Consider the following 144,179-nt stretch of genomic DNA (forward strand, 5'->3'; position numbering starts at 1 on the left):
AAATACGAAACTGATTCTACCCTTAAGTGAAGCCACTTACAGTGATTGAGAGTAGCCTTCTGAGCAAAAACAGACAATTGCCCCATCCATGCAAAGGCAGTGAGTCTCCTAGCAAAGATAACTTAAAATGCTTCCGCCACCCAAACCTCTTGTTCTAAAATTAGTCATATTTATTAAGTACTTACTATTCCAGCCACTATTGCAGGTGTTTGGGATGTATCAATGAACAACTGTAGCAGGAGGAGATGGAATAATAAACTGTAGAGTATGTTAGAATGTAAATGGTATGGGGGAAAAGGTTATTCAAAAGGAGTTGAGAGGAATATCACAATTTATGTCGCTACATGAAATAGAATGATCAGGGTAGACCATGAAGGGAAGAGTTGAGTCAAGATTTGAAGGTGTGAGGGGGCAAGTCAGTGGTTATCTAAGGGAAGAGCGTACCAGACAGGAGAAAGCTAGAGCCCGACAATGGGACTGTGCTAGTGTATGTGAGGGACAGCAGGGAAGCTATTGTAGAGGTCTGTGCCAGGCGATGATCGATAGAAGAGCTCACAGAGATAACAGGGCCATATCTTGTAAGACCTTTTATTGTAAGCATTTTGGATTTCATTCTGAGGGAAATTGGCAGCCATTGGAGAGTTCTGAGCAGAGGACATGATCTGACATTCTGCTATTGTGTTGTTGGTTTTGTTTTTTAAAAGAAAAACGAAGTGGGTAGGAGGCTATGGCATTAATTCAGATGAGAGATGAGGGTGGCTCAGACCAGGGTGGTAACAATGGGGAGAAGTGGTTGGATTTTAGAGAGACGGTAAATGTGATAGAGCAGGCAAGATTTGTTTAGGGGCTGGATGTCAGTTGTGAAAGGAAAGGTCCAGGGTGACATTAACTCAAAGGTTTTGGTCTCAAGCAGTTGGAAAGATGTGTTCCCGTTAGCCGAGATGGGGAAATCTGCAGTTCCATCAGGTTTGTGGGAGAAGACTGGGAGGAGCTCAAATTTGAACATGTTGAGTTTGAAATGTCTTTTAGACACAAAATGACAACATTGAGTAGGCGCTTGGATGTTGCAGCTTGTACTGTTGTAGAGATTATATTAACTTGGTAGTCATTGCCTATACTTATTTAAAATAAGAAGGCAGGATAAGACCATTAAAGGCCTCTGTGTAAATAGGGAAAGGAAGAATGGCAATGATTGATTCACATTGTGTTCTAACATTAAGAGTTCATGGATAAAAGGACAGGCCAGCAAAAGATGCTACAGAGGACGAGAGAGATGGAAGGAAACCAAAACAGTGTGGCATTACAGAAGCCAAATGAAAGTGAGTCAAAGGGAGGCTGATTGATGATATCAGATACCGTTAGCAGGTTGCATTAAACAAGGCTTGAAAATTGGCTACCTGGATTTAGCAATATTGGTGTTACTGTTGACCTTGAAAAGAGCAGGGATATTTTAGTTTGTTTTGGAATAATTGAAGTAATAGCTTAATAAGAGAATAGAAACTGGAGACAATGAGTATAGAAACTGCTGCTTTCAGATGTTTTTGCTGCAAAAGGAAGCAAATAAGTTAATAATTAGTGTAGTGTAGGAATGGGAGTGTTTGTTTTCACGATGGGAGAAGGAATAGCAATTCCCTATGCTTATTGGAATAATGGGGGGGTGTATGATTCAGGACAGAAAAGTGAGAATTACTAGGGCAATGACTTTGTGTAGATGGGAGTGGATAAGATTAGTAGTGGATGGAGGGATTAGTTTTTTAGGTGATACCATGTAAAGTTTATTCCTGAGAATAGAATGGCAGAATATGGGGTGCAAATGCTGGGAAGTGGGTAAATGAGTTTGAAGAAGTCTTGGAAAGTGTTCTGATCCTTCAGAGCTTTCATGAAGCAATAAACAAGGTTAACTGAAAGTATGGAAGATGAGAATGGGGCTTAAAAAAGATGAAACAGTCACTAAAGAGAGATTATTTAATGTACAGTATAATTACCTAAGAATGTTAAAAGGCTAGAAAAGTGAAAGAACAAAGGGGCCAGTAAGCAAAAGGAATCATCAGGCTTAAAATTACCTTTACACAAGATTTTGGCTTTGTAATTAAACAGCAAGTAGTTTGAAAGCCTACTGATTTTTTTAGGGAAATGTTTTGCTAATAAAACCCAAACAGCCTACAACTTAAATACCCAAACAATCCCCAGGCTATGATACAAATCCATCAGGAAATGACCCATTAGTGTAAATTTTCCAAGGTTATATATGAAACTATGTATGTTACGAAAAATATATAAAATACATACCTAGAATGTAATCTTTTTCCATTTGCTTTTTAAAAATGTACAAATTATATATTCTGTGTTTTAAATGTGCTTTGCTTTTTTGCTTACATGTTTTGACAGTCATTCCAGTTTCTGTTGCTGTGTAACAACTTCCCCAAACTTGGCTTAAAATACAATAATCATTTACTTAGCTCACAAATCTATAAAATTTGGACAGGACTTGGCACTAGCAGCTCATCTCTGATCCACAGAGCCTCAGATGGGGTGTCTTGAAAGCTAGGGGTCAGTTGATGGCTGAAGACTAGAATCATCAAAAGACTCACTTGCTCACCTGCCTGGCAGTTGATTCTGGCTGTCAACCTGACCGCAGGATGGTCACCCACAATACCTACAGGTGATATCTCTGTGTGGCTGCTTAGTATGGTGACTTGGGTTTCAAGAGTGTGTCCCAAAGAAGAAGGTGGAAATGCATGTAATTTTTATGGTCTTGCTGCAGTTACAACTCAATGAGAGAAGTGTCACATTGTTAAGAGCTTGAAGTATGAGATATATTGTGGCCATATTTGGAAAAAAGAATATGCCAAAAAGATGCTTATACCCAGCCTTGGAAGTAACATAATCCCACTTCTGCCATTCTCTATTGCTTTAATCAGTTACCTTTCTTTTTTAAATTTCTGGAGTACTTAATTTATGTTTTTTCTTACTGAAATATAGTTGACATACAATATTATGTTAATTTTGGGTGTAATAACATATTTGGTATTTGCATACATTATGAAATGATAGCCTTGATTAGTCTAGTAGCCATTTGTCCCCATACAAAGTTATTATAATATTATTGACCATATTCTTTATGCTGTATATTATATTCCCATGCTTATTTATTTTATAACTAGAGATTTGTACCTGGTAGTCCCAACCACCTATTCCCCCCCCCTCCAACACACACACACCCATCCTCCCCTCTGGTAACCACCCACCTGTTCTCTGTATCTGTGAGTCTATTTTCATTTTGTTTGTTTTTAGATTCTACATATAATTGAGATCATATGGTATTTGTCTTTCTCTGACTTAATTCATGTAGCATAATACCCTAGATCTGTACATGTTATCAAAAATGGCAAGATTTCATTTTTATGGCTGAATAATATTCCATTGAATATATATACCACATCTTGTTTATCCATTCATCTATCTATGGACACTTAGGTTGCTTCTGTATCTTGGCTTGTAAATAATGCTGTAGTGAACACTGGGAAGCGTGTATCTTTTTGAATTAGTGTTTTTGTTTTCTTTGGGTAAATACCTGGACGTGAAATTGCTAGATCCTATGGAAGTTCTATTTTTAATTTTCAGGAGGCTCTTCCATACTGTTTTACATAGTGGCTGCATCAATTTACAATCCCATCAACAATGCAAAAGGGGTCCCTTTTCACCACATACTTGCCAACACTTGCTATTTGTTGTCATTTTGATAATGACCATTCTGACAGGTGTGAGGTGGTATCTCATTGTGGTTTTGATTTGCATTTCCCTGATGATTAGTGATCCTGTGCATCTTTTCATGTGTCTGTTGGCCATCTGTAGGTCTTCTTTGGAAAAATGTCTATTCAGGATCCTCTACCCATTTTTAAACTAGGGTGTTGGATTTTGATGTTGAGTTGTATGAGGTCTTTGTATATTTTGTATATTAACCCCTATATCATTTGCACATATTTTCTCCCATTTTCTCCCAGTAAGCTGCCTTTTTGTTTTGTTGATAGCTTCCTTCACCATGTAAAAGCTTTTTAGTTTGATGTAGTCCCATTTATTTATTTTGGCTCTTGTTTCCCTTGCATGAGGAGACAGATCCAAAAAGATACTGCTAAGACCAATGTCAAGATCATACTAGGCAGGTACATCTTGATGGGAGAGTGTCAAGTAAAGTATATAAGATGGGATATATTTTGGTGGACATTCTTGCAAAATATATATTGTCCCTGAGTCCTCTCAGATATGGTTTCCTTATTTTTATGGTAGTATATTATTCTTATAGCTATATATTATTCTTTTACTGATGTACCATAATTCTGCCAGAATTCTAAAATTCTCATTTACCACATGAGCTCCTGGCTACCTGGCCAGATAGCAGATTTCCCATTCTCCCCTATCAGTTATGGTCCTGTGACTAAGTGAAATATTATCAGAAGTGATATGCAAATCCCCTCTCAGTTGCCCAAAATGTAATTTCCATAAGACTACAGAACTAAATCCTAATGTGTTATTAATTCCAGTTAATGTAAATACTTAATGTGGCTATTAAGGGATATATTTTACTTCCAGTTCTGGACCAAGATGGAATATAAATAAATATTAAACTATAGCAAAAGTAATTATATGATGTAAAAGAACTCTGAAGTTACCCAAAGGCTGAAGAACCTCAGAGAAAGGATAAATTTTGAAGGTGGGACCCATCTCTAAGTCTGGGGTTCAAGCTTCATAGAAGGTGTGGTTTCAGCCTCACTGGATAGTAGAGAAATTAGGTGGGTTTCCCGGGCCAGAGCAGATCTATAGTCATTATGCAAGCCAGAAAACAAACCTGTCAGACATAACTGAGATGCAACTGGTAGAGCTGAGGTGCAGGTATAAGGCTTGGAGAACACAGCGTCTACATTGAAAGGGCCCTGGGAAACCACAAAGGGTATACATGACCCACAACTGGTATGTGGACACCTAGAGAGAGTCAGAAGCTGCTGCAAGGGCTACAGTTCACATTATCTGCACCGGGAAAGTGGTCAGTTGGCCTTGACTGGGCTGCGGAGCTACCAAGGGACTATATGCTCTCTAGGTACAGGGCTGGGGCAGAACATCACCTGAATGTTCTCATAGACCCACACTACTAACGACTGTACAGGAGAAGCAAGAAAAAGCAAAGCACTGCACACCAGGCCCAATAAGAGAAGCCTATTGAAAATGTTAACATCGTGCTCACTGTAAAGGAGAAAATGCTGAGAAGCCAGTCCATTATAGCACAGCAGGTACTGAAAAGTGAATTTGGAGCTATGTGGTGGTAAATTGATCACTGGCATAAGGATGGATGAATATCCAGAAAATACAAACTCCTTTCAGTCAGAAATACTCAAATAATTGACAAGTGTAGAAATTCATACGCATTTTACAGAAAAGAAATCATAAATTACCAATAAACATAAGAAAAATTTTTCATTCTCATTAGTAATCAAGGATTTGAACCAGAACTACAGATACCTTCTCACAAATGTCTATTGGCAAAAATAAAGTTGTCAAGTATCAAGAGTTGATGAGGACTTTGAGAAATAGGAATTTTATCTGCTGGTGAGAGTGAATATTGTAACTACCTTGGAGACATAGGCAGTACCTATTAGTTTGAATAACACATGTCCAATGACTTACTATATAGATATATTCAGCATATAGATATAGAATAAATATATACCCTATAGAAAACTTACATACATATATCAGGACATAAATACAAATATGATCTCAGTGACATTGCTCATTTTTCCTTTATTTTAGCCTTAGAACTGTGACTAAATATTTATAGGACATTCCACCCACTAACAGCAGAATATACATTCCCTTTTTATTGGAGAATTCTTTTTATTGAAGTGTCAGTGATTTACAGTGTATTAGTTTCTCATATACACTATACTGATTCAGTTATATATACACATATATATTGTTTTTCATATTCGTTTTCATTATAGGTTATTACAAGATATTGAATATAGTTCCTTGTGCTATATGGTAGGACCTCATTGTTAATCTATTTTAAACACAGTACTTTGTATCTGCTAATACCAAACTCCTAATTTATCCTTTCCCTTTGGTAACCATAAGATTCTTTTCTATGTCTGTGAGTCTCTTTCTGATTTATAAATATGTTCATTTGTATCATTTTTTTGTTCCACATATAAGTGATATATATTTGTCTTTGTCTGACTTACTTCACTTGTATGATGATCTCTAGGTTCATTCATTCACTGCAAATGACATTTTCATTCTTTTTTATGCCTGAGTAGTATTCCTGTGTGTGTGTGTGTGTGTGTGTGTGTGTGTGTGTGTGTGTGTGTGTGTGTGTGTGTATACACCACATTTTCTTTACCCATTCATCTGTTGATGGACACTTAGATTGATTGCTTCAATGTCTTGGCTATTGTAAATAATGCTGCTGTGAACACTGGGGTACATGTCTCTTTTCTAATTAGTTTCTCTGGATATATGCCCAAGAGTGGAATTGCTGGATCATACGGTATCTCTATTTTTAGTTTTCTAAGGAATCTTCATACTGTTCTCCATAGCAGCTGCACCAAATTACATTCCCACTAACAGTGTAGGAGGGTTGCCTTTTCTCCACACCCTCTCCAGCATTTATCATTTGTGGACTTTTAATGATGGCCATTCTGACCAGTGTAAGGTGATACCTTATTGTGGTTTTGATTTGAATTTATCTAATAATTAGTGATATTGAACATCTTTTTATGTGCCTAATGGCCATCTGTATGTCTTCTTTGGAGAAATGTCTATTTCAGTCTTCTTCCCATTTTTGATGGAGTTGTTTGCTTTTTTTGTTGTTGAGTATGCCCCCACAGGAGATGTCCACTGGGAAGTGCTCTCTTGGTGCTGCCTGTCACCCACATGTGGGCTCACAAAGTATATATACTGTTGTTAGTGCAGCCTCGGCCCTGCTTCAGCTGTGGAAATGCAGGCAGCCTGGATGTCCCTCAGGTGCTGTGCTCAGAAAGCCGCCAGTGCAGGCTGAAGTCAGGCACCAAGACCTGCCAGGATCATGCATAGTCATACACTTGGATCTGCCTTGGGAGCTAGGGAGTCAACCCTAACCCCAGCCCCACCTCCAAGTGCATGCGTCCACTGCTAATGCCCCAGACGTTTATTACCAGATTATTACCAATAATCTGCTCTGATTTCCCACAGGTGTTGAATTTACAAAGGCATTGGCAGCATAAATCCACCAAAGCTGCCTGGGACATGGCTCAGATTTCAGCCCCAATGCTGCAGTCCTATTGCCCATGGGAATGGGCTCAGATTTCAGCCTTGCCTCCCCTTAGGGCGAGCTGTCAGTGCTCCCAGAGCTCTTACAGGTGGAGCTGCCCTGGCTGTGAGCAAGCTGAGAAGGAGGCTTCTATGATGGGGCCCTGCCCCTCCATTCGGGCACACCAACAATGGGGCTTCTTATGGTAGACCTGGGCTCTGCTGCACACTCTCCCAACCCCAGCCCACACCACACTCCAGCCTCTTCAGGCTGTCCTCACGCAGCCAACCCCAGTTCTCTCCCTGGGTCTGTTCTCCAAAGCTCAGGTTTCAGTACCAGCCGCTGCCTGCACCAGCAGGCTCCTGGCTCGGGCTGGGGATCCTCTGTGTCAGTCTCTCTCTGTTCTGCCTGCTGCAGACCAGCTGCTGTGCTCTCCTCCAAGCCTCTGAGGCTCCCTTTCTGTCCAGGCTGATCTCCCCACTGGTGAAGGGGCTTCCCAGGGTGAGGGAAACTTTCCTCTTCCACAGCTTCCTCCCAGTGGTGCAGGTCCTGCTCTGATTCTTTTATTTTTTTTTTTTGTCTCATCCTACCTGGTTATGTGATGATCTTTTCCACAGACTTGATTGTATAAGATCTTCTGCCAGATTTCATGTGAGATTTCAGAAAGAGAACTGTTCCACATGTAGATGTATTTTTGATGTATTTATGGGAAGAGGTGAGCTCCGCATCCTTCTATTCTGCCATCTTGATCCAGCTCTGAGAAGGATTAGTTTGGAGAGCACAGCCCGGCCTGCTAACCCCAGTGCACATGTCTGTGCACAAACACCTATACAAAGATGGCAGTCCATTCAGAACTGACAAAGCCTTCTATTCCTAAAGGGCTTCAGAAAACTCAAAGAAAGGAAATGAAAATAAGTGTAGAAATTAATGAACTAGAAAGCATAGAAACAAAAATGGACAAAATACAGACAGTTCATTAAAAGACTAATAAAATATAAGATCTGTGGACAAGACTGATTTTAAAAAGGAGTTGAAGGTACAAATATTATTAGAAATAAAAGTAGAAACACAATAAGAGGTATAGTAGAGATATACAAAATGAGAGAATATTATTAAAAAAAACCCATGCTAATAAGTTTGAAAACATAGTAGTTATGAAAAGTTTTTTAGACAAATAAGTTACCAAAGTGACCAAAAAAAAAAAAAAAAAAGAAAATGTAAATAGACAGTGAAGAATCAGAATAATTAAACTTACCCTCCCCAAAGAAACATCAGGGCAGACAATTTTACTGGACAGTTTCCCCAAATTTTGAAGAAACAATTCCATTTGCATACCAATTCTTCCAGAGAATAGGAGAAAATGTCCATCGACTCATTATATAAAGCCAATAATACCACAGAGGCAATAACAGACATGAATTTTAAAAGGAAATGAAAATTAGATGTCAATCTTATATATGATTATAAATTCAAAACAACTGAAAATTAGAAAATAAATACAGCTTTTATATATCCATACACAGACACATCATGATGCAGTTGGTTTATCCCTATAATTTAAGGTTAGCTTAACATTAGAAAATCTACTAGCACAATCTACCACATTAATTGCTTAAATAGAAATCATATTATAATCTTAAGAGGTTCAAAAACACTTGTAAAATTCAGAACTTTTTTTTTAACTAAGAGAAAATTCTTTAACCTGATAAAGGGTATCTACCTCTAAAACCTACAGTAAACATCATACTTAAAAGTAACACATTAGAATTACTTTTCCTTATAAATTAGAAACAAGACAAGTATATTTATTTCTATTCAGCATTATACTGTGGTTCTAGCAAGATGAATAAAACATGTGTTACAGAAAGAAGGGAAGGAAGAAATGGAGGGAGGGATGGAGTTGGGGAGGGAGGAGAGAAGGCAAGGGGAGGGAAGAAACCAGAAGACACAATAAAAAGATTACTGTGAAAGAACTTTTCTTTATTGAGAGAGGATACAGAAAACCCCAAAGAATTTAAATCTATAAATTATTAGAAGTAATAGTAATAAGAGAGGTGTGGAATATAATTCTAAACAAAAACCCATCATGCTTTCATGTATCAGCAAGAAAGAATAAGATAATGTACTTTAAAAAAACACGATTTATAATAGTAACAATAAAATAAGAAATAAAATGCCTAGGAATAAAATCAGCCAAAATGTGCTTGGCCTTTATGGAGAACATTAAATCTGATCCAAAACTTTAGTGTCTAAAGTAATGAGAACAATAATATGCCCACATAAGTATTCACATAAAGTTCCACAATAACTTTTCAAATGGATACTATAGATGGTTGTTTAGACAACATTTGAAATTTTACTTTTAAGCTTGACTGAATTGGAGGGTAACAGTGGCATTAACATATAAAGAGAAATCAGAAGACCTGGTTTGGTTTAAATATATAAATATATATATAATATATATTTTTTTATATGATGCAATTGCCTTGGGACATTTAAGGTTTGAGATTTAGGTGAAAAATCCAAGTGAATAAATGACACTGAATATCAGAAGATCCTCAGGACTACACACAGACGTATTTCAGTAGTTACAAGAACAGAAATAGGAGTGTAAGCAGTAATAATTGGAGGTTTCCTCTTTGAGAAGTCAAGAATTATGGGAAAACTTAATTTTTTGTTGAAATAGTTGACATACAATAAATACTATGTTATTTTCAAATGTACTACATAATAATTTGACATTTGCATACATTGTGAAATGGTCCTTACAAGTCTAGTAGCCACTTGTCCTCATACAAAGTTATTCAGTATTATTGACCGTCTTCTTTATGCTGTGTATGACATCTCCATGACTTATTTATTATGTAACTGCAGGTTTGAACCTCTTAATCCCCTTCATCTAGTTCCCCTACCCCCATACCCCCACCTCCTCCCTTCTGGCAACCACCCATTTGTTCTCTGTATCTGTAAGTCTGTTTTCATTTTGTTTTGTTTGGGTTTTTCTCTTTGTTTAGATTCCACAACCATCACTAATCATTAGACAAATGCAAATCAAAACCACAATCAGATACCACCTCTCATCTGTCAGAATGGCTATCATCAAAAAGACAACAAAATAACAAGTGTTGGCAGGGTGTGGAGAAAAGGGAACCCTTGTGCATTTTTGGTGGGATTGTAAATTGGTACATCCATTATTGAAAACAGTATGGAGGTTCCTCAAAAAATTAAAATTAGAACTGCCATATGACCCAGCAATCCCACTTCTGAGTATATAGTCAAAAGGAAATGAAATCAGGATCTCAAAGTGATATCTGCAGCTCCATGTTCGTTACAGCATTATTAACAGTAACCTAGATATGGAAACTACCTTAGTGTCTGTAGACAGATGGATAAAGAAAATGTGATGTATATATACAATGTGATATTATTCAGCCTTAAAAAGGGAGATCCTGCCACTTACGAGAACATGGATAAACCTGGAGGGCATTATGCTAAAGGAAATAAGCCAGACACAAAAAGACAAATATCATATTATCTCAGTTACATGTGAACTCTAAAAAAACAGTTGAACTCATAATAAGAGAGCAGAATGGTGGTTACCAGAGGCTAGGGATGGGGGGCAGCAGGGAGGGAGATATTGATCAAAGGGTACAAACTTTCAGTTACAAGATGAGTAAGGTCTAATGTATACCATGGTAACTATAGTTAATAATAGTGTATTGTATACTTGGTATTTGCAAAGGCAGTAGATCTCAGATGTTCTTACCACACACACAAATGGTAAGTATGCGAGGTGATGGATATGTTAATTAGCTTGATTGTGGTAATCACTTCACAATGTATAAATATATCAAAACATTTCATTGTACACTTTAAATATATACAATTTTGTCAATCATACCTCAAAGCCAGTGGGGATGGGGGAGACTAACAGGGATAATAACATGTCATTAATAGGCTATAAAACTGTCAGTGTGAAAACAGTATTCCTCAAAACACTGATTCCTGAAAGGATAATCACCTAATTGTTAACAGTGTTTACATCTGGAAGTCGACTGTATATGAGTTTCTTTCTGAAGAAAATGGTGAATATAGTCTGGATGAATGGTGAATATGGCATACGTGAGGTATAGTAAAGAAATAACTGACAAAAGGAAGACATTACTTAAATGTTGTTTTAATTATGAAATAGTTTAAATATACAGAAAGATACAAAGAATAAAAACCCACAACCAGCTTTATCAATTTAGAAGAATTACCCATATTAATTTTTTAGGCATATAAGTGATGAAAAGATATCTCCCTTTGCATCCTTACCTCAGTCTCATTTTTCTCCCTCTCCAGAGGTCATCACAATTTGATGATCATTTCCATGAATGTTATTACACTATTTCCATATGGCATTTAGCCATGGAAAATACAGCGTTGATTTGCATGTTTTCAAACTTTATATAAGTAAGTGGAACCATATCATACAAATTACCCTCTAGTTCAGTTTCTATAGTTTCTGAGATGTATCCATATCTCTAGTTTGCTCATTTTGAGTTCTAACATTTTTAAATCCTAATGGTAATTCTGATTGCTTTCACTCTCACAAACAACACTGAAGTGGGTCTTCATGTACATCTCCCTGAACAGGAGAGACTCTGTAGAGGTTCAAGTGCAAAATTGCTGAGTCAGAGTATCCACATCTTCAACTTTACTAGACATTGACAAATTATCCTTTTTAAAAAACTATTTCCAAATGCACTGTATGCTATTCCCATTGCTTCACATCTTTCTGGTAATTGGTACTGTGAGGCTTTTGTCAATGTGATGATTTTGAAATAGTTACTGTGGTTTTACTTGTGTTTCCCTTATTACTGTGATGTATATTGTCAATTATACTGTACTTTCTCTACTGGTATAAACCATTTTTATCATATGCAGAATTTCTATAAATAGATCAGATTCAATAATTTCTTGCTGTTCTTGAGAATTCATACTTCATAGATGAATTTGAAAACAAAATTGTGAAATTAAGGGGCAAAAATGCCCATTGGGGAATTCTGGTTGGAACTGCAAAGAATCTGTGAATTAGGAGTTAACTGAAAACGTTATTGAGTCTCTTCAGCCTAGGCTGTTTAATATGCTTCAGTTTATTTTGTTATTCTTTAGTTTTCTGGGTCTACAAAATCAATTGTTTTATATTTAAGCATTAACTTTCTCAGCCTCCGGAATTTAACTCCACTGAGGACACGGTCTTTGTATTGATCATGTTGTCTCCTCACACCTAAAACAGTATCTGGCAAATTGGAGCTACTCAATATATCTACACATTCAGTGAATATTGAGTAGTTTGTAGTTTTCTTCCCTCAATCTCCTTTTAGTTTCATTTTACAGCCACTTGATAAAAATTTTTACAAACTTTGTTCTTTTTCTATGGTATGTAACAGTTTAAATGCTTTTGAAATTACCTAGATTCACCCACATAATTACCTGGGGCTGATGCTTTCTTATGGTACAGTACAAATTTCTATGTTTATTGGCTTTTGGGAGTAAATAGCAGTCCTCTCTGTTCTTGTCTTGATCTAAATGTAAGTTCTGTATTCGTCTCAGTGAATCTTAATTTTCTTTAATTGGTTTATCCAACTCATTCTCTTTAGAAACATCCTAAAACTGGTTGTAAGTGTTAGAGTTCTACTATTTGTGTCTGTATCAACACTCACTTAGAGTCCAAACACTCCCACTTATAGTCCAAAATTTTTAGGTTTCCCCAATTCTGACCTGCTGCTTTGCATGGATGTTCTGCTTTGTCCACTAAGGAATCATATTTTAGCTGTAAGGAGTAAATGAGTTAATATATGTTGAGTATGGAGAACAGTGCCTAGTGCCTAGTAAGCACTCAATACATGTTAGCTATTATTATTTAATTGAATATTTGCAATATTTGATGCACTACGTTAAGTACTTTACATGCAAATTTCTTACTTAATATGCACCAATCTACAATAGAGACTACTTCATTTAATACTCACATTTCTACAATATCCTTTATTATCCCTATTTTAAGAATTAAAGAAAACCCTGAGGTTTAGATAAGTCAAGCAAATTACTCAGTCACACAAAGCCACAGTAGTAGTAGAGCTATGATTTCCCAGAATCTAAGCTCTTAGTCTTGGGAAGTGCCTAGTGCCCAGAGAGGGAGACTGGAATAAAATAAGGCGGAAAGGTATATAAGAATCAGACATTGCCAATTATGGTGTTCACCTGTGCTCAAAAAAGAAACAAACAAAACAAGAATCAAAGAAGTTCCTCATAGACAGTTTAAAAGACTGAACGTTAGCTTAAGAACAACAGCAAGCCAAAAAAAACTTCTAACTGGAGGCAGTGATATGTGTATTCTTACACTTCAAAAAGATCAGTTTGGATGCATGGTGGGAAATGAATTTAACGGGACCAGAGGTTGGATCAGAAAGCTGTTAGAAACCTGTTAGAAAGCTATAGCAGTGATCCGGTAAGACAAAACTTAAGACTAGGAAGGCAACATTAGAGATGGAGAAAATGAGTATAAATTCCAGAAGTACTAATGAGAGTCTATAGGACTTGGTGACTGACTGGATTGGGTGGTGAGAGTGACTCCCCAAGATGGATTCTCTGATGATGAGCAAGGTGTGCATGTTGCCTGAAGGTTTTCTTGCATTCCTTACATTCATAGGGTCTCTCTCCAGTATGAATTCTCTGGTGTTGGGCAAGGGACCCACAGTAACTAAAAGCCTTTCCACAAACATTACATTCATAAGGCTTTTCTCCAGTATGAACTCTCTGATGCTGAGTAAGGGATGAATCATTGCTAAAAGCCTTCCCACATTTAATACATTCATAGGGTTTCTCTCCAGTATGAACTCTCTGATGTTGAGCAAGGTAGGCAATCTGGCTGAATGCTTTCCTACATTCCTGGCATTTATAAGGTTTTTCTCCAGTATGAATTCTCTGATGTTGAGCAAGGTGTGAATTCTGGCTGAAAGCTTTCCCACATTCCTTGCATTCATAGGGTCTCTCTCCAGTATGTATTCTCTGATGTACAGTAAGGTATGCACGAAGGCTAAATGCTTTCCCACAGACATTACATTCATAAGGTTTCTCACCAGTATGAACTCTCTGGTGTTGAGCAATAGATGATCTATTGCTAAAAGCCTTCCCACATTCAATACATTCATAGGGTTTCTCTCCAGTATGAACTCTCTGATGTTGAGCAAGGTAAGCAAACTGGCTGAAGGCTTTCCTACACACCTTGCATTCGTAAGGTTTTTCTCCAGTATGAACTCTTAGATGTTGAACTAGGTGTGCATTCTGACTGAAGGCCTTCCTACATTCCTTACATTCATAGGGCTTCTCTCCAGTATGAATCCTCTGATGTTGAACAAGATTTGATCTCTGGCTGAAGGCTTTCCCACATTCTACACATTTATAGGGTTTCTCTCCAGTATGTATTCTTTGATGAAGAGTAAGGGATGAGCTCTGGCTGAAAACTTTTTCACAGTCATTACATTTCAAAAGTTTCTTCTCTGTATAGATAGTCTTGGGCTTAATGCCCATTAACTTTTTTTTAAAGCTTTTATGTGTATTATGTGTAACTACTTTCTCCTCTTTGGGGATTATATGTGGTGTATGAAGTAGTGTGCTTGGATGGAAACTTCCCCAAGTTTTGCTATATTCTTGTCCCCTTTCATCAGCAGAGGCTTCTTCATGAGTGATTGTCTCTTCCTTGAAGCATGCCTTCTGATTCACTGTTTGCCTCTCAAAATGGCCTTCACATTTCCATTCTTCTCTCAAACTGGAGTACTCAAGGCCATTGCTTGTAAGTTTTTTTATTACCTTCTGAGATGACTGTGCTTCATAAATGTCCCGCTTTGGGTTTAATTGTTTAGTTTCACACATAGAGTCCCAGTCTGAAAAATAATAATAATAAAAAAAATGTCTCCTCTACTATGTACCAGAAGGTACATTTATGAAGGTACATTCATAAAGTGAGGTTTGTGAATTTAATAGCAAATAATGCCCACAAGAACACGAGCTTTTCTAGTTCTGATGTGTATAAGAACATAAACTGAAAATAGGTCATACAGAAACTTGAGAAGGAATGATGAGAATTATTAAGAACATCAACAAGGTAACTATCAGGTCAAGAAGGAATTACATAGGTGGTTGGACCTGGTTCTAATTTTATGCATGTATGGATAATACAGGAATTCAAATAATCTCCATTCGTCTAGTTGCTTCTTTCAAGAACATTCATTGAAACTTGTGCCAGGTACTGTTCTAGATGCTTTTGATATCAGAGTAAACAAAACAAAGATCCTTAACTACATGGACCTTATGTTCTTGGAGGAGATAGGAAATAAATGTTAAATAAGTAAATTTTATTGTATGTTAGAAGGCACTTAAGTCTATGCCAAAAGAAAAGTAGGATAAGAGAGATCAGGAGTTTGGCGAAGTCAAAGGTAGGAATCATTAAAAAGTTAACATTAAAGCAAAGATGTGAAGGAAGTAAAAAAAAGTTAGTCACTTAGACATCTGGAGAAAGAACATTCTGGGAAGAAGAAATAGCCTAAAAGTAGAAGCATGTTTGGTTTCTTTGAGGAATAGTAAGAAAGCCAGTGTGCCTGGAGAGGACTACGTAGTAGAAGATGAAGTCAGGAGGTAAAGGATAATCAGATTATTTAAGTTTTATAGGTCTCCTAAGGGATATAGCTTTTACTCTGAGTGAGATGGAGAACCACTGAAGTGTTAAGTGTATAGAAGTGATGTCTAGTTACGGTTTAATGAAAATACTGGAAGGTGGAAAGCAAGGGGAGAAGCAAGGGGACCTATTATTGTAGCAATCAACATGAGAGATGGTAATGATTCAGACCAGAGAGATATCAGTGGAGGTACAGAGAGGTGGTCAGAGTCTAGGTGTATTTTGTAGGAAAAGCCAAGAGGATATCCTTACAGACTGGATATAGACTGTGACAAGAAAGAGACAGACAAGCATGCTTTCAAAGTTTATGTTCTAAACAACAAAAGGATGGAATAGCCATCAACATTGATGAGAAAGGCTATGGATATAGCAGATGTAGGCAGTGAGGTATGGAAGATCCAGAGCTCAGTTTGAAATACTATAAATTTAATATGTCTTTTAGACTTTGAAATGGAAATGTGGAGAAGGCAGATGGACACATGAGACTAAGTTTAAGATAGCAGTCTATGATAAGGCATTAATATCCATAATATATATAAACAGGACACACAACTCAGTATTAAAAAAAAAAAAACAACTTGATTAAAAGAATGGGTAAAAGACCTGAATAGACATTTCTCTGAAGAAGATATACCAAAGAAGATGGCCAACAGGGACATAAAAAGATGCTCAACATCACTAATCATCAGAGAAATGCAAATCAAAACCACAACAGATATCATTTCATACATGTCAGAATGGCTATCATCAGAAAGGCCACAAATAACAAATGTTGGTGAGGGTGTGGTGAAAAGGGAACCCTAGAATACTGTTGGTGGGAATGTAAACTAGGACAGCCACTAGGGAAAACAGTACACAGGTAACTCAAAATACTAAAAATAGAACTGTCATATGATTCAGCAATTCCACTCCTAGATATATATCTGAAGAAAATGAAAACACTAATTCAAAAAGATACATGCAACCCAATGTTCAGAGGAGTATTATTTACAGTAGCAAAGATATGGAAGCAAGCTAAATTTCTATTAACAGATGAATGGATAAAGAGCATGTGGTACACACACACACACACACACACACAGTGGACTACTACTCAGTCATAAAAAAGAATAAAATTTTGCCATTTGCAACAACATGGATGGACCTAGAGGATATTATGCTTAGTAAAGTGTCAGAGAATATGTTATCACTTATATATGGAATTTAAAAACTAAAACAAACAAATATAAGAAAAAATAAATAGACTCACAGATACAGAGAACAAACTGATAGTTACCAGTGATGAAAGGGAAGCAGGGAGGGGCAACATAGGGGTAGAGGATTAAGAGGTACAAACTACTATGTACAAAATAAATAACCTACAAGGATACAGTATATAGCACAAGGAATATAGCTAATATTTTGTAGTAACTATAAATGGAGTATAATCTATAAAAATTCTGAATCACTATGATTGATGTATACCTGAAGCTAATTTAATACTATAAGTCAATTATACCACACACACACACACACAAAAGATAGAGATTTTTAAATTGGGAGCTGCCAGCATATACTTGGTATTTAAAGAGACTATATTACCAAGAGAATGTGTGTAGGTTAAGAGAAGAGAAGGGAGCAAGGAACAAACCCTGGAGCACTCCAACATTAAGATATTTAGGAAAAGAGAAGAAACCAAAGAAGATTAAGAAGAAGCAAAAGTAAACAAGAAAAAGTCAGGGCTGAGAACATTAATACCACATGATATTACAGGTTATAATAAAAATCAACTTGTTCAGTATGAATACACTGAAAAATAATAAAATACACTTTCATAATAACACATGTAGTTTGGAATATATTAGTTAAGAAATGTCACAAAAATAATAAAACAACAGCTAATAATAGTAATCATTAAAAGAAATATCTTTTAATTTGCTTTTATATATGAGGAATCCACAATGTAAAGCCACTAAGTCTCACTAAACTTACATATTATGTCCATTCAATCACAGTCAGAGCCTATTGTGATTTTTTTAAAAGAACTGCATAATGAAGAATCTGGCAGGCCTTTGTTCCTTTTTCCCAGGAGGTAACCTCTAAACCCTCTGAACTCCTGGAAGTAATGTCTTTGTTACTCATCGTGAGCCCCTTGGACCACACCTGATACTTAATACTAGTAAGGTGACTTATGATGAGCCCCTAGATAGTTTGGCTAACAAGATGACTCAGGCTGAAGGCTAGCCATGCTGGAAAGACCAACCACATGACTAGAGAGTTGGAGCTTTAAGCCACCATGATATCAGTCTGACTTTTGGGAAAGGAAGGAAGGCTGGAGACTGAGTCAAATTGGTTTATGATCCACTCAGTCATACCTACATAACGAAACAAAACAAAACAAAACCAAAAGCAAATGAAAAAACCCCACCCCTACCCCACTGTCCCAAAAAGCAAACTCTAGATATTGAAGCCAAGAGAGCTCCCCTAGTTGGCAATATTCTTTTGAGTATCAAGATGCCTGGGGGCCCTGAGGACAACAGAAGCTTCATATTTGCCACCCTCCCAGACTTTGCCCTTGGTGTCTCTTCTTTTGTCTAGTTCTGATTTGTATTGTTTTGTTACAATAAAGCTGTAATCATAATATAGAGCTTGCCTGAGTTCTGTAATTCTTAGTGAATTATCAAACCTGAGGGAGATTGTAGGCACTCCCAAATTTGTGGCCAGGTGGTCAGAAATGAGGGTGGCCCTGAGGATCACCAACTTTCAGCAGGTGTCTAAAATAACTGCAATCTTGTGGAGCACTGTCCTCTCAGATTTTGCAGTTTGACAAACTCACTGCAAGATTTTTTTTTTTAATTCTATGAAACTAGAAATCAACCACAGAAAAACAAATGACAAAAAAAAAAAAAAAAAAAAAAGACAGCATGGAGACTAAACAACATGCTACTAAAAAACCAATGGGTCAATGATGAAATCAAAGAAGAAATGTAAAAATACCTTGAGACAAATGACAATGAAAACACAACTGCACAAAATCTATGGGATGCAGCAAAAGCAGTCCTAAGAGGGAAGTTCATAGCGATATAGGCCTTCCTCAGAAAAGAAGGACAATCTCAAATGAACAATCTAACCTAGCACCTAAAATAATTAGAAAAAGAAGAACAAACAAAACCTAAAGTCAGCAAAAGGAAAGTAAAGATCAGGGAGGAAATAAATAAAATAGAGATTAAAAAACAATAGAACAAAAAATCAATCAAAGCAAGAGCTAGTTTTTTGAAAGAGTAAACAAAATCAACAAATCTCTGGCCAGGCTCACCAAGAAGAAAAGAGAGAGGACACAAATAAACAAAATAAGAAATGAAATTGGAGACAACCAACAACACAGAAATACAAAAAACCGTAAGAGAATACTATGAACAACTATATGGCAATAAATTGGACAACTTATAAGAAATGGCCAAGTTTCTAGAAACATACAGCCCACCAAAACTGAATCAACAAAAAACAGATCATTTGAACAGACCAATCACTAGAAGTGAAATAGAATCAGCAATAAAAAAGCTCCCTGCAAATAGAAGTCCAAGACCAGATGGCTTCACTGGGAAATTCTATCAAACATACAAAGAGCTCATACCAATCCTTCTCAAACTCTTCCAAAAGATTAAAAAGGAGGGAATACTCCCAAACTCATTCTATGAAGCTATCATCACCCTGATACCAAAGCCAAAGACACTACCAAAAAAGAAAGCTATATGCCAATATTGTTAATGAACACAGATGCAAAAATCCTCAACAAAATATTAGCAAAGAGAATCCAACAACACATAAAAAAGATCATACACCATGATCAAGTTGGGTTCATCCCAGGGACACAAGGATGGTTCCACATATGCAAATCAATCAACATGATACACCACATCAACAAGAGAAAGGACAAAAATCATATGGTCATCTCAATAGATGCAGAAAAAGCATCTGATAAAATTCAACACTCATTTATGTAAAAACTCTTACCAAAATGGGTATAGAGGGAACAAATCTCAACATAATAAAACCTATTTATAACAAACCTACAGCCAGCATAATACTCAACACTGAGAAGCTGAAAGCCTTTCCACTAAAATCTGGAATAAGACAAGGATGCCCACTCTCACCACTTCTATTCAATATATTATTGGAAGTCCTAGCCATAGCAATTAGGCAAGAAAATAAATAAAAGGGATCTAAATTGGAAAAGAAGAGGTAAAACTGTCATAATATGTAGATGACATGATACTAAATATAGAAAACCCTAAAGTCTCCAAACAAAAACTACTAGAGCTAATAAAAGAATTCAGCAAGGTAGCAGGATACAGGATTAACATACAGAAATCAGTGGCATTTCTTTACACTAACAATGAATCAACAGGAAAAGGAAGTAAAGAAACAATCCCTTTTAAAATAGCATCCAAAAAAATAAAATACTTAGGACTAAATCTGACCGAGGAAGTGAAAGGCTTATATGTGGAGAACTAAAAAACACTGAGTAAGGAAATTAAAGATGATTTGAAGAAATGGAAAGATATCTCATGTTCTTGGGTTGGAATAATAAATATTGTTAAAATGGCTCCACTACCCAAAGCAATCTACAGATTTAATGCCATCCCTATCAAATTACCCAAGACATTTTTCACAGAACTAGAACAAATAATCCTTAAATTTATATGGAATCAAAAAAGACCCAGAATTGCCAAAGCATTACTTAAGAAAAAGAATGAAGCTGGAGGAATAACCCTCCCAGACTTCAGACAATACTACAGAGCTACAGTAATCAAAACAGCATGATACTGGTACAAAAACAGACATATGGATCAATGGAACAGAATAGAGAGCCCAGAAATAAACTCACAAACTTTTGGTCAATTAATCTTTGACAAAGGAGGCAAGAACATACAATGGAGTGAAGACAGCAAATGGTGTTGGGAAAACTGGACAACTACATGTAAATCAATGTAGTTAGAACACTCCCTCACACCATACAAAAAAATAAACTCAAAATGGCTAAAAGACTTAAACAGAAGACAAGACACTATAAACCTCTTAGAAGAAAACTTAGGCAAAACATTATCCAACATAAATCTCAGCAATGTTCTCCTAGGGCAAGCTACCCAAGCAATAGAAATAAAAGAAAAATAAACAAATGGGACCTAATTAAACTTACAAGCTTTTTCAAAGCAAAAGAAACCATAAGCAAAACAAAAAGACAACCTACAGAATGGGAGAAAATATTTGCAAAAGATGAGACTGACAAGGACTTAATTTCCAGAAGATATAAACAGCTCATACAACTTAGTAAGAAAAAAACAAACAACCCAATCCAAAAATGGGCAGAAGACTTAAACAAGCAATTCTCCAATGAAGACATACAAATGGCCAACAGGTACATGAAAAAATGCTCAATAATGCTAATTATCAGAGAAATGCAAATCAAAACTACAATGAGGTATCACCTCACACCAGTCAGAATGGCCAAAATTCAAAAGTCTACAAATGATAAATGCTGGAAAGGGTGTGGAGAAAAGGGAACCCTCCTACACTGTTGGTGGGAATGTAGTTTAGTGCAGCCACTATGGAAAACAGTATGGAGGTTTCTTAGAAAACTAAAAATGGACTTACTATATGATCCAGCAATCCCACTCCTGGGTATATATCCAGAAAAAACTCTAATTTGAAAAGATACATGCATCCCAATGTTAATAGCAGCACTATTTACAACAGCCAAGACATGGAAGCAACCTAAGTGTCCGTCAACAGATAAATGGGAAAAGATGTGGTGTGTGTGTGTATATATATATATACACATATACATACAAAGATGTGGTGTGTGTATACATACATACAATGGAATATTACTCAGCCATAAGAAAGAATAAAATATTGCCATTTGCAGCAACATGGATGGACCCAGAGAATATCATACTAAATGAAGCAAGTCAGACAGAGAAACACAAATATTATATGATATTGCTTACATGAGAAAACTAAACAATAATACAAAGGAACTTATTTGAAACAGAAACAAGACTCATAGACATAGGAAAAAAACTATGGTTACCAAAGGAGAAAAGGGGAAAGGCATAAATTGGGAATATGGGATTAAAAAATACACACCACTATATATAAAATAGGTAACAAGGATTTACTGTATAGCACAGGGAACTATATTCAAAATCTTATAAAAACCTATAATGGAAAGAATCTGAAAAAGAATGTATGTATCTGTCTGCATCACTTTGCTATATACCTGAAACTAACATATTATAAATCAACTATAGTTCAATTAAATATATATATTCATTATATATATATATAATATGACACAAAACCACAATGAGGTATTACTTCACACCTGTCAGAATGGCTAGCATCAAAAGGACCATAAATAACAAATGCTGGCGAGGATGTGGAGAAGAGGGAACCCTAGTATACTTGGAGTGTATTATACTTAAGAGAAATAGGTCAGAGAAAGACAAATACTATATATTATCACTTATATGTGGAATCCAAAAAATAAAACAAGCAAATGAATATAAGAAAACAAAAACAGATATAGAAAACAAACTAGTGGTTAACAGTGGGGAGAGAGTATCAGGGAGGGGCAGGACAGGGGTAGGAGATTAAGAGATACAAAACTACTATGTATAAAATAAATAAACAGCAAGGATATATTGAGCACAGGGAATATAGCCAATACTTTATAATAACTTTAAATAGAGTATAATCTATAAAAATACTGAATCACTATGTTGTACATCTGAAACTATTATAATATTGTATATCAACTCTACTTCTCTCTCTATATATATATTTATTTATATATTTATGTATTCCCAAAATTGAACAAAGGACTTGAGCAGACACTTCAGAGAAAAGGAAATCCAAATAGCAATTTATAAACATAAAAAGAAGCCAAATTTTTATATTCATCAAGGACAGTCAGGTGACAAGTATAAGGAGATAATATTTCACACCCACCAAGTTTGCAAAAATTTTAGTATTTGTCAATTCTGAGTGTGGAGCAATGAACACTCTCACATACAACTGTTAGAAATGCAAATTAGTACCAGTACTCTGGAAGGTAAAATAGCATTATCCAGTAAATTCCTGGCTATAGTCTCTGTAAAAGCTCTAGCATATGTGTACCAGCTGTCACATGTAGTAAGGTTCACAGCAGTAACATTTATAACATAAAGCTGAAATAACTCAAATAACCAATAACAAATGCTGGAGAATAACAAATAACAAATCCATTGGAGAATGGATACATTTACACAGTGGAATACATTATATTTCAACAGAAAAAAAATTCAATAAAAAATAGCTACTAAAATCAACATGGATGAATCTCAGGAATATAATTTTGAGTTGGAAAAAAGTCAGAATTATATGCATAGTATATTTCTACACATAAAAAATTGAAAATATATAAATATAAATGTTTTGTTTAGGGATATATGGCACAACTATAAAGAAAAGTCAAGAAATGATAAGCAAATTGTAGGATAGTGGTTACCCTAGTAGTTCCCTAGGATAGGGATGGGCCAAGGGTAGGGGGTGGCACATCACTAGGCAGGGGCCCTCAAGGGCCTAAAATAGCATTGACAATGTTCTATTTCCCAAGTTAAGAAGTAGGTGCATGTGTTTTTGTTATATTACTTAAGCTATATATATAGGCTAATATGTATTTATATGTGTGTGTGGTTTATTTAATAACAATAATAAATAAATAAAATCTAGCCATATATTCTCTGATACTACAGTTCCACATCAAAAGTTTTTCTTAGGAAACTGAATAAAAACATAAAACGCTGGGGGGAGGTAGTGGTTGGGGGTGGGAGTGTGGGTGAGTTGGGGAGTGGTGTTGACAGAGATATTTACAATGACCCCAATCTTCTTCTGAACTTTAGTCCTCCATTTTACCTTAATGCTTCCTATGTCTATCTGAAAATCCTTCCTACACCACAAAGCTAAACTCTTAATCTCTTCTCCCTCAAATGTTTTCTAGCTTCTAACCTGTTTTTGTTAAAGACAATCATGTTCCCAGTTAACCAGAGTCCCCTCTCACCTCTCTGAACTTCCTTTATGTCAACTTTCTTTTCACGTATGCCATTTATAGCTATATTACACCTCTGCCACAAGTCTATCAATTATTTGATTATTTTTATAAATGTATAGCATCACAGCATCTTCCAAGTACCCTGTTTAAAGTACAAATTCAATAAATGTTGGTTAAAGGAATGAATGAACTGACCATTAAGAGAAAAATGAGGCATTTAGAGGTACACTACTTCTACTATAAAGTAGTAGCTAACAGCTTTTGAGCTTAGAGTATGAGATAGGTACTGTTGAAAGCACTTTAAAAATATTATCCCATTTTACAGATGACAAAACAAAGGCACAGACAAGTTAAGTAACTTGCCCAAACTTTCACTGCAAGTAAGTGTCAGGATTTGAACTTGTTACTTCAGTTATAGATGTCTGTAGAGCTCAAAAGTTTAAGCTGGAAGAGACTTATGGAACTGGGAAGGTATAAGACTCAGAGAACAGATAAGAGAGGGCAAAGTGTGAAAGGAGAGAAAGTTTAGAATAATAACTTTGGGAGAACACCCTAAAAGGACTCAAGTTTCTACTGATACCTAGAATATTTGAGAACATGTCAACAACAAGGAAGAGTGAAGAGGTGATACCTTTGAGTTAAGCTGGGCTGTCACCTCCAAAGGTTTCTGCCTGCCTATTTTCTCCTCACTCACCTGAGCACAAGCCTTTTGTCAGCTCTCTCTTCACCATCCAGGGCTCCTTCCCTTGTTCCAACAATAATATCACACTTGGTTTAGAAAAGCAAAGTCCTGTATATATGAAAAGAAAAAGAATTTGCTCATGCTGTAGATATCCCGCAATTCACACCCAGTTCTTTGATCATCAGGGAAGAGGGAGCTTATAGTAAGCCAGAGAAGAATGTGATAAGGACACATATTCAAAGGACAGCGAGGCTGCAGCTTCTGACATAGATTAATAATAGACCTGTTTACTGCCAACTCCACAAATATTAATCTGTTACTTTAGCACAGGCAGCAGACCTTGTGCTTGACTGCACACCAGATGCTATCCAAAAATTCACAATGGTGGGAGCAAAGTGCCCATTATGAGTAGAGGCTCATTTATGCAAGAAGATATTCTTACCCAGTGATACCAAGATCCTGTAGTTCTCCAACATCACATTACTGTACAGATGCCTTTGAGAAGAATTTAGGCAATCCCACTCCTCTCGGGAGAAGTCTACAGCCACATCCCTGAAGGTCACCAACTCCTTAAAGGAAATAAATAAATAAATAAAGTGAAATAACCTCATCTCTTTCCATACTCACCTCCTTCGCTGTGCCCCAGGCACTGGGACTCTCAGATGTTACATCCTCAAATATGTCAAGCATGTTCCCCTTCAAGGCCTTTGTACTTCTCAGATCATTCTGTACAAAAGTAGCAACACTCTTACCCCAGTTCCCTATTCCCCTATTTTTCTCCATTATCATTAATTATTTTGTTATTTATTGTCTGCCCCCCACCTCCACTAAAGTGTAAAGTTCATGAGAGCAGAGTATGTTTTCGTTTTGGTCACTGCTATATCCTCAGTTACAGAACAGTATCTGGCACACATGAGGCATTCAAATATCTGCTGAATAAGCTGGATTAATGAATGAATGGTTTGGAAAGTTCAAGAAGGCGTAAGAGGGTCAAAAATGAGACCAGAAAGTGCTTGCTGTATCTCCAGAAATGGTGCTAGACCAAGCAAAACAAATCATCAACTCCACTAAAATTCAAATACTTCAATCCAGACTACCTAAATTTTGTGTAAAGAAATGACTATACCACTCATAATACTGCTTCTGCCTATAGGAACTGAGCAAAGTTCTTAGAAACTTGGAGCTATGCTATGATTCAGCTGTGTGCCAGGTTTCTATAATGTGACCACTTGATAAACTAACATACATTATGTGTGTGGATATATATACACACATATAAATATACATATACATACACACACATACACACATATATATATATACACACACATAAATTTTTTTTACAGAATTAGAAGAGGTGAATCTGTCAAGGCAGAAGAACTTTTTTATTGTGCATTTGACACAATTTTGTCATAGTTTAAAAAATTTCTCTACAAAGTAAAAATTCTTAAAGTGTTTTTCAACACTCAGTTACTTTTTTTCTTATTTAATTATATGCAGTAGTTTGTGAATTACTCCCTCTCCACTCTAGCAATACCATCCCTCATATATTGCAGAAATGCTCCTGTTAAGGTTTGGTTCATATGTATACATGCTTCCAAAAATGTTTTCCTTAGCTTATGTAAATATGTATAACAAATGTATAATTTTTTTTATATGACACACATTTTTTCACTGATTCCTTGAGTTAATTTATACAATCAATGAAAATAATTACAATGCTTAAATTTTAACCTTAAAATATTTGACCTCTAACAAAGAACCTCTTAAAATATTTGACTTCTAACCCAATACTTGGTTTCAAGATCCATTCATAATTATAATCAAACCAGTCTATAGAAAGTCAACAGTTTCCTTCACTTTTTTGCCCTTTCATAGAAACATGGCTCCCAGCGGAGAAGACTAGTTCCCCTGAAGCCCTGTCATGAGGTGACTGTCTTATTTCTCACATCCCTTGTACCACAGCACGCGGAGGTGAGGTAGGTAACCTCTTTGCTCCTTATACTTGTTTCCATACCATTACTCAACCCTCTTCCCTAAAAGACACTTAGTTTTCAGTCTCATGAAATCAGGCCACTATCCCTCCTTATTTTAGTTATCTGCCGAATCCTCATAGATACCAATTCTGTCATTCCTTGAACCCTTCAGCATCTGGCTCACCGTCACGCTCTTCAATGCTACTCCCATTATACATAATCTTTGGTCATTTCAGTATCCATATAAATAAACCTCCCAACAACCTGGCCTCTCAGTTCTCTGACCCCCTCTCTCCTCCAGTAATCTCATCCTCCACATTTCTACAGTCACTCACTTCCACAATCATGCCCTGGACCTTGTTGTAAGTACCAAACCCTCCATAATCTCAACTTTCCCACTCTCACTTCCACTTCCTATATTCCAATTTTTGCCCTCTTGGTACCCTAATTAGGATAATCCTTTGCCCCCACTAGAACTTACAAATCGTTGATCTTACCGTGTTTTCACTGTTCCTCATCCCCATGTACCTTCAATTCCTAGAACAACCATTTGTTATAACCATCCCCAAGCATACACCCTCAACTTCCCTGCCCCCTCTGACTTCACTGTACTCACCTGGTTAAACCACACGCATCACTCAGCATACTCTTTTTCTGTACCCTGCACAGTTGAACTTTGCTGGAGAACTCAAACCAACCATGCTAAATGGTCTCACATTATATTCATGATCACTAACTTCCAGTGGGCCAAAATGATACATTTCTATCTATTTACATGATACATTTCTTTAGTCCATTCATTTCCCCACTCTCCTAAACCATCATTTGATACTTCTCTCTCCTCAAATAGTCAATACCTCCTTCCTCATCGTTATACTCAGCTAAAGATCTTGTTTTGTTTCACTGAAAAAATAAAAGCCATTCTAAGAGAACTTCCATGAACTCCCACATCTACACATCAACTTGCATCTGTGCCCATATACTCTGAGTTGATCCTATTATTGTAAATGAACAGCCCACCTTCCTAGCAAAGGCCAACCCCTCCACTTATACAGCAGACCTCAGCTCGTCTCAGCTACTTAAGCAGTGTCCAAACAATTCCCTCCTCTCTCCTTTTCATCTTCAATTTCCCTTTCTAGCGAATCTTTCACATCAGCCCACAGACATACACCCATCTTAAAAAAAAACCTTGACCACAGTTTCTCCTTCAGTTACCACCCATATTTCTTCTTCCCCTACTACTAAACTATTTGAAAGAGTTGTCTATACTTTCTATTAATTCCCTCCCTGCAATGAAGAGGAATGACATAATATGATGTAATATTAACAGGATCACTTTGGCTGCTCTGTTGAGAATAGACTAAAGGCAGTAAGGGTGTAAATTAAGAGACAAGTTAGGAGAGCACAGCAATAATCCAGGTGAGATGATGGTTTAGGCCAGAATGGAAACTGGTGGTAGTAAAAAGTGCTCAGATTCTGGGTATGTTTTGCAAGTAGGACAAACAGAACTTCCTGATAGAAGACTTTTAGCTTGAACATCTGAGATGGGGAAGTATGTAAGAGTTTTCTAACTGATTTTCCTGTTTTTGTCCTTTCAACTTATTCTCAATAGCAACCAGAGTGATCCTTAATGGGAATCAGATCATACCACTCCTATGCCCCAAAACTTCCAATGGCTCATTTCACTCAGTTTGAGACATTTGAATTTGAGGTGTCCATTCCACAACCAAATGAAGATACTGAGAAGGTAGGTGGATATATAAGTCTGGATTTCTGGACAAGAGTTCTGGGCTGTATACAATTTGGTAGTCGTTGGCATATAGATGGTATTTAAAGCCATGAGACTAGATGTGATCAACAAATGACTGAGTGTAGCTACAGCAGAGAGGAAGACAAGGACTAAGCACTCTTAGTTAATTAGGTGCTTAATAAAAATTTGCTTAATGAATGAACATTTGGACAGAGACTGAAGTTGGTCTGTATCTGGGGGAACAGCATTCTAAGCAGACAGAACAGTAAGTGCAAGGCTATGAGTTGAGAATATAATCAACTCGGTAGAAGGAAGTTAGTGTAACTGGAACTGAGTGAGTGAGTCAGACAGAGTGAGAAAAATTAGATGAGGTCAGAGGCACAGCCAGGGACCAGATTATGTAGGGCCTTGTAGGCCAAGGCAAGGACTTCGGCATTTATCCTGAATGAGGTGGGAATCTATTGGAGGGTTTAAGAAGTGACATGATTGGTTATCCAGAAAAGTTTCCACAGAAGGACAATTAATGTCTGCTTGTCTTGAAAAGCAAGAAAATATTTCAGAAAAGGGAAAACACCAACTCACCTGGTACATAGCTTTAAGAAGTCCAACAGCCATTCTTTCCTCCCCTTGGCCCTTTTATAGGGAAATGGCAGTGTCCTTAGATGAGTGAGATGGGGAAGAGAAGGTGAGAAACTAGGCTTTCCTTGCAGCATTCAGAATCACCAGCCTAGAATTTTTTGGCTTCTCTTTCCTTCTGTTGCACCCTTCCCTCCAATGGAGAGAAAGCATAATGGAGACGGGTCCCTACATCACTTGTAGATTTATTATTTTAACAACAGATTTTCTAGATTTTACAAACAAAAGACTCCGATTAATGCAATCGTTTGCATAAAGAAACACAGCTAATAAATAACAGCACCAAAATCAGGTAAAGGTCTTTCTGACTCTACTTTCATCTCTCCAGTAGATCAATGGTTCTGAAACTTGGTGGCACACTGGCATCACTTGGCGGCACACTGGCATCACTTGGCTAGCTTAGATACTGGTGGCAGTCTCAGTTCTCCGACCCCCTCCCCCGCCACACACACACTCACACTCACACACACACTCACTCACAGATTCTTAAAAACTACAGCGCCAACCACCATCTTACACAAATCAGTCAGCGGCCATGGATACGGGCAGTCTCACACTGTCACCCTCTCCCAAAGCCCCAAGCCTCAAATACTAGAGTATCAAAACCGATGGTCTCACTCACACACTCCAGTCACAGAGGCCGAGGATACAGGAACAGTGGGGGACAGAGAGTCCCTCCCACCCCGACTCACAGTCTCACACTCTGTGGCACCAACCATCGGCTCACTCGCACCCACAGTCACACAGATACCATGTGAAAAGGCACATCGGGTGACAGGCTCACGGACCGAAGGTATCAACCACCGTCTCACGCAGAGTCACAGAGAAGGCCCGGGGAACGACGTCCGGGTGACCCACGGTCCACTCCTCAACCCACTTCCTACCTGCTCAACTGAACTGCCGGAAGACCGGGTCCCTGCCCGGAAGGCTCGGGTGACCTCCTCTCGGGCCCACCTCCTGCCCCGAATCTGGTGGAACCCAGCCTCTGCGGGCCCGGAAAGAAGCGCCTCGGCCTCCGGAGGACACAAAGGGGCCGCGGGCCCAGTGCTCGCGAGGGCCACTGGGAAATGTAGTCCTGACCAGAAAAGGCCCCGGCGCAGCAGAGTTAACTGCCACAGCTCCGCTCCGCTGGGAGCGCGTAACACCGCCCCATCTGCCCCGGCTCCGGCCACGCCGACCTCTCCCTGGCCCTGCAGCGGAGGCTGGACGTCCCAATCGATTCCTCCCAGCTCCGAACCAGGGTCCGCCGAGCGTCACACCAGTCGGCCTGGGACTGAAGTGCGCAGGCACAAGCGCTCTGTTCACCTCCCTTAGCAACCCCGCGGAGAATTAAAAGCCGCAGGGGGCGGGGTTGGTGTGTGGGCGCGGCTAGTGCGCACGCGTCTACGTAAAGAGGGTGAGGAGCGAGTTTCTATATTGGAGCTGAGGGACCCGAAAAAAGTGTGGTGGGGCAGCAGAGAGTTGAGTGCGCAGGTGCATTATGCTTCGGCCCAGTACCACCTCCTCTAGGGCGTTCTTGCCCAGAGAAAGGTTTACTTTGAAGACAGGAGGGGAGGGGTCAGGGCAGAGAGTGTTGTACTTTGCATACGGTTCCTGTATTTGTGATTTGGTGACAGTGGGTGTCAATGTGTCCCCGTTTTCCTAAAATGGGTCTTCTACCAGGTATCTTCAAAATTCCCTTACTCCCTACATTCTGACAAATGTCACATATCCAAGAGGCTTTCCCTAATTACACTTCTTCCAGACACCCCTTCAGCTCTTTAACCTGACTCTATACCCTCTAAGAACAAGGATGTTTATATTTTAGGTATTTATTTAAGTTTCTGTCACCTGACTGTGAGTTGGTGCGCGATCCTTTGATTCTGTCGCATTGTGTGTGTATGTATGTGTTTCTGTAAGAGTAACTATGCAAAACTCTGTGTATTGGGGTGAGTCTGGTGCATTACCGTGACCATGTGTGTGATTGTGTTATTGTATGTGTGACATTTGCATATGAGAATGTGCAATGAGAGAAAGGGACTGACTGGTGGATAGTGGAGTAGGATCGTGGTGTGATAGCGTGTGTGGCAGGCTGTGAGGATTAGACTAATGGATGTGTATTTGTGTGAGGAATTCTGCCCTGTGGTATCCGATTAGAAAGCACCTACTGTGTGCCAGATGCTGTTTGAGGTGCTAGGATAGACACAAAGAAAACAAGCTTTAAAAAAAGATGAACAGAATATTAGTCAGTGAAAGGGAAAATTCAAGAGGCCTAGTTTATGTGTGTTTGGGTAACAAAAAGAAATCTTGATCTACCCAAAGAATGAAGAGCACCAGAGATGATAACTACAGGGTTAACATGTAAGACTATTTTCTTATTATTTAATTCTCACCAAAATACAAATTACTGTTTGAGCAAAACTAAAAACAATGAAGTTAAGGTTGTATATATTAAGGTATATTATACTTATAAACAGTTATAGAAGCACCTTGTATGACAACAGTAGCACAAAGGCTAGGAGAAGAGAAGTAAATGGAAAATAACTATTGTAAAGTTTCCAAAATTCTATGGAAAGTAATATAATATCACTTTAATGGATAATGTGGTAAGTGGAAGATGTGCACTCTCAGGCCTAAAGCAACCACTAAACCAACAAAACAAAGAGTTATTGCTAATTATCTACAAGGGAGATAAAGTGGAATCATAAAAAATATTCAATCCAAAAGAAGTCAGAAAGGAGACGGGAACAAATAACAGGTGGGAAATAAGTGGAAAGATGGGAGGTTTTTATCAATTATCAGATTAAATATAAATGATCTGGAAGCTGGAGGAGCCGATGGTTCCTTGGTGCCCAGGACTGGCTGGGTGGAGAACATCAATCCAGGAGAGCTGAGGGTGGAATGAATCACGCCAGTAGTCCCAGGAGGTAGAAACACTGTGATCCACACCTCACAAATGAGGAAGCATGGCCCAAAGAGGAAAAATTGGGTTTGATGGGTGTCAAATCAAAAGACACAGCCAAGCCATAGAGCAGGATAAGGAAGGATTCATTACTTGCAGCAATCTGGCTTCATAGAAGATAGCTGGAGTCTCACATCTGCTTCTGCATTGAATCTGCTGCAATATATTGCTTAGGTTGAAGTATATGAGGAAAATCCAACCTTATATGCACCTAGGGTGGACCACACCCACCTCATCAGTAATGTGATACACCACTGGCTACAGGCAAAGGGGCTCTGAAAGAATCATGGTGGGGTAACAGTGAGGGACATGAAGGAGAGTGGGCTCATCTGCAGGGGTTGGAAAAAGGAAAAGCTGGAAAAGAAAGATGTGAGTAAGGTGTCAGCAGAGGAATACAGTATATGAATTGTTTTTCATGCCCTAGATCCACACCCTCTTCTTTTTATAACACAAACCCAGTTTTCCTTAGGGGACGTAACTTTTCCTTTATTCAGCCCATATGGTCTGACTTAACCTGATTCTTAGACTCAAGACCGGGTTTGTGACCTCAACCTGGGCAATCAAGAATTACATTCTCAATGGTTGGTTCAAGAGGTGCAGGAAAGCAATCAGGTTTACCAATGAATTTCACTCCTTTGGGTTGCATTGAAATGATTGTGGGGAGAATCGACAGCTGGGTGAGTGAGAAGCTGAGAGGTCAGCACATGCTTCCAGCAGTAATCCTGGCACCACAGGTGGCAGTAACAGAGGGGGAATGCTGGGAAGTGGCAAGGAAGGGACACAGAGTGAGCAGAGGATTGAGTCCAATTCAGTTGATTTTAATTTTCTAAGCCAGTGACTTCCATCTTTTGCATAAACAATTTGAGTTAGGTTCCTTTTACTCACATCCTAAAGAGTCCAAACTAATAATAGAATACCCTGGGATGGTCCAGTCACCTCTTCAGGTAAAACTGGAAGTGAAGCAAAGACCAAAAGGCCATTATTAGTGGGGATTCCTGCACTGAGGACATTTTGCCTAGATTCTTTATGCTCCTCCATCTAGGTCCCAGCTAGATTCCCACCATAGCTAATCAGTGTCGTCTTTTTGTTTGAAAAAGAAGAAATGAGAGAAGAGGGAGGAAGGAAAGAGGAGAAGGGAAAAGGAAGAAAGATGAGATGGAAAACTCATCTTCCAACCACGATGAAAAGCCATCCAGAAACAGAGGAAAAACACTGATAACTGGGAGCCCAGTGATGAGTATTTACTCTATTCTTGCTATTTTTGTGTATGTATGGAATTTTCCTTACTAAACAGTTTTTATTTTTGAAGTAAGTGTGTGAAATCATGGATCACCTGGTATGACATGACATGATGAGAAAGGCACTTCACCTCTGTGGTGTTCCCCTGCACCCCATAATCCCTGTCTAATCATTAGAAAAAACATCAGACAAACCCAGCTTGAGGGAAGTTTTACAGAATAATTGACCAGAACTTTTTTTACAAGTGCCAGGTTATAGGAGACATGGGCAGACCAGAGAAGCCTAAGGAGGTGAGACACCTAAATGCAACGTAGGGTGCTGGAATGGAAAAGGATATTGGTGAGAAAACTGGTAACATCAAATAAAATCTGGAATTTAGTTAATTTAAATATATATATGATCTGAATATCCCAGTTAAGAGGGTATCAGATTAAACATTTTTATTTAATCTTAATTTCTGTTAAATACTTAAAATTCTCTTAAGCATTTAAGGAATAAATGATAACAGTTCCATGCAAACTTTTCCAGAATATTGAAGAGAGGGAAATTCATTCTGTGAGTTATCTAGACAAAAACAATACCCATCTCTCCCTCCCTCGCAAAAAAAGGTACAGACCAGTATCCCTCATGAACCTATTTTCCAAAAACTCTTAATAAAATTTTAGCAAATTAAATCCAACAAGATAAAACATTGATAAAGCAACAATGGTCAAGTGGTATTTAACCAAAGAATGTAAGATTTGTTTAAGGTTTGAAGACCAGTGTAATTCACCTTATCAACAAACTAAAAGAGAAAGACAATACATATTACCATTTCAATAGATGCAGAAAGGGCATTTGACAAAATTCAACATCCATTCTTTATAAATACATATCAGAAAAAGAAAAAATATCTTCCTTGACTCAATAAAGGCCATCTACCAAAAACCATTTCACTTAATAGTACAAAATTGAATACTTTCCTTCTAAGATCAGGTACATGGCAAAGATAGCCACTGTCTCCACTTCTGTTCAATCTTGTATGGAAGGTTTCGGTCAGAGAAACAAGGAAAGAAGAAATAAATAGCATATAAATTTGACAGTGTGATGAAGAGCCTAATACCATTTTTTTTCTTCTGCAATGTGTTTATTATGTGCCAAAAAACTACACCACAGCTTACTCCACACATCTGTAAGAGAGTGCAGTCTTGCCTGCATATACTAATTAGGTAGAGACTTCACACACAGATTCACAAAACCCTTATATCATTTTTTCATGTTTGCCTGTTTATAGCTTTAAAAGAAAAACCAAGAGGTTTATTTAAACAACAAGGTGCTTTACTTGAGGGGAAAACTATCTAGGATTCACTTCTTTTAGAGTAATTTACCCCTACTTTAAAAAGACTGCCTTACTTGTAACATTTACATACGAAAGAGTCATTAAAATTGTTCTTGGTTTAACAATGATAAATGAAGAACATTAGAATTCTCCAGTTGAAAAAAGAATGCAAGGATTTTTATATTCCTTTTTTTGTTGTTAGTGAGAGCAAAATAACTTATTGGAATATAAAGATAAGAGCTGACCAAGTATGCCACTAATGGAAAAGGGGTATTTTCACAGAACCAGTGTCTTCCCTCATCCATTTCCATTTAATGTTAATCAAAATGTCCCCGATAGATGCAACCGGTGTTCCAGGTTCTTGTCCCGTCCCAGAAAGAATTCAGAGACAAGACTTAGAGGTTAAAAAGGTAAAGTGAGGCTTTATTAAAGGATGGCTAGTACACTCTCAGGGGAGAGCGGGCAGGCTCAGGTGAGCAGCTGCCCTGAGTTTCTTTGGCAAGTTAGTTACACAGGGTGTAAAAATGAATGGGCGGAATATTCATTGGGGAGGGAAGGGTTTGGGGTCGTATTCCCTGATTATCATCCCAACTCCACCTTCCCAAAGGGAGGAGGGATTTTTGTCCTTATTTAGTCTGGGTCGGAAGTGTCATGGCGTCAGTGCATGATGGGTACTTCTGATCTGCAAGGCTAATTTTATTGAAATGAGGGCATAATGAGTAAAAGGTTACATTTGGACACTGGAAATTCCTGCCTTTTCTGACCTTTCTTTGTTGGTCTCCAGGCCAAAAGGTGTGGTCCCTTATCAGCCCAAAGATTCCAGCTTTTTTCCAGCTTTTCTTTCTCTGCCCAAGGATCCCTGCTGCTCACATGATGTGTGGTTTCCTGCATTTGGCCTGTGCCCCTCCTTTCTGCCTAATTCCTGCCATTTGGTCTGTGTCCCCCTTTCTCTGCTCATATCTAGCTATCTGCCTGCTCTAACAAAAACATACCATAATTTTTAAAAAAGCAATATGCTTGTGCATACACCAGTTACTTTATGTATAATAAAGGAATGGGGAAGAGGAAAGATAACTGTATTGTAGCAGTCAGGATACGGTGGAACCAAATTGCATTCTTCTAATTGAGAATATCCTCTCTGTAGGATCAGAGTTTGGGAGTAAAATGGCAGGTTTCTTTTTTGGTAGACACCTCTTTTCTGCTACTGGAACACATCAGTTCTATCTTCATCCTCCATTTCTAACTGTGTAGGTGAGTCTGTTTTGTTGATTGGCTGCTCATCATATTGGATTTTGATCTGCCTACTTGACAAACCCTATTGTTCCCAGTAGGCTTTCATTTGTACTAAGTGGTGTATGCCTCTTACTCTTAATCTACGCCACAGAACCACCCTGTCCTGCCACCTTCAAATTAATATGACCATGGTTCTCTGTCTTGACTACTTCCTTGGTCTATTTGTCAGCCATGGCAATCTCTGGGGTCTTCCCAGTGGCTGAACCACCAGATCCTCACCAGACATGCACACAAGCAGCCTCAGAAGCTGCAGAGGAAGCTGCTCATAGCTTTGACCTTCATGCCTTCTTTCTATTGTGCCCACGATCTGGGCAAGCTCAGGCGCTCTCTTTTGACATAAGCAAAAGATTTAAACTAGTCTACAGGAGGTTTAAACCACAAAGAATCTGCCATAAAAACTGCACACCAATTTCCTTTCCTTGCTCTTGCAAACCATTTGCGGACTTTCTTGGGAAGACTGCCTTGCATTTCCTAGAAAGCTTCACTGTATGAGCAGTGAAACTTTTCATACCCTCTTGGTGTGTGTGTGTGTGTGTGTGTGTGTGTGGCCTCATCAGTCTCCACTCCCCAACCAAATTTTGGGTGAAGGTCCATCCTGTACCTGCAGGTCGTAATAGGAATAAATACCACTGTCTTTTTTCACAGATGACATGATCATCTATATAGACCATCCAATGGAACCTCCACAACTGTCGCAGAAATACTAGGTGAGTTTAGCAAGGCAACAGACTACAAGGTACAAAAATCTACTGTATTTCTTATATACTGGCAATGAACAATTAGAAATTGAAATTTTAAAAAGTACCATTTACAATGCATCAAAAACTCTGAAATACTTAGGGGTAAATCTGACAAAAGATTTCATTACTTGTACATTAAAAACTATAAAATATTGCTGAGAGGAATTAAAGAAGATCTAAATAAATGAAGATATATATTGTGCCTCACAATTATGAGATTCACTATTTTAAAGATGTCACTTCGCCTCAATTGATCTATATAGTCAGTACAATCTCAGTGAAAATTCCAGATAGGTTTTTTAAAAAAAATAAATGGACAAATTCCTTCTAAAACTCTTTGAAATGAAATTTTATTTTCACACACACACAAATGTCTATGAATGTACATAGTAGCTTTAGTTGCAACAGCCAAAAGTTGGAAACAACCCATATGTCCTTCAGTTAGTGAATGGCTAAACAAACAGTGTTATATCCTCATGGAATTCTACTCAGCAACAAAAAGGAATGAATTACTTACACGTGTAACAACATGTATGAATCTCCAGGGGATTATGCTGAGTCAAAAAGTTAATACCCCAGTTACATACTTTATAATTCCATTTACATAACATTCTTGAAAGGTAAAATTATGGAAATGGAGAACAGATTAGGGCTGCCAGGTCTTAAGGAGGGGGTTGAAGGAAGAAGGGAAGTAGATGTGGCTGTAAAAGGACAACATGAAGGAGTCTTGTGATGATGGAAATATCCTGAAAGTATCATTGACAAAGTTGTGATGCTGTATAGAGTATTGCAAGATAATACCATTGGAGGAAATTGGATAAAAGGCACATGGGATCTCTTTGAATTATTTCTTATAACTGCGTGAGAATCCAGAATTACTTCCAAATAAGAAGTTAAAAATTTGAAAAAGGTAGGCCAAAAAGAAAATGAATTCTAAGGTGGTAGACCGAAACCCAACTACATTAAATGTAAATTCACTAAATATGTCAAATTAATGAGTAAGATTGTCATTATTTATTTTAAAAATAATACTGTTTAATAAGAGACTTTAAAAATAAAACAGATTAAAAGCAAAAAGATAGAAAAAAATAGTATGCACTAGCCAAAAGAAGGATGGTGAAGCTATAGTAATATCAAAACAGATTAAGACATGTAAGCTGACTATACTTGAATAAAAAATATATACATATGAAAAAACTTAATCCAGAAAAAAACCAGATTGAGACAAAAAGCAGTATTATAAATAAAAAGTAAATTCCATAATTTCATATTGGATCAATCCAACAGGAAACTATTACAACTCTAAATATGTATCATCCAACAAGAGCGCTTTAAAATATATAAAGCAAAGCTTAACAGAAATAAAAGCAGAAATAGACAAATCTACAAGTATCAAAAAGGAAATCAGGAAGCTGGATGGACATAGAACAACCAACTCTGTTCTCTTCTCACCTCTTAACAAAATAATTAGCAAAAAAGTAATTCTTATAGTAGACAGAAAAAAAAGACTGTTGGTAAAGACATGTAAGACTAAGCAAAATTTATTTAGAGGATATGTTCTCTCTATGCAGTGTTTGGGAGCCCCTTTTCCCTTCCCAGAAACAGATTCTACTCTGAAACAGTGCCCATTATCATCTAGTGAGAAAGGAAGACTGTCTTCTACTGCTTCCTAGAGATAACAGTCCTATGGGCTTTGTATACCTTCCGGTAAGTTTATGAGCCAGAAGCCTCTCTGATACCTTCAACGACTGTAAGTTCCTGCTGTTTAGCATGCTGTAGTCTGCAGTATTTTGTTCTGTTAACATACCATAGCACAAAAGCACAGATTAGTGTTTTCATAGATATTTTCTCCATGTTGGTCTCTATTGCAAAATTACTGCAGTGAGTCTTCGACATTCATTGTGAATTGTTTTTTGATTCTTCTTAAGTCAGAGCAGAACTCACATGAAATGCTCAAAATAATTATCAGGTCTTTGGGGCAGGTGTGACATATAGTCTGGTTTGCTGGATTCTTAGGTTTTTGTTCCTGGTTCCTTCTCTACTTTTCCCCTTCCACTTTTCCCTCTTGATGTCGGGGCTATTTGAATTATTGACATAAACTTTCATTTCATGGCTCAATGTCTTTGCCTTCTTCAACATCTTTCTAAAGTACCTGTATCACCTTTGTCCGTGTAACACACACCGAATGTGGAGTAACAGTGTTAAAAAAAAAAAAAGGCATGGGTGTTTCCAGTAATACACACTCACAAATCTCTAATTTTTTTCCATTTCATATTTTGGTGAGTCTGGTTTATTGATTTAACCTGTTAAGTTTCAATATTGCAACAGGTGTCCGTCAGAAAAGCAGAAACATCGACAAAGAATGGACACAAGCACACTGGGAAAACTGCAGGGTCAGAAACAAGAGGTCACTAGAACAGAGGACGCGACGATGCTAACACAAACGGTCGCAAATTCGCACGACCCCAAAGTCAATGGACTTCAGCGTCTCACTACGCCGCAGGCTCCCCAGATTCCACGGCTGAACTCTCCCCCACGCGCTCACGCAACGGCACCCCTCCCTTTAACGACCTGAGGCTCGGGCTGGCCCATCTCGTCTCGCCCCGGGGCGTGATCTTTCTCCATCTTCACCCCACTGAAGTCCAGTCCCGGGTGGAACCGGGACCAGACCGAACAAAACCGATTCAGCGGCACTTCCTCCCTAACCAGGCACCTTAACGCTGAGAACCCGAAAATCCAGCCAACTGTAAGGAGGAAGCGACTTTTTGCTGAAAATAAATTTGGGCCGAGAAGGCCTCTGGGAAATGTAGTCCGGAACAGGAAAGCGGCGGACCTTTTCAGAGCCTTCTCAGCACCATGTAGCACTCGTAGGGTCCGAGTGCAGCACTTATGAGAGGCAGCTGCGGGAAAACGCTCAGCTGAGCCCCCTCAGCGGACCCGAGCGCCCGGACGCCGCGGCTGGCGGTTCCTACTCCCCGCCCACAGGAAGGCCAGCCCCGCCCCGGCGCGCCGCGGGGGCCTCTGGGAAGTGTTATCCTGCGCCTAACGGACCAGGGCTCGTGCTGCCCTCGCCACGGCGGGCGCTGACTTCAGTGGCCCCCTTACCTCGGGCCGCACCGCTGGTGCCACCTGGGCGGCGTTGAGGTGTGGGACTGGGGCCTGTGTCCGCGGGCTCGGTGGTGAGTCCTCGGGAAGCGGCGAGCTCGGAGTCCGGGGCTCTTTGTGCTGGGTGGAGTAGGGGCCTGCGGACTCCGTGCCTGTGTGGCTGGAGGAGGACGCCGGGCACGGCTTTGCCGGTGCGGGTGGTTCCCTGAGGCCGCGGGAGCAGCGTATGAAGGACTGTGAGCGTGTGGCTAGATAGGACCTTATTTGCCAGACACTTGCCTGTGACCGAGTGTGGCCGTGGAATTCTGTATGTAAGCGAATTTTGTGGCTTTGCTTTTTCCTTCTCTGTCGCAGTATGAACGTGGTTGCGAACGTGTGTGACTGTAGTGAATGAGAAACTCCGAGGACGAAAGGTTGAGTTCGGTGGTGTGTGTAGCTTTGCGATACCAGTTTGTACCAGTGCTTCATTTCTGCAGTTACGGTAATCGGAAATATGTTTTTATATGAGACAATAGCTCCAACACTTTGTTTTAGCATTTATTTATTTCAAGTTTTATTTTCGTGTATCGGCCACTTTGTGTGCTTACTAATTTCATGCTCCCTGCCTCCCCCCACTCCCCGCCCCAAATCACAGAAATGCCCCTAGAAAACAAAAATCATTCATACTTCTACCAGCCACTGTCAAAATTCATTTACCATCTTTTCCCCCTCCTTCTGTGAATACATACATATGCATTCATTTATTATATATGCATAATAGCTTAAAAATTGCAATCACACTATACATACAGAACTGTAACCTACCTATGTCATTTAACAGTGCACAATTAATATCTTTACATTTAAACAATTATAAATCTACGCCATCATTTTAAAGTTTTTTATGGCATACATTTAGTGCATTTACCCCTATTGATCGGTAATTTGGTTCTTTTCAGTTTTGCAATGCTGTTATGAAGAATGTGTTTATTAGCAGCTATTTGGCACATGTTGTAAGGCACTTTCTTAATTTGAGGAGGGGAGGGGTAGGCTCTTAAAACTGGAATTGATAGGTCAAAATGTATATGCTTATTTCTTGTTGTTCTGTTTTTGTTTTTAAAGCAATCGTTTTCTTGATTGGATCAGGAAACAGCTCACCAGGCTGGAGGATTTGGCCCATACTGAGAAGCAAAGGAGTTTTCTAAACTCAAATTTATTTCTTCTTTTTAAGTCCCCCTCCCGCCTCCGAGAGACTATAGAAATAATTGATCCATCATCCAGTAACAGGCCCAGGAGATTTACATGCAATTCCCCCTTTTCTCCCCCAAACCCCCTCTCAAACTTAAAATCCTAGAAGGGGGAAAAAAGGAGAAAACCTTTCTAAACTAGCTGGAACCCTGCTAGCCATCACCACCCACCCCCAATCAGGTGAGGGAAGTGTGGTTGTGTTGAGGGTAGGATGGTGGTTATTCCACCACAACCCCCCCACCCAGCCTCCTCTCTTACCACACACACCACCCCTTTCCTTTCAGGTATAGAATCACTTAAGATTTGGGTAAAACTCCCCTCTCTTCCAGGAGATGCTATCTGGAAGCTTTTAGAGGGTGGGGGCAGAGGTGGGGATAGAGGAGGAAAATTCCCCCCAAAAGGCCTAAAGGAGTCATCTCTTCACTCAAAACTGCTCGACATCCCCCCCCCCCATTAACCTTTGGTTAAGACCTCCTGCTTAAGGCAGCTAAACTTTACTTTGTATAACTAAGATTTGTCTCAGAAGAAAGGGGAAGGAGAAGCCGCAGCTCTGGCCCATTCTCCTTCACCTCACCTGCTCCCACCCCCACCCCCAACCCTCCAGCTCACGGCCTCTGAGTTCCTGAGTTTTCTCACTTTGAGGAGCCACCGAACACAAAGACCCAAATCTGTATATACTTATTAAAAGTTTCCCTACGTCTATCCAATTATTCTCCTATAAGTTTCCAATGACCTATAGTATTATTGGTGTAGTATAAGATTGCCTATATTCAGACACCTTTGATAACAATGGTTATCATTAATATTAGTAATCTTTGTTAACCTCACAGATGTAAAATAATTTCCTTAATTTGTGTTTGATTACTACTGAAGTCAAGCATTTAAAAAATCTTTTTTTAAGAATTATATGTTTTCTAAAGTATTTTTCTAAAGCAGTGTTCTGTTTTCAAATTTCTTTTCCAGGTTCTCCGGGTATTAAGGATTTATTCATTTATCCATCACCACCGTGACAGGAATAATTATAGATGCTTGGGATATAACATTGGACAAGAAAGACAAACTCTCTGCTGTCATGGTACTTACATTGTTGTGGGCCAGATAATAAATGAGGTAAGTAAATTAAATATACATTAAATAGTGAAAAATTTTAAGAGAAGAAGTAAAGCAGGATGACATACAAAATCAGGGATGAGAGCTGGAGTTTTAGATGGAGTTGCTAGGGAAGGCAACCTGAAAACATAACATATGAAGGAAGTGAAGGAGATAGTAACACATAATTGAGGGAAGAGTGAACAACTGTTATAAAGGCCCTGAGGTGAGAATGTGCCTATTATGAAGAGGCTGGTGTCACTGAAATAGAGCAAATGAGAGGGGGAGTGGTGAGAGACGGAAGAAGAAAGATAAGTGGACGGAAGAGCAGATCACATTGGGCCTTAGGGGTCATATTAATGATCTTGGCTTTTACCCTGAATGAGAAGGGAAGCTGTTGTAGAGTTTCAAACATGTGAACGATACTATCCGCTTACAATTTAAGAGGCTTTCTTTGCTCTGATTAGAGGATTACGGGAAGAATAGTGGAAGAGGGCAGGGACAAGGGCAGAGGCAGAGAGACCAATTAGGAAACTATTGCGATAATTTGAGGAAAAGGTGTTGGTGACCTGGACCAGAGTAGTAAAAGTGGTGAGAAGTATTCATGTACTGGATATAATTTAAAGTTGGAGCTGATATAATTTGCTGATAGCTGATGTGGAGTGTAAGTAAGTGTGACAAGGTGGCACATTATTTTTTAATCTGAGCAACTTGAAGAATGGAGTTATTAACTGAGAAGGGAAAGTGGGGAAAACTGACTTGGGGCATAGGGAGATAGTGAGATTGCAGTTTGAAATATCGTATGTGAAATATGAGATGCCCATTAGACATTCAGGTGGAAAAACGAAGTTGGCAGTGGGATATACAAGTCTGAAATTCAAAAGAAAGATCTGAGACCTAGGTTGGAGACATACATTTGGGAATTAGCAGTATATAGATGATATTTAAAGCCAGTAGACCAAATGAGATCACTTAGAGGGTAGGGAAGATGGCAAATGGTAGAGGTAAAGGACTTATCTCTGGGTCACTTCAACATGAAGTCTGGGAAGTGAGGAGGAACCAGCAAAAGAGACTGAAAGGGACTAGCTAGAGTGGTTGGAAGGAAACTAGGTGAGTATGATATCCTGGAAACCAAGGGAATAATGTGTTTTAACAAGAACTGTGTCAGGTGCTGCTGATCAGCCAAGTAAAAGAAGACTGAGAAAGGAACATTGAATTTAGCAACCTGAAAATTGGTTGGCGACCCTGAAGAGCAGTTTCAGTGGGGTATGGGTCTAAAGAGAGAACTGGGGAAGAAGAATTTGTGATAAGTATAGACAACTCTAAGTTTTTCCCTAAATGGAAGGAGTGAAATAGAGTAGTAGATGAAGTTAAGAGGTATATCATAACTCTGTTGATATACTGATTGAAATGGTTCAACAGAGAGAGAAACTTGATGAAGCAGAAGAGAAAGGGGAGAAATGCTATAGATTTGTAGCCAGAGCAAATGTTAAGAGAGCAAAAGAATAAAATAATCACTTAGGAGAATGGGACAGAGAACAGGGTAGAGAAATATAATATGATTTCCAGGCAGCATTGAAGACCTACTTGATGTTAGTTTTTGTGAATTTAAAGTGAGCCTGTTCTACGTGGTTTAAAAATTTTCTCCTGCAGTGTTCATCTGTATGGTTGTAGCCACAGAAAGGGTAGGGGAGAGTTAGGTTTAACCAGAGTATTTGTCTCAACTCGGAACAATGTGAGAGAGAGGCAAGGGAGTCTAAGTTAGCAAGAATTAATTGTGCTGATTGACCATGAATTCCAGGCCAAGTAAGTAGAAAAGTGAGGATAGGAAAGGGGTGAGGGGCAATGAATAATTGGTAGAACGAAGGAGTGGAAGTTCCTGATGGTGTTGAATGATTGTTGGATTGAACTACTAGAGGAAGTAAAGCAGAGAGATAGAAGGATATTTTTCCCTTCAGTTGCCAAATGTTCAAAATAGAACAGTTTCTCTTTTTACCACCATACTTGTTTTAGAAAACATGGAAGATTGTCATCTTGTATTTCAGTAGGGGTTACAAAATGGTGATATTCGAATTCTATCATTCCTTCTTCATTTACTAGCTGGCATATTTTCCTAAAGAAAAAATTTCCTTCATCCACTCTGGTTACCCTGAGGTACAGTTTGTACAGGAAAGGCAGAATAAATTGATTCTTTCCCTTTATAGGTTTTCAGGCTATTGAATTGGTTCCCTAGGATCTCCCAGTGAGTTAATCATTTTACTATTAAACATACTCATTGCTTTTAGCATATCTGATATGTTTCAAACCATTGTGGTTATTTTCTTTTTGAAGCTCAAATTTTCCCATCTTTGGCTGTCTTTTCAAGGCGGCTTCTAAGTCCTTTTAATACATCTCCAGAAGTCTTTGATAATGTCTTACACTTCTGCTGTGACAGTTTTGTTCGAAGATCATTTTGAATGTTTCCTTCCCTAGGCATGGAATCAGGCATTTCTGTGTGGTGCTCTGGTTCCCTTTATTGGGTAATGGTATTGTGAGACCATAGTTACGGTGTTTCTTGCTACTGACATGATCATTGTTTCTAGGCTTTTTTTTTTTTTTTTTTTTTTTTGGTGGACAGAGCTAGGAAATACATTTTTTAAATTGTTTTAACAGCTTAATTCACATACCATCCATTTTACCCTTTAAAATGTACAATTTAATGTCTTCTTAAAAAATATATTCACAAGGTTGTACACCCATCACCATAGTGTAATTTTGGATCATTTTTGTCCTCCCTGAAATAATTATCATTCCCTTTAGCAGTCAATATATTCTCCTGCCTCCTCCCAGTCTAATCAACCACTAATCTGCTTTCTGTCTCTATAAACTTGTCTCTTCAGATATTTCATAGTAATGAAATTGGACAATATGTAGTCTTTTGTGACTGACTTCTTTCACTTGGCATGTTTTCAGTGTTTATTAATGTTGTAGCAGGAAATATATTCTTAACCAAGTAGGCCTCATGAGTTCGTATTGCTATTTCTAATTTAAAATTTTATAAGGAGTTTTTACTTTGGTTTTATTTTTGTATCTTTTATTTCTTCACCTATCCATCTATCTATAGATCTATATATGTGTACATAAATAAGATAATTCAGAGGAATATTATCAGTACTTACAATATTCCAACTGCAAATAATTTAATACTTCTTTATGGATTCATTTGTCCTTGGGATATATCTCTCTAGGGAAGTATAGCCCAATTATTGTGCCTAAAAGTAGCTAGAACTAATTTCTCTCTGTACGGTTAAGCCACAAATATGATATATTATTAGATTCATTTGTTTTACTTTTGCTTTTGATTTTTATGTATGACTTTTAACATTGGTTTTAATTTTGTTTTATAATTATATAAAACATTTACATCGTTGGAAAGTCAAATACACAAAACAAAGCATTTTAAAGTATATACAAAACAAATACACAAAACAAAGAGAAGTCTTGTATAGTTTGAAATCAGGGAGTGTGATGCCTCCTGCTTTGTTATTTCTCAAGATTGCTTTGGCTATTTGGGGTCTTCAGTGGTTCCATATAAAATTTAAGATTGTTCTACTTCCCTGAAAAATGCCATTGGACTTTTGATAGAAATTGCATTGAATTGGTAGATTGCTTTGGGTAGCAAGAACATTTTAACAATATTAATTCCTCCAATCCATGAGCCACAGAATAACTTTCTTTTTGTGTCTTCTTCAGTTTCTTTCATGAGTGTCTTGCAGTTTTTATTGTATAGCCTTTCACCTCCTTGGTATTTTATTCTTTTTGATGCAGTTGTAAATAGAATTGTTTTCTTAATTTCTCTTTCTTATAGTTAATTATTAGTGTATAGAAATGCAGCAGTTTCTATATACTGATTTTGTATACTGCAACATTAATGTATTCATTTATTAGTTCTAACAGGTTTTGTTTTTTTTTTTCTTTTTTGGCAGTCTGTAGGGTTTTCTGTGTATCATGTTATCTGCAATTAGTGAAAGTTTTACTTCTTCCTTTTCATTTGGATGTGTTTCATTTCTTTTTCTTGCCTAATTGCTCTAGCTAGGACTTCCAGTACTATGTTGAATAAAACTAGCAAGAATGAGCTAGTTTTCTGTCTTGTCCCTAATCTTAGCAGGAAAGGTTTTAGCTTTACATCGTTAACTATGGTATTAGCCCTGGGCTATGTCATATATATATGTAACTATATATGTAACATTGAGGTATGTTCCCTCTATACTCACTTTGTTGAGAGTCTTTATCAAAAATGGATGTTGAATTTTGTCAAATGCTTTTCTTGTATCTGTTGGGATAATCATATGATTTTTATCATTCATTTTGGTAATATGGTGTATGACATTGATTTATGGACATTGAACCATCCTCACATCCCTGGAATAAATCCCACTTGATCATGGTGTATGATCCTTCTTTATGTTGAGTTCATGTTTGCTAATATATTGTTGAGGAATATGGCATCATGTTCATCAGGAATATTGACCTGTAATTTTCTTTTCTTGTGGTATCCTTATCTGGTTTTGGTATCAGGGTAATGCTAGTCTTGTGAAATAAGTTTGGAAGTGTTCTCTCCTCTTCTATTTTTTGGAAGATTTTTTAGAAGGTTTGGTAGTGATTTTTCTTTGAATGTTTGGTAGAATTTGGTGCAGCCAATTTTTGTTTGGACCTGGATTTTTGTTTGTTTGAAGGTTTTTTATTACTGATTCAACCTCCTTACCTCTAATTTGTCTATTTAGATTTTCTATTCATAATTCAGCCTTGGATTGTTGTATTTTTCTAGGAATTTATCCATTTCTTCTAGGTTGTCTAATTTTTTGGTTTATAATTCTTTGTAGTAGTCCCTTATCCTTTGTATTTTGTGGTATCAGTTGTAACATCTCCTCTTTCTGGTTTTGTTTGAGTCCTCCTTTTTTGTTGGTGAATTTGGCTAAAGATTTGTCAACTTTGTTTGCCTTTTCAAAGAATCAGTTCTTGGTTTCATTGATCTTTTTCTATTGTCTTCTTAGCCTCTTTCATTTTTTTCTGCTCTGACCCTGTTATTTCCTTTCTTCTGCTAAGTCTGGGCTTTTCTAGTTCCTTGAGATGTAAAGTTAGGTTGTTTATCTGACATTTTTCTTGATTTTTGAGGTAGGCATTTATTGCTATGAACTTCCATCTTAGAACTGCTTTTGCTGCATCCCATAAGTTCTGCTGTGTTATATTTCCATTTGTCTCAAGGCATTTTTAATTTTGCTTTTGATTTCTTTGGTTGTTCAGTAGCATGTTGTTTAATCTCTACATATTTGTGAATTTTCTAGTTTTCTTCTGGTAATTTATTTCCAGTTTCATACCAGGTAGTTGGAAAAGATGCTGGATATCATTTCAGTCTTCTTAAATTTGTTAAGACTTGTTTTGTGGTCTAACATATCGTCTATCCTACAGACTGTTCCATGTGCACTTGAGAAAAATGTGTATTCAGGTGCTTTTGGATGGAATGCCTGTATATATCTGTTAAGTCTATCTGGTATAATGTGTTGTTTAAGGCCAATGTTTTTTTTATTGATTTTCTCTCTGACAATCTATCCATTGATGTGAATGGGGTATGAAAGTCACCTACTCTTACTATATTGCTACCTATTTCTTCCATTAGACCTGTTAATATTTGTCTTATATATTTAGGTTCTCCTATGTTGGGTGTACGTATATTTACAAATGTTTATTGTCTTGGTGGATTGACCCCTTTATCATTATGTAATGCTCTTTTTTTGTCTTTTATTGCAATCTTTATTTTAAAGTCTGTTTTGTCTGATATAAGTCTAGCTACCCCAACTTTCTTTTTGGTTTCCATTTGCATGGAATATCTTTATGGGAAAAGACAGACTCTTCACTTGCAGTCTGTGTGTGCCTTTAGGACTAAAGTGAATCTCTCATAGGCAGCATATAGATGGGTCTTGTTTTTTTATCCACTCATCCATTCTGTCTTTTGAGCATAGAATTTAATCCATTTACATTTAATTACTGATTAATTACTGATAGATTTGTACTTATTGCCATTTTGTTAATAGGTTTTTGGCTGTTTTTAATTCCTCTGTTACTTTCTTTTTCTTTTGCTCTCTTTATGGTTTGATGGCTTGCTTTATTGGTATTCTTAGTTTAATTTCTTATGTTTTGTGTATGTACTCTAGGTTTTTGCTTAATGGTTACAATGAAACTTACATAAAATCACCTATATTTATAAAAGTCTAAGTTGATAGTAACTTAATTTTGAATATATTCTTAAACTATATTTATACTCCCCCCACCACTCATTTAAAAAAAAATCAGATGCTTCGCAAACTTGCATGTCATTATCCTTTTGCAGGGGCTATGCTAATAATCATCTCTGTGTTATTCTAATTTTAGAATATGTACTGCTGAATTGAGCACTGAGAAGTTTCTCTTGATCTGTCTTCAAGTTCACTGTTTCCTCAGTCATTTTGTGTCTACTGATGAGTCCACTGAAGGCATTCTTTTTTCTTTTTTTGGAGTTCGATCAGCACTTAGCAATTTTAATTAAAAAAAATCTCAGAATAATTTCAAACTCACAGAAAAGTTGCAAATATAGTACAAAAAATCTCCCATGTTGCCTTAGATTCACCAACTTTTTTTGAATATGAATGTGATTTCTTTAATCAAATGATAAAATATTAAATAAATCTTTAGCACAGAAATACTAAAAATCTTTGTAATCCTGCAAACACAGTGAATCAGTAAGTTGTTTTTCAAGCCTTCAAGTTTAGTGGAATTGACCTGTCATTCAAGCTAAAGCACATCTTTGGCTTCCTAACATTGCCAAAGCTTTAGAAAGATTCACCAACTTTTAATATCTGTCTCTCTCTTACAGACACACACACAATTAATTAGTCTTTTCCGAACGATTTGACTTCAAGCTTCAGGCCTAATCTTACATCACCCTAAATACTCCATTGTGTATTTCCCTAAACAAGGACCTCCCAAGAAGTCAGGGAGTCAACATTGATAAAACACTAGCATTCAAAGAACCTATTCAAATTTCAGTTTTGCCAAATGTCCCCAAAATATCGTTTTTAGTTTTCAGGCCCAGGATTCCTTCATACATTACATTTAGTTGTCATGTCTCTTTGGCATCCTCCAGTCTGGAACAGTTCCTCAGTCATTCTGCCTATCATGTCCTTGAGAGCTGAAAAGAATACAGGCCTTATATTCTGTAGGCTGGTTCTCACCTTCATTCCATTGGATGTTTGCTCGTGCCCAGACTCAGGCACGCATTCCTGACAAACTTTGATTTTCTCATTATGTCAGTTTGTCCCATCTCTAGTGATATTAATCTTGATTATCTAGTCATGTTGATGTCCTCACTGTAAAATTATTTTTCTTTTTAACTGTTGGGAAATGTTCCAATATTGTTTTGAAATCCTGTTCCTTACTGAAACTTCACCCATTCTTAGCCTCCATTGACAACTTTAGTCTGAACGACTATCAGGTTGGTAATTGATTTTCTATTTATATTATTCCTTTTACATTTATTGGTCGGCATTAAACTGCAAAGGATGAACTTTTCTTTCTCCCTACTGATTTATATATCATGATGAGGTCATGGATTCCTATTTTATTCAATAGGTAATAATCTGTTACTGTAAATACTTTCATACTCAGTTTGTCCCCAGTTTGGCCAGTGGGAGCCTCTTTGAGCCAGTTTCTTTATCCTTTTAACACGGCCCTATCAGTTCTTGAGCACTTCCTTAATTTCCAGCATGAGATGTTCTAAGCTCATTTTTGTAGTTTTCTTGCTCCAACTGTAAAATCTTTCATTTCTTCAGAGAGTCTTGGTTCCTCTTTTTTCCCATATAAATATTTTTTGAAAAATTTGAACTTTATTTATTTTTATTGAAGTATAGTTGATTTACAGTATTGCTGGCTTTTTCAGGTGTACAGCAAAGTGATTTAGTTATACATATATATGTATATATCTGTATTCTTTTTTTAATCCTTTTCCATTACAGTTTATTACAGGATATTGAATATAGTTCCCTGTGCTATACAGTAAATTCTTGTTGTTTATTTTATTTTATTTTATTTTAGGGGGAGTGGGTAATTAGGCTTTTATTTATTTATTTCTTAATGGAGGTACTGGGGACTGAACCCAGGACCTCATGCATGCTTAGCACTCACTCTGCCACTGAGCTATACCATCCCCTCATTGTTTATTTTATATATGGTAGTGTGCATCTGTTAATCCCATACTCCCAATTAATCCCTCCCCCCATTCCTCTTTGGTAACCATAAGTTTGTTTTATATGTCTGTAAGTCTGTTTCTGTTTTGTAAATAAGTTCTTTTGTATTATTTTTTAGATTCCACATATGAATGATATAATATTTGTCTTTCTCTGTCTGACTTAACCTCACCTAGTATGGTAACCTCTAGGTCCATTCATGTTGCTGCAAATGGCATTCTTTTATTCTTTTCTATGGCTGAATAATATTCTAGTGTGTGTGTGTGTATACACACCACATCTTTATCCATTCATCTGTTGATGGACACTTAGGTTGCTTCCATGTCTTGGACTATTGTAAACACTGAGGTCCATGTATTTTTTTGAATTAGAGTTTTCATTTTTTCCAGATATGTACTCATGAGTGGGACTGATGGATCATATGGTAGCTCTATTTTTAGTTTTTTAAGGAACCTCCATACTGTTTCCCATAGTGGCTGCACCAATTTATACTCCCACCAATAGTGTAGGAGGGTTCCCATTTCTCCACACCCTCTCCATCATCTGTTATTAGACTTTTTGATGAATGGACCTTCTGTCCAGTGTAAGATGATACCTCGTTGTAGTTTTGATTTGCATTTCTTTGATAATTAGCAATATTGAGCATCTTTTCTTGTGCTTGTTGGCCATCTGTATGTCTTCTTTGGAGAAATGTCTATTTAGGTTTGTCGTAGTTATTTTAAACTCATTGCACAAACTTTTATGTACCCTTTCAAATGTAAGTTACTGTGTTAGGCTATGAAGAAGCCATGTAAGTGGTCCCTGCCATAAGTGATTCACAGTCCTAGGGGGAAAGAAATTTAAAAATGCTATTGCAAAATGATAAATGCCACGTGTTGGGTGAGCTCATGAGATATAGGAGTAAGACAGATACAAATAGAGGGATATCCCAATCAAGGGATAAAGTAGTGCTTAATTTGACTTCTTTAAAGACAAGAAAAGCCTTGGTCAAGTGAAAGATGGAGCTTATCACTAATCAGGAATTGATTTCCTTGTAGAGGGAAATGATAATGCAGTAGCTTGAAAGAGAGTGAATGCACTATGGTTTTAAAGAAGGGCAGGTAGCTATAAATGGTCATCCCCAATCATGTGATTTAAACGTATTGTCAAATGGGATGTTAGGATCTGGAATCCAGGGACATGTGGGAATAGTGGAGAGAAGATTAGAGAAAAGTTGGGGTGGTAGTGGAGAGAAAATACTCATTTATCCACCATGGAGCCATTTCGCCAGTGTGTAAGCTAGCTCAAGCTATGTGGGGGATTGCTTTTGGGAAATGCAGCCAGTGGTAGGGCTCTCAGTGATTTTGAGGTTTTTAGCAAAATTTGGAATCAAGCAAACAGGGATGGTGGTGGTGGTGGTGGTGGTGGTGGTGGTGGTGATGATGATGATAATGATAATGATAATGATACAGATGCCCAAGTTGTTACATGTATTTGAAGGGTATCAGAGCTCATTTCAGGAAGTATGCATAATAGTTCAGAAACTGAACAAATGGATATCCGTCAGTAACTTCAAAGCAAAGAAGGGGAGAGGTGGAGAGGGAAGGGGGCGGTGAAAAGAGTGAAGGGGCTCAAAAAGTACAAACTTCTAGTTATAAAATTAAAAGTCATGGGGATGCAACGTATAGCATGGTGACTATAGTTAATGATAGACTATTGACTATTTGAAAGTTGCTGAGAGAGTAGATTTTTTTTTTCTTACCACTGTCAATAATATCTCATACACATCACTCACACACATTTCTCCTTATGTCTTCCTCAGAATATAATTATGTCACCATTTGAGTTAAATTCCCATTTAGTTTGTACTTAAATATTCCTTTTTAAATGTCTCAATACATTAAAATACCCTAGGTGTGTTGTCAGTTCCATAATCTTCTTTGTGATTGGCTTTCATGAAGCTGCTTCATGGGAACTGCTTCTTCTCTGATACAGAGCTATTAATAAATTCATGGGGCATCCCCTTCATATGTACTCCCCTTCCTATCCACCGTATGCCTGAGCTCCACATAATGATAGTAGTCATCTCTATACCTGTCAGCACCTCTGGGGAATGTATATTCTTGGCCTTTCTGATCCAAGCATCATTTTGCTATAGAGTGACTGTTAGTCTACCTTGTGGTACAGGTTTCTGAAACCACAAAGCAAGACTTGTCTGATGGCTTTTGTTCTCCTCTCCAGCTCTGCCTTCTCAGGCCCAGTCCATTCCCAGAAAGAAGAGGAAATGACTGACTCCCAGGTAAGTTTTAATGAACGTTATTTGTTCCCTTCCTTATTTTCAGTGCCCTTTAAGGGTATTGCGGTAATCCATATGGTAAACTGGAAAATCCTATACAGATAAAACATAGTTTCAGAGGAAATAAATTTGGAAGATTAAGACCAAGAAAGAGTTAAAATATGATTATGCATTCATTCAGAGAGATTAAAGTTGGGCTTCAATTTTGAATTTTGTTGTTATAGGTAAAGCAGATGCATAATTTGCATTGTACATAAGGATAAAATGAAGATTTATTAGCAGAAGTAAGTTTTACATTGGCACCTAGGTCAGTGAATACATTATAGTGTGACTTCCTGTAGTTGATAAACTCAGCTTTTCTGATGGTCTGCTTTGATCAAGAACAAAGCAAAGATTATATGTAAAGATAGCTCAGCGTTGGAAAGAATGCAAATGAACATCAGTGGAAAAAAAAAAAAGATAAGTTATACTATTTCATGCACTGGGATACTACCCACCTCACCACCCACCCCCCACACACGCAAAGCAGATTGCTGCTGCTTAAACAGCATAGTTAAATTCACAAACGTGAAGTGAGAGAAACCAGAAACAAGAGTACATTCTGTGTGGTTCCATTTATATAAAATTGAAAACTGGAAAAACTGATCTCTGTGAGAGAGAATAGTGGTTACCCCTGAGGAGGTATTTACTGGGAAGGGACATGATGGAGTCTCCTAGTGTGCTGAAAATCTTCTGTATTTTGACTTAAGTGGTGGGTAAACAAATACATAAATGTATAAAAATGTCTCATTTGTACACTCAAAATGAGTGCATTTTACTACATTCTATGCATGTCATACCTCCTTTTTAAAAAAGCCCTAGAATATCTGAAGAAATAGGTGGAATATGTCTTTCAGGTGACCCTATATAATTATTTTCTTCCATGTGCATTTGCTATAGATTTGGCCACAATCTAATCATTTCTGGTAAATTCTTATAATTTTAGCCCACTAGAATGTGAACAGAGTGTATCTTTTATTTGGTTTACTGCTGTATCTCCAACCCCTAGAGCATTGGCTTGGTATATGTGGTTTTTGTGAATATTTGTGGTTTTAATGAATTGAATCCATTGTTCCTTACTTCTTTATTTTACTCTCAGAATAAGTAAAATCTGCCTTATCTTCAAGGATATTTCCTTTTCCTCAGAATCTCATCCTTTTTCTTCAAACTTCCTTTGGAATCTTTCTCTTTCAGTTTTGTCCGGCTCTCTTAGCTGCTAAACAGATCTCACTTTACTGCCTTTTCACTCTTAGCTCAAAGCTTTGCTATACTGAGATAGATAATGTATTTCTTTGACCAAGTGCCCCTATCTAGTATCTCTGGATCTCTAGTATTTTCCTCAAACTGAGTTAGTTTTCAAAGTGAACACACCTGTGTAACTAGCAGAAGCACTGAATCAAGAAATAGAGCTTTACCCTAACACCCATTAAACTCCTCCTACACCTTTCCAAGTCATTATCCCCATGCCAGGGGTAACCACTGTTCAGTTTATATTACCATAGGTCATTTCTGTCTGTGTTTTAACTTTATGTGATCTATGTACTTTGTGTCTGGCTTCTTTTGCTTAATATTTTGTCAGATTCATGTCGAATTGTTGTATGTAGCTACAGTTTAGTTAATCTCATTACTTTATATCATTCAATTATGTGAATAAACCATAATTTTAGGTATCCATTCTATTACTGATTAGCATTTGGGTAGTTTTTATTTGAAGATAATTAAAACATTGTTCCTATGAACTTTCTTAGATTTTTGTTGCACATATATGCACATTTCTTTCTACCAAAGTAGAATTGCTGAATCATAAGTTATGCTTTTATGGGTAAATCAGAAGTTACCTTTTATGATACTGCCAAATAGTTTTCCAAAGTGGTTGTCCAAAATTATACTTTTAACAATATATTAGCATTCTGAGTTACTCCAGGACAGCCATTTTGAATGTATTTTCTACAGTTACTAAAGCTTGGGTTTTTTTGGCATAATATCAAACTCATAGGCAATAAAAGGGAAGCTCAACTAAATATGAGTACATAACAATTACATTCTCCTTTTTTGATACAATCATCATATAAATTGGCAAAACTTGACAACAGTTTCAGTAACAGTTATGGCGGACCTAATCTGGTATTTAAATACATATTTATAAACCAAATTATAATCCAGTGGAAAACTGCATATAGGACATGAAAAAGAAATCCACAGTTGGAAAAATTAAAAAGAAGAAATACTCAATAAAAATTGCAAATAATAGTAAAACTAATTTCTATTGTTTGATACAAGTTTTACATGGATTATCCTATGTAGTTTCCATAAGGAGTATATTTTCTTTTTTTTCCCACGAGTTAGGAAATTAGCACAGAAAAATTAAGATTATAGGTAAAGGTGTAGTAGAATCAGGATTTAGTCCCAGGTGGTGTAACTGTGAAGCCTGTAACCTTAACCACCATCCTGTGTGGTCTTAGCCTCCCTCATTATTAATGAAATGCAAATAAAATGATTTTTAAAACATAATCATCAGATTAGTCCCATTTTTAAAAAGTTCATTATATCTCAGAACCGATCACTTGTCAACATTTCCAAGGATCTTGTTATAACCCAGGCCATATCATCTTTTACCTGGAAGAACTTCAGTAACTGTTTGTTAATCTCTCTGAATACATTCTTGACCATCTATACTATAGTCCATTCTCCAGAGAACAACCAAAGTGAAGATTTTAAAATGTGAGGCATTAACTTCTCCACTTAAAATCGCCTAATGGCTTCCCATTACACTTGGAATAAAATTCAGATTTCTTACTGTCCTTTACAGAACCCTTCATGGTATGCCTTCTGCCTGTGTCTTTATCATTATCTTGTGCTACACCCTCCCTCATTCACTGTCTTTCAGCTTTTTCCACACTTGCAATGGAGTTTATCCCTTCCTTGGAGGCTTTTGAACATGCTATTAAAGCTAGCAGAAAAGACTAAAGTTCCGACTCAGTTCCCTCTCACTCAGCCCTTTTGCTCTATTCAAATTTTAGGGAGGACAGTTTGCATTACTCAGCTTACTGATTCAGATATCAATGTCATGTAGAAGTACCCTCACATAGTGTTCAGCCAAATGTCTGGGCAACTTGTGAGCCAGTCAAGTTGACACATAAGAGTAACCATTGCACTATCTTATTTTATCTTACATATTCACTTGTTTATGTTTTCATTTATTTCCCCCAACTAGTATATACATCCCAAGAGGACCAGAACTTATATCGTTCTTACTGCTATATCCTTAGGCTCTAAACCAGTGCTGTGCACATTTCAGTAACTTATTGGCTAAAAAACCCATAACTCCAGGGCTCAATTAAGAATTATTTTCTCATTCTCTTCAGTGGCAGTTAATATTCATAATGAAAACTTCAACTACTATTAGACCCTCAAATTAGTCTTTGAGCTATCAAAAAAGTTTCAATTAATTAATTCTCTTGTCCTATTGCTTTAACAAGTAGTGGAAATAGAAGAGTTGGGATTTAGGAGGTATTGCTAAGACTGAATGAAATGAACTTATTGACACATTGTACCTAGGTGTTGGAGTAGAAGTAGGAATGAAAACTTATTATTACAGTTCTGTTTTTGGAAAAAAGTGGTTAGTGTTGCCATTAACCAGGATAGAAAAAGTTAATAGCAAAAATTCCTGAATATTATGTTATTACACATAAATCTAATATGGAATAGGTAATGTTACCTGAAATAGTTAACTACCAGTGGCAAACTACTAATTGGATTCTAGGTAGTATATGATAATTAGAAAAGCAAAATTTTCTGTTAGAGAAGAGTATAGTTTTTCAGTCTATCAAAACATCCAAGATTCATTAAAGTTTAAATTTGTTAAAAGTTTTTTAAAAAGGAAAAGGCTATTCATTAATATCAGGTAAGATAAGATTCAAGACAGTAAGCTTTAAACAAAGAACAGTGCTTTAAAATGAAGAGTGCAGTAGATAATAGAGATAAATGGTTAAGACTACTTCTATACCAAATAAACTGCAGAAAATTTACTGTAATACTGTGAAAAATAAGAAGAAACATATCAGTAGGAAACTTTAATTGATCTGTGTTAGCTCATGATAGACACATAAGGTAGACAACAAAATAAACATAACTACCAATAACAATTTGACAGAGCTAATTGATTGTCGTGTTATAGCCTGGAAACAACATCCCTTTTTTAGATATGGAAAAACTAAAAGACTGACCATATATTAGGACTGAATGAAAGTAAATTTCAAAAGTACAAACTGTGCATGTTCCACAGTGCAATTAAATAGGAAGTTAATAATAAAAATTCAAAAAGAAGACACTCCCACATGGAAATTTTAAAACTAGCATAAGCAATTCAGATCAAGAGAGATTAAAAATTTATGTTACAGAACATCTAAGAAAGTAATGCACAGAAGAAAACCTACAGGCTGAATAATAATGTTAATAAATATAAATAAAATGAACAAAATATAGAGCTCTAGAAATTAGAAACAACATGAGAAAATAAAGAAGGAATTGGTAAGAATAAAATTGAAGTCAGTGGGTTCACAAATTGAACCAATAAAGAGCTGCTTTTTCTTCCATCTCTCTGTCTTCTCTCATCCTTTTATTATTTTAAAATCTAAGAACAGAGAGGGAATAGAATAAACAACCACATACCGAATACCTGGAATTAGCATATTTTAATATTTTGTCATTTTTGCTTTGAGATTGTTTTTCAATAAATAATTAATTACAGATACTCTGTCCCCAGAGGCAATCACTCCCATGAATGTTATGTATATCAATAGAGTCCATGGTTTTACATTTTTATCACAGCAATTTGTGTATATACATATTATATAATGTTGCTCTGTGTTTTAGATTTCTAAGTAACTGGAAACATAATGGACTGACAGTTCTGCAACTCACTTTTCTTTACTCCATATTGTTTTCAAGACATATTCATGTTAATATGTGTTCCTGACTTTGTCTTTTTCCTTTGTTTTGTTTTTCCTTGTCAGTAGCACTCTATCTTAATCACCCTGTCTTTATTATAATAAATCTTGGTATTTGATAATGAAAACAAATCCTCCACCTTTGTTCTTTTTCAGCATTGCTGTAGCTCTTTATGGTGAATTGTATTTCCTTATAAATTTTAGAATTAGTCAATTTCCACAATTAAAACTACTGAGATTTTTGTTTTGAATTGAATTGCATTATGTTTACAAATATATCAACTGCAAATACGATTTTCATCATTTTGAATTCCCATGGCTGCTTTTATTCTTGCATTATTTCAAGTTCTGAATGTTCAGTGTAATGCTGAATAAATATAGTGGCAGTCATCTCTGTTTCGTTCTTAGTCTTAGGAGTAATACCTTGAATGATTCACCACTAAGTATGATTATTTTGTGAGTTTTTTCTTAATATGCTTTCAAATAAAGGAGATTTCCTTTTATTCCTAGCCTGCTAAGAGGGTCTGTTATGAATTGGTATTAGTTGTGTCAAATAATTTTCTTATGTATATGATCTTGATCAAATAATTTTTCTTCTTTTTGAATTAATTTGGTTAATGAAAGTGATACATTTTTTATTGAAGTATAGTTGATTTACAATATTGTGTTGGTTTCAGGTGTACAGCAAAGTGATTCAGTTACATATATATTTTTTTCAGATTATTGTTCACTATAGGTTATTACAAGATATTGAATATAATTCCCTGTGCTTTACTAGAAACCCTTGTTGCTTATCTATTTTATGCATAGTAGTTTGTATGAGTTAATCCCATAATCCTAATTTGTCCCTCCCCTTCTCCATCCCCTCTTTGGTAACTGTAAGTTTGTTTTCTATGTCCGTAAGTCTGGTTCTGTTTTGTGTATAGATTCATTTGTATTATTTTTTAGATTCCACATATAAGTGATACCATATAATATTTGTCTTTCTCTGTCTGACTTACTTCACTTAGTATTCTCTAGGTCTGTCCTTGTTGCTGCAAATGGCAATATTTCATTCTTTTTAGGGTTGAGTAATATTCCATTGTATATATATACACACATCTTCTTTATCCAGTCATCTGTCAGTGGGCATTTAGGTTGCTTTCATGTCATGGTTATTGTAAATAGTGCTGCTATGAACATTGGGGTGCATTTATCTTTTCAAATTAGAGTGTTCTCCACTTTGGTAAGAGTTTCTATGATAAATGGATGTTGAATGTTATCAAGTGCTTTTTCTGCATCTATTGAGATGATCGTGTGTTTTTGTCTTTTCTTTTATTGCTGTGGTGTATCACATTGATTGATTTGCATATGTTGTACCATCTTTGTGACCCTGGGATGAATCCAACTTAATCATGATGTATGATTTTTTTTAATGTTTCGTTGGATTTGGTTTGCTAGTATTTTGTTGAAAAATTTTGCATCTGTATTCATTAGAGATAACTGGTTTTTTTAGATTTCTTTTTTGTAGTGTCCTTATCTGGCTTTGGTAGCAGGGTAATGTTGGCCTTGTAAAAATGAGCTTGGGAGTGTTCCCTCCACTTCAGTGTTGTTTTTTTTTTTTAATTTGAGAAAGATTGGCATCAATTCATTTTTAAATATTTGGCAGAATTCACCAGGGAAGCCATCTAGTCTTGGGCTTTTCTTTTTTTTGGAAGGAGAGGAGGATTTTCTTTATTGGAAAATTTTGATTACTAATTCAGTCTCCTTACTCATACTGGTCTGGTCTGCTTTTCTGTTTCTTCATAATTCAGTCTTGGTAGGATTTATCCATTTCTTCTAGGTTATCCACTTTGTTAGCATAGTTCATAGTAGTCTCTCCTTTGTATCTGTGATATCAGTTGTAGTATCTCTTTCATTTCTGATTCTATTTGACTCTTCTCACTTTTTTTTATTTGTAGAGCTAAAGGTTTGTCAATTTTGTTTCTGGGTTTGTTTTGCTTTTTGGTTTGTGTGTGGGTTTTTTTTTTTTCCCTTCCCCAAATCAGGTTGTATTTCATTGGTCTTTTCTGTTGTTTTTCTGGTCTATATCACTTATTTCTGCTCTGATCTTTATTATTTCCTTCCTTCTGTTAACTTTGGGCTTAGTTTTATTCTTGTTTTTCTAGTTTCTTAAGTGTAAAATTAGATGGTTTATTTGAGAGCTTTCTTTTTTCTTAATACAGGCATTCATCACTCTTGTAACTACTTTTGCTACATCTGTGTGTTTTGATTTGTTGTGTTTCTATTTTCATTTGTTTCAAGATATATTTTGATTTCCCTTGTGATTTCTTCTTTGACTCAGTAGTTGTTCAGGAGTTTGTTGTTTAATTTCCTTATATTTGAGAATTTTCCAGCTTTGCTCCTTTTATTGATTTCTAGTTTTATTCCATTGTGGTCAGAAATTACACTTGGTATGAACTGACTTTTCTTGTGTCCTATCATATGATCTATCCTAAGGAATGTTCTTTGTACACTTGAGAAGAGTATACTGCTGCTTTTGGGTGCTTTATTCTGTAGATGTCTGTTAGGGCCATACGGTCTAAAACGTAGTTCAAATCTAACATTTCCCTGTTTGACTTTCTGTTTGGATGATCTATCCATGGTTAAAAGTGGAGTATTGAAATCCCCTACTATTATTGTATTCCTGTCTATTTCTCCCTTTAGATCATTAGTATTTACTTATTTAATATATTTAAGCACTCTCATGTTGAGTACATATATGATTGTTATATCTTCTTGATAAATTGTCCCCTTTATTATTATGTAACACCTTTCTTTGTCTCTTGTTACAGTTTTTGATTTAAAGTATTTCATCTGATATGAATATAGCTAATCCTGGTGTCTCTTGGTTTCCACTTGCATGAATATCTTTTGCTATTCCTTCCCTTTGAGACTATGTATGTTCTTAAAGTGGAATTGAGTCCCTTTTAGGCAGCATATGGTTATTTTTTTTTTTCAAATCCATCCAGCCACTCTGTGCCTTTTGATTGGAGGATTTAAATATTGATAGGTAAGGCCTTATTAATGATATCTTATTAACTTTTTTCTGGCTTATTGGAGTTCCCTTGTACTTTTCTTTCTCTTGCTGCCTTCCTTTGTGAATTGATGATTTTCCGTAGTGGTATGCTTCCATTCCCTTCTTTTTTTTGTTTGTGAATCTGTTATAGGTTCCGTTTTGTGGTTACCATGAATCTTACGTAAAACATCTTGTAGATAAGCCGGTGTTATGCTGATAATCACTTAACTTTGACTGCATGGAAATACTCAACCCTTTTACTCCTCCTCCCCTATTTTTACATTTTAGTGTCTTAATTTACCTCTTTTTAATTGTGTTTTCATTAACAAATTACTGTAGTTGTAGTTTTTTAATACTCTCGTCATTTAACCTTTATACTAGAGTTAAGTGGTTAATACACCTCCATATTACAGTATTAGAGATTTTGGAATTTGACTCTATATGTACCTTTATCAGTGTGTTATATATTTTTATATGTTCTCATGCTATTAATTAGCACCCTTTCATTTTAGCTTGAAGAACTCTGTTTAGCATTTCTTGTAAGGTAGGTCTAGTGATGAACATCCTCAGTGTGTGTTTAAAAAGTCTTTATTTCTCCAGACATCTTTGGTGGATAGGGTGTTCATGTTTTGTGGAGTTTTTTTCTTTCAATACTTTGAATATATCATCCCATTCTCCCCTGGCTTAGAAAGTTTCTGCTAAAAAATCCATACTGAGTCTAATGGGGATTTTCTGCTTTTTTCTTGCTAATTTTAAGATTCTTTCTTTGCTTTGATTTTTGACATTATAAAGTGTCTTGCAGAGGATCTCTTTATATTTAGTTTGGTGACCTGTGAGCTTCATGAACTTGGATATCCAAATCTCTCTCCAGATTTGGGAAGTCCTCAGCTTTTACTTCATTGAATACAGTTTGTGCCTCTGTTCTCTCTCTATTCACATTTTGAGACTCCCAGAATGTGAATATTCTTTAAAGTCATGGAACCCCATAATTCATGTATGGTTTCTTCACTCTTTCATTCTTTCTTCTCCTTTGACTGGATAATTCAAAATTCTGATCTTTTAAGTCAGAGGTTCTTTCTTCTGCTTGATCTATTCTGATATTGATGTTCTCTTTTGCATTTTTTATTTCATTCACTGTGTTCTTCAGCTCCAGAATTTCTTTTTTTAAAAAAATTTAACAGTAATTCTTTATTTTCATCAAAGTTAGAGTTAACATTTACCATGTTGTTTCTTTTATTTTCCCAGAATTTTTCTTTGATTCTTTTTTATAATTTCTATCTCTTTGTTAAACTTTTCATTTTGTTTGTGTATTACTTTTCTTGGTTTGATTGAATTATATTTCTGTTTTCTTGTAGTTCATTGATTATCCTTAAAACAACTATTTTGAATTCTTTATTGAATGTCTTGAAAATCTCCATGTCTTTTGGATCAGCTATGGAAGATTATTGTGATCCTCTTGTGCTATTGTGTTTCCTTGATTATTCATGTTTCTTGAAGTTTTGCATTGCTGTCTTCACCTGCAGTCACCTCCTCCAGTCCTTGCTTACTGCCTCAGGAGAAAAGTATCTTCCATCAGCCCTATGGATTCTGAGACCTTCTCAGAACTTCTATGGATAAACCTGCTCTACTCTACTCTCTCCCTCTTATGGCAGGATTCTTAAGATTGTATGACTTCTCCCAATCCTGCAACACACTAGGCAGGTTGCTGAGAGCCTTCCTTTTGTTTCCCCCATTTTTTATATTCAGTATAAATTGGTACCCAAGATCCCTTTAACTCACAGTATTAAAGATATGTGCTTACTAGATGAATGAACATAAACTGACAGGCTGCTATTATGTTTTTTCATTTAGACAATAACAAAACCAGGTAAAATTTATTTTATAGCCTCTTATCTTTGTGTACTCTCAGAACAAGTTTCAATATTTTTTGTCCAGAACATCTAAGATGGATGACTTCAGATTGAGTGGGAGTATGTTACAGGAAACAGTGACATTCAAAGATGTGGCTATTGACTTCACTCAGGAAGAGTGGCAGCAATTGGATCCTGCTCAGAGGAACCTGTACCGGAATGTGATGCTAGAAAACTATAACAACTTAATCACAGTGGGTAAGGGTAGTTTCCTGTACAACTCAAATTCTGGGAGTAAAGTACCCTTTTTTCTTCAGGTGTTTCTGAAATGTGTGGAACCAGAAACATTACACTTAAGTGTGGCCTTTAGATGCCTTTGTTCACATGATTGTGCATGCTGCAGCTTTCAGAGCAAAATGTCATCCTTGGTTATGTTTCAGAAGGCAGCATCCCCAGAAATCATACTTATCTTGTCCTTTAGGAAGCCAAATTTCCCTGGGCTAGCCTCAATTTTTGAATGATTCTTTGTTCCTAGTATTTATGCCCAGATCTTATGTCACTTCCCTTTGACAGGATGTCCATTCACCAAACCTGATGTGATTTTCAAGTTGGAAGCAAGAAGAAGAACCATGGGTGGTGGAGGAAGAAGTGTTAAAGAGACATTGTCCAGGTTAGTGGGAGGGAACCATACAGATGAGTAGGGGCCAGAACCCTTTAATGGTTAATCTGTAAGTTGTTGATCTCCCTGAAATGTTCTTCAGTGGTATTTTTTTTAAGGCTGTACAATTTTATAATGACAATTGATGTGAATTCTTTATATACCTACAATGTCATTTCTAGATAACTTTCTTAAATTCTTTCCTCAAAGCTTCTTTTCTCAGAACCTGAAAGATCAGTCAGCTTTCTTACCTGTGTGCTAGATATCAGCATTTCCTAATTCATTCCAGTTTTACTTTGATAATCATTCTAGTATTAGCATCTTCAGTCTTCTGCCCACTGTTTTACATTGGATCCTTTCCTTTTGTGTTCAGATATTCATAGAACTGTAATTGAAAGTCAGTGCTGATTTTCTGCTACCTCTAATTTTCTGCTACCTCTCATTTTCTGCTACATTTGTCAGGTATATATACATGTGCTTGTTTGTGTGTGACATAGGTGTATACATATGTAAATATATATGCATACATACATATAGATGCACCCACATATATACATATACATGCATACACATACATACGTATATTTCTAACTTGATAGATATTGCAGTGTCTTTTTTCCCCTTCAAAGAGATTATAACAATTTATATTTCTACTAACAATTTCTGCAACATAGGTTTATTAGCACTTCTTAAATCTTTGCCAATTTGATAAGTGAAAAATAACTTACTATGGTGTGAATTTGCATTTCCTTTATTATAAGTGAAGACAAGCATCTTTTCATATGTTTAAAATCTATCTATATTTCTTTCTTATGAACAGTTTGGGTTTCATGCTCTTTTTTCTGTTGAATTCTTAATTTGTATGAACCCTTAACATGTTAAAGTGATCAGCCCTTTCTCTCTCATCTTTTTCTAGTTTTTTTCCTCCCGTTGTCATTGCTTTTTGAAGTACTTTTTGCAACTTGAGTTTAGAGTTCATAGAATCAAAATAACAATCTTTTCTTATAGGAGATTATCATATGGATTTTTTCCTTTTATGTATATGGTTGAATATTATTTACATATTTATTAATGCCTCATCCTCATTTTTGCTCTGAATTTAAATAATTATTCTAACTCAGCCTTTCAAGTCAGTGTTACACTAGTTTCATAAATAATATTTGGAAGGTTTCCTTCCTGTTCTAGAACATTTATATAACATTGGCATAAAACTCCCTTAAGATTTTTGTTTAAGGGGGCCAGCGTATAGGTTGGTGATAAGAGTGTGTGCTTAGCATGCATGAGGTCCTGGATTCAGTCCCTGGTACCTCCATTAAAAATAAATAAATAAACCTAATTACCCACCCCCCAAATAAAGTAATATTAGTAATAAAACAAACAAACATACAAAAAAGTCAAAAAATTTTGGTTTATCTTACCTGTTGAAGTTATGGATTTTGTGGATTATTTGGACCCTGTGGATTTTTGAGGGAAGTTTCTTTGACAGCTTTTTCCCATTTTTACTTTTATAACTTTTCTATATAGGTGGTTATGTCTCTCTTGGCAATAGTTTTTGATAATAGGTTGTAATTTTCCAGAAAGCTATGCATTTAATCCTGGTTTTCACAGAGTTGAAAAAGGTGATCGCCATGTATATTTAAATTTCCTCTGTATTCTGAAAAGTTTACTATTTATTGATGTTCCTGGACCATCTGTTATTTCTTTTGTTTTTATTTTTTGTTTTTGTAGGGGGTAGGTAATTAGGTGTTTGTTTTTATTTTATTTTATTTTGTTAATGGAGGTACTAGAGATTGAACCCAGGACCATGTGCATGCTAAGCATGCACTCTGTCACTAAGCTCTGCCCTCTCCACAGGGTCATCTGTTATATTTAACAGTTTGTTTCATCTGTATTTTCAAATCTGTTTATATAAAATTACTCATAGTATTGTCTTCTTCCTTATGTCTTCCATTAATTCTGAAACATTCCCAGCATCATCAGATATTGGCTCTCCTTCACTGGCTTAACACTCTACTTCTGAGACTCCTATTAGATAGATGCTTTTTATTTTTTCCTCAATATTTTTTAATTTCCTTTACTATTTTCTACCTCTGTACTCTGTGTTGCTTTCAGAATGATTGCTTCAGATATATCTTCCAGTACTAATTCTCTTTTCAGTTGTGTTTATTCCTCTTTTACACTCATCCATGTTTTTTAGAAAATTTTAGGAGCATTTTTTATTTTTAGAAATTTTTGTTTTTCATTTTTGATGTTTTCTTTTTATGTCTTTCTGGCCTTTGTTAATAATTTCTGTGACTTCTTCAGCTTTGTGTTTTTATCCTTTACTTCTTTAAAAATACTGCTCTTTTATATCCTGTATCTGACAGTTACAGTGTCTTAAGTCCTCAGGTTTAAATATCTTGTTTTTGATGACTCACTTAATGTACTTGCTTCTTCACATGCTTGATGATTGCTGATTCTGAGTTTGAATTTTTTAAATCTTAATTTGCGATAATCTTATTGTCCTAAATTGGGTGTTGCTTTCTTCTGAAGATGATTTGCATGTGTTCCTGGTGGGTTCCAAGAGGCATTGCAAAGAGTATAAGCTGAACGTTCTTTGAAGGTCCTAGCTTTTTGTAGGAACGTCAGTTGAGCTTTATTGATGGCTCAAGGGTCTTACACTTTAGTTAACAGGGCTATTGTTTCCCTAGGTACTCAAGTCAGATCTATTGTCCAGGTTGCTTTCTTTTTTTTTTTTCAATTGAAGTATCATCAGTTACAATGTGTTCATTTCTGGTATACAGTATGATGTTTCAGTCATACATATATATTCTTTTTCATAGTCTTTTTTGTTGTACGTTACTACAAGATCTTGAATATAGTTCCTTGTGCTATACAGAAAAAATTTGGTTTTTTATCTATTTTATGTATAGTAGCCAGTATTTGCAAATTTCAAACTCCCAATTTATCCCTTCCCACCCACTTTTCTCCCAGTAACCTTAAATTTGTTTACTATGTCTGTGAGTCTGTTTCTGTTTTGTAGCCATGTTGCTTTCTAATTCTTTCTCTCAGACCTGGTTTTGGCTAATACTTGTTTTGTTTTTGTTTTGGTCATTTTTTTTGTGTATGCTGCTGGGGTGTGATTGGTGGAGAGTATTGTGGTGTTCTTGGAGATTTATGCTACTTCCGATAAGCCCAGTGATGCATTAGAATTTCTGCTTTATCCATTATCTTGTTTTGCAATATGAGGTTACCCTACTATAATTTTAATACTTATGTAATTAGTCCTTATGTAATTAATACCTCTCTCTCTCTCTCTCTGTCTTTCTTTCTCTCTCTCTCTTTTTCCCCCATTTGCATGGTGTTCCTTGTTTTGTGTTGTTTTATTTTTCTCTTTCATCTCTTTTCTTGATTCTGCTAGTTAATTTTTTAGCTTTTTTGTTTTCTCATTGTTTCTTCTTCATGGATTTATATTTCTGTTTTGAGCTCTTGATTCACAGCTAGTATTTTCATTAAGTTTATTCATTCATGGCAATACCTTTAGTCAGGGTATTCATTTACTATGTCTCATAATTGCTTTAGCTTGTATTTTTGGTTTGCTTTCTTTGTATCATGTTTCTTTTCTTTTTTCTCTTGTAACTTTTTGAGAGATCTGATTCCAGCACCTTCTCAGTTTTGAGTGAGGATAGTTCTTCCTTGACCTGATTTTTTTAAGAAAGATAATATTGGGGAAGGAGAAGGAGTGCTCTGATCTAAAGCAGGGATCCATAAACTATGACCTGTAGGGTCAGCCACTTGTTTTTGTAAATAAAGTTTTGCAACACAGCCACACTCAGTTATTTACATCTTTTTTTTTAACTGTCAGTTTACTTTTTTTTTTTTTTTAACTTTTTTTGTTTTGTTTTAATGGCGGTGCAGGGGATTGAACCCAGGACCTTGTACATGCTAAGCATGCACTCTACCAATGAGCTATACCCAACATTTACATCTTGACTTCTAATACTTTCAGATTACAGAGGCAAAGTTGAATAGTTGTGTCAAAGACTATATAGGACCCACAAAGCCTAAAATATTTACTATCTGATTTTAAAAAAAAGTTTGCCAACTCTTGACGGGTAGCAGTGCATCTGTGCTTCATACTGAAGCCTTCTATTCTATGTGGTTGTGTGAACGTATGTTTAGGCTTTATTTCTTCTCATCCAAAAAGGAACTGCAGCTGCAAGTCTTCTCATACTCTGAATCTTACACTCTCACCCCAACAGACTTCTTCCTAAAAAAGATAGTATTTCAGAGTGTTTCCTTGTTTGGTTCTGGCTTCCTTAAGATACCTTGAGATAACAAGTCTCCTGTTATCAGCCTACACGCCCAAATTTCCATGTTGTAATCACGGGTTACTTAATTCTGCACTTCAAGGTGTAATATCCATTTTGACATTGTCAGCTGCTGGCTCTGCCCAGGATCAGCAAGAGCAGCTGTCTTCTCTTAGAATATTTCTTCCCCTGTTCCACCCTTCACTATATGTGTCAACAGTAACTCATTTATTCTACTTGGGGTTACAGCTACCTCCTAGGATCACTGAAGAATCAATGACTGTTCATTCTTGTTTGTAAAGTAGAAAAGAGATCAGATACTTTTTCATTCCACCATCTTAAAACATGGAGTGTTTTTGCCACATTTGATATTTTGATCTTGTCCTTGCCTCACGTCTGCTTGGATAGTACCTTAAAGACCTGATCGTACCCTCTCCCTCCACATCTTTTACTTTATTGAATTTCCTTTTCCTTGAACTGAGATAATTCAAAAGCTTAAGCTTCGTATTCTGCCTCCTTTTCTACATTTATAATCTGCGACCAAGTCTCTTAACTTTACCTGCATTACAGCTTCACAAGACTTTTTCCTTTACTTTATTCTCAGTCTGGCAGAGAGGGAGAAAAATCTCCGTTTTCGTATCTTGGAGCTAAGCAGCAACTGGGGACTGGATGTCTCCCCTTATGGTACGGTGACTTTCACTTACTCTGTGTTGGAGCCAGTTCATTATCTCTGCATCCCTCTCCCTGGTGTCCGCGATGCTAGAGCCTTTCTGCTCATATTTCTCAAAAGAATGATCTCCTATCTTCTCTAGGGTGGAAGAGTGGTCTTTGTTAGTTTATACCTTTTTCTTTCTTTATTTTGTATTAGTGTGGTTTTGAGTAGTATCAGAGATAGATTCATGTTTTTATTAGACCATATTTAAGCTTAATTTCTCATTCTTTGTTTTATCCTCTGCTCAATACTTACTCCCTAGTCAGTCATGCTAGGGGGCTCTTCCAGTTTTATATTCTAACTCTTTTACCCAGTTTTTACCTTGCTATTGTTTATTCTCATTTTAGTTACTGTTCAGAACAATTTTATTTTTTCACTTTTTAAAATACATAACACATGCTAATAGTTCAAATTTTTTTAAGTACAAAAGGATATATATTGAAAAGTAATTTTTCTTCTCTTACCCATTTCTTCCTCTATGTTGGAAGCCCATAGTATCATTTTCCTTTGAGCTATTACTTACTTGTTTTTTCAAACATTTTTATTGAAACCACTTTAAGTTAATTAATTTGTGGATCACTATCATCTTTGCTGTCAGATGTTCTTTTCCAAGAATGTGGTATGCCTTTTGTCTTAGTTTCCTAGGGCTGCTGTAACAAAATAGAGGCTAGAAATACAAAATCAAGGTGTAAGCTGGCTGTGTTCCCTCTGAAACCTATAGGAGAAGGCTCTTTGCCTCTTTCAGCTTCTGGTATCCCTAGACATTCATTGGCTTGTGGCAGCATAACTGCACTCTGTGTCTGTATCTGTAGTGTTCTCCCTGTGTTTTTGTCTCTCCATGTGGCATTCTTTTTATAAGAACACCAGTCATATTAGATTAGGGGCTACTCCATGTGACCTCATCTTAATGTACTATGTCTGCAACGACCTTATTTTCAAATAACTTCATGGTCTGAGGTACTGGGGATTAAGACTTCAACATATATTTGATGGGGGCAAAAAATTCAACCCATAAAATTTCCATTTTTTTAAATCTTTGTGTGCATTTTAAAGTTTTGAAATAATTTTTGGACAGTTCTTATTAAATTTATTCCTAGATTTTTCATATATTTGTTATTGTAAGTGTAATCTTTTCTTATATTTTCTAAATAGTTGTTTGCATATATGAAGGTTATTGAAACTGAATATTAATTTTCTATACACAGTGAATTTAATTTCTTTTTATAATTTTTCAAGTGACTTTTGATTTTGCAAGTAAGCAGTTTTCAGTGTTGACAAATAATGTTAATTTTACCTTTCCTTTCCAAATTATTATACCTCTGATTTCTCTTATTTAACACAGTACCCTGTACTATAATAATAGTGGTGACAGCACTCCTCTTTTTCTTATTCCTGACTTTAACTTAATGAATGCTTTGGGATTTTTCCCATTAAGTATGCTGTCAGTGGTTAAGTTGTACTGTGCTTTTTCTAATATGTGTCTGTCTAGTTCCATTTTATAAAGGTTTTTTTATGGAAAATAGATGTTGAGTTTTATTATCTTTTTAATATCTTTGGAAATATCTACTTTTTCACCTTTGACTTATTAATGTATTTACTTACAGTAATAGATTTTCCTAATATTGAAGCATACTTATATTCCTGGAAAAAAATCAATATATGTATGATATGCTTATATTTAATGTGCTTCTGGGTCACTTTTTTCTTCTGGGTCATTTTGATATATAGAATTTTTGCATTGATACTCATAAATGAAACTGGTGTATAGTTTGCATTTTTGGTTGTCATTTTTATCATTTATAATTATAAATATTAATTATTATTAATAATATCATTATTAATATTGTTTGTTTCACATAGCAAAAAATGGTAATTCTTTTTTCCTTTTGTAACATTTCACACCGCATTAATGGATGTCTCTTAGATGTTTCTTTAAATCCCAAAGTCAATATCTCTGGGCCTTTCTTATTTGTTTTGTTTTTAGGGGATTTCTTTTCATATTTTTCTTTTTATTTTGTTGACATTGGTCTATAGTTGTTTTCTACATCTTACAGTCAGTTTTGGTAATTTGCATTTTCCAGAAAATTATTTATGTCAGCCATTTTATAAAAGTGTATTTAAATAGAGTCCTGTAAAATACTTTTATGATTTTTTAGCTTCCCGTTTTTGTTTTTCTATCACTATTTCTTCTTACTTTATTTGTACATTCTGCATTCTCTGTTTTATTTTCCAACAGTTTGTTTTTTTCTTTCAGATCCCATTTAGAAGCAATCAAAGCTATTTGTATTCTTAAGTATCTGACTCTACTCATATTTCTTTCCTAGAATTTCGTAAAGCTTAAGAAATAGATATAGGTACCTCAAATTTGATTAATAGGAAACTAGGCCATAAGCCAAAAATCAATCCCAAACATAATTTTTTTGAAATTTTTTGATATAATATTGGAAAAACTTACAAGTGATATTTATTTGCAATCTGTTTTAGGAGAAATATGGGGAATTGATGAGCATCAGAAAATCCAGGACAGACTTTTGACACAACTTGAAGGTAAATTCACAAAAACACTGACTGAAGAAAAAGTCAATGCATGTCATAAGAAATTTGCAAATGCATTTCCTCCAGACTCAGACTTTTTCCCTTCCAGTCACAATCTCTATGAATATGACTTATTTGGAAAGTATTTCGACTATCATAATAATGAGAGAATCCTTATAAGAAAAGAAAATTGTGAATATAATGAGCCTATGAAATCATTTGGCAGTACATTATCCCATTTTGTAGTAACCCCTTTTAAGTGTAATCATTGTGGAAAAGGTTTCGATCAAACCTTGGACCTCATCAGACACCTGAGAATTCATACTGGAGAGAAACCCTATGAATGTAAAAAATGTAGAAAAGCCTTCAGCCACAAGGAAAAACTCATTAAACATCATAAAATTCACAGTAGAGAGCAGTCTTATGAATGTAATGAATGTGGGAAAGCTTTCATTAAAATGTCAAATCTCATTAGACATCAAAGAATCCATACTGGAGAGAAACCTTATGCATGTAAGGAATGTGGGAAATCCTTCAGCCAGAAATCAAATCTCATTGATCACGAAAAAATTCATACTGGAGAGAAACCTTATGAATGTAATGAGTGTGGAAAAGCATTCAGCCAGAAGCAAAGCCTCATTGCACATCAGAAAGTTCATACTGGTGAGAAACCTTATGCATGTAATGAATGTGGTAAAGCCTTCCCTCGAATAGCATCTCTTGCTCTTCATATGAGAAGTCATACAGGAGAGAAACCTTATAAATGTGATAAATGTGGAAAAGCCTTCTCTCAGTTTTCCATGCTTATTATACATGTAAGAATTCATACAGGTGAGAAACCCTATGAATGCAATGAATGTGGAAAATCCTTCTCTCAAAGCTCAGCCCTTACTGTACATATGAGAAGTCATACTGGTGAGAAACCTTATGAATGCAAGGAATGTAGAAAAGCCTTCAGCCACAAGAAGAACTTCATTACACATCAGAAGATTCATACTAGAGAGAAACCTTATGAATGTAATGAATGTGGGAAAGCTTTCATTCAGATGTCAAATCTCGTTAGACACCAGAGAATTCACACTGGAGAAAAACCTTATGTATGTAAGGAATGTGGCAAAGCCTTTAGCCAGAAATCAAATCTCATTGCTCATGAAAAAATTCATTCTGGAGAGAAACCCTATGAATGTAATGAATGTGGTAAAGCCTTCAGCCAAAAGCAAAACTTTATTACGCATCAGAAAGTTCACACTGGAGAGAAACCTTATGATTGTAATGAATGTGGTAAAGCCTTCTCTCAAATTGCTTCCCTTACTCTTCATCTGAGAAGTCACACAGGGGAAAAGCCTTATGAATGTGATAAATGTGGGAAAGCCTTCTCTCAGTGCTCATTGCTTAACTTACATATGAGAAGTCATACAGGTGAGAAGCCCTATGTATGTAATGAATGTGGGAAAGCTTTCTCTCAAAGAACTTCGCTTATTGTGCACATGAGAGGTCATACAGGTGAGAAACCTTATGAATGTAATAAGTGTGGAAAAGCCTTCTCCCAAAGCTCCTCCCTTACTATACATATACGAGGTCATACAGGTGAGAAACCCTTTGACTGTAGTAAATGTGGAAAAGCCTTTTCTCAAATCTCATCTCTTACACTTCATATGAGAAAACATACAGGTGAGAAGCCTTATCATTGTAATGAGTGTGGTAAGGCTTTCAGCCAGAAGTCACACCTTGTTAGACACCAGAGAATTCATACTCATTAGAAATAGAAACCCTGTGAATCTCATGAATATGGAAAAGCCTTCAGAAGGAATTAGCACCTCCTTGTGCATTATGTAATTGGATCTAGAGCAGAAAACTGTGAATGTGGGAAAGCCTTTTGAAGAAGTCACACATTTGTGAAACATGAGAATCTTACCAAGGTGACAAATTGTATTGTGAAAAGATGATCATCAAAAATCTTCAGCAGACATCTTACCTAAGTGATAACATTTACCCAGCATTCTCATTAATATCTGAAACAGGATATTTGCTATTAGTATGTCTACATGCTACTTGAGCTTCTAGCCAATATCTTAAGCAAGAAAAAGAAGATTGGAGAAAAAAAGAAACTATAAAAATAACCTTTTATATGAGAATAGTTAATTAGAAAATGTTGATATAAAATATCTAAGAATAAATAATGAATTATAAGACATATAAAGTTACACAACATTTTGAAGGGCACAAAAGAACACCTGAAAATTTGAGAAAAATAGCATTGTCTGAAAAGACTTGAGATTGTAAAAATATATATATATATATAAAATTTCTCACAAATCTCTATGTTTAAAGTACATCCACTCAAAATTTTTACCAGTTATATTTTAAAAATTTCACAAACTGAATCAAAATTTTACATAGGGAGTTAAAGGACCACTAATGGCTTAAAAAAATGTGAAAGCAAAAGAAAAGACAGACTACTAGATATCATCATATATTTATTTAAAGCTGCTGCCACTTGAACAGTGTGTTCTTGATGAGTAAATAAATCAGTGGAAACAAACTGGGGACTGGAGGAAGGAGATACAGGAATTATGTGTACTATAGTGTTATTGAAACCACTGGGAAAAGGATGGCCTATTCAATAAATGGAAGATTCAACAAAAAATGTTAGCTCTCTACTTTATACCATATACAAAAATAAAACCCAAACAGATTGAAGACAATATAAAATACAAAATTTTATAACTATGATAAAATAGAATAGACTATATTTCTTACTTTAGAGTGACAGGACTTCTTTAAAAACACATAAATACGGAACATTCAATTCTATTTTGGTGTATTGGCTTTAGAAGCACCACATTTGTGCACAGAGATACATGTATCTCGCTGTGTTCGCTGCATCATGGTTTGTATTTACTTTAAATTGGACAGAACAAACATTTCCATTAGTAGAGAGATAGGTCAATACAAGATGATTATTTCTATGAAAACACCACAAAGATACAAATTTGATATATCACTACATTGATACATAATATTGAGAGAAAAAAGCAAATGTACAATGAAGCATGGTGTAACAGTTCTATAAATTTAATATAACAGTGCAAAGTACAGTACTGTGTATTGATCTTGAATACATATGTGACATTGGTTGACTTTTAGGCATTGGAAGGAGTTTTATTTATCTGTAATATTTCTTTAATAAAGAATGAAAGTGGATATGGCAGCAGTAACAAGTCTGGTTGTCAAAATTATGTTGTGGTTTTTTGAAAAAATTCTTTATTGTTTCTCTAAAATAAGAAATAGGTAGAAAAAACCTGTACCTATAGAAACAATTTTTAAATAGATCGTTACTTTGATCAGATACTAACATTTACAGAAAATTATCTTTAATAATACATAAACCAAACCTGAATTAAATAATACTCTCGCTTCATAATGTTAATTAGGATAATACAATTAGGATAATACAAATCAGAAGCGTATAACATTTGTTTGAGGTCAATTTTTAGATTTCTCACTTTTATCTCGAACACAAGTTCCTCCCTATTTGAAAGCAGTGAAGAAACAAAAGAAATACTCAATTGTTGAGATAACTGACTCTCCATTTGGGAAAAAAAAAAAATCACCTGCATTTGGGTTGGTTTTAAATTGAGGGAAAGCGACCATTCATACTGTAAAATGTTATTAATGTTCTAACATATCAAGCCAATGGACAGTTTCCTGTATTAGAGCAGAAGCAATTCCAGTGTATTTCAACAAATATTTCTTTGGTTTCTGGATCCTTAAATGGAGATACAGATGCTGGTAATTTTATGTGTGTCAGGTAAGAGACCAGCATATGTGAAAGTTCATATCTTCCTGTACCACAGCTGTTTTGTATTCAGGCCTTTCAAATATTCATAGTACTCAAAGTTCTTTTTCTGTGAAAAGCCCACTCATGTATTTTGTCTATTTTTTTCTCTACTAGGACTTTAAGAAAATATTTTTATTTAGAAATAATTACAGATTTATAGAAAGTTGAAGAAATAGTACTATAGTACTATTTAGTTTGTGTACCCATATCCAGTTTCCCCTAATGGTAACATTTTACATAACTATAGTAAACATCAAATTTGACACTGGCGATCAACAGACTTTACCAGAGTTCACTGATTTTATATGCACTTGTGTACGTGTGTCTGTGTAGTTCTATTCAGTTTTATCTAGTGTAACTTTGTATAACTACCACCACAATCAAAATACAGAACTTGCAACACTATGGTACCTTGTTCTATCCCTTTATGATCACACCCATCCTTGTTTCATCCCCTTGCTCCCCACTCCTAGTCCCTGCCAACTACTACTCTTCTCCATAATTTTGTCATTATCAGGAGTGTTCTTTAAATGGAATCACTATATAACCTTTTAAGACTGGCTTTTTTTTCCCCCACTAAACATGATTCCCTTGAGATCAAACCCAGTTGTTGTAGGTACAGTTTGTTCTTTTTTGAGTAATTTCTGAATAATTTTTTGTGGTATGGATATACCATGATTCTTTAAATATTCAGCCATTGAAAGACATTTGGATTCTTTTCAGTTTTTGGCTATTACAAATCTGCTATGAACATTCTCTGCCATTTTATTGGTTGTTTTGTTTGTTCCATTTTTTGTTCCTCTGTTTCACTTGCTGTGGGTTACAATGAGCATTTTTTAGAATTCTACTTTATCTAGAGTTAGTAAGTACATCTCTTTGTATAATTTTTAGAAATTGCTCCAGGTATTAAATTATGCTTATATAACTCATCAAAGTCTATTTCTTCAAGTTCACTGATACGTTCCTCTGTCCCCTCTATTATGCTCTTGAGTACATCCATTGAGTCTTTTGGTTACTGTTTTTTTAGTTTAAAATATTCCTATTTGTTCTTTATATTCTCCCTTTCTTTGCTAAAATTTTCTGTTTTTTAAATTTAAGTATGTACATGATTTGTTCACTGAAGCATTTATGTGACTGCTGTTTTAAATTTCTATGACTGATATGATGACTGATTTTCAATTCTTTTCTGGATATTTTGGGTGTTGTGTTGTGAGACTCTAGATCTTATTTAACCTTCCTTTTTGCAGGCAATCACTCTGTTTAGGTGTAGCCTGAAGGTCCAGGTTGGGATGGATGTTCAGCTCCCTGCTGGGCCCCAGACTCCACCCAAGCAAAAGAGGAGCACTAACACCCACCTCATTTTCAGTGGGTCAGGGTGGAAGTTAAGCTCTCCATCAAACCCAGCTAAAACAGCTGGGAAGGATGAAGGAGGGGAAAGAGTGTTGGCTAGCGCCACCTTGTGGCTAGAATTCGTTCTGTGGGGATGGAAGTCCAGCTCTCCATTGTGCCCTGATAACATGGAAGAGAGTGAGAAGCTGGTTGTTGAACAGCACTACCTGGAACTACCTGGCTCTACCTCATTGCTTTTGGGCCAGCATGGAAATTCATCCCGCCTGACACTACCCGGTTGGTGAGGCAGAAGGCAAACTTACCTCACTGCCACTGGGTGTGACCCTAATGGGTCATTAATTTTTTAATTTTTAGTGCTATAATACATTCTGGATACAAAACCTTTGTCAAATACTTAACATTATAAAAATACCAGGGTTTTGGATGCATAAATATTTTGAAGTTTAATGTGGATATTACCTACTCTGTGATACATTTTGAGTTAATTTTTTTTTGTAAAGTGTAAGATTTAGGTCAAGGTTCATTTTTTTTTTGCCTATGATGTCTAATTGTTTCAACACTTTGTTGAAAAAAAATCCTATTCAGTTGTTTTTGCACTTCTGTGAAAGATCAGGTGGCCTACTCATGTGAGTCTATTTCTGAACTCTTCTGTTCCATTGATTTATGTCTCTCTCCTTCTACAAATACCGCATTCTTGATTACTGTTGTTAAATAGTGATTCTTCTCTTATCCTTTTTCAAAATTGCTTTATCCTAATTTCTTGGCTTTTCTGTATACTTTGGATTTGTCTGGGTTTTTTTCCCCCCCAGAAATTGTGCTTAGATTTTTATAGGAATTGCATTATACCTTTATATCATGGGAGAAAACTGAAATTTTTACTGATTGAGACTTCTAATTCATAAGCACAATATGTCTCTGCACTTATTTAGATCTTTGATTTCTTTCGTCACTGTTTTCTGGCTTTCAGCTTCTTTACACATATTGTTAGACATAAACCTAAGTTTTTCAGTGGTGGGAGAGGGCTATTTTTATTTGTAGATTCCTTTTCATTCTTTATGTAGAAAAGTCCTCAAATAAGGACAGGCTTTTTTGGTTGCTATTGTTCTTTCCATTCGGTATACCTTCTGTATACTTTTCTGGTCTTATTTCACTGGCTGCACCTTCCGGTATGAAAGGCTCAAGAGAGAGGGGACCATTGCCTTCTTCCTAATCTTAGGATGTTTTCCTTTTTCCTCTGGGATAAATGGGCAGTTGACTTCTGGAATGGGATTTTAAAGCTGAATACTTGAAAAAAGTTAAGTGTTCATCAAAGGCCAAAATAAAAGAGAGGAGACAACAAAAACAGATGGAGACCTAATATTAAATAGACAAACGAGATTGGCCTATTACTGGAGTTGTCACCTGTACAGAGAAAACTCCACTGTCTTCCTTGAAGTGATCTAAATTTCAAATAACCTAACTTAGGAGGTAATTTAGATGGAGCTTTGCTTCCATTAGCAAGAAGAAGCATTGATAAATACTGTGGGATCTAACTAGAGATTCCTTCCTAGAACCACAGTTGAAAAACTATTGAGCAGGATGAGACCAAGTGATGAAGATCTCTTATTACTTCTATTTCCTCATGAACCATGTACACCATTGACAATCGCTTTCTTGTGTAAGTTCCACAACACCATTATTAAGGATACTAAGGCACATAACCAAACTGAAGTCAGCCCTGTCCTTTTTGCTGGTCTAGCCCATTGACTATGCAGAGAAACACAGACTGAAACAGAGATAAGATATGAATCAGTTTTAGGTCTAATCTATAATATGAAAAGAACATGGGAAATTCCAAGAAAAATCTGACAGTGTAATAGAATGGTACTGTGTGTGTGTGTGTGTGTGTGTGTGTGTGTGTGTGTATATAATATATATAGTACATATATATTATTTTTAATTGAAATAGCCAGACCACAAGCAAGCTGAGTTGCACTAGGATTTCTCTCTTCAACAGAAGATACAAATGGCCAACAGGTATATGCAAAGTTGCTCAACAGCACTAATCACTAGGGAAATGCAAATCAAAACCACAATGAGGTATCACCTCACACCTGATCGAATGACTGTCATCGAAAAGACAAGATGACAAACGCTAGCCGAGATGTGGAGAAAAGGGAACCTTGTGCACTGCTGGTGAGATTGTAAATTGGTACAGCAACTATGGAAAACAGGATGGAGGTTCCTGAAAAAATAAAAAATAGAACTACCATATATGATCCAGCAATTTCACCTCTGGGAATATAGCCAAAGGAAATGAAAACACTTATGTTGCAATATCTGCACTCCCACGTTCCTAGCAACATTACTTACAATAGCCAAGATATGGAGACAACCGAAGTGTCTATCAATGGATGAATGGATAAAGATGTGATGTAGATACACAATGGAAAATTATTCAGTCTTAAAAAAAGAAGGAAATCCTGCAACAATATGGACAGACCTTGAGGGCATTATGCTAGGTCAAATAAGTCAGAAAAACAAATACTGTATGGTATCACTTATATGTGGAATCTATAACAATCTCATAGAAAAAGAGACCAGATTTGTGTTTACTAGAGATGGGATGGAGGGAAGGGGAATTGGATAAAGGTGGTCAAAAGGTATAAACTTCCAGTTGTAAGATAAATAAATAGGGATGTAATGTACCTAATGATAAATATAGTTAACACTGCTATATGGTATATTTTAAAGGTAAGAGAATAGAGCTTAAGCATTCTTACTACAAGGAAAACAATTTTTTCCTTTTCGTACTTATATGAGATGATAAATGTTACCAAGACTTATTGTCATGATCATTTCACAATATAGTCAAGTCAAATCATTATGCTGTAGACCTTAAACTTATGCAGTGTAGTATGCTAATCATAACTCAAAACTCGGGGGAAAAAGAATTCCAATTTTCCAGTTAATAATCGCAGTAGCACTAGACCTTTTCAGTAGACACTTTTAATTAAGCATGATTTTCCTGTTTTCTTTACCAAAGTCAAATAAAACCAGAAGACTATATATATATGTATATACATATACATACACACACACATACACACACACACACACATATATATATATATGATTTGCAAATATTTAATCTTGTATTTTCACTTTCTTGATAAGGTCTTTTCATAGAAAAACTTTATACTTTTTATGAATTCCAATTTTTCTTTTGCTTCTTTTGTTTTTTATGTCAAATCTAAAAATCCGTTGAGAAATTCAAGGTAAGGAAGATATACCCCTATGTTTTCGTATAAGAGTTTTATAATTTAAGCCTTAAATTTAGGTCATTTTTAAATTTCAAGTTAATGTTTGTAAATGGAGTTAGGCAGGAGTTCACCTTCATTCTTGTACATGCAGTTAACCAGTGGTCCCAGCTTCATTTCTGGAAGACACTATTTGTTCCCCATTGAATTTGTTGGCATCCTTGCCAAAAAATCAATTGGCTATAGATGATTGGGTTTATTTCTGGACTCTCAACTCTATCCCATTGATCCGTATGTTTACTCTTATGTTAGTACCACACTTTTTTGATTGCTAGCTTTAAAGTAAATTTTGAAATTGGGAAGTGTGTCTTCCAACTTTGTTTTTCAATGGTGTTTTGACTGTTTGGGGCCCCTTGTAATTTCATATGAATTTGAGGATCGGCTTTCCCAATCTGGGGGAAAAAAAAGGCTATTAGAATTTTGATAGGATTGCATTGAATCTGTAGATTGCTTTGGGGAGTGCTGCCATCTTACCAGGTGTTATGGACTGAACTGTGTCCCCAAAACTTGTATGTTGAACCCTAACCCACAATGTGATTGTATTTGGAGACAGCACCTTTGAGGAGTCAATTAAAATTAAATGATGCAACAAGGGTGGGACCCTAATCCAACAGGAATTGTTTTTAAGAGGAAGAAACAACAGGAGTGTGCACGTCCAGAGAAAAGACCGTGTCAGGACACAGCAACAAAATGGCCACCTACAGGTCAAGGAGAGAGGCCTCCGGAGAAATCAAATCTGCCAACACCTTGATTTTGAATATCCAGGCTCCAGAACCGTGAGAAATAAATTTCTGTAGTTTAAGCCATCCAGTTACAGTAATTTGTTATGGCAGCCCAATAGACTAATGTAACACTATTACATTTTCAAATCAATGAAAATTGGATGTCTGTCCATTTAATTATGTCTTTAATTTTGTTCAGCAATGTTTTATAGTTTTCAGTGTATACGTCTTTCGTTCCCTTGGTTAAATTTATTCTTAGGTATTTTATTCTTTTGGATGCTATTATAAATAGAATGTTCTTAGTTCCTTTTTGGATTGTTAATTGCTGGTGTATAGAAACACAACTAATTTTTGTGCGCTGATCCTGTACCCTTTAATTTTACTAAATTTGTTTATTAACTCAAGGGTCCCCCCCGCCGCCATGGGTATTTTAGGATTTTCTATCTATATGAAATCATGTTATTGCAAATAGAGATAGCTTTAATTCTTCCTTAACAATTTGGATGCCTTTTATTAAATTAATTCCTCTGGCCAGGACTTCCAGTACAATGTTGAGTACCAGTGGTGAAATCATATATTCTTGTTTTGTTCTTAATATTAAGGAAAAAGGTTTCAAACTTTCACCATTGGGGATGATGCTAGTTGTGGGTTTTCCATAAATCTACTTTATCATGTTACGGAAATTCGCTTCAATTCCTAGTTCACTGACCACTTTTATCCAGAAAGGGTGTTTAATTTTTTCAAGTGCCTTTTCAGTTGAAATGATCATGTTGGGCTTTTCTGCCTTTGTTTTATTAACATAGTGTATTAACTTGATTTATTTTCTTATCTTGAACCACCCTTATATTCCTGGGATAAATCCACCGTGGTCATGCTGTATAATCCTTTTAGTGTACTGTTGGATTTGGCTTGCTAATATTTTGTTGAGGATTTTTGTATCTATATTCATGAGAGATATTTGTAGTTTTCATTTCTAGTGGCATTTTTGTCTGGCTTTGGTATCAGGATAATGCTGGCCTCATGGAATGTGTTAAAAAGTATTCTCTCTCCTGTTTTTTGAAAGCGTTTGAATAAGATCGGTGTTAATCCTTCTTTAAAAATTTGAATTCATTAGTGAAGCCATCTAGTCCTCGACTCTTCTTTTTTGGAGGTATTGAACTACTGATTCACTCTTCAGTTACAGGTCTGTTGTGATTTCTTACTGAGTCAGTTTTAGTAATTTGTATGTTTCTAGAGATTTGTACATTTAACCTGGATCATTTAATTTGTAGGTGTACAATTATTTGTAGTATTCTCTTATAATCCTTTTAATTTCTGTAAGGTTTGTAATGTCCTCACTTTTATGTCTGACTTTGCATTTTCTCTTTTTTTCTTAAACACTTTATCAAAACATTTGTCAGTTATGTTGATCTTGTCAAAGAGCTAACTTGGTTTCATTTTTTTAGGTTTCATTCTTTCTTTTTTTAAAAAATTTCATTTATAGTTTATTTCTGCTTTGTCTATTTTCTTCCATCTGCTGCCTTTGGATTTAATTTGGCTCCACTTTTTCTAGTTCCTTAAGATGTAAAGTTAGAGATTTTACATATTTGAGATTTTCTTCTTTTTCAATGTAGGCATTTACAGCTATAAATTTCCCTCTGAGAACTGCTTTAATGGCCTCTCATAAGCTTTGGTATGTTATGTTTTTATTTTTCTTCATCTCAAAATATTTTCTAATTTACCCAGTGATTTCTCCTTTGACCAACTGGTTGTTTAATATATTGTGTAACTCCCACATATTTTAAAAATTTTCCATTTTCCTTCTAATATTGACTTCTAACCTTATTCCACTTTAGTAACAGAAGCTACTTTGTATGCTTTCAGTTGTTTGAGAATTGTTTTATGGTCTGTCCTTGAGTATGTACCACGTGCACTTGAGATGAATGTGTGTATGCTGTTGTTGGGTGGAATGTTCCAGATATGTCTGTTAGGGCTAGTTGGTTTTTAGTATTGTTCAAGTCCTCCAGTTTAATTACTGGTCTTATGTCTGTGGATATTCTATCCACTATTGAAAATGAGGTGTTTAAGTCACCAACTATTGTACAACTGGTTTTCCCAACAGTTCTGCCACTGTTTACTTCCTGTATTTTGAGTCTCTGCTGTTTGGTGCAAATACGTTTATCTTCTTGATGAACTGACACTTTTATCAATATTTAATTTCCTCTTTGTCTCGTAACAATTTAAACCTAAAACCCATTTGTGTATTAAGATATCTACTCCAGATGTCTTTTTTTTTTTTTAGTTCCATAGGGATATTTTGATATCATTGAAGATTACGACTAACTCTTTATAACTTTTTTATTGAAGTATGGCAATTTACAATTTGTGCTACTTTCAGGTGCATAGCAAAGTGGTTCAGTTACACATTTTTCAGATTATTTTCCATTATACTTTATTATAAAATATTGAATTAATTTCCTCTGCTATACAGTAAATCCTTGTTGCTTATCTATTTTATGTATAGTAGTTTGTATATGTTAATCCCATACTCCTAATATATCCCTCCTCCCCCTTCCCTTTTTCCAATGGTAATCATAAATTTGTTTTCTGTATCTGTTTTCTCTTTTGTATGTAGATCCATTTGCATTATTTTTTAGATTCCACATACAACTGATATCATATACTATTTGTCTTTCTCTGTCTGACTTAAAGTATAATATTAAAGTTTAATATTCTTTATGTTATCCATGTTGTTGCAAATAGCAACATTTCATTCTTTCTTATGACTAATATTCCATTGTATATATATACATATATATATACCACATTTTCTTAAGCCAACTGTTGGTTGATGGGCATTTGGATTGTCTCCCTGTCTTTGCTGTTGTAAATAGTGCTGCTGTGAACATTGGGGCCCATGTATCTTTTGGAATTAGGGTTTTCATCTTTTCCAGATATGTACCCAGGAGTGGGATGGCCTGCTTATATGGTAGCTCTGTTTTTAGTTTTAATAGGAACTTCCATCCTGTTCCATAGTGATTGCACCAATTTTCATCCTACCACCAGTGTAGGAGGGTTCCCTTTTCTCCAAGCCCTCTCCAGTATTTATTATTTGTAGACTTTCTGAAGATAGCCATTTCTGAATGGTGTGAGGTAATACTTCATTGTGGTTTTGATTTGCGTTTTTCTAATAATTAATGATGTTGAGCATCTTTTCATGTGCCTGTTGGCCATCTGTATGTCTACTTTGGGACAATGTCTATTTAGGTATCCTGCCCATTTTTTGGTTGTTTATTTTTGTTGTTATTGAGTTGCATGAGCTGTTTGTATATTTTGGATATTAACCCCTTGTCAGCTGCATCATTTAAAAATCTATTCTACCACTCCATATGTTTTTTATTTTGTTGCTTTCCTTTGCTGTGCAAAAGCTTTTAAATTTGACTAGGTCCCATTTGTTTATTTTTGCTTTATTTCTTTTGCCTTTGGAGACTGATCTAAGAAAATATTGCTACAATTTATGTCCAAGAATGCTTTGCCTATGTTTTCTTCTAGGAGTTTTATTACATCATGTGTTAAATGTAGGTCTTTAACCGTGGAAGCAGGGGGAGGTCCACATGCATGCACATGCGGCACTCTCTGCCAGAGGTCTGGGGACTTTCCCCAAATGTAGGTCTTTATAAACAATTTTGAGTATATGATTTGAGAGACTTGTAATTTTATTGATTTACCTGTAGCTGTCCAACATTCCCAGCACCATTTGTTGAAAACACTGTCTTTTCTCCATTGTATATTCTCGCTGTAGACTAACTGCTTGTGTGTGTGTGTGTTTATTTCTGGGCTCTCCATTATGTTCCATTGGTCTATATGTCTGTTTTACTTGGGCCAGTTCCATGCTGTTTTGATTACTGTAGCTTCCTAGTGTTGTCTGTTGTCTAAAGTGTTATGCTTCCAGCTTTGTTCTTTTACTTCAGGATTGCTTTGACAGTTCTGGGTCTTTTGCAGTTCCATATAAATGTTAGAATTATTTGTTGTATGTCTGTGAAAAATGTCATGGGTATTTTGATAGGTATTGCATTAAATCTGTAGATTGCTTTGGGTAGGATGGCCATTTTAACAATATGCTTTCAATCCAAGAGCATTGTATATCTTTCCATTTCATTAAATCATGTTTAATTTTGTTTATTAATGCTTTGTAGTTTTTCCGTGTATAGGCCTTTCACCTTGGTTAAGTTTATTCCTAATTTTTTTTAATTCCTAATTTTTTTATGTGATTAAAATTTTTTTTTTTACATTCTCTTTCTGGTATTTCATTGTTAGGATAAATAAATGCAACAGATTTCTATGTATTAATCTTGAGTCCTAGTAACTTGCTAAATTCATTTATTAGTCCTAATAGTTTTTGTATGGAGTCCTTAGGATTCTCTAGAGTATCATGTCATCTGCAAATAATGACAGTTTTACCTCTTCCCTTCTAATTTGGATGTCTTTTATTTGTTCCTTTTTCTTGTCTGACTGCTGTGGCTAGGACTTCCAATACTATGTTGAATAGAAGTGGTGAGAGTGGGCATCCTTGTCTTGTTCCTGAAATTAGAAGGAAGGCTTTCAGGTTTTCACTCTTGAATATTATGTTGGCTGTGGGTTTGTCATAAGTGGTTTTTATTATGTTAAGGTATGTTACCTCTAACCCACTTTAGTGAGAGTTTTTCTTTAAATCATGAATTGATGTTGAATTTTGTCTGATGCTTTTTCTGCATCTATTAAGATGATCATGTGGTTTTTGTCTTTCTTTTTGTTAAGGTGTATCATATTGATTGCAGATGTTGAACTATCCTTGCAACTGTGGAATGAATCCAACTTATTCATGTATGATCCTTCTTATGTGTTGTTGGATTTAGTTTGCTAATATTTTGTTGAGGATTTTTGCCTCTGTATTGCTCAAAGATATTAGCCTGTAATTTACCTTTGTTTTTTTTTTGTTTTTTTTTTGGCTTTGTCCAGTTTGGGTATCAGGGTGATGGTACCAGGGCTTCACAGAATGAACTTGGGAGTGTTCCCTCCTCTCCAATGTTTTGGGATAGTTTTATCAGGATAGGTATAAGTTCTCTGTATGTTTGGTAGAATTCTCCAGTAAAGCCATCTGGTGTGGGTCTGTCTGGGCTCACCTTGTTTGGGACCCTCTTTGCTTACTGTAGGTGTATATCTTTTTCCTTATTTAGGCTTAGGAAGTTATCAGCAATAATTTCTTCAGATACATTTCCAATCCCCTTTCCTCTCATCTCCTTCTGAACCCTTATTATATGTAGGTGGCCCTGTTTTATATGATCCCATAGATCTTGTATGTTACTTTTTTTTTTCATTTGTCTTCTTGTCTGCTGTACTGATTGAGTGATTTCCATTATTCTATCTTCCAAATCACATAATCATTCTCCTGTGTCATTTAGTCTGCTATTCATTCCTTCTAGGCTGGTTTTTATCTTGGCAATTGAATTGTCTATTTTTGATCCATTCATCTTTATAATTTTAGTTCCTTGTTAGTGACCTGCATTTTTATTGATAGTCTCTTAATTCCTTTAGCATTTCTATTACCTCCTTTTTTAATTTGGGGTCTGTTATACTGATGAAGTCTTTCACTATTTGTTCTTTCAGGGGATTTTCTCTTGTTCTTTTAATTAGGAGTAATTCCTCTGTATTTTCATTTAACTTTACCCTGTCTCTATCAATTTAGGAGAAACAGTTATCTACTATGGTCTTGAAAGTGTGTTTTTACATGGGAGCATGCCTGTGTAGACTGTGTCTGTCCAATATTTTGGGGGCAAGGGCTGTTTTTGCTGTGGATACCAGCCATGTCTTTCCCTAGAGTTTGCTAGCTGTTATCCCCTTGATTGGGGGCATGATTGGTGTTGTGTCTGGGGCCTGTGCTGGATGGGAGCCTCTTTGTTCTGTGGCTGTCATCACCCCCTCGGGCATGGGGTCTGCTCCCTAGTTGGAAGTAGAAGCCCTGAGGTCAAGGTCTGTCAGGCTCCATTGCCCTTGAATGCATGCCCTGCCCCAGAGGAGGTGATTATCAAACCACATGTGGAGTAGACTGGGGCTGGAAGTTGGGATGAGGTGGTTTCAGGAATTGAAGTGGCTGTGCTGCTGCCTGGGATCGGGTCTCCCTCTGCGGCAGACTTCCTCATGACCTGTGCGCCCCAGATCTGGCACTAAGCTCTGGTGTGGAGTGGGTGGAGCCAGGGTGCCGTCACTGTGAAACAAACCCCCGAGTACTCCTACCCAGGGCCTGTGCCCACATTTCAGCTTTTAGCTGCTGTGCATTGTTGTGGCACTGCTTAGTGAGCATGCTGTTGCCTGCCATGGCTGGACCTGCTGCCCCCACGTGCTCACTGACAATGGGCTCTGCAGCTGGAGTTGCCACTGCCAAGCACACAGTGACAGTAGGCTCTGTGGCTCCCCTTGGATCACACACCACAGGCCCTCTGGGCTGTCTGTACCTGTGTAGCTAGAGTGAGTCCTCACCTAGGACCTTTTCTGCCGAGGAGTCAGCACTTAGTCACTGTGCATTCTTGTTGTTCCACCCAGCGTGTGCACTGACAATGTCTGCCCAGCTAGCCATGTAGCTCCCCAACACGTGCACTGACATTTGTCTCCATGGTTCTACCTAGAAAGTACCCTAGGCACCCGGGTGTGTCTCTGCACAGTTACATCAAATCTTAACTTAAAATTTAAACAGGATACCAGTTTATACATATCTGATTGTGGAAAGTTAGAAAGCTGGATAATGCCAAGTGTTTGGTAGTGTGGAGAGAAAGGAACTCCTAGACACTACTGGCAGGAATATACAGCTATTGTGGAGAGTGGCTTGGCAGTTCTTGGTCAAATTAAATATAAGTGGACCCTATGATACAGCAATCCCATTTCTGGGTATATACCTCAGAAAAATTCACATTTCCATAAGAGATACGTGTAAGAATTTTAATCACAGCCCTGTTTGTTATGTTGTTGGAGGGATGGAGTTTGTTGGTGGGATTGGAGGCAATCTAGTATTCATCATTCAAGTTACAGCCAAATAAAATCAGGTGGAATATTATGGAGCAGTACAAATAAAAGAACTAGACATAGTTTTTGCTGAGTGAAAAAAGTTTTTAAAAGCCTACTGTTCCATGTTGCTTATGGAAATTTAAAGTAAAAGCAACAATAAATAACATTTCTGTTTCATTTTTTAGAAGAAGACACTTGAGGACACAGGTTGAAGGGATGAGACAGAGAATTGAGGGAATTGAGTAAAAGTTGCATAAAAATAATTGTAATAAAATTACATCTGTGTATGTTTTAGGATGTTACAAACAGTGTGTATAATTTTAAAGAAATTATTTTAAATGGGAAAGGTCACTCTGATAAGTGTTTTTTAAACAACAGAAGTCTTTGGGAGAGCAGAACAAAATATTTGACCTAGTTCTGGGGAGGGCATGAAGCCTTCCCTGAATGGATATAGCAGATTTAAATAAATCCCATTTAAAACTGGAAACACAGTAGCAGATATTTGAATTTTAGGTAAAGGGAACCTCATGTGCAATGTCATAGAGGTGGCAGAATGAATGGGGATTATGCAGACTGCAACAAAATCAGAGTCCAGAAAGACAAGTTTAGGTAACCAGAGGCCAGATGAAGCATTTGGTATCATGTAGACAAGTGCAGGCATTATCCAGTGGATAATGGGAAACAATAATAGATTTAAGCTGGAAAGTGACTGTTGTAGACATTATGACACCACAAAGTGGGAATGTTGCTGTAACAATTACCGCCCAAAAATGTGAAAATGGCTTGGAACTGGGCGATGGGTAGAGGCTGAAGAGTTTTGAGGTGCATATATGAAAAAGCCTAGATTGCACTGTTGATAGAAATGTGGACATTAAAGGTGGTCCTAGTGAGCTCTCAGATGGAAGTTATGAACATACTCTTGGAAACTGCAAGAAAGATGATTCTCATTAGAAAGTGACAGAGAACTTGGCAGAACTGTGTTCTAGTGTTTTGTAGAACATAGGTAATGGGCCTATAATCTCAGAAGAATGGAAAATACTCCCATGAAGCCAGAAAGATCATCGAGGTTAAGGGGAATGTAGCAACACCCTGTGAAGTGCCCTAATTGTTATCACCTTTTCTGTTCCATCCAGTTTTTTTCTATAAAACTTCAAGACCCCAACTCCAAGATGGATTCACAGTCTCTAAGGCATGAGCCTGCTATGACTCCCCTTTGCCTGGCAAAGCAATAAAGCTATTCTTTTCTACTCTTCCCAAAACTCTGCCTCCAAGTCTCAATCCATTTTCGGGGTACAGAGGCTGGTTCTGAGGCAAAAACATGTAAGAAATTAATAAACAGAAACTTCAATTAAATAAAGTCAGGAGACCAGAACGGGGAGTGCTCACACCCTGAAACAACAGAGCCCAACAGGAAGAAAGACTTCCTGTCAAGGGCCCAGCCAGTGAAAAGACCTGGACTCTTCATTTACTACAGCCCTCCCGACTTCCTTTTCTCCTCTGTGAAAGTGTTCTCCTTCCCTCTCCATTGGGGGGACTTGCACACGGCTCACCATGGCTGCACACCCAAACTGCAATTCTCTGCTGATCCTGAATAAACCCATCTTTGGTGGAGAAATATCGGGCAGTCTATTTGTTTTAGGTCAACATTTTGGTGACCCGTCTGGGGATCAGAGAAGGCCCCCAACGGCTCCAGAGCTGGTGCCTTATCTTGTCTTTTGTCCTGAAGTCTTTCCAGGGTGTACTGTCAGTCAGCAACTGCAGTAGCTAATCACAGAATCCTGGTAGAACTGGATGATGGGCGACGTTGTCTTACAGTACATATACTTATTTTATAAGATCTTTTAAAATATTTGTATTTTTCCCCATAACTACTAACTAGTAATTTCTGGAGTATTCTGGTTCATCACTATTTTATCTAATATTTTCCCTAATGATACTATTTATTTATTTATTCATTTTCAATAAGTGATTTCAAAAAATGGGGAAAAACTTATGTCAAGAGAATGAGAAGACAAGCTGCAAGCTAGGAGAAAATATTTGCAAAAGGCATATCTGATAAAGGAGTTATCCAAAATATACAAAGACTCTTAATTAAAACTCAACCATAAGAAGACAAACAATCTGATTAAAAAATGGGCAAAAGACCTGAACAGGCACCTCACCAAAAAAGGTAACACAGACAGTAAATAAGCGTATGAAGAGATGCTCAACATCACATGTCATCAGGGAAGTGCAAATTAAGGCAACAATGGGATACCACTACACACCCCTTTTAGAATAGCTAAAAATCTGTAACACTGACAACACCAAATGCTGACAAGGATGTGGAACAACAGGAACTCTTTCATTGTTGGTGGGAATGCAAAATGGAACAGCCAGTTTGGAAGACAGTTTGCCACTTTCTTACAAAACTAAGCATGCTCTTACCATTTGATCCAACAATCACTCCTTGGTATTTACCCAAATGAGTTGAAAACTTATGTCCACACACAAAAAAATGTGCACATGGATGTTTATAGCAGCTTTATTCACAACTGCCAAAACTTGGAAGCAACCAAGATGTCCTTCAGTAGGTGACTAGATAAACTGGTACATTCAGACAATGCAATACTATTAAGTGCTAAAAAGAAATGAGCTACTATGCCATGAAAAGACATGGAGGAAGGTTTAACTGCATAGCAGTAAGTGAAGGAAGCCAATCTGAAAAAAGCCACACACTGTATGATTCCAACCATGTGACATTCTGGAAAAGGCAAAACTAAAGAGACAGTAAAAAGATCAGTGATTTCCTGAGATGAGGGTAGGCGAAGAGATGAATAGGAGGATCACAGAGGATTTTTATGGCAGCAAAAATACTCTGTATGATAGATACTATAATGATGGATACATATCATCATACATTTGTTCAAACCCATACACTGTACAACACAAAGAGTGAGCCCTAATGTAAACTATAGACTTTGGGTAATTATGATGTGTCAGTGTAGGTTTATCAACTGGAACAAATGTACCACTCTGGTGGGTGATGCTGATAATGGGAGAAGCTATGCATGTGTAGGGGTAGGAGGTATAAAAGGAAAAATCTGTATCTTCCTCTTAAGTTTCTTGTAAACCTAAAACTACTCCAAAATACAAAGTCTTTTTTTAAAAAACTATGCTTTTTAAAAATGTTATTATGTAACTTTTCAAATATACAAAGGAGAACAATAAACAAGCACACACTCAACACCTGTGTTTAATGATTGTTTACAGAGTGCCTTGATTAACGTATACTTTGCTAACTGCTTTAAATTAGATATGACATTTCAGCTCTAAATAATTCACTTAACAAAATGGCACCACACCTAATGAAACTAACAGTAAGTCCTTAGCATCGTCTAATACCCACTGTATATTTCACTGTAACTAATTTTTGAATAATCAAATACAATTCATGGTTGTACAAAGTTCTATGATACACAAAAACCATAAATTACTCAGCTATCCATTCACTGTAGGGCATGATTTAGGACAAGATTATTGCACACACCCTGGCCAGTTCTTACAATCTTGAGATTCTAGTCCATGGGTTCTTGACACTTCAGTTGTTGTTACAGACTGAATGTTTGTGCCTTCCAAAATTCCTATGTTGAAATCTCATCCCCAAAATGATGGTATTTGGAGGTGCCTTTGGGAGAAAATTACGTCATGAGGATAAAGATCTCGTAAATGGGATGACAGCAACAAAGGGACCACGGCGGTCTCTCTGGGCCAGGTGAGGATACAAGAAGTTGCCAGTCTGTAACTCAGTAGAGATTCTCACCAGAACTCAACCATGCTACCTAGCACCCTGATCTGACGTCCAACCTTCAGAACTGTGAAAAATGTTTGTTGTCTAAGCCACCCAGTTTGTGGTATTTTATTATACCTGCCTGAGCTAAGATGGGTTATTTCTTTGGGAATCTAAGTCAAATTTTTTCTCTGACCCCTAGAAAACTACACCTAGGCCCCAATATGCAACTGCATAACCACAACTTCTGAGAGTTAAAGGACCTCTGGGATCCTGTCCAGGGAGTCTCCAAACTTCAGGTCAAGGATATCAGCTCCTTGTGACTTTTAACTGTCCATTGGCCCACACTACACGTTGATAACAGCTGGTCAGGCTGACCCAGCGTCACACAGGCCCCAACAACCTCGCCTTAATCACAGACACATGGCAACACACTACACCAGGTCATGCGTAGGCCCCCACAAACAAGCAATTATGGCTCATACACGCAACCCTCGTAGTAAACAAGACACACACACACACACACGGCCCAGAAGACACACCGACGAACGCACGCACAGAGCCGACAAACCGAACATATAGGGCATGTTTGCGCCGAACACAGGTCGACAGACAGCCCCTCGACGGCCCCCACAGGCTGGCCCCTCTGGGTCGTCGTGCCGCACCATCTAGGGTCCCGGAATGGGATGGAAACAAACTTACCCGCCGCACGGTCCCAAGGTTGCGCACCGACGCTGCTACGTCACAAGACTGAATCGGGCCGCAATGGCCCCTGGGAAATGTAGCTCGGGAGGAGGGGCAACGGCTGGAAATGCTCAGCCGCAAAGGGCTCTGGGGCTTGTGATTCAGGAGGAAGACGCCGGCTCTCCCGGTGCTGTACCAGCGGTAGGAGGGCGCGGATTCGCCCCAGAGCCAAAGCCCCGCCCAGTCTCCCCGGCCTCAGGACGAACTGGAGCTGGGGTGCCACTGGGTGTTCCTGCACAGAGAAGGGTCGTTGTAGGGAGAGGTGGGACGGAGGGCGCCGAAGTTAAAGGTGGGAAAAAATACCCTTGGAATTGGGGAGTAGGAGGCTAGGGGCGGGGAGGAAGTGTTCGAGCCCCAGAGGTGGGAGGATCTCACTAGGAGAGGAGCGCTTCGGTGATGCTCGACCAAGGAGAACAACAGGCCGAGGAACTAGCAGTTTACGTTAATTTTGGTAGCTCTTTGCATTGTAACCGGGTTCAGAGACTGGAAGGTAAACTCTGGAGGCTCGATTTTCCAGGTATCACTGTTTCAGGCCAAGCAGAGCAGGAGAAAAAGGCTTGTGAGGACTTCGGAAACAATGAAATGGTCTGTCATCTTGGATGAGGCGACTCTTTTCGTCCAAATAGGAAGGAAACCCTTGCGGAAACACTATGCCAGGGCAACCTGTAATGCAACCTAAGATGCAGGTACAGCCTTTCATGGATGCTGGATTTCTGGGATCTTCCAGCACAAGGGCCCACCAACCTTTACCCCAGGAGCCGCCAAGTCAAGGCAGTGGCTTCCTATGGCCAACACCCATTATATGCTCAACGTTTCTGCAAGAATTAGGTGTATGCACTCCATATCTTGGAATAAACTAAATACCTGGATGGATAGGATGGAAAAAATTATCCCCTTGATCACACTGAGGATAAAGGGGCCAGAAAAAGGAAACAAGAAGAACTGATGCAGATCATCCATCCTGCTTCCCAACCTTTATCATGGTATGAACAGAAAATGGTAATATTTGTATGGCTCACTGCAGTGAGTTGTATAAATGAGGATGTAGAGTAAGCTGATGTAATGAAGACCCCAAAATACTGTGACCTAAATTTCACATTTATTTCTCCCTTATGTAAGAGTCTGGGGTGAGCTCTCCAGTCCAGAGCTGGCGGGATACCTCTGCCTTCCTGAACAGGTAGTTTCCATCTTTGAGGCAAAGGTGGACATTAAAATTCTCAGTATCTCCCTGGGTAGAAGAAGGGCAGAGAAAGCAGAAATGATAATCATCCCTTTTTCTCACCTCTCATCGGTTAGGTATATTGGACTTTTTATTTAAAAAATTTTTTAAACCTTTTGTGTCTCAAAGGACATTTTCAAGAAAGTGGAAAGATAACTTACAAAATAAAATATTTGCAAGTTATGTATATGATAAGGGTCTAGAATCCAATATATAAAGAACTTTTTATGACTCAATAACAAAAAGATATACAACCCAATTAAAATGTGGGCAAAGGACTTGAATAGACATTTTGCCAAAGAAGACACAGAAATGCCCAAAAAGCATGTGGAAAGATGCTTAACATCATTAGTCATTAGGTATATGCAAATCAAAATCACATGAGGTACCACTTCACATCCACTAGGATGGTTATAATTTTTAAAAAGAAAACTGTTAGTGAGGATGTGGAGAAACTGGAAAACTTGTACACTGCTGGTGGGAATGTGAGATGCTTCCTATACTGTAGACAATAGTTTGTGGTAGGTCCTCAAACATTTAAGCATAGAATTACCATATGACTCAACAATTCCACTCCTAGGTATATACCCAAAGAACTGAAAACAAGTACAAGCACACGTGTTCACAGCAACACTATTCACAATAGCCAAAAGGTGTAAACATCCCAAAAGTCCATCAGCAGATGAACAGATAAACAAATTTGGTACATACATACAGTGGAATATTATTCAACCATAGAAAGAACTGAAGTACAAATAAGGCTTACATGGATGAACCTGTTAAACATTATGCTAAAGAAGCTGAATAGAAAAGATCACACACTGTATGATTCCGTGTATATGACATGTCCCAAACAGATAAATCCATAGAGATAGAACGCAGATTTGTGTCTGCTAGACAGATGTGGTGGTTGCACAACACTGTGAATGTACTAAATACTACTAAATTGTTCACTTAAAAATGGCCAATTTCATATTGTGTGAATTTCACTTCAATAAATTATTTTAAAAATGTGAATGGTCTAATCACCTCAATTAAAAGCAGATATTTTTTCAGACTGAATTTTAAAAACAATATCCAGTTGTATGATCTTTATGAGAAATACATTTAAATAGAAAGACATAAATAAGTTAAAAGTAAAAGGTTGAGGAAAGATACGCTGTGCTAAGACTAATTAAAGGAGCACTGGGTTGGGGGTATTAATATCAGACAAAGTAGGTTTGGGAGCAATGAATATTACAAGGGACTAAGAAGGTCATTTTGTAATGATACAGAGATAAATTAGCTAAGAGTACATAACAATTCCAAATGTTTATGCATTTAATCCAAGAGCTTCAAAACACATAAAACAAAAACTGATAGAACCAAAAAAGAGAAATAGACAAATTCACAATTTTAGCCAGAGATGTCAAAATCCCTCTCTGAAAACAGTTAGAGATAATAAATTAAGTTAATGCAACAGAATAGGAAATATATAAATGTACCCCACTACATCTGGTAATTTAGTATACGCCTAAGGTAGCAATTAAAATAAGTGGAAAAAGATGTGCTATCTGTAAATGGTGCTGAGAAATAGGATAGCCATATGGGGGTAAAATTAGATTCTTACACACAAAAAATTTAAATATGGAAAAATGAAAGCACAAAAGTAAAGGAGAAATCTTGGGAAACGTTTAAAATTGTCTAAAGATGCAGAAGGCCTTTCAAATATGAACCAAAACTCAGAAGTCTTAAAGGAAAATAGTGGTAAATTGAATAACATAAAAATAAAACTTTCATGGCAAAAGAGGACTGTAAGCAAATTAAAAAAAAAATAGTACACTGAAAAAAATTTTTGCAAATCACATCATAAGGTGCTAATTTCCCTACTATGTAAGTAAAAGGTCACTTTCCAATTGAATATTGAGCAGGAGATATAGACAGTTCACAGAAAAGTAGCTCAAACTCATTCATAATAAGAAAAAGGCAAATAAAAACTACACTGGAATATAATTTCCCACCTACCAGATTGATAAAGATCCAATAGTTTGATGCCTTGAACTAATAGTTGAGAAATTTACACTCAAAAGCTCAGAATACATGTACAGAATATACATGTAACAGTTAAGAAAACTGATTACGTATAAGGCCAAAAGAAGATTCATTCAATTCCGAAGAATTAATACAAACCTCTGACCACAATGTAATAGCATTAGGAAGAAATAACAAAAAGATAAGCCAAAGCTTCTGAGTTAAAGGGGACCACCTAAAATGAGTTACAAAACACGTGGAAATGAATACTGCAACAGAATAGGACAGAATAGAACAATGAAAATAGTAAATGCCAAAACTGTAGGACACAACTTATGTACTAGAAGGAAATGTACAGCTTAAGTGCATTTATTAGGAAAACAAAAAACTAAATTCTCAATTCAAAAATGTAGCTTAAGGCCACCTCTCTGGCATTTGGAGACAGCCCCCACTCTGTCTATGGAGTGTGTATCTTCCTGAAGAAATCTCCACTGTCACTTTCCTAGATGACCCCATGCTCTGGGACCACTGTCCCTTCTGAGATGGACTGCATTCTGTCTATGGAATGTGTATCTCTAAATAAACTTGCTTTCACTTAAAAAAAAAAAAAAGAATGTAGATTAAGAGAGACAGGGCACACTCAAGCAAAAAAAAAAAAATGATAAACATAAAGGGCAGAAGAAATCAATAGAGAATTAGGAAAAATAAGAGAAAACAACAAAATCAAGAGATGGGTTTTTTTAAAGATCAATGATCAATACATTATGTAAACCTCTGTCAAACCTGGTAAAAATAAAAGAACAAAGATGCAAATAAGAAAATGAATAAGAAACCAAATGAAGTTAGAATAATAGTAAAATAATCTTATGAATGACTATTTGCAAATAAATTTGACAACCTAAAATAAATGAATGCATTTTTTTTTTGGTGGGGGGAGGTATTTAGGTTTATTCATTGATTTATTCTTAGAAGAGATACTAGGGATTGAACCCAGGACCTCATGCATGCTAAGCATGCACCCCACCACTTGAGCTATACCCTCCCCTCTACGTTTCTAAAAATATAAAATACCAAAGCTGGCACAAGAAACAAAATTTGAATAAACCTGATGCAGTGAAATAGTATAGAAACATCCCCTCAAAAGAAGAAAAAGCCAAAAGCCCAGATGGATTTACAAATACATTTTAACTAAATTTTTGTGAATGGATTTGATGACCTATTTGATGAGATAAATAGAATTTTTTTTTAAAAAAGCACTTGATATAAGGTCCAAATGACAAAGAAGCATAGGGAAATATGCTCCAACTCACCAGTAGTCGTTAATAATAATGCAAACTAAAACATCCAGGGAAGGTAATACGAAGTGTTTACAAGGACTCAGGGTGCTGCTGGGGAGAATGTAGACAGCTGCAGCCACTCTAGAAAGTAATCTGCTTGTACCTCACAAAGTTGTGCAAACAAACCCCCACTGCACAATATTCCAGGGTAAATAGTCTAATCTAGTTCAGGTCCATAAGGGGGCACATAGTAGGGTGTTCTTTGTGGCATCCAGGGGTTGTATCCAGCACTACAGGAATGAATAAATTAAAAGTAGTAAATGTATACTACGAATTACTCTGCAAACGTCAGGAGCATTGAATAGCACTGCAGCATTGGACACGGAACATGATGGATCTAGACAACGGCGCTGAGTGGGAAACAATGACACCTTTATAGCATAATACCATTAATACAGGAAACAGGAGTGAGAGGATGGTCACGTCCCAGGTCTCAGGCAAGTCCCTGGGATAGGCAAAGTGAAGGTCCTTGGATTCTCGCAGGAAAGAATTCAAGAGCGAACAGCAGTTGAGTAAAAGCAGATTCATTCACAGAGATGCGCATTCCATAGATAGAGTGTAGGCCGGCTCAGAAGGCCAGGGAGGCCGCGAGGCATGGGGTTGTTAGTTTTTGTGGGCTCGGTAATATCATATGCTAACAAGTGGGAGGATTATTCCAACTACTCTGCGGAAGGGGTGGGATTCCCAGGAACTGGGCCGTCACCCTGAGCCACCACCCATTTTCTGACCTTTTATGGTCAGCCTCGGAACTGCCATGGTGACTGGGGGAGTCATTACCGTGCTCATATACTACAATGAGTGTATAATGAAGCTCAAGGGCTACTGGGAATCAAATCTTCAACTGCTGTGTCATTGAACGGTTATGCCCTGCCCCTTTTCCTCCTGTCTCACCATTAATATAAATTTTGAACACACAACATGACATATTTGATAAAGGATATGTACACATTTAAGCATGCATACCAAACAAGGTGGTGTGCATGCCTCTGGGGGAGGTTTGGAATTGGGAATGATGGGGGAAGAACCAAGAAATGAATGTTGGACTAAACAATTTTGGTAACATTGTTTAGTCCAACACTATGCTATGAATTGAGGTCCAAAATATAAGTGCAAAATTTAAAAACTAGAGCCATACCCTTCCTGGCCTCTATCTTAATAGAAGGCAAGAGTCCTAACAGCCTCAAATATCCAAACAAGGAACCCTGAAACACTCTGGAGCTGCAGCTCCCACTCTCCAGCATCAAAGAGAAGGGCTGGGAGCACCGCTGTTCCGGACTCCATATGGGAAGCAGGACACAGGGGGGGGATTTACGATTCTGTCTCACATGAGCAGCTGGCTCTCAGGCATGCAATTCAACTTTCTGCTCGATTACATCATTAATAATTGTTTACATATATTACATTCTTTTGAGTAACCCTCACAAAAACATGAAAGGCTGGAATTATTGTAATTTTACAGATAACCAATCTAAAAGACGTATAATCACTTTCTCAGGGTCTCCCAACTAAAAGAGCTGATGTCTATGTGAAGGTCTAACTCCAACACCTTATACATGTGCCAAGAATCTAAAGAGAAGTACTTCCACTACTCTTTCTGGAAGAATTTGTGAGGAATTACCATGCAAAAGCCTTAAGAAAGCTGACCAGGAGAGTGACTTGTTCTCCTGTCGATAAAGTACCCTTACCTCATGGCTTCAAATTATCTGCTTTTCTCTACCATATAATCTGTTGTCTCCCTGTCTTACACTCTGTGAATAAAGTAGAAAATCTTAGCAGGGTACAGCAAACATGCTAAGCAGGAACTAGAAATCAATGTGAAATCATGTTTCAAAAAGGAAACATTTTTTCCCAGCTGTCTCTAAAAGAGACCCAATCATAATATAGCAGCAATTTTGCCCAAAATTCATGTGTAGTCGTAGAATCCAAATACAGTAACTGCTAAAAGGGTGCAGGACTCTGTGGAAAGTTTACTTATACCTCACAGAAACACCTGCATTGCATTTGCTCAGGAAGAGATGTCTGAAATACTTTAAAAAGAAAACCCTCTATTAGGAGGGAGGGAACAAGTGGAATTTTCGCTCACCTGAAGCAGTTTAGCCACATTTCCTTTTGACTCATTTATGTCAACTGAGGCAGTATTAAATTATCATTAATTTTCAAATGGCCTTTAAGTTATTGAAACAGTGTTTCACAAATCCTAAAACAAGTTCAAGTTTTATAAAGAGTAATTAATATGTATCTCTTATTAAAATGAACTCTACTGTGGGCCATCTTTTTCTCCTTGGGCAACAAGAACGATAGAAAATAGAAAATATATAAGGAAAATGCAATCTTCCGTTAGACTCTTTCTTAGGCCCCCAAATACATCTAGCAAGACCTTTTACTGAGAAAAAATTATTTGGAAACTTCTATGTCTGATTTCATAACCTCTTTTGAAAGTATATGCTTGTTTTCTCCCTCCTTAAATTCCTTAGAAGGTAGTTAGCTTCATGACTTTGGGCAGGTCACTGATGGGTCTGGAATATCCTATTATTGCCAGGAAGTAAGGATGCTTGCAGAGATGTCAGGGCAGTGCTGAAGGGAGCAAGGAGTCAGCCTAAAGTGGCCACAGTGGCTAAATTCTGACAATTTGAGCATCAAAAATATGTACATTATAATTAAAATGTAGACAGTAAAAGGCCATGAACTCGAGACTAAAAATGTGAAATGCAATCCACAAATACATAGGCATAACAAAATATGAGAATGCATTTAGTAAGTACAAAGTATAAATAAAAATGCATATATGTACACACACACACATATGCATATACATTTCCTTTCCATTAGGTATATAAGGCATATAAATGTGTGTACGTGCAAGTGTGTATATGTAGTGTGAATAGACAGACCACTTATCTTTCCCAGGTCGTTAAACAAAAGTCAGCTTCAAAGAGGCCTTCCCAGGCCACACAATCTAAAATATCAATCTGGTCCCCAGCAATTTCTTCATCTTTTTCTCCTTACAATTTACTGTCTCACATAGTATATATTTACTTATATATCTTTTTACTGTCTGCCTCCTTGATTAGAAATTAGCTCTATGAACACAGGGATTTTTGTTTGTTTAATTCACTACTGTTATCTTCAAAGCCTGGATTAGAACGAAGCTTGGCACACAGTAGGCACTCAATACAAAATTTTAAAACACAAAAACACAAACCTTCTGCTTAATCAAGAATGTATAAAGAAAACTCTTACATATGACAAGCAAAAATTGCATAAACTGTAGCAAGGCAGAAAGATATGTTCAGCATAACCAGATTAAAAAAGGAATCCAAAAGTTCATCACCATTGATCACACTCAAACAGGTGCAAAGGGTTTAACCAGTGTGTTCTAAATGAATTAGTCTATGTCCTAAAAAGAATTAACTGAACAAACTCAAATCCTCATCTTTTATGACAGGAAATCTCTGGACAGTCCTATTGTATCTATAAGATACTAATAAAGCATGAGTTTTAAATAAGGCTGAAAGATCGAGCCAATGTACCACAGTAAGACAATAGGTTGCATAGTTGCAGATTCAGCAAAATTTAGCACCTCATTGTGAACAGAAGCATCAGATTGTAAAGTACATCTGTGCTAAAGGCATGGCTGTTAAAGATTCTGTCAACATTACAAGTGAAGATTAACTGTAAAAACAGAATCAGTGGCTTGGGTTTACATCACCTTGGAGGAAGAAATCAGGTGCCACACTTAGATCAGGAATAAGTTAATGAGTAACTCAGACTTATCATGGGTCTGAGTCATTCTTTTTTTTCTTTAGGCCTAGTAAGTTTAGAGCAACCTTAGGGAACTTTCTGAAATAAATTATTATTCAACCCTTAGAAAATATTAAAATAAGTATTCCTATACCTCCAGGAAACATGAGAGAGAATAAACTAATGATGACATAAACTCAGCTTATGATATCAAGATATTTTAGATTAGATGTAATACAAGCTTGGCAGTGTTTTTAAAAGCATTATATTTGTTTCTGTTCAAGGTTTGACATTTTCAATTATACTAAATCTGTAATTTAAGTTGTTTAAAGGGAATTTGTCTTAGTATGTAAGAAAAATAATATTCAGGTTTTTATAAGTATAAATTGACTATTAAAGTAATTATATTAGTAATCATTGTTTCACACCATGCATATTTATGTGTGTGTATATATATATATATAAATCCTTCACTTTTTCATAATTCATTTGTTCTAATCTGTTTTTATAGATGCTTTCCAGACAATGCCCAAGATTCTAACTGGTTCTTAACTGCTCAAAGCAACATTTCCATATCAAAGTTCACCTCCATATATCCACTCAGATAAAACAGGAACACACTGCCCCACCCCATCATGTTCCTCATTACTCTGAAGGATGGTAATGATTTACTCTAAAAATTTTAGGCTCTAACTGCTATACTTTAACCATTAGTTGAAAATAGCTCATTCTGTCTGCCAGCAATGTCTTGTCTAGTATCTCCAGTTTCAAAGAAATTATCCATAAACTTCTTAAACCAAGTTTACAACCCACTTACAAAAGACCTCATTTACAATTCTATCTAATTATAGTCTATCACACAGTATGTTCAAACCCACGCTGCAAGCAAGAGATCAAATAATTCCCTTATGATGAAGAGCCATTCATTAAACTGATGGATCCATTATTCTCTGAGCTGGGCAATCTTTCTTCAAGCATCTATAGTGAGTCACTGCCACAAATTATTTTAATTCCCTATGAGAAAGCCTGTTAAGAAGTTTTACTAAATAAATTGTAAAAATTCATTCTTATTGTTAAACAGACTAATGAATACTTAGTTTTAATCAACAAACAAAATGTAAAAATTCTCTCAGCTTTATGAAGGCTGTGTGTGTAATTTCATAACTTTTTATAAGGTTTCTCCTTTGGATAAATAATTACACCATATAAAAGATTAAGGTTTTCTCACATGTATAGCAAACATGGGGTGTAGAAATGAGGACTCTGATTCCAAGAGGCAAAGACCCAAATTAAATTAACAAGCAAAAAAAGGAAATTTATTGGATCACAAAAATGAAAAATTAAAAGATGGTGTAGACTTCAGGCATGACTGGATCCAGAAGATCACATAATATCCTCAGATTTCTGTCTCTTACCTCCATTTTCCCTTTATGTTGTTGGATTTATCTCGGGAAGGCTTCCTTCATGTGGTGGCAAAAAGGTTACTGGTGAGATTTTAGCCTTACTAAATCCTTGAAACTTCCAATTCCAGGAGTGGGGAAATGATCTTCTCTTACAACCCATAACAATACCCGCCTACGGCTCTTCAGTCTAGACAGGGCCATTTCTAAATCCCTATCCATCATTAGGTTGAGGAAAATAATTGGCCAGCCTCTGACCAATCCACAGCTCTCCCTGATTAAACAGCTTCACCGGAATGATGTGCATTGAGGGTGAGGTAAGTCTCAAATGGTGCGTAGAACAGATCCCAAAGTAACGGACGTCTACTACTCAGGCTGTTTCAAGTGAGGGATGCTCATGAACTGAAGGCTTTTCCACATGTACTACATTCATAGAATTACTATCTGAAGAATTCGCTGATATTGATTTAATAAGGACTGAGTAGTGACTAAGTGTTTTCTTTCTTATACTTGTTACACACAGTCAGTTTCTCTACTATGAATTTTCTGATGTCGTCTAAGGGCTGAAGCACAGCTAAAGTTGTTCCCACATGCATTGCAGTTATAGGGCTTTTCTCCAGCATGAATTCTCTGGTGCAGCCGAAGGGACAAGACCTGATGGAAAGCCTTCCCACATTCATTACATTCGTAGGGTTTCTCTCCAGTATGAATTCTCTGATGTTGACTAAGGTATGAGCCACAACTGAAGGCCTTCCCACATTTGTTACATTCATATGGTTTCTCTCCTGCATGACTTCTCTTATGATGAATTAGAACTAAAGCATCACTGAAGGCTTTCCCACATTTACTGCATTCAAAGGGTCTCTCTCCAGTATGAATTCTGTGATGTCGATTAAGTTGTGAGTCAGTCCTAAAAAACTTCCCACACTTGATGCACTCATAGGGCTTTTCACCGGTGTGAATCCTCTGATGTTGATTAAGGTGGGAGCGATATCCAAAGGTCTTCCCACATTCAGTACATTTAAAGGGTTTCTCTCCTGTATGAATTCTTTGATGCAGAGTAAGGGCTATGCGTCTGCTGAAGGCTTTCCCACACTGATTACATTCATAGGGTTTCTCTCCAGTGTGGATTCTCTGATGTTGGTTAAGGTGTGCACTCTGTCTGAAGGCTTTGTTACATTCTTTACATTCGTATGGTTTCTCTCCTGTGTGAATTCTCTGATGTTCAACAAGGAAGGCGTAACGGCTGAATGCCTTCCCACACTCATTGCATGCAAAGGGTTTCTCTCCAGTGTGGATTCTCTGATGTTGAGCAAGGTGTGCACTCTGTCTGAAAGCTTTGTTACATTCCTTACACTCATATGGTTTCTCCCCGATATGAGTTCTCTGATGTTCACTGAGAAAGAAGTCATGGCTAAAGGCTTTTCCACAGTCATTGCATGCGTATGGTTTCTCTCTGCTGTGAATTCTCTGAGGTTGAGTAAAGAATGAGTAACAGCTAAAGGCATCACCACATCCATCATATCCATGGGGTAATTTCCCAAAATGAGTTGTCTGATGCTGAGTAAGTAATGAGTGGAAACTTAAGAGATTTGAAAAATCATTACTTTCATAAGGTTTCTCCCCAGGAGGAATTTCTGCCTCTTTACTGAGGTTTGTACTCTGGTTGAGTTCTTTACATCCATCAGCTATCAAAGATTCCTCCTCAGCATGCAGTCTTTTATGCTCAATTAGGACTGAATTTTGGGGGAACATTTTGTCATAAATATCAAATTTATGTACTTGCTCTACTGTGGGAACTCTCCGTTGTGTTAAAAGCACTGACTTCAAGAGAACGTTTCTCTCAGAATTATTATACTCATTGTCTCTTTTCCCAGCAGAGATTTCCTTAAGAGTTGTCGCTTGCCTGAAATGCCTCTCCTGATTTCCTTGATGCAGCTCAAATTCACCCTCACGTTTCCAGGCTCCTCTGAAACACGAGCGTCCAAGGCCGTAACTTGTCAGTCTTTCCATTATCATCCCCTGGGATATTTCCTCTTCATCAATGTACCACTTTGGAGATAATGCCTTGATTTCATACCAAGACTCCCAGTCTGAAAAATATCAAGAAAGCAAATGTCTCCTCTTTCCCTTTGCAAGGAGAAAGAAAACTCTTATTGATGAAACTGGAGAACTTACTTGGGGGAAAGAGAGAAGAAAGTGTTGGTTTTGACACCTCTCAAATACGGCCATGCAATATGAACAAAATACAAAGAAAGCACAAAGGATGAAGACAGCTGACAGAGGAAGGTATATGTGGTGGTGACGGTGAGACGGTGAGAAGGGAAATGCAGGGCGTCAAGATGCAGACAAGGCTAAATACCAAGAAGATAAGGAACTGAGAACAACAGATTAGATCGTAGTTACTATTTCCCTGCCTCTAGTCTTTAGTCTCCAGTCCGTCCTGCACTAGCTAAACTAAAAGCTCAATAAGGGCAGAGATTAATGTTTACCTCTCTTTCTTCTTACTGTTATATTTAGTACATAGGAAAATGGCAGCATTTTGCTGAATGAATGAGTGCTGACAGAATGCTCAACAACTTTCCAGATTTTATCAAGGACCAGAGAAAAATGGTTTTTTTCCCCCTTAGGTTTTAGAAGAAATCTGAAGGTCACCTTTTCTTATCATAGAAAAATGCTGCCTTACAGAACAGACACTTGATCTTTCAGGAGAGAATACTGGTAGAGGTGAGGTGGAAAGAAAACTATTTTTCAAAAGACGATCTCCAAAACAGGAAAATAACAAACCCACACCATGTTACACCACAACATGTTACACCATGTTAATCAGCTGATACACTCAGCTATACAGAGTGCCCAACTTCTAATAGAGAGAAAAAAGTCTGAGACACAGGTCCTTCCCTTTTTTAAAAAACTGAGAGAGAAAATTTGTGCATACAAAAATTCAATATAATACATAATGCAGAACTAGTTAACATGACACAGATTATTAGCAGTACAAGTGTCAGAAAATCAGAGATCAAAGCTCGCTAGCTTAGTTAAGAAATAATTCCTGGAGAATATGAGATTGATTTACAAGGCTATGATCAAGCTGCCAAAATACAGTGATTATTTCAGTAACAGTATTTGCATACTTTGTATTCATATTCAGTATTTTCATGTTTTGGTAAGCTTAGGGTTACTTTAGAACTGGATATGTTAGCATTCTTCAGATAATTAGATACAGTCTTTTTTCATAACAGCTTCCCACCTGTTGAAAGAAAAGCTGCCTCCAGGCTACATCTGCACAAACTGAAAAGCAAAGAACATACACTCCATCTGTACCTTTCATCCCAACACACCTTCCACTCAAGGAAAGCTCCCATCTCTACCAGGCCCTCCTATGCACAGCCATGGATTTTCTCGTACTTGGGCCCCCATCTCAACCTAGGCCTGAGAGTCTTTTGTTGACTTATCCTCTGTTAGGTCTACACTGTTGTTCATTCTTCTGGCAGAAGTACAACCACCGCTATTGCCTCACTTACTCTCCTAGAACCTCTTTTCCTGTATCCATCACCCAGGGCCACCACACTCCCTCTTACCAAGAATAAATCTTTACTCCAGGCAAATGATAGCTTTATACAATACCTAAGGTAATGCTGAGTAAAAGAAGACTGAGGAGAAGATGCCGACATTCTCTAACATGGAGGATTCTCAGGTGCCTGGAGCTCCAACCACTCTCTTAAAAAACAAAAAAAGATGTTCTGGACTTAGACAAATGAATACTATAAGGGAAGGAATTTCATGTGGGGTACTCCAGGGGAAAGTACACAGTAGAGCCTGGGGGATGTATGGAGCACGAAATAAGTATTAAATATGCAGAAGACATGTTCACTATGACTGGAATAGAGGAACACTTAGAAGTCAATGGCATTACGATGGCATTCAGCAAAAGGTAATTTACTCATATCAGTAACTGATTGAGGGGCAAAGGAAAATTATGGATTCAGGCAAAGCAGAAGACAGACAAACCGGCATCCATGTGGCACAGCAGAAACACAAAAGGGCTTGAGGGTCAAAGGTGAGTTTGAATCCTACCCCTGCACCCAGCTAGAGCCAGTTATTCTACTGTTAGTAAACTGATTAACCGACCTCTTGAGCCTCAGTTTCTAAGTAGGCAAAATAAGGTGATCTTGCAAGTGTGGTATAAAAATAAGGGATAACGTATTTATACAATACCTAGCAGTGTCTGGCTCACTATACATGTTCACTGATACTTATCATAAAATGAGACAAATTAATACATGCTCATTAAGTTATCCCTACGCCTGCACCACTAGTAGGCGCAGGTATTATTACATCTCTGTCCAAAAGAATTATGAAATAGGCTGATGACCACATGGCAAGACAGAATGGGAAAGGTAACCTCTTTGGGATTAAAACGTATCCAGATAGATACCAGAGACACATATTTCCAACTGATCATAATCTATAAATGATGGAAGTTAGAAGTCAAATCATGAGCAACTTTGGAATCCAATCAGAACTGTATAGTAAGTAGGCTGGTGTATAAGGTTGGAAGAAGAAAAGATCTCACTAGGCTGCAGACCTGTGCTGAACTGGTGAGCAGTAGGTAGATATACTGATTCAGTAGACCGTCTTCTGATTCAGTAAACCCTCCTTTGATTCAGTAAACACTCCCCAGGCATGAAACCCAGGAGATTCTGGTGCAAGTGTGTGGAAAAAAGGGAAATCTTAAAAACAAAGAGGGAGTTTACTGGTAAAGTCCAGAATCCATGCTCCAATGAACAGCTTAACCAATGACCCACAGATTTATAGATTGGATCTCCTTGTTTAAGAGAATGTATAGCTACGCTGTCCAACATAGCAGCTACTAACCACATATGGCAATTTAATCAAAATTCAAAATTTAAGAATTCAGTTTCTCAATCACACCTAGCATTATTTCAAGTGCTTAAAAGTAAATGTGGCTCGTGGCTACTGTTTTGGAAAGCACAGATCACTTCTATTATCACAGAATATTCTATTAGACAGCAATGCATAGAGATCCAATTAATGACAAAGATCTTATGGCTGAATGAGGAAAAGAAAGAAAAACAGGCACAGGAGCCACTTAGAGGGAGAGAGAAACAGAACAGAGCTCTGGACAGAGAAAAAGTACCTTATGCATCTCAGTAAGCTGAGGAGTGTGAAAATGAAGAAAAGCACCTGGATTTATTCACACTAGAGGGGCAGAAGTCAGATTGTAAGTGGTAAATAAGACAGTGGAAGAGAATCAGAACTAAAGGCAACAAGTGAAGATTACAACTAGTATTTAAGGAACTGGAAGACAGAAGGGAGTATGGCATACAGGAACACCAAAAAGGTCCTATAAAATGTCACAAAATTATTTTAAAAACTTAAGTAAACAAAAACGTTAGATATAACAGTACTAAGTGAAAAAAATAAATATTCATACTCATTTGCCCCAAGTTATTTTATATCAGGTCACTTGCTATCATAATTCCATAATGATTTTATTTCTGAATTTATGAAATTATTTTAAAGGATGCTTAGGAAAAAAATAATCAATACTTACGAAAGAAAATTCTGATGAAATTCTCGGACCAATAATACTACCTAAGCCTTGCATTTTACACCTTCTTCTCACTAAAGTCTCTTCCATAAAAGGGCTGAATCAGGGTGATTTGTAAAATTATCTATCATTGTGGGGAAGTGTCAAGAAAAATACACCTAATGCCAAAAAAAAAAAAAAAAACCCACAAAAACTTATAGGATGCAGAGGAGAACAGAGTGAAGGGGTACATCACTGTGCACGCCCATCCTGATTACACTTGGTTGAAAGGAATCTCATGAGAAAAACACATGGAAGGATTTCCCTACCCAACTGTATGTGTGAGGGAGCATCAGCTGAGGACAAGCACATTAGGGCTGCTCTACAATATTTTTCATATTTTCTTTTAAACAGAAATAATATGTATTAGAAAATATTTAAGCAATGCAAAAATGTATGAAGTATACTCTCTCAAAACATCATCCCAAAGACCAGTACTATTCATGGTTGGGTCTGTTATCCTCCTAGAATTTTTCCTGTACAGATAACAACTTTTTTCTAACTTAAAAGAATTAACTTACAACATTGTAGACATTTTTCCATGTCAGCACAAACAAAGCTACCTCATTCGCAGAATGAATGAACCATAATTTAGGTAACCAGCATCTTAACAGATTTTTACACCTGTATCCCTAAAGCTAAGTTATCTGCTTGCCAAAATTCAGTTGTGCTCTCAACCTATTTAGTTCACATGTACTGGATATTTATAATTACATACTTTAATTAAACAATTTATTAGATGAGTGCTGAAAGAGAGTCCTTTTAATGAAAACTAAGTTGAAAGTTGTAGAAAAACAGGCTAAAAGTGAGTTACTCAAAAACTCGGTTTTGATTTAAGTATGGAAGAGAACTGTAGAAGCCTGTTAAAAACATAAAACTCTGTAAGGATTCTATATTCATTGGTTTGGAAGCATTTTTGCTTCACTTTATAAGAAATCAACAATGAAAGTTTTTATTTATGTCAGAAAGACAAAGTTGAATTTTAATCAACAGAGCATATTCAAGTAAAAGGCTTTAGCACTATATCAAAAAAATAATGAACGTTCACTTATATGCCATAAAGTTAAAATAAAATGCCTCACATTTGTGTATACATTTTTTTGATTCCTCATAACCAACTTACAAATCAAATAAGCAGCTTCTACAACGTTTTTGCATAATTTAATATTTTATAGGTTCTAGAGTGAAATAAAACTATACACATATTTTAAATAGTAATATCCACTGTCAAACTGCCTTCCAAAATAATTTTTATAAATTTACATTCCTATCAGCAATATAAAGTACATGTCTTCAAACTTAATCATACTGGCTAATATCATTCTAAAAATCTTTGCCCCTACAAGTAAGAGTACCTCATTATTGTTTTAACTTGTAATTCTCTTATTATAATATTGAACATTTTTATATACATTCTGTACCTTTTATATACTTTGTGTCTTCTTTGGTGAATTTCTTACTCATATACTTTGCACGTATTTTAATTACACTGATATCTTCTTTTAAATGGTTTATAGAAGACATTAAAATTTAAGGCATTAAAGCTTTATAAGTATTTTTCTCCCTCAAATCATCACTTTTTATTGTCACATGTTTTTACATCAGACCAATCTCCCTCATGGATAACAGGCAAAATTTTTAAATATAAAAACTGAATCAAGCAGTATACTAAACGAATAATACACATGACCAAGTATGCAATTCAGAAACACAAAAACAGTTTATCAGTAGGAAATCTTTTACTATGTTATTATATTATACTCTACACTGCCCTGTATTTTTAACTTCATCAATAACAAAGAAAAGAAATATTTCCTGAAATAAAAACTTGACTCTCCATCCTGAGAGAGAACACATGTACTAGGAAAAAGTGACTCAAAACGGTCAAGACTGAAACGTGCCCTAATAAAATGACTTTAAAGCGAAAACAAGAACCATCTAGGAGTTCCGAAAAAAATATGAAGGTACTTACACATAAAGGGAAAATATCAAGCTGGCATCAGACATCTTTGTAACAATATTCATCACCAATCCTATTCTATATGAAACTGAAGGAAAGAATGGCCAATTATGAACAAAGGCAGAACTTGAGGGGGACACTGGTTCCATGAACTCTCTTTGAGGAAACTGCCAGAGGACAGACTTCAGCCAATCAAGAGATGTCTAGAGAAATTTCAGCAAAAGGACGTAGTGGAAAACACTAAATATATTTAACTACAAAATTAAGACAAAATGAAAGACTGGGATAAATGTGACAGAACAGCATGTAAATATAATATGCTTGGACAAAGTACAAAGCATACAACTAACAAAATTTGCTAAGGGAAGGTGGGCAGCAAAATTAAGCTACTTACTGACTCATCTGTTACAGGTTAAAAAACAAAGGCTAGTTTTTAAAGCTGACCAGTCAAGTAATAGAAAGAATAAATATTGTCTGAAGAACGAGAACACTATAACCATGAAGGTAAACACTAGAACAAAAGAAAATTTTTTCTGATTATTATAAAAACTACAGTATTACATGACCAAAAAAAGGCTAGAAAAACAGATAAACCACGGGGGTAGGGTACAGCTCAGTGGTACAATGTGTGCTTAGCATGCACGAGGTCCTGGGTTCAATCCCCAGAAATGCCATTTAAAAAAAAAGTAAATAAAATTTAAAAAATAATAACCCCGCCAAAAATTTTTAATTAATTTTTTTTAAAAAACAGATAAATGAAAGTCTTTTTAAAAAAATGATAAAACCCAGAAAATATAACATAAAACAAAATGCAGAATTAAGCCCAAACATATCAAAAATATGACTGGACTTTCACCTATTAAACTGAAATGATGTCCAGACTGGTTGACAAACCAGAACTCAACTCTATACTACATATAAAGCCCATATTTAAAACAAAGTGCTTTTACAAAGTTGGAAATAAAAAGATGGATAAAGGCACTAAAGAAAGCATAAAAAGGCAAGAAACAGATTCTCTCCTAGGGCCTTCAGAAAGCAGGCAGGCTGCTGACATCTTGATTTTAGCTCTGTAAGACCCACTTTCAGCTTCTGACCTCCAGAGGTAGAAGGTAATAAATTTGTGCTGTTTTAAGCCACTAAATTTGTGGTAATGTGTTAACAGTAGCCATAAGAAGCTAACACAGAAAGCAGACTAGTACAACCTTTGGAGGGGAACTTGGCAATTCCCAACAAAACTTCATAAGCAATCTCACATCTTGGAAACTACCCTGAAGATAAAGCCTCAACAGAACGAAAATACATATGTACAAGGTTATTTATTGTAACACTGTAATTGTAAACTACTGCAAACATCCTAAATGTCCACACCTTAGTGAGTAGTTGCGTAAGTTACTATAACATCCACATGATGGAGCATTGTGCAGCCGTTAGAAAAATGAGGCAGCTCTCCATGAACTAATATGGAGTGAATTCCTGTGCAGCTGATCCTTGAACAACACAGGGGTCAGGGGTCTAACTTTATAATCAGCCCTCTGTATCTGGGGTTCAGCATCCACAGGTCCACAAACTTTGGCTCGTGTAGTATTTATTTTTAAAAATCTGCATATAAGTGAAACCTTAAGTTCAAACTGTGTTGCTCAAGGGACAATTGTACACATACGTGTGTGTGTGTGTGCGCGCGCACATGTGTGTATGAAAAGAGTAAAATACAAAGAGTATCCATGGCATGCTAATCTTCATGTAGCATACAGAGAAATACAAGAACCTACATATGTATTCCCTCACTTGTGCAAAACAAACATAAAAAGGACAAACCTGAAAATAAAGAGACTGGTAATCTACAAGGGGTAGGTAAAGAAGGGGCAGGAAGGAGTAGGGAACAGAGACAGGACAGGAGGGATGAGGAGGGAGCAACACTTTTCTGAGGATATATTCTTGTAAAGACCTGATTCTTAGGAACATAGTTAATAAGACTGAGCAGGCCCCTCCAAGGACAAAGGCCTCTCCATGTCCCCTGCCTCTTGTTAATAGAAAAGCTGAAGTCTCCCAAGCCTCCCTGAGTCACTAAAGAGCAAGATCAAGTCTTGCTTGATGACAGTAGAGTCACAGAATCTTTCAGTGTCTAATGTACATTCCTGAGTTGTTGTACAGATTTTATAACTGTCACCAGAGGGAAAAAGCTAACTGCATGATGACCAGGCTGCAGCCATGACATCAGGTGCTCCATCTTGAGCAGTGCTGAATCTACTGCCAGCACAATTCCAGAACTGGCCTCAAGAGAATGGGATTAATGCTATTTCTCATAATGAAATGTATTTTTGTGGGCATCAAAGTAATTGTAGCTTGCTTTGCCCATATATATAAGTAGACAACTAAAGTTGCCAGTAATGAGATGTTACAGACCCATGTCAACATCTTCCACTCTGAGAATATGGCGCCCTATGTCAGCATGAAGAAGTTACAGAAGATAGACCTCCTGCCCTAATCCCACAGAAAAGGAATGATGTCTGACAAGTGGGGGTTTATAAGCAGTTCTTTTTGCCCTTTCCTGTTTGCCTACTTCAATTCCCCTGAAACCTTAATTATAAAAATGAGATCACTAGGTAATATTTAACCTAACTCCTGACATTGCTCTACTGAATGCAAACAATGCCTTGCCTAACCTGTTGATTCTATTCCTAGATTAAAGAAATAGGAACAAAGAATTAAGCTGTTAAAGAATTAAGAATTAAGTAGTTAAAGCTCTCTATCCCCAGCAGCCTCCTTAGCAATCCTGTAGGCAGACCATGTGGACGAGATATCAGAAAAAAAGATCATGTGAAGTCAACCAGTCTACACACAATGGAAAATGATGCAGAACCTAACCTCCTGCCCCAATGATTAACTGAGATTACTTCCCCTTTTTTCCCTTTAAAAACTGTCATGGCTGAGCAGAATCTTGAAAGTTGGTTTTGGGGACATGAGTCCACCTTCTCCCCAGGTTGCCAGCCTTCTGATTAAAGCAACCTTTCCTTTCCACCAACACTTGTCTCACGAGTACTGGCTTTTGAGTGGTGAGCAGCCAAAGCTGAGTTTGGTAATAGCAATGTTTCAGATACTAAAAAAAATAAACGCAAAACAATTAAAACCAACCAGGATGAGGCAGGAATCAATAGTAACGAATGAACCTAGAAGAACTAACTTAAATCACTTTGGAAAATAGTTTTTAACTGAATCCTTAAGACTAAAAAAACACATATCCACATACAAATAATGTAATATAGATAGTAAATTTGTTTCTCACAGAGGAATAGGTTAGAAATTCTGAAACTACTTTATATGTATATTTAAATTGAGCAAAAAATTAAATACATCACTTCGCATTGTCAGACAAAGAAATAACAGATAAGTAAAGGAGGAAGGCTACGATAAACCTTGTGGAGCAGGACTAGAATCAAGGTATCAATATACACTGAAAATTTTAATATATAAAAAAAAGAAGCAGAAGTAAATATAGAAGTGTGTGTCTGTTCTTGTGTGTTGGTATATATACATATATTTCCCACCTCCATCTGCCAGGAGTGCCTAGAAGAAATGACATCCAAGTAGCAATGAGCACACCGATCACCCAGACCTTGGCTTCTAAATAGCATTTCCCAATAAAAAGGGCTCCTTGGAGAAGTGGTTGATTCAAGGATGGAACAAGAAAAACAAGATGAACTTGGAACACCTGGAACCATAGAGGAAGGCAGTACTCAAAAAAATGGATAGGGGCATGTTAAAAGATCACAGGAATGAACTTGAAGGAGATCCCAATGGTCAAAGCTGGAACAACTTGAGCAACAAAATAATGATTCAGTAGTTCTGCTTCATAGAAGAAAAATCCATCATTCCATATATATGAAGAAATGATTCAAAATATAAACAAAGGGGAGAGATGGAACAGCTCTTCCCAACCAAATAATCCTAGTTAATATGTGTAAAGAAAAGAAGGAAACAGAAGTATCAATGTCAGGCCAATATCACAGCATTAATTGTTGCAGACAAGATCCAATGGCCCAATAGATGCTAAATTCAGTGGGCAAAAGTACCAGAAGAAATTGAGTAATCTCAAAGTGTTTCCTCCAAATATTTATTACTAATAAATAGAAAAACTGTAAGTTTACAATGGAGAAACCAAGCAGACACCACTTTCATCAAGTGATGAAAATTAACATCTTTGATAACAAGACACATCAATATTATGACTCCTTTAGTATGATGCACTCACCGAGAGGGACACATTATTCCTGCGGCACTCTTCACAAATGCATTACCTCCATCTAATCATGAGAAAACATCAGATAAACCCAAATAGAATGCAAGAAAATGTAATGAGCCATCTGTTAGAGTGAAGCATATCTGAAGACTCTGGGAGAGATTTCTCTAAGAAGATAAAAATCAATAGATAACCTAATGTGTCTGAGTGTCTTAAGAGATTAAGACAATTTAGATGGGGAGTTGAGAACTGAGTTAGGAACATGTATATAAAAAACTAAGGGGGAAAAACAAACAGGAAAAAAAATCCAGAAAATTATTAATGCCAGGAAAAATATAAAGTTGACAGAAAAAGTAATCCTGGTACATGCACAGCATGGCTATGACTAGCACTTAATAGCCATAATAATGTAAACACTGATTCAATCAAAATTATGATACTGGTGAGACAGGGAGATGGCAAAGTGTGTGTGTGTGTGTGTGTGTGTGTGTGTGTGTGTGTGTTACAAGCATGTGTTGGATTCAGGATAAGAAAGTACTAAATTCTGGATGAGGACCAAACCCGAAAAAAACAGTCAAGAAATAGCAACATCACATATTTGTTAGAGACATGAAGAAAACACCAAAAAAAGCTACAAAAGTGAAGAAAGTGGATCCCTCTAGGGAGAGGGAAACTGGGAAGCAGGGCGAGAGACTGCGTTTTTTAAGGGAGTAACCCTTGTAAGACTACTTGTCTCTTCAACCAATGTGCCTACATAACTTCAATAATAACTTTGATAAAAATAAAAACTCTGAAAAGAACTCTAGAAATGTATACAATTCTGCTCATAAACGGGAAAGAAGAACTGAGAAGGAATGAGATTCAGGGTATAGGCAGAAGTATTCTTGAGAGTATAGCTTGATAGAAATAGAGAGGAAAAGACCCCCTGACGCCCAGGGCAGCCTTTTCATGACCACCTGGGCTGGCACCTTACAGCAGCCCTTCCCGCCCGGTTCCCCGTCACTCACCTGCATACTGATCATCTGACATCTCTCGGTCCACCAACCAAGGCTCCTTCCCTTGCTCCAATAAGGAGATCATGTTGGGCTTAGAAATGGAGAGCCCTGTTTACAGGAAAAGAAAAATGAGAGCAAACGAGAGACTGACACATAGACACATCATCTTGCTACTGCTGTTCCAAGACTCAAGACTCAGTCTCTTGGTCATTAGGCAAGAAAGGACATTAGAGGAAGGGCCTGAGAATGGAATGATGCTTGAATGGAGGATGAGAAAGATGAAGCTTCTTTCACAGCAGAAGTTCTTAAAGTACTAGAGCAGGAGAACCATCACCTAGGAATTTATTAGAAATGTAAATTTTCAGGCTGCCCCAACCTAGACCTACTGAATCAGAAACCACAGTGGCTCTCAAAGTTTAACGGGCATCAGAACCATCTGAAGGGCTCATTAAAACCTAGCCTACTGAGCCTATTCCCAGAATTTCTGATTCTGTAGGTCTAGTGCGGGATCTCATAATTTGCCATTTAAAAAATTCTGAAGCCATACTGATGCTGCTCTCTCAAATCATCATTCTACAGCAAAGGGAACTACTCAATTATAACTCTGTGAAACTGCTTCACATAACTTCCTGGGAACATAAAGCAGAAATCTAGCTAAGCATTTAAGATACCCTCGATATTCCCAATGGAGGAAGTAAAAACACCCCATAGGGGAGATGTGAATTATGGGGGAGACACATCCTTACCAAGCCATACCAAGTTCCTGTAGTTCTCCAACATGACATCTCTGTATAAATCCTTCTGAGAAGAGTCCAGCCATTCCCATTCCTCTTGGGAAAAATCTAGAGCCACATCCTTGAAGGTCACCAAACCCTGAAATAAAAAAAAAAAATTCTTGTTTGCCAAGTACTCCCATAAGGTCCTAGCAGAAAAGATGAATTCTGCTTCCAAAATTCTGCTTCCAGCCAGAGTTCAAAACTCTAAGGGGTCCGAGGGAAATAATTATTGGGAAACAAGTCTGTGCCTAGGTTTGTCAAATATTTTGAGAGAATGAGAAATATTAGAAACAGACTCACCCCTTGAAATGATCACATTTTTGTAAAAGAGAAAAGATAGATATGCAGGAAAAAAAATAGCTTCTAGCACGAAACATGAGTTTATAACATGAAAGTATATGAGCAAATGCTAGGCTTCATGTTACATATCCGAAGTATCAAGACATTCTTATATGGAGAATTTCTTTATATTCCATAGACTGGGGTATCAGATGGGTCAGAGTAGCGAAGGAAGGCCTTGAACTGGGCTTTAACAAAAGGGTATGGTGAGAAAGTTAGACTTTATATGTAAGGAGAAACTTCCAGGGATGTATCTTGAAGAAATAATGAAGGATATGTGAAGAGATTTAGATGAATTTTCATTGAAAGGGTATATAAAAACTCTGGAAAAAACTCACATGTTCTAACATTGTATTTAGAGCTCAATTCTTATTTTTTAATTGAAGTATAGTTGATTTACAATGTTGTGTTAGTGTCTGGTATACAGCAAAGTGATTCAGTTATACATACATTTGTATATTCTTTTTCATTATAGGTTATTACAGGCTATTGAATATTGTTCCCTGTGCTATAAAGTAAGTCCTTGATGTTTATCTATTTTTCACATAGTAGTTTGTATCTGCTAACCCCAAAGTCCTAATTTATTCCTTCCCCCACCTTTCCCCTTTGGTAACCATAAGTTTGTCTTCTATGTCTGTGAGTCTGTTTCTGTTTTGTATGTAAGTTCATTTCTATCACATTTTAGCTTCCACATATAAGTGATATCATATATTTGTCTTTCTCTGTCTGACTTACTTCACTTAGTATAATGATCTCTAGGTCTATTCATGTTGCTGCAAATAGAACTCAATTCTTGATTCTTATTTCACCCCACCCTGTCTTCCCGTCTCAGTAAATGGCATGACCATTTACACAGTTGCCCAGGTCAAAAATCTTTGCAGTCATCCATGATTTCTTTCTTCCTCTCACACTCCACAAACAATCCCTGATCAAATCCCATATTTTTTATCTCCAATATACACCCTGAATCTCACCAGCTCCAATGTCACCACCACAGGCCAGGCAGCTATCACCTCCTACCTGGATTACTGCAGTAGCCTCCTGATTGGCCCCCTTGCTCCCACCCTTACTCCCCTGCTATCTATTTTCCCATTAAAACATAAAGCAAATCACATCACAAACAGTCCAGTGGCTCTCTTTCACCCTTAGAACAAAATCCAGCATTATGGTTATGACTTTCAAGGGCTTGTATAATTTAGTCCCTAGCTTCTGCTCTGACCGACCTCACAGTACTCACTAACCTCTGAGGATACTGGCTCACTTCTATTCCTGGAACACATCAAACATGCTCCTACTATAGTAACTTTATACTTGCTAGTCCTTCTACTTTGAAAGTTCTTCCCCAGATCTCCACAAGCGTACTCCCTACTCTCACTGAGGTTTTCCTTTGCTTCAATGTCACTTCCTCAGAAAAGCCATCCTTGACCTCTCTATTTAATAGGACACTTGATAGTCACACTCTATCCTTTATTTCTCTTGCATACATCTACAACACAACAAATCCTGATCCATCTAAAGAGGAAAGTTCAGTTCCATCACACATTTAAGCAAAACACTGAGTAAAAAAGATACTAAATACTTTATAGAAGGATTATATGAACAAATAGTGGAAAGAGAGAAGTGAAGAGAGTGCTCACTGGGTTATCTGTGACTCTCTGAGGTCCCAAAGTTAAAAAAAAAAAAATGAGGTGTAACTTCTGGAAACAAAGGGAAAACATCAACTTACCTGGGACATGACTTTACATAGTCCAACAGCCATTCTTCCTTCCTTCTTCAATTTTCTCTTTTGGAGAACAGAGTCCTGAGAAGGGAGAGTTAAAGAAGAGGAAAAAGGCAGGCCAGCCCTATGGTGCTGATCTGAGAATGACAGAGTTTTTTGCCCCTTTATGGTCCCAAGTCTTCTTATGCTGACCAACCATATCCACTTTCAGATCTGAGGAAAAAAGGCCAAAGCTGAACTTAACCCCTGAAGTCCTGACTGATCTTAAGCACACACAGCCTGACTCAACAAAATCTAAAGTCCACCCTATGCCCAACAAGACAATGTATGATCTAGCCCCAGCTGCCCCTTAGACCTCATTTCCCACTCCTCTCCCGCTCACTCACCCTACTCCAGGCACACAGATCTCCGTACAGTTCCTCAAACACTGTGCATACTCCTTTTTGAAGACCATTGCCTTGACTTTGCCTTCTGCCTGCACACGGCACACTCCTGCTCTTCATTCCTATCTGTGCTCAACTGCTGGAGCGACCTCTCTATTCTGTCTAAAGAGAACCTCCCTTCCAGTTACTATTTTTCCTTATCTTGATTTACTTCTCTTCTTAGCATTTAATACCACTGGAGATGTAACTTCTCTTTTCTGTTTACTGTTGTCTTCTCAAAGAATAGTATAAGATTTAAGAGAGCTAGGACTTGTTGGGTTCACTGGTATATCTCTAGTACTAGAATAATGCCAGAACCATTGTAGATGCTCAAAACATATTTGATAAACAAATAAATAAATCTCACTGTGGCTCCTGTCATATAAACGGCAATGCTACACATGTTGTATATGTCATTGTCTTACTTAATCTTCACAAAACTGCCAAGGTGGATATTATTATCTACATTTAACAACAAGTGAAACTGAGGTTCAAAAAGCTTAATCAGCTAACTCAAAGCCATAAGAGTCAAACTGCAGTGTGACTCAAAAACTGGTCCTCTTTTAAGAGACCACAATGTCCACATGGGCAATAGTCAACATAACCTGAGAATTCAATGCTATATATTTTTTAGAGAAGCATCTTTGGAAGTGGCAGGTGTTACCTTTATTACTCCACAGAAATTCAGCCTGAGGCAAACATTGCAAATTTCAATACCAAACCAACAATAAACTGCACAGCCTGAAATAAGTTCCTTGCTTTCTCAGAGCCAACATTTCTTCATTCTGAAAAGGATAGTTGTATTTGACCTAGAATTTAAGATATACAACCCCCTAATTCTGGGCTACTCTGCACTAGCCAGCTTAATCTCTAAGAAAATTATTTCGTCAGTGCAACGCAGCTTGAAACTGTCCATAAAAGCCTTTGCAACCCAAGAGGAGAATCAATGAAGTTTTCTCAGCATCTGGGAACCCCAAGTAGCTTCTACATAACAGAAATATCTTTTAAATTTCTGTTTAAAATAGCTGTGTATCACTTGAGTGATAATTTTCAAGTTTGAGATGAACCATGAATCTCTGAAGGAAGGTGATGGAAAAGACTTGGGCTTTATATAGCTCCCATCCCCCAGATGCACACTGGCCCTCCATTCTTCCCTTGTGGGCTACATGACCTTCGGCAAATCAATCCAACTGTCAGAATCTTTCTTTCCTCACTGTCAGGATTGCTTGAGCCAACTCCTGGCCCAGAGAAGTGCCACCCTTGTTCCCAGTTAATTCTACACAACATTTGAAAAGAAAATAAGAAGTTTTTTTTGTAATTAACTGGAAAAGTCAGAACCAAAAACTTAGCTCACTTGGCACAGGAGAAAAAGAGCCATGGATCAGCCTCTCTCTGTAACAAGCATGAAGAGTTTCAACAAAAACAAACCTAAAATCTCAAACTCCGTGCCCTAAGGAGAGGAATACTGGGCTTTCAGATTAGGCTTTCCCCCTCCAAAGGCGGCCAATATGAGGATGGTCTCACTACAGTGTGTTTAGACTGGGTTCTGTGACTCACAAGGGGACCAAAGGAAGAGACCCAGATTAAATTCCATGTCCAGAAGGTTCCTAGTCCAAGACCAAGGACAATCCTCTCCAATACCCTCAGAACCCAGGGCCCCCATTTTTCACTCTCACAACGTGGGAAAAATCAAGAGAGTTTAGTAATTAGAAGCAAGGACTCTGGAGCCAAATAGCCTGGGCTTAAGTCCCAGTTCTGTCACTCAGTAACTGTGAATGTGGGTGAGTAATGTTGATCTTTCTGTGCCTCACAACCACACACTAGGTCTCACATACAAATTCACACCCAATCACACATATATATGGACACACAATCGCAACTGTAATGTCACATACAAAGACAGTGGCATTAACACAAAAGTAGAGATCACAATACACAATTACTCCAACAGACACAGTCACACACAATCTCATACACAGTGACATACCACACAAGGTCACATATCCTGCCACAATTACTCATACAAAATGATACCTGGAGAGACGGTCATGGGCACATAATCACACTTTCTGTCACACACATTCAAACGCCGTTATATCCACAGAGACAAGTGGTCAAACAAAATCACATACAGGTAATGTCACACCCGCAGTCTCTCACAAACCCATACACAATAACACAGTTATACCTGCGGAGACGGTCACACCCAAATACACATGTACTCAAAAGAGTTTTACACCGGAGACAGACGGTCACAGTCGCGCGTACACACGGTGACACAGAAGCTCACACGCTGTCACACCCGCAGCCTCTCACATAGATAGACGCAGTGACACAGTCTCCCCGGCGGCGCCTGTCTGGTCCCCATCCCGGTCTCCGTCGGTTCACCCCAAGCCCGGCCCTGACCCCCGGCTCTCGCGCGCAGCCAGGCCCAGCTCACCTCCCCGCGCCGCCGCAGGCTCTGGAAACCCGCCCAACGACCCGAGACCCACGACGTCGCCTCCCAGCATCCCCCGCGGGGCGGAGCGGGGCGGGGACTGAGTCGCGCGGGACCCCGCCCTCGGCTGGGGAAACATCCAGTTGCAAGCACCTGGCCGAACTCAGCGGACCCCGAGCCCCAGAACGCTTTGCGCCTCGGCCGTGTTTCCTGAATGAACTACAGTTCCCAGAGGGCCCCGAGGCACACCTCGACCTCGCGCCTGCGCCAGAGGCGGCCGCGGCCGCAGGAGCGGGTACCCGGGGAGATGTGTGCGACCCTGGGCGATCTCGGCCACTCAAGTGACCCTTCGCGGCTAGGTGTGAGGGAACAATGAAGATGTGCGCGTCTGTGGCTGGTGTTGAATGCTCAGGTGTGGCGATTTGTGTGTGACGATTTGTGTGTGACTGTCGCTGCACACTTTTGTGCTTGCGTATCACCGGGCAACGGGTTCTGTCAATGTCATGAGGCTCTGTATTTTATTTAATTTTTGCCTCTATTTTAAATCACGCCCCGTGATTGTGGGTCGTTGTGTTACACACTGTGGGTCTTTCACGCCGAGAATGTGAGAGCGATTGTGTGCGTGTGTGTGTGTGTGTGCGCGCGCGTGCAAGAAGAACTGTGGCTGACTTTGGGCATGACGTTTCTGTAACTGTGTTCTTATCCCAGACATCGCAGTTTTCCCATAACGGGCGTTTTCGGGCTTGCTTTATTTAGGGTTGAGTCTGTAGGAGAAGAGTCATTGTGCGTCTGTGTGTGTACCCATATCCAGGTCTAACTGTTCTCCCACCCCCACCTCACCCCTGATCCCCAGCCAGGGGCGGGGTCAGTGTTATCCTTATTTTTATATCCCTTCTCTACTTGCCCCTAATTCACATTAGGGGCAAGAAGGGTAATTAGATTCCAGTTGCAGGAAGATGCTCATTTGCACCAAAGCCATTTACAATATAGCCCGTAGTTCTGGGGTTTCTTTTGTTGCTGTTTCCAACTTTTCACTTTGTAACTTTAATTAGGGCCCAGCTTTAAGAAAACTGTCCAGTCAGGAGGACAAGAACCCCTGACTGATGTTAAAGTAAACCAGAGCTGAACAGTAATTGAAGGGGTTAAAAAAATTTTTTTTAATTGAGGAACTATCACAATACGGGAAAATAGACTTCAGTATAGAACTAGGCTCAATTCTAAACATAGCAAGAACAAACGGGGATTTACAGGCAAGGAATAAGTTGGGGCTGGAGGGTGCTTAGTGAATGGAAAACTACAAAGAGGAGACATCAAGGGTAGGGAGAAATTCTTGCAAGACTGACCAACAGGATTCTTGCTGAGGGCAGGCCAGAGTGATCAGATATCATGTGGGTGGATGAGGACTTTAATTAGATATTGAGAGTGATCGGATATCAAGAACTCTGGCTAAACTGACTTGACAGAATTCTTGCTAAAACTGAGTGATGCAAAGACAAACACTGAAGCCCAGGGATGAAGCCTAGTTGAGAAGTGGGTTCAGAGGAGTTTGACTAAAGTTTGGTCAAGGAGAGAGTCTTTTTCAGTAAAAGTTCCAAACAAGCCAACATTCTTTGCTACCCCCAGACCTTGGAAGATCTGGAAGGTGCACCCAAGTCAAGATCTCAGTAAGGAAGGGTACATGGAAGCAAAAGGAAGTTCCTGAAATAAGAACCCATCCTTGGAGAGTAATCCCTCCAGTCCTCTCCCCAGAAAGAGCCCTCAGATAGCTAAGGCCAGAGAGTCTTGGACAAAGGGAGTCTGGCTACAAGGGCTGAAGTGATTTGAGGTTTACTCTGTGAAATTGGGCATTGTTACATTCAGAAGAAAGCAAGCAATTATTTTTCAAGGGTCTACAAACATTTAATAGTTGAGTTGCTTTAATGGGGAAATGTATCAGTTAAGTGTTCTTTGGATGATAATTGTGGTTTTGTGCTTGACAAATACATCAAACAGCTCTTCCCTGGACTTAACTATCATGCAGGTTAGAGATCATCGTGGATGTTTCATGATAAAGTGCTAGAAATTTAAGATACTCCATAATTGACTGGTAAGGTATACCTTCAGAGAAACTGTATGTGTATAACTATCTCTTCATATATCAGTATTTGATCATAAGAAGACTTTTTGTCCTTTATTTTTCTTGTCTCATTACCGCCAAGTCCAACACTGGTTTGAGTCTAGTCACCTCCAGTAGAGTAGGACAATGGTCTTCAAAGTATGCCAACTAAGTAAGTGGTTATACTGCTAAAACAAATTGTCGTAGTCTCTGTCCGTCAAGGTCTAGTCAAGAAAGCAGAACTACACTGGGAATTTCAAGCCGAAGATTTAATTACAGGAAATGGATTACACAATTTTGAAGGACTAAAAGAGCAAAAAGGGGAGAGATTTGTAACTTCAGGAAGCAGCCAACACCCTAGAGCGTGGAAAGCAAAGAGGAAGAGATGGATTTACCAGAACCTGAAAGCTCTGAGGAGGGGTCGCAGCCTGCCTGTTAACTAGGCTTGGTAGTTTGGTGCTGGGAAAGCAGAAAGACTCTGCAGGCACGTGAGGAAATACTGCCAGAGATATGCTAGAAGTATCTAGATACTGCCAGAGAGATACTGAAAGAACTGGAAAATAGGAAGCAAGTTCCTTCTCCCTTTCTGCCTCCTCAGATCCCTTTAATGCCTCCATTGGCCAACTGTAACAGGAAGCCAGCTAGCAAGGGAAAAGTCTTTGTCAGAGTTCCAGTCCTAGCATCGCAGAATAGAGAAAGGCATGCTTGAAGCTGAAACAATGACATGGAAATAATCAGCACGTGAGCCTTTTTTAATTGCTAGGAAATACATTAATATAATTTTCCAAGTTTATTTTTCTTCCCAGTCCATTTTCTCAATACTGTTTCTACTTCCTTACAAAGGAATCCTATTAGATGACAAAAAGGGCTCATATTTTGTAATGGTATCTTAATAACAAAGCAATACAAATTCTGAAATAGCTTACATCTACTTTAATATGTAATTATTTCAATGCACTCATGTTTTTACCTATTTTGTTGTAATTTTTATAATAAATATATATTTCCCAATGTTATGTTATTATCAAAATAAACATTTCATGGTGAACCACTAATTGCCCTCATGACTTCAAAGTGAGAATCATGTATGTGATTTGTTTTGTAAACTATTATGTACATTATTTTTTTAATTGAGGTATAATTGACTTATTACATTAGTTTCAGGTATACGATGTAATGATTTGATATTTGTGTATGTTGCAAAATGATCACTACCATAAGTCTAGCTAACATCCATCACCGTACAGACAAAAATTTTTTTCTTGTTATGAGAACTTTTAAGGTCTACTCTCTTAGCAATTTTTAAATATGCAATACACTATTATTAACTATAGCTACCATGCTATATATTATATCCTCATGACATTTTATTTCAGAAATGTGTACCCTTTGACTGCCTTCACCCATTTTGCCCAACCCCCACACCCTGCCTCTGGCAACCACCCAGCTGTATTCTGTATTTATGAGTTCTGGTTTTTTAGTTATTTCTTATTTAAAGGCAGTAGTTCTTCTCTGAATTCAGAGTAAAGTATTCCTATCCACTGAAACCAGGTTGCTCTAGGTCTCCAACATCACACCCTTGTACAAGTCCCTCTGAGCAGGGTCCAGACATTCCCACTCCTGAGAGAAGTCAATGGAAACATCTCTGAAATTCACCAACCCCTGAAATGAGAAACCTTTATGAATATGATTGTGAATACCACTGTTATCACAGAGAAAACTTTTAATTAAGGGCATAATAAAAAGTCTTAATTTAAGCATTGTCTATGGTAGTGTTCATGGTATTAACTGCTCCAACAAAAGTCTGTAATAATCCTAGTTTTTAAAACTCTACCTTAACTACATTGGTTACTATATTTTAAAGAACAAAGATATTTTACACATATGAATAAAGAGCAAATGACAAACAAAACTAAAGATTTAATAAAAAATAAAAGTGTATATTATACACCCTGAATGCTTTAAAATTCTTTCACATGGGAGATGAGGGTGGCCTATAGTGTAGACTGGCATTTAGCCGTCTATAAATTCCAGGGTCAAATCCCATCATTCCTCAAGGAAAGTAACTCCTGGCTCACTGTCATTTACTCCAACCCAACTCCTGTCTTAATTCATGGGGATTTCAAGATCTAATTAGATACATATTTTATTAACTTGATCTATCAATTCCATAACCTCTCATCCCCCTATATTCTCATCCTATTGACTACCTCAGCCACTCACCCTATGTCATTTGTTGTATTTGTTTGTTATTATTAACAATTTTCCATAATCTTAATTTTAAGTATCCAACACTGAAATTTTTTTTTCTCAGTCCCAAAAACCTTAACTGAAACGACTTCAACCATCTCGCTGAGATTTTCAGTTCACTGCTCCAACCATGTTTTCACTGCCTAAAACACCCCTAATTTTCACTCCCCTCCTTACCTATCTCAATGTCCACGTTCCTTCATTTCAATTACCTACTCACATCTTCAATCCCCTTATTACGCTGGTTTCATCACATTCATCTTGCAAAAATATCAATCTTGGTATCACTGATTTTTCAATTATTTGATATTTTGATTCTTATTATTGATTACTGATTCCTGATTCATGCCTGCAGCTGCTACACTGCATATGGCTGAAGAAAAACAAGCAAGCAGGCTTTTCTCACCTGAAAGTGATGGCTCCCAGTGCTTTCCCCAAAACACACTCTATTTTATAGTCCACTAAGTTTCCTACTCCCACTGACAAATATTTAACATATTCTTAGCTTGCCTTAAACCTCCAACAACTCGCTATGGTGGAGGAAACATGGCCACGGAAATTTGAACACTCCTCCCACTGATGGAGTCTGTCTCCTGTTCAGTTGTGGCTGCTCCGTGACTGCTCTGACCACCAGGCTGCGCTGGGAGCGACACTATGTCAGTACCAGCACTAAACTATTCTCTTCTCGGGTAACAGGCATGTGAAAATCAACCTAACTAAAACTAAATTCTTGCTCTTATTCCTCCCCAAATGTCCACTCCCAAATGTCCCTTCACCTAAGCAAATGACAACTCCACCTCCCATTTGCTCAGGCTGCAATCTTTGGAATCCACTCTAGATTTGCCTTTTTCTCATAGCCCACATCTAATTTTTCAGGGAAAACTTTGGCTCTACCTTGAAAATATATCCAGAGTCCTGACACTTCTTCCACTTCGACTAATTGTAATCACACGATTATTGCAATAACCTCCTAATTTTATACTTTAACTTTCCCCGCAGATCCTTATTTTTAACAGATAAACCTTTAAAAAGGCGCTACTTTTTAAATACAAGCCAATCATGGCACTCTACTGTTTCCAAGTAGCAAATCACTCTAATCACTTAGAGAAGAAAAATAACCATCACTGGAGCTGTCTACCAGCTTCTACAAAACTTGGCCTGGCATTAGCTCTAGGCCCTCAGCTCCTATTTCTTTGCAAATTCAACTTGAGCCACAGCAGCCTCCTCCCTCCTTGAGAGTCTTGTAACAGCCAGACAAAGCTTCCTTTCAGAGCATTTGAAATCACTCTTTTTTCTACTTGGAATAATACTTCCCTAGACATCCAGAAAGAACGACAAAACTTTTCTTTCTCCCTCTCCTCCTTCATGTCTCCCACAAAAGTCGTATTTACTGGCAACCTTACTGAAACTGCATTCCTCTATCAGATTTTATGTCCTTCTCTTGCTTGAATTTTTTTTTCCAGAGATTGTATCAACATGTGACATACATTTTATTTCTCTCTGTGTTACCTGTATTTTCTATTAACATACAGACTACAACAAATGCAGGCACCCAGTCCAGACAAGTATCTGGCCCCAGTGATGACCAGTAATGTCAGTAGGAAAAAACAAATGAATAAAAGGATGGCAATAACTTCTTGCTCAAATAGTTAATTAAGAGCTTACTATATACCAGGTTCCCTTTAGAGGTCTTTGCTAGTACTAGAATATAGAAGTTAAGAAAATATTAAAGGCAGATAACAGTTACTGCTATTTTATGAGATGAGAAATGAGAAGCACTGGGAGGTTAGTCATGTGAAATAATCACACAGCAAGGAAATGTCAGAATGAGATGGGGACACAAACGTCTATCAAGAAAATATGTCCTCTCATCTGGATATCATTAAAAAGATGTTCAGAGCTGTGGTTCCAAACACAAAATACAGAAAATAACTGAAGTGTGTACCTACGATGACAGGTGAAATCAGTCACTATACAGGCAAGGTGACAGTACTGTCCCATCGGAAGGAGGCAGCAGAGTGCATGTTCCCTGATGGCAGAGACTTTTAACAGTGGTTTCACTGCCGTATATTCACGGCCACTAAACACTGATTGCCATAAAAATACAGTTTCATAGTTTAAGGAATGTGTTTAATAAACAGGATAACACTAACAAATTCTTAAGTATAAAAATGTGTTACACTATGAGCAGGATTTTTCCATGTAAGAAAAAACACAAAAGTACAAATATGTATGTGAAAATATTAAAAGCTGTATCTGAAAGCTGGGTGCAGAACTGATTCTTTTTTTAATGTTTGCCTGCATTTTCAAATTTCTTAAAGAACTTTAATGGATTGCTTGGTTAATACTAATATGTTTTCTAGAATTAAAAAGAACAAAGAAAAAGACCATTTCTGTGACATAAGTGTACATGAATAAAGTAGTCATTCTTATTGAATCCTACATCTTTTGTTCCAGACATAAATTCCTGTGCACAAAGGAGGCTGCTCCTATATTCCACAGCAAAAACAAAAACAAAAACAAAATATCTGGCAAGAAATTATTTCATATTAAGTAAAACAGATTAAGCACCTTAATTAGCCTTTTTAATATGAAATGGGACTCAGTAAAAAGGATTTCCTGCCTAAAATGAGTACATATTTAAGTAATTATGCTAATAAATATTTTAAATTTAACAAATGTCTTATAACTATTGTTCATTCCAATCAACATCAAGTATCTTTTTTGGTGACAATTAACAGACATTTATTACAGCTCAGACAAGAAGCTAAGCACTTATGGACATCACAGAAAATCTGTCTAAGATAAATATAATTATTGTCACTTTAATTATATGGCAACATATCCGCAACTACTTAAACACCATGTGACAAAGATTTTACTATTTGTTCCAGCCAACACCTGAGGATAGTGCCCCTCTCTCCCAGTCTCTGTGGGAGGGCAGGATTCTAACTTCCATAAGCTCAGACTGCAAACTCAAATGGGTTTCACATGGACCAACCCAACCCCTCTGCCCTCTTTTTGTAAATTTTCACTTCCTTGACCCTACTGAGCCCCCGCTTACTGAAGCCCCCCACCCTACTCCCTCAATCTCCCTTCAAAATGCCCTATCACCACTGCACAAATTGGAGTTCAGTTCACCGTGGACTCTTTCCTCTCTTGCAATAGTATATTACTAATTAAAATGTGTTCTCAGCACTTTAATGTTGGGATCAGTTAATCTTTGACATTTCAGTGGTAAAGGAAACAAATATTCAAATCTCCTGATTTGTAATTCCTAGAAATCAATCAGGAAACTCATTCTCTAAAAGAATGAAATATTTCATAAATGAGGAACTTGGAATTATTAGTGTTGACCTGACATCTAAGCCGATTCTTTTAAATCTATCCAGAAACATGTATATCTCCACCACAGAAAACAGATTAAAATCAAGTGAAGTGCTTTGGGGTTGGGGGGTATAGCTCAGTGGTAGAGCCTAAGCTCAGCGTGCACTAGGTCCTGGGTTCAATCCCCAGTGCCTCCATCAAGGGGGTTAAAAGAAAAGATCAAGTGAAGGGCTCTTTCTCTTCAAAATATCTGAATACAGTATAATCGAGGGAGATCTGAACTAGTAAACCACTCCACATAAAAAAGACACTGCATCCTTTCTGAAGATAATCAACATAGAAGTGCCTAGAAGTATTATCCATATATTTGTTCAATAAATGTTAAATGCATTCAGGTAATTTAATTTCATCAAACGGACAAATTCCCAGGATGAGAAAGTTTGTCCTTTAGTCCCCTTTATTATCTTCACCCAAATCACTGATTTAAGCATATCAAACCCTTTCTCAAACACCTTCAAAACACAGTTTGCTCCAAAGTAGGGTCCCTATTCTTCAGCCTGGCATTCAGACTCTGCCTGACCTGTCCCCACCTGGACTAAGAGGTGGTGAATCCAAAAAAACTTCCCCAGCTACGCAGGGAAACTCAAGGAGTGAGGCAGGGAGGGTGTGCTCTGTTCAGTGGTTCCCACCTCGATGCCCAGGGGAGCAAAGGGAAAGGTAGGAGGTGTAACACGTGGACTTTACAGGCCACGTCTAACTGGAAATTCTGCCAACCCAGAATGTGGACCAAGCACAGGGAAAATGACTTGTTGACACAGAAGCAGATTATCCAGATTTTGAGGTGAAATTTTCCTATTATTAACGCTGAAAACTCACCCAAACATCATATAATCAAGCCCCTCCCTGTTCCACATGTGTACAGCTACTGTATCTTCAACAGGTATGTTGAAAAAAAAAAACAAAACAACCTTAAATAAGGTTGGCCATGACACTCTCCCGCACTGTGGCAAGCGCAGTGTGGCGCATCTGAGAATGACCACATTTCCTGCCCTCCTCTTTCCCAGTGGCATGTCTTCTCCAGCCTACCAAATCCTTCTTGTCTGCCCGTCCCTCTGGAGGTCCTCCCCTACCTCTCCAGCCCGCGGGCTCCCTGATATCCCTGCCATCCTCTGCCATCATCTACCACTGGGTATTCAAGCACTGATCTTCCTATATTTTTCTTTAAATGCTCCATCTGTGCTGTTCAAAGGAAGCCACTTGGTGAAACTCCACACGGATGGAGCGGGGCGAGCTCCAAGACCAGTGCGGGTCAGGACCAGAACTGACCACAAGGCCGTCTCGCGGCCAGAGAAGGGAATGGATGCACCAAATGTCAGAGACAATGAAATTTCAGTAAACACTCATCTGTATTCTAATTTTCCTGGGCCCCACAGCCATTTTCACGTTTTCCTGAGTGCTTTACCTGGAGATGAGCACAGATCTCCAAAATGCAGATGGGAGGAACTGAAGAGAAAGGAAAGGCGCTGGGAGAAAGGGCCGCTGCACAAGCTGAAGAGGGGCCTGTCCGCGGCCGCAAAATGCGGCGAGAGAAGACGTTGGCGCTTCCCAGACCTCACTCAGCCAACCGGAGAAACAAGCCTCAAGAGACGCCACTGGGCCGACTGCCCTAGCTTCCGTACTGGAGTCGGAAGAAAGGGGCCTCTGGCACCGCGAGAGTTTGAAATCCCGCGGAGCGCCCCTGCAGCATAAAGGCTGGTTGGGGAACCCCTTTCCGGGTTCCAGCTCCCTGTAGGCGAGGCCCAAGCATGAGCCCGTCATGTGGGCTGCTGGGCTCCAGGCTCACTGGTCCGATTCCTGGAGGGCGGGTGGCCCAGGGGCTCGGGAAGCAAAAGTGGCATCTGAGGCCTCTGGGGAGATAGGACTTTAAACTTAAATCTTCTAAATCTTGTCAGAACAAAGAATAAACAGCAAGCACGACAAAGGTACATTCCTTTAAGGTTTCAAGAGACAGATTAGCACATACATAGTGCGTCAGCATGACCTTAGTGTCTGGGAAGGGAGCCTTATCTTCAAAGGAGTACTAGCAGTAGTATCATGGGGGAGGCCGTTATCCCTGTCTTCAAAGCAGACACTAAGCGGTCTGGTAAATGCATTCATTTCTTTAATGGTTAAAGCAGATGTGCAAAATGCATGTTTGACAGACTGTAAGGCAGGCTGTTCTAGTTAGCATAAAGTTCAACCAAAATCATGTGTAAGCCAGAATGATTTCTCCATACCTTAATACTGAAATTGGTGAAAATTTCCTTCATAAAAGCAATCAATGTGAAAATTATTACTATGGCTATCATGTGGAAATTGGAAGACAAAAATTATCCCAGAATACAAATTATTAACTTTGAAATACTGAAATAGAGTATTTTAAATTAAACTAGGGTTCAACAAACAATAGCCTCTGAGCCAAATCCAATTCACCCAATTCTCTTCAGGTAGTATTGACATCTTACCAATATTCAGTCTTTCAATCCATGAACATGGGATACCTTTACATTTATTAAGATCTTCTTAAATGTTATAGTTTTATAGTTTTTCTTTTTTTGTTGTTTTGCAGTTTTCAGTGTACAAGTCTTTTTACCTCCTTGGTTAAAGTTATTCTTAGGTATTTTATTCTTTCTGATGCTGTTGTAAATGGGATGGTTTTCTCACTGAACCTATATATTAGGTTTCTGTAGTTTCTTAATGGATTCATCTACATTTTCTATGTATAGAATGATGTTGTCTGCAAATAGAGACAGTTTTATTTCCTCCTTTTCAATTCAGATGACTTTTCTCTTTCGTACCTAATTGTTCTGACTATGGCTTTCAGTACTATACAAAGTTTAAAATACTTAGTGAATACTTCATTCACAAAATAATAATATCAAAATAAAAATACTACCAAAAGCTGTAAGGTAATTTTACTTAAAAAAGTAAATACTACCAAAAAAGGCAAGTGCAACACTATTGAAAGCAGACTAATTAGAAGTACTGAATGGGACCTGAAGTTGCTCCATGGCTTTAGAAGAGAAAATTCATCAAGAAGAAATGTTATTAATTTCCATAGAGCTAAATAAAATAGCTTTGAAATGTATTAGGCAAAATTGGATGGAAATATATGGAGAAATGTTTCCTAACATGATCATAAATTTATTATATCACTTATAGAAATGTAAGTACTAAGTTTTAAAAAATAATTATTTTAAAAAATAATAAGGCTTATTTCTTCTGCTGGGGTGAACATAATGGCATTTGTTCTATTAATAATATTTATATTTACACTTATATCACTAACTTTACACGTGCTAAACATATAATATAAATTAATAAATAAAAGTAAAGATAGATCATTAATCAAAACAACAGGAGAATAAAATAACTATTGAAAAATACCAAATTTTATAAACTTTTGTGTTAATTTTGTATAATATTATTAAAGTAGGTATATACACTCACACATTAAATATTTGCTTTAAGATCCAGAGCTTGATCACATTCAAAACTAAACTTTATGAATTAAAATGGAAGAAATCACAAATACATTGATTACAATGCTATAACATAAAAAGTTAAATACTAGGATCTTGTAAAAATAAATATAGCCAACTAGCCATTTGTAAGCACTTTTTGAAACAGTAATTCTTGTCTAAAAGGGAAAATAAAATGAAAAATATGTGCCATTTAGAAATGAACTTTCAGAATAGTAAAAAGATGATATATAAACCAAATTGATTAAATAAGCTTGAAAAACAATACAATAAAAAGGAAATTAGCTTGAAATTAGTAAATATTACCAGAAATTAACAAAATATAAAGACACACTAAAGAAATGATTAAAAGCATAAAGCTGCTTCTTTGATTTAAAAATGTAGATATAAAAAGATATATTAAAAAGGAAAGATTAAAAAATAGAAAAAATAATTGGCAAGAATATTCAGAAAGAGACACACAGCCACAAGCATGGAGATTAAGTAATTATATCATTTAGTTCTAGAAATGAATATCCCCCAAGTTCCTGTTTTGTCTCGATAGAGCAGCATACCTGCTGGCAGGTTTACCTCTGTCAGTAGGTGTTAACAAGCATTTTCTCTGCATTTGTTTCTTCTATGCCTAGTTTAAATTATATAAAGCATAGATGTTAATAGTAGTTTAGGTATTAGAATATAACTTTTTTTTCCTGGTGTATGTGAGAGTGAAGTGTTTTCCACTGTGGGTTATAGACCATAAACATCTAGAAACAATACACTTAAAGGTGAAAAGTAAAGTGTTTCAGTTTTACTTGGGTTTGAACATTTTCCACCCTAAAAAAAGGTGAGAAGTGTTGTTTTATATTTTTGCAAATCTCTTCAATGTCCAGTTTAACAGAATATAGCTAGTATTTTATACGTGCTCCTACAGTTAATCTGTTGACATAAATAAGGAAAATCTGGCCTCACACAGATATAGTTAGAAAATGGACAAGTGTTTTAATGAACTTTTCAGTAATTGTCTAAATATTATTCTTTGATATTATACCAACAATCAACAAGTGGTAATTTCTTAAAGGTTACTTATAATGTGGAATCTGGCTCTTCAGCTCTTAAATTAAAATCCATTTGTCTATCTTATACTTTAATATACCCACAGATGATATTGCAGCATTATGTACTAATCATTTGGAAAATATTGATTTAGTGAATTAGGCAGATCTCTCATTGCCATATTTCATTATATGGTATTATAAAATCACATTCATTATTAGCATCACCGATCTCATCACAAAGGACTAAGTATTGGGAAGGGGTCAAGTTCATGGTGGCGATATCTTGTTTTTCAGTATTCTAATTTTTTGCTTGAAAACCAAATTAACAAGAATTACTATCAGTTTTCTTTATTGTCAGTTTAAAATTCACTTCAATTTTGATAAAATATCTATCAAATATCCAAGTCTGAGTCATCTTACTCAAAATCTGTCACCTAATATTTCAAATAAAATTGATGTCCGTTAAAAAGGTAGCTGGTTCGGCTCACAAATAAAACAATCATAGAAGTGCATTTCCTTGAAACAACTTCATACTTCAACATGAAGGACTTTATGAGTATTTCTCTTTTCATCACATAAAATTTTTAAAAGATGTGTTCGTATCAACTTTAGTATCCTAGCCGTGATATTACAGTGCTGTTTTATAAAACATTACCATTGGAGTAAAACGGCCAGAGTACATGGGATCTCCCTATATAACTTCTTACAACTGTGTGTTAATCTACAATTATCTCAAAATTAAAAGTATAATTTTAAAATGTTTTACTCAAAGGTCAAAATTTAACAAAATTAAATTTTTACTATTTTATGAATAACATTCTTAAGTGGAATTGGCTTTTTTCTTTTAAACACAAGTCAGGGGAAGAAAAGAATACAATAACTAGAAGTATGATTTGGTGACACTGCCTTGATTCATGTTAAAGCCAGCAGTTTTATCCACGCTGCTTTTGCACCATCAGCACAAATTTCAGCGCAGCAACAAAAAGCAAGCAATGTCTTAAGTGTTATAATGAAATTTGTTTTGGCCATGCAGATCACTTGAAAGAGCCCCCTAACACCCTCTGACCACACTCAGAGAACCACTGATCCATAATAATAGGACAGAATTAAATGAAAGTTATATTAAAATTTACTGCAAACTTTTAAACTGGAACATTTCAATGGTGACCATAACAGGCTTAATGGATTTGAAGCAATATTCATTGTTTCATACTGTTTATCATCTTTTCTTCAAAAATTTCTCCATGCTTTATAGTCTACTACTTACCAGAGGATTGGCAGGATGGGCAGTGGTTGGTCTGGGGCACTTTTTCTGTCTGTTTTAAACATCTAGACCTAACACCTCAGGATATGAAATGGGGGGCACTAGTGGATTGGTAGTCCAGACACAGATTGAAAAAAATAAAAAATAAAAACACAAGACTGAGAAGACTTATCTGAATACCATGTCATGTTTGCCTCCTATACAGCTTCCAAATTTGCACACAGATTTTAATGCTAGGCCCCGACGGACAACTCAGGTTACCTGTCCCAATTCTGTCTCCTCTGAGGCAGAAGGCCTTATGTGGGTTTAAGAATCAGTAGAGGTGGGTCTGGACAGGGCCAAAGGATGGGACTTCTTTCTACCCCCTTCTCAGAACATTTCCAGGTCCTTCTGTTTGGTTGCTGCTCCACAGAAATGTCTCCCAGGGTTTGTATCTCTTTGAATCTGCTTGACTCTTCATACACCGGCAGTGCTTTTTTTTTTTTTTTTTTTTTTTTCCTGTTGAGAGTTTTAAATACTTCAGGGCAAAATCTTTTATTTATTTATTTTTAATGTACCGATTACACTGAAAACTGAAATATTCCTTCTAAAAGTTAAAAAGCAGTAAATGGTACACGTTTAATTTTGGAATCCTTTTTGTGACATGATTTTACGGAAAAGAATAATTAGAGTCTAAGACTCAAAGAGATTAAAACACAAAAGGTATTTTTCTGTTGTGAAAGAGTAAGGGCACTGGACCAGGGTTTACCACAGAGAAGGATAAGAAAAGCCATGGCACTTGCTCCATCTAGGATAATACTTCATAATTTTCCATCAGGTTCTGCTCACTCCACTCAAACTCAGATTTTGAACAAAAAGTAAAACTCTACACCTCACACTATTTGAGATAGTGATTCCCTAACACACTCCTTTGGGTATTGAAATTTGGGGACCTCTTTTATTTTCTTCCCTAAATTGAGAGTCAATGATCCAGGCACTGAATCTTGTACTTGAAATCCTGCTTCACCACTTTCTAAATACTCATATATTTTGTTTTCTTATGGTTTTAAATATCTATTCTAAACACCTATACACAGATAAAAAGATGTATGTTATTATACAATTCCTATACTTTCCTGCCCATTCTTGGAAATTTTTATTTTCCAAATAAAATTCACAATCATAGTCAAGTTTCATGAAAAAAACCTGGGCCTTGGGACAAAATCCTAAGTGAATTTGTGGGACATGGTCATTTTCAAAAAGAGAGTATTCTCAACCAAAAAAGTAGTCTATTTTACAACAGGTGGAAAGATTTAAACCAAATAATTACTAATGGGATGTTGTATGGTGATTCAAAGAATAGAAAGTAATTTCATTTTGTGCTTCTGTATATACGTGCACGTTTTCTTCGTAACACTAAATAACACATTTCTAGGCTAAATGCACTAGTTAATAAAAATAGCTTCAGTATGGATTCAACCTAGAAACCAGAGAGTGCCCCAGGAAGCGAGCAAAGGTACGGTATTTCCAAAAATGGACACCTCTTCCCAAACCTAGAGCTACAATAGTTACAGTCTTTCTTACCTGTCAGCCCTCTGTCTAATAAAATCTTCTACCCACGCACTATCTCTGTCCCCATGAGTTCACCATTTCCCAAGCTCTCCCTGAAGCTGACTCTGCTGGGTCATGCTCTGGGGAACTAAGATTAAATCAGCCATGGTGTCTGTCAAGCCTCTTGTTCGCAGAAGGCCAGGCAGACATTAAGAGATGAGCTCTAGAACTGTTGTTTCCTTAACATCCAGGTTACTGTGGAAGGATAGCTCAAGTATACTTGGGAAGTGACATTGGAATAGTGTCCATTCTCTCATTTCAACCTACTTAAGAAGTATTCTGCCCCATCAAGTTACCTGAGAGACTGTCCACAACCTCCATCCCCACTAGGGAAAGCCAGAGCTCCTGAAAATGGGCCAGCAATTCCTCAGGTGGACTAGAGACGTTGACCCTTACAGTTAACAGTCTCATGAGCACTCCCATCACACATAAGATGTCCCTGCTTTAGTGTCCGGCAATGGCAGATTTCTTACTAAAGCCACAGCCTTGGGTGTGACCTCTGGTGTCTCATGAAGGGTGACTATTGGCTAAAGGTTTCACTACACTCCTTGTACACTCAAGGTTTCTATCCTGAGTGTGTCCTCTGATGCCTGATGAGGTTTGATTTCCGACTAAATCCTCGCCCACACTTCCTACAAACATAAGGCTTCTCTCCTGAATGTATCCTCTGGTGTCTAATTAGGTGTGACTGCCGGCTAAAGCCCTGTCCACACTCCCTGCACACATGGGGCTTCCCCCCTGAGTGTGCCCTCTGGTGTGTAATGAGAGTTAACTTATCACAAAAGCCTTGCCCACACTCCCTGCACACAAAGGGTGTATCACCTGAGTGTGCCCTCTTGTGCCGAAACAGGTTTGGCTTCTGGCTAAACCTTCTGCCACACTCCCTGCACATGAAAGGCTTTTCCCCTGAGTGTGTCCTCTGGTGTGAGATGAGGGTTGACTTATCGTTAAAGCCTCGGCCACACTCCCTGCATACAAATGGCTTCTCCCCGGAGTGCGTCCTCTGGTGTGTGATGAGGGTTGATTTCCGGGTGAATGCTCTCCCACACTCCCTGCATACAAATGGCTTCTCCCCAGTGTGTGACCTCTGGTGTTTGTTGAGGTTTGACTTCAGGCTAAAGCACTGCCCACACTCCAGGCACACATAAGGTTTAACCCCTGAGTGTGTTCGCTGGTGTGTCTTGAGGTTTGATTTCCAGCTAAAGTGACGCCCACATTCTGTGCACACATAAGGCTTCTCTCCTGTGTGTGTCCTTAAGTGTCTAATGAGGTGTGACTTCTGGCTAAAGCCTTGCTCACATTCCCTGCAAACATAAGGCTTCTCTCCTGAATGTATCCTCTTATGTCTGATGAGGTGTGAATGCTGGCGAAAGGCTCGCCCACATTCCCTGCAAACATAAGGCTTCTCCCCAGAGTGTGCCCTCTGGTGTGTGATGAGGTTCGACTTCAGGCTAAAGCTCTGCCCACATTCCTTGCACATGTAAGGCCTGACCCCTGAGTGTGTCCGCTGATGTGTGAAGAGGTTTGACTTCCAGGTAAAGCCTCGTCCACATTCCTTGCACACATAAGGTTTCTCCCCTGAGTGTGTCCTCTGGTGGGTGACGAGGTTTGATTTCCAGGTAAAGCCTCGCCCACATTCCCTGCACACATAAGGCTTTTCTGCAGAGTGTGTCCTCTGGTTTTTGATGAGGACTGACATACTGCTAAAGCCTTGTCTCCACTCCGTGTACATGTAAGGTGTCTCCCCCGTGTGTGTCTTCTGGAGGCTGAGCTGGTTTGACTCCTTGATAAAGCCTAGCCCAAGCTCTCCATATCTGATTGCTCCAAATCCTGAGACTTCTAAACCACACAGTATTTCCTCTGGGCTGGGCCCTACATCCACCACTAAGTTGTCTTCCTTGGCCCTTACTGGCTGTTCTTCCGGGGCGCTGGAGAACACCTCCAAAGTCCGGCTTCTGCTTTCTCTCCCACACACGGGCTTGAAATCTTCTTCTCTCTCTTGAAGGTCTGCTTTGTTGCTCAAGCAGGTTTGATCAAAGAGCTGCTCCTGCTGCTGTTCCTGATCTTCTGAATAGGGTTTCCCTGGGTGGAGATGATTTCCTGCACGTAAACTTGAGAACAGCTGAGGGAGATGACTGAGCCACACATGTTGGCTGAGGGCTTGCTGACTAGAGAATGCCGGAGGACAGGGGAAACAAGGCTGAGTTTCCAGCTTTGATCCTGCTGAATAAAGAATGTTTTTAGTCAGAGCAGTCACGGATTGGGCTGCTAGGTAATTTTGCTTTGCCCACTGGTCATTCATAATATGTTTACATTACTGCCTTGTACTCAGCCACCCTTCCCAAGATCTACTTTTCATTTCACTTTATGCATTACATTTTTTATTGCAAAAATCTGCAAACTTGCTCAGTGGGCCAAATCCAGCCTGCAACCTGTTTTTTGTATGGCTACGATATAACATTTAAAATACCCAGTTTTCAAAGAAACAGGAAAGAGTGACTCACACTTAGGGACAAAAGAGATTTCAAAACTGATACTATGACTATATTCAAAGAACTAAAGAAAACAATATGTGAGAAAATAAAAACAAACAAACAAAAAGAAAATGATGTGTTAAAAATTAAAAGCAAATATGATAACAACTTAAAATGGAGAATCTCAATAAAGAATAGAAACTATTAATAAGAAACAAAAGGAAATTCTGAAATTGAGAAGTAAAATAACTAAAATTACAAAGTTACTAGACAGATACAATAGCATGTTTGACTTTGTAACAGAACCAGTGAACTTAGAGAAATCGTTAGAAATTACCTAAAACAGTAGAACAGAGTGAAAGAGTGACTGAAGAAAAACAAAGAGCCCCAGAAATCCATAGGGTTTCAACCAACTTGACCAAAACTGACATGTATGGAACACTTCATCCAACAACTGCCAAATGTATATTCTTTTCAAGTACACACAGAACGTTCTCCAGGACAGATCATACGTTAGGCAAAAAACCAAGTCTCAGTAAACTTAACAAGGTTAAAATTATACAAAATATGTTTTCCCTACCACAAAGGAATCAAATTAGAAACCAGAAAAGGAAAGAAAGATGGAAAAACCAGAAACATGTGGAAATTAAATAAGACACCTCTAAGTAACTCAGGGGTCAGAGAAGAAATCAGAAGAAAAACTGAAATATATTTTGAACTGAATGAAAACTAAACCCAGCATAATAAAGTTTATGGGATGTAACTAAAGAAGTGATTAGAAAGATATTTATAGCTTTAAATGCCTGTATTAGAGAAAAATGATTCCAAATCAATCATCTAAGCTTCTATCTTAAGAAATTAGAAAAAGAGCAAATTAGGCATTAAACAAGCAGAAGAAAAGAAATAATACACATTTACAAAAAATTAACCAAATAGAAAACTATAAATGAATAGAGAAAATCAACGAAATTAAAAGTTGTTTTTTGAAAAGATCTATAAAATTGAGTAATCTTTAGCTAGAAGGAAGAAAAAATAAAGAAGACAGAAAACACCAATTCAGAAATGAAACAGAACATCGTTACTGACCTCACAGAAATTAGAAGGGAGTATTATAAAAACTTTATCCCAACAACTAGACAACAAAGGCAAAACAGAAAAAGTCTAAAAAGACACAAACTACCAAGACTAACTCAATAAAAGCTAGAGTATCTGAATAGACCTGTAATAAGTGACAAGATTGAATTAGTTAATTAAAAGTCTTCCCACAAAGACAAGCCCCTGTCCAAGTGTCTTCACCAATATTTAAAGAAGAAATGATACAAATCCTTCACAAATTCTTTCAGAAAATAGAGGAGGAGAGAAAATCTCCCAACTCATTCTACGTAGTCATTATCCAGATACCAAAGCCAGACAAAAATATCAAAAAGAAAGTGGAAAAAAAAAAAAGAAGTAAAATACAGATCAATACCCCTTGTAAACATGAGTGGCAAAATCCCTAAAAAATATTAGAAAACTAAATCCAGCAGTAAGTCAAAAAGAATTATACACTACAGTAAGGTGGAATTTATTCTAGGATTGCAAAGTTCATTTAACATCTGAAAATCAATTAATGAAATAGATCATATTAACAAAATAAAGACAAATACTACATGTCCATCTCAATAGATGGAGAAAATCCAATACCCATAAATAATAAAAACATTCAACAAACTAGGAATTGAACTGAATTTCCTCAACCTGATAAAGGGCATCTACATAAAACCTACAGCTAAGATCACAGCTAACATCATACTTAATGGTAAAAAGGCTGAATGTTTTCCCCTAAGTTCAGAAACAAGACAAAGGTGTCTGTTATCAACAACTCCACTCTACACTGCACTGGAGGTTCTAGCCAAAAAGCTAAAGAAGGAGGAGGAGGAGGGGAGCAGCAGAACAAGGAAGATGAGAAGAAAGAAGTTAGAGACATCTAAATTGGAAGACGTAAGCCTCTCTTCCGTTTACAGATTATATGACCCAGTATGTACAAAATTCCAAGGAATCGTCAAAAAAGGGACAATAAATAAGCATTGTATTTAGTAAGGTAATATGATAAGAGCTCAAAATACAAAAATCAATTGTATTTCTGCATACTAGGAATGAACATTCCACAAATGAAATTAAGAAAACAACACCATCCACAGTAACATAGGTAATAATAAAATATTGAGGAATAAATTTGACAAAAGTTAACATAAGACATGTAAACTGAACATTTGAAAACACTGCTGAGAGAAATTAGTCCTAAATAGATAATCATAGATTAGAAGACTCAATATTATTAAAACTGTGATTTTCCCTAAATTGATCTATAGATTCAATGCAATCCCTAACACAACCAGAGCCGGATTGTTTTGTTTTGTTTTGTTTTGTTTTGTAGAAACTGACAATCTGACTCTAAAATTTGTGTGGCAATTCAAGAGACAGAGAAGAGCCAAAATGATTTTGAAAAACTTAGAGGATTTACACTACTCAACTTTAAAACTTAATATAAGGCCCCAGTAATGAAGATAGTGTGCTATTGTCATAAGAGGCATAGAGATCAATGGAACAAAATTAGGAGTACAGAAATGAACCCTTAGATTTACAGTCAATTGATTTTTGACAAAGGTGCCAAGACAGTTGAAAGAGGGAAAGCATACTCTTTTTAACAAATACTGCCAAGACAACTGAATATTCATATGCAAGAAAATTTAGAATTTAGACTTTCACTTCACTTGATACATAAAAATTAACTCAAAATGGATCACAGCCCTAAGTGTAAAAGCTGAAAGTATAAAATGTCTAGAAGAAACCAAAGAAGAAAATCTTTGTGGCTTTGGGTTAAGCAAACTTCTTAGTTACACCACCAAAAGCACGATTCATTAAAAAAAAAATTGTTAAACTGGACAGCATCAAAATTTAAAACTTTTATGCTTGAAAAGACACCATTATGAGACTGAAAAGACAAGCCATGGACTTGTCTTTTCTCTGAAACTTCATTTTAGTTGAAAATAATTGAAAATCCTATCTGATATAAGACTTGTGTCTAGAATATGTGAAAAACTCTTACAACTCAAAAAGAAGACAAACAACCCAACTTAAAAATGGGCAAAAGAACTGAGTAGCAGTTTCACCAGAGAAGACATGCCAGTGGTTAACGAGCACATGAAAAGATCAACATCACCAGGCATTGGGGAAATGCAAATTAAAACCACAGTGAAATACCACTACACACTCACTAGAATGTATATAATCAAAATCGGAGACAATTCCAAGTGCTGACAAGGATGTAGAGAAACTGAGACCCTAATACACTGCTACTAGAAAAATGTAAAAATAGAAAATAAAAATATGACAGAAATGTAAAATATAAATGCTAATAAAAATGTACAGCCACTTTGGAAAATAATTTTGCAGTTTCTTAAAAAGCTAAACATAAACACACCATACAATCCAAAAATTCTGCTCCTAGTTACCTACCCAAGAGAAGTGAAATCATATGTCCACATCGAGACTGGTACATGACTGTTCCTAGCAGCACTATTAACAATAACCAAAAAATGGACACAATCCAAATGTCCATCAACCTGTGAATAGGTAGACAAAACATAGTATAGCATATAATGGAATATTACATGGCAATAAAAAGGGATGGATTATTGACACATGCTGCAACATTGATGAACCTCAAAAACACCATGCTGAAAGAAGCCAGTTATGATACTTTTTGATACTATTTATATAAAATGTCCAGAAAAAAGCAAATCTATAGAGATAGCCTATCAATGGTTTCCTGGAGCTCAAGTGGGAGATAGATGCAAATACATCCAAGGTAACTTTTTGGAGTGATGGAATGTTCTAAAGTTGGATGGAAGTGATGGTCACACAACCCTATAAGTTTACTAAAAACAATTAGACTATACACTTTTAAGTAGGTTATGGTATATAAGTTATACCTCAATGAAATTGTTAAAAAAGCAGGAGCCATGAAATTGTATACTTCTAAACCATCAGTGCCATCATAGACAGAGAGGTTATGGAAATGGTCTATGTTAAGAGAGACTAAAGAGGGTTGACATGTAAATGCACTACTGGATCATGTTCTGGAGAGGAAAAAGGATATACTGTGTCTACTGACAATTGTAATATGAGAGGTAGATCACAGATATTAGATAAAATTATTGTATCAAAGTTTACTTGTTTCAGATTTACTGAAGTTGATAACTGTACTGTGGTTACATTAGAATATTACCAGTCTTAGAAAATCTTTTAACAAACATCAACATATGAGCCTACACATAGACACACACATATGTACATAAATATATACTCATACACATGGTGGGGGGAGAAGGGAGAGCGCACACGCCCATGACAAAGCAAACTGGGTAAAATATTAATAGTGATTTTGTCATGCCATTTTATATATATAATATATATACCATATATATTTATATATATACATGCGTGTAGAGGATATAAAAGGTATTCTTTGCACTATTTTTATTCTTGTAAACTTTCTGTAATTTCGAAGTAATTTCCAAATATCAAATCAAAAATAAACAGAATGAAGCCCATTTCTGAGAATGGCAGCAGACTGAATTGGTATCCCCTGCAAAAAAACACCACCAAATGAGAGGCAGGGAAACTTCCTGGTGGAGGAAAGAGACAAGGCAACCAGGAAGGTCCCTCCATCAACTGAAGATGTTGTTCTGGAAAGGAAGTCACACCAGGCAGCCTTACTGGGGCCTCAGGGTCTTAGAAAGAGCTCCTCCTAGTACTTGAGAGATGTCTCCTTCTTTCCTACCTGCCACGCTGTGGATGGTCCAACTCCCCTGTGTCACACTCACCTGGGCAGAGTCTCAGGAGACTTTGTCTCTCCTCTTTCCAGGGCTCTTCCCCTCGCTCCAGCTGAGAAATGAGTTTTGGTTTGGAAAATGGAATTTCTGCTCAGAAGGAAAGAAAACAAGGAGACTCTTGGTTGTGGGCTCAAGGGGCCACCCTGGAACTCAGAGCCAAAATGGGGAGGAAACCCAGAAGGTGGTACAAAGGACCTATGAATAGTGAACTCTCTGCAGTAGGAGGGTTGAGTGAGCAAAGGTGACTCCATTCAGAAAAACAGCATATTAACACTTGATAAATGAAAATCTCCTAGTTTGGGGCAAGATGAAGTTAAAAAAAAAAACAAAAAAGCCCCAGCCTTGGGAAGGAGACCTGGAAATGCAGGGTGACATATAGAATACGAATAAATCTACCTGCTTTCAACTCTACTAAATACAGATCTAGTCTGAGGAAAAAGATAAATTATTGTTTTTAAGTCCAACTCTAAGGCAAAGCTGCTGTGTGAGGAGCCTTTCTTCCTGGTATACAGAAAATCCTCTGTGGAGCAGATTTTAAGTGCTAAGGGAAGCCATTCTTACCCAGTGAGATCAAGTGGCTGTAAGTCTCCATCATCACCTCCCTGTGCAGGGTCCTCTGAGCAGGGCTCAACAACCTCCACTCCTCCTGGGTGAAGTCCACAGCCACATCCCCGAACGCCACGAATGCCTTTTAACACAAAACACACCCTTGCTCATCCAGGAGTCCACCTTGCCCACACCTCAGGGTAAGGGATCAAAAGGCTTCCCTGAGGAGGTAGAGAAGATTCTAGACCTTACTATGGATGGTGAATGAAGGATGACAGAATGCACTACTCCAAAATATGCCACTTTGGCATAAGGATTACTTTGCACTGAATTAATAAGCAGACACAAGGAAAGCTCTCTGCCCTCCATTTGCCTAAAAGCAGAACATAAATTTATAAAAGTGTCTCCCCTCCTCTCTACCAGGAGGACAGAAATTAATCCCCAGGGACAACTCTAGACCCTTATCAGCCAGAGATGGGCGCCAGAGAATCTACACAGTAAATCTTTAATAACTAGCCCTTATCTTCCATTAATTCCCACAATTTTCTATCCTAGAAGTGCAAAGCCCTTTTCCTTTGTCTTGTCACTTCTCTAAGGAGTTATTGTTCTTTTGTTAAGATGATTAATAAGCTCAAGTTCTAACCACCTCTTTCAAGTTACCCATCACCACGTACTCCCATGTATATGCATGATGCACATGCTAATAAGCTTCTCATTGTTTTTCTCTTGTAAATATTTCTTTTGTCTAATTCACAGGGCCCCAGTCAATGAACCTAAGATGGGTAGAAGAAAAAAGAATTTTTCTTCTATCCTACATGACCTTGGTGCCAAGAATTCAAAGACCATTATTCTCCTATCTCCATCCAGCCAACATCATTAGGGCACCTGTCACTGTCAACGTCCTAGGTTCGATGCTATGAGGGGTAAAAGCAAAACAAAAGTTCCTTTCACATTGGGAGCTTTAAGTCTAGGCAGGAAGGCACCACACACACAAAATTAAAGGGAAAAAATAATCATCTTGCTGAGTCTGAAGAATTTAAGAGACTACTTGCTCTAAGCATTTATGTTCTACATGAAGCAGCTCAGCCTCTGGGGTGGGGAACCCACCTATCCCCAACGAGTTTACCCTTAGGCAAATTAGTTAACCTCCCAGCACCTCAGTTTCTTCTTCTGTGATCTGAGAATAACAGTGCTTATCTCCCAAGGTTGTGCTGAGGATCCGATGAGTAGAGAAACGTAAGGACTCAGACAACTGACTGCTCCACATAGGAAGTGCTCGGGCGGAGGGGGACCTCCCTGGCCGCTCTGTGTGAAATTCCATCTGCTCATTAGGATTCTTATTCCCCTTTCCCACTTTGCTGCATGCCCTTAGCTCTAGAAATTGCATGTGTTATTCACCTTTATTTTCTGACTCCTCAGTAGACTATAAGCTCCATATGCATTACTTACTACCATTGCCCCAGTGCTTAGAACAGAGCCTGCAAACACTAACCAGTCAAGTATTTTTAGATGATTTCACATGCATTTGTTATTGTTATCCCTCTGTGACTTAGAAAGCTATACACTGGAGGGTGGG

General features: G+C 37.2%; 4 protein-coding genes and 2 pseudogenes across 8 annotated transcripts in view; 1 reads left to right on the forward strand and 5 right to left on the reverse strand.

Annotated features, from left to right (window-relative positions):
* Positions 1-13,300: 13,300 nt before the first annotated feature.
* On the reverse strand, positions 13,301-30,141 carry ZNF570 (zinc finger protein 570). Of its 2 annotated transcripts, none has more exons than XM_032488025.1 (5): positions 30,007-30,141; positions 29,069-29,143; positions 25,203-25,329; positions 24,773-24,868; positions 13,301-15,213 (listed from the first exon to the last, which is right to left on the reverse strand). In XM_032488025.1, exons 2-5 carry the CDS (start codon positions 29,099-29,101, stop codon positions 13,859-13,861), a joined length of 1,611 nt encoding a protein of 536 aa, XP_032343916.1. In that variant the 5' UTR covers positions 29,102-29,143; positions 30,007-30,141; the 3' UTR covers positions 13,301-13,858. The 2 variants fall into 2 exon arrangements, with proteins under 2 accessions (XP_032343916.1, XP_006180474.1); XM_006180412.3 differs by having other exon boundaries at positions 29,911-30,137.
* Positions 30,142-35,821: 5,680 nt separating this feature from the next.
* Positions 35,822-36,086, reverse strand: LOC102510754 (annotated as a pseudogene).
* Positions 36,087-38,987: 2,901 nt separating this feature from the next.
* LOC102512911 (zinc finger protein 569) lies at positions 38,988-73,894 on the forward strand. The gene is given in 7 exon segments (XM_032487984.1): positions 38,988-39,832; positions 41,949-42,095; positions 52,553-52,610; positions 62,542-62,740; positions 63,056-63,096; positions 63,098-63,152; positions 70,626-73,894. Coding segments are annotated over 6 exon segments (2,169 nt in total). The 5' UTR covers positions 38,988-39,832; positions 41,949-42,090; the 3' UTR covers positions 72,437-73,894.
* Positions 48,394-48,506, reverse strand: LOC116666184 (annotated as a pseudogene).
* Positions 73,895-100,858: 26,964 nt separating the features above from the next.
* On the reverse strand, positions 100,859-119,822 carry ZNF527 (zinc finger protein 527). Of its 4 annotated transcripts, XM_032488004.1 has the most exons (6): positions 119,629-119,822; positions 116,773-116,847; positions 114,678-114,804; positions 113,944-114,039; positions 104,753-104,845; positions 101,015-103,218 (listed from the first exon to the last, which is right to left on the reverse strand). In XM_032488004.1, the coding sequence occupies exons 2-6, from the start codon at positions 116,803-116,805 to the stop codon at positions 101,639-101,641; spliced, it is 1,929 nt and encodes a 642-aa protein (XP_032343895.1). In that variant the 5' UTR covers positions 116,806-116,847; positions 119,629-119,822; the 3' UTR covers positions 101,015-101,638. The 4 variants fall into 4 exon arrangements, with proteins under 4 accessions (XP_014411124.1, XP_032343895.1, XP_032343896.1 ...); XM_032488005.1 differs by lacking the exon at positions 119,629-119,822 and having other exon boundaries at positions 114,688-114,804; positions 116,773-116,789; XM_014555638.2 differs by lacking the exons at positions 104,753-104,845; positions 119,629-119,822 and having other exon boundaries at positions 100,859-103,218; positions 114,688-114,804; positions 116,773-119,459.
* Positions 119,823-129,436: 9,614 nt separating this feature from the next.
* Positions 129,437-144,179, reverse strand: part of ZNF875 (zinc finger protein 875) — a 22,927-nt gene continuing 8,184 nt past the window's right edge. Inside the window, 4 exon segments of the mRNA XM_014555635.2 lie at positions 129,437-135,296; positions 135,299-136,929; positions 142,049-142,144; positions 142,619-142,745. Of these exon segments, the coding sequence (XP_014411121.2) occupies positions 135,246-135,296; positions 135,299-136,929; positions 142,049-142,144; positions 142,619-142,745 (1,905 nt within the window). The 3' untranslated portion in view covers positions 129,437-135,245.

Source organism: Camelus ferus, chromosome 9 (genome assembly GCF_009834535.1).
Source record: "Camelus ferus isolate YT-003-E chromosome 9, BCGSAC_Cfer_1.0, whole genome shotgun sequence".
Lineage (NCBI taxonomy): Eukaryota > Metazoa > Chordata > Mammalia > Artiodactyla > Camelidae > Camelus > Camelus ferus.

What these genes read in the sequence shown, in the direction of transcription:
- ZNF570 (XM_032488025.1), bottom strand. Translation starts at nt 29,101, where the DNA reads ATGGCTGTTGGACTTCTTAAAGCTATGTACCAG. An exon ending in CAGGATCTTGGTATCACTGG is followed by an intron (nt 24,869 to 25,202) that starts GTAAGAATATCT and finishes TCATATATACAG; the next exon opens with GACTTTGCTTTTCTAAACCA. An exon ending in GACAAAAGGCTTGTGCTCAG is followed by an intron (nt 15,214 to 24,772) that starts GTGAGTGAGGAG and finishes ATTATTTTTCAG; the next exon opens with ACTGGGACTCTATGTGTGAA.
- ZNF527 (XM_032488004.1), bottom strand. Translation starts at nt 116,805, where the DNA reads ATGGCTGTTGGACTATGTAAAGTCATGTCCCAG. An exon ending in TATGTAAAGTCATGTCCCAG is followed by an intron (nt 114,805 to 116,772) that starts GTAAGTTGATGT and finishes TTTTTATTTCAG; the next exon opens with GGTTTGGTGACCTTCAAGGA. An exon ending in GTCAGATGATCAGTATGCAG is followed by an intron (nt 104,846 to 113,943) that starts GTGAGTGACGGG and finishes TTGTTTTTTAAG; the next exon opens with AGAGTGGTTGGAGCTCCAGG.